This window comes from Phacochoerus africanus, chromosome 2 (genome assembly GCF_016906955.1).
Source record: "Phacochoerus africanus isolate WHEZ1 chromosome 2, ROS_Pafr_v1, whole genome shotgun sequence".
NCBI classification, from domain to species: Eukaryota; Metazoa; Chordata; class Mammalia; order Artiodactyla; family Suidae; genus Phacochoerus; species Phacochoerus africanus.
In genome coordinates, this window is record NC_062545.1 from 1,928,691 (window position 1) to 2,068,440 (window position 139,750).

Below are 139,750 nucleotides of genomic sequence, written 5' to 3' on the forward strand. Positions count from 1 at the left end.
AATGTAGGGGGAGCGGATGGGAGCTGGGCATTCGCACCGCTGGGTGCAGACTCGGCCCCGGATAAGGCCGTTCTCTGCCCTAGAGCAGCCGGCCAGAGCCCTCCATCTCTCAGTCCGTGATCCTACCCCCTTTGCGTAAACAGCATCACTGTCCCCATTTTTACAGACGAGAGAATTAAACACGGAGGGTTAACCCAGTTTCCTAATGACCCGCAGTTCACCAAGCGAGGTGTCATGGTCTGTGCACGCGGGACGGAAGAAGAATTTCCAGACTCACACTGGGGTGCCAAGAAAAAAGAGTTTATTGAGAAGGCGCGGTGAAGAGAACATAGAGTTTACAGAGATAAGAGGCACTGCAAGCGCAGCAGGACGACCCCCTGACGACCAGAGAGAGCCGACATGGAGCAAGTGGTCCTGTCTGTTTTTATAGCCCAGGGAGAGGAGAGGTCTCAGGATACTCCTGCTGACTCGCTGAGTGGGTGGGGAAAGGTGGGGTCTTCCCATACACCTGCTGGTGGGTTGGGGGCGCACAAGGCCCCTAAAAGGGTGGGGTGAGGAGTGGGCCACAGGCCTTTCCTCGTCGGGGCAGGAGGGAGCAGGCAGGTTGCTCAGGGTCGGGGAGGGGCATGACAAGGGTCTGGTCAGTCCCGTCTCGGCCCGAAGCCCAACATGATGGAGCCGAAATGGCCATCAGGTCCAGAAGTTTCGGTGCTCCTATTTGGAGCTCTGCCGATTGGTTCTGGGGTTGGGCGACTCCAGTTCTCCTACGAGCTTGAAAAATGTTCACAGGACTCCATTGCTGTTATTTCTCTTCCCTTTCTCGGGTCTAAGCAAAAAAATTCCACAGGGAGTGTTCTTCAGCATTGAGAGCTATCAACACAGACTTTGTCAGTCTCGACGTGGAAACGAGCAGAACCCTGCTCCCTGCTGCCCAAGCCCCTCTGTGCCCCCCAGGTCTTTGCAGAAAACGGCTTCAGTCTCCGAGACCTTCCCTAAGCGCCGGAGCAAGGAAGGAAGGGAGGGAACACGCAGAAACAAGGAAAAGCAGCCCAGCAGGAAAAGCCATCAGAGCTGGCACAACAGAGGCCTGGTTCCTCCTGAAGGACTGTCCGCACACACGACACCAGGACGCCCACCTTGGGGCTGCTCTGCACAAACCAGGACACTCCTGCCACCCCCCTCTGCACAAACCAGGACACTCCTGCCCCCCCCCTGCACCCCCTCCCTCGCACCTCCTGCAGGTGGGTGTGGAGACCCCATCCCCACCACAGGCAGCGGACGCCAGACTGGCTGGAACCGGGCTGACGATTAAGATTCCCCAAAACATCACCCTGTCCCCTCACCACCACCCACTCAGGACAGAGTCCACGAGCTGGTCACCAGCCTGCAACCCTCACCCTCATGTGTCTTTGAACCCTCCTGAGCGCTGGGCACCAGCTGCCCCTCTTGCTTGGCCGCTCCCTTCCCCACAGCCCGGCATCGGTGTGAAACTGACAGCATTAATGGCTTACCCAGCCAGAACCCAGACTGGGATTTGAACCCACAGTTTTATTTTTTATTTATTTTTTTTGCCGTTTCTTGGGCTGCTCACATGGCATATGGAGGTTCCCAGGCTAGGGGTCTAATCAGAGCTGCAGCTGCCAGCCTACACCAAAGCCACAGCAACACAAGATCCAAGCCACATCTGTGACCTACACCACAGCTCCCGGCAATGCCAGATCCTTAACCCACTGAGCAAGGCCAGGGATGGAACCCGCAACCTCATGGTTCCTAGTCGGATTCATTAACCACTGAGCCACGACAGGAACTCCCAAGAAATAGATTTATTAAGCTAGGATGCTTGCGAGAGATGCAAGCGGGCAGGCACGGAAGCTCTGCCCCCAGGATCTGCCAGGGCTACAGTTTTATCATCCAAGGGGGGGTGGGGGTCAGAAAAGACCGCTTCTTCTTCTTTCTTGTAGTAGCAGCTTCTCCTTGGTATATCCAGTAAGAGAGAATTTGACCCTATAAGGTTAAATTAGGACTGTCAGGGTGCTCAGGAAGGGAGGGAATGCAGAAACAAGGAAAAACAGCCCAGCAGGAAAAGGCGGTCCTCAAGCTTCTGCCCTTGGCCTGAACCTGAAAGCAGGCCTTACCCCCCCCCACCCCACCCCCAGTGACCCTGACTAGTCAAGCGGCCTGTTCTGACAGCATCCTGAGCAGTTACGACCTTACGGTGGTCCCCCAAGTCCCCTGGGCTTCCCCTCTGTCCAAGGTCCCTTGCTGGGACTCCCACGACCGCCTGTGTAACTGTCCCCCATGCTTATCAGGTAGCCTGGCTTTGCTGTGTCCGCTGAGGGACCGAGTTCGGTTCGGGAACAAAAGCAGAGAAAAGATGACAGGATCCCTACGGTTTCCCGGGGCAACCAGACAACAAGGTGCCATAAACTGGCCTCGCATGTCGGGGGCCTTCAACGAGAAGGCCCTGAAACCGGGCTGGAAGAATCTCGGATTATCCCGAACGTCCTGAGCTGTCTGGTCCCCCCGCTGCATGGACGGGGGTTGGGGAGACGCTGCTTTGGGCCAACATGTACCTCGGGCTCCACGAGTGGTGACCATGAGACGAAGCTGGGCCCCGTGGGCCCCTCCTGGGCACAAAGACCTTTCTGTGGCTCCCGTTTCTTCTTGGTAGGAAATAGATTTCATTCAATCTCCTTGACCTTCCCTGAGTTCTAAGGACGGATTCACAGTTGCTCATTAGGGAAGAGGGCTGCAGAGACAGCCTCCTTAAGGAACACGGGTAACCCAACGTCTAACCCTAGCCTTGGACTTCAAGGTCCCTTCAAGGAGGGTGACTGCAAAGCCTCTGGCAAGACCTTATTACCGCCCCAGGCGGCTCACTGTAATGCCCCTCCCCCAGCTTGTGCAACCTGCCTGCTCCTTCCTGCCCCACTAGGAAAGGCGTGTGGCCCACTCCTCACCCCACCCCTTTAGGGGCCTTGTGCCCCCCCCAACCCACCAGCAGGTGTATCCTGGGGCCTCTCCTCTCCCTGGGCTATAAAGACGGACAGGACCACATGCCCAAGGTCAGCTCCCCCGATCAAAAGGTTGTCCCTCTGAGCTAAGCTGCACCTCTTATCTCCACAAACTCTTCCTTCTCTTCACCTGGCTATGCTAGAAAACATTTTCCAACCCACGTGCACAGGCTAGATAAATACCTTTGAGTTCTTCTGCAGGAACGAAGGCCCTCTTGCAGGTGGAGGATGGTAACAAGGCTGAGGGCGAGATTTCTGGAGCCCCGCCCTGCGGCCTCACCACCAGCCAATCAGAATAAAGCCACAGTCCTAGAGGCCTCACCCCACATTTTGCCAATAAAAACCCTTCACCAAAACCACGGGGGAGTTTGGATTTTTGAGCACAAGCCACCCATTCTCCTCGGCTGATCCTGTGATAAGCATTTCTCTGCTCCAAACTCTGATGTTTCATCAGTTTGCTTGGCCACACGGGGCAACAAGCCCACAAACTTGTGCTGGATATAACAACAAGTTCCCTGGAACTTGGAAAAACCCCACAAATTTCCAGAATCAGTAACAATAATTTTAGCCTGAGAGAAGTTCTCACCTGTACAGTTGGCGAAATTGTTTTCTTTAGTTATAGTGTTTGATTTTTAATCAATTCTAGGGAACATCTTTTAATGAAAATCTGCTTTGAATTTTGAAACTGTGGACAGCAACTCAGGTCACAGGAGATTATTTATGCATCAATTAAGGGCCATTTAAAAACAACCCCCTTCCTGGAGAGTTGTGTGAATCAACTAGTTAAGAAATAACTTTAGTTATTTAGGAAAAAACCTGTTGCATTTCACAAGCTTCCAGGATGTTGATTGTCTTGAGGTATTTTGCAAGTCTTTGTAACCTGAAGGTGACTGATAGAGGCAGAACTTCCATCCCACTAGCAGGGATTTTAACTGGCTGCCTCCTGCTGTGAGAAATCCACCTTTGTCCTCCTTTGCCATTCATTTCAAAATGCCTTTACCCTGAATATGCTTGTGCTGCTTCCACATCTCCTGTGAACCAGTCTGAACAACCGTCTTTCCCCTCCCGTCACACGCAAAACATAAAATCATTAGTGTGTTTACTTTTATATAGAGATGCAAATGTCAGGGAGCAGAATTTGCCACCTTAAACTTGGGATATTAATTATTATAAGCTGGTTCTTTTCTAAAAAAGAGCAACAAGGAAAAACTGAAAACCAAGTAGGACTCGTAAGACGCGTTTCCATCTGTAAAGGAGTCTCCATTTGTAAGGGTCTCCCTCCACCAGGAAGAGGAGGCTGGACAAGCTTCTAGAAACTCAGGGAAGAAGGCAAGGACTCCAATCCGCCTCCCAAGCCCCGCATTTCCTGACTTTCCCTGGTCACCTCCCCAGCCCAACTGCCCACCTCAACATCCCCTTGCTTGGCTCCTGCAAGAACCACCGCGCTCTCCTCCCCCACAACCCGGTGTCAGCAGCGGGCTTCACCGCGGGGAGCGCAGCCAGGTTTGGTTCTGCTACACGGTGCTGCTGAATTAGAATCGGAGTTATTGGGGAAAATAAAACCACATGATATACCCAGAGGACAATAGGAGGCCAGCCACGGTTTCACCAGGAGACAATGTAATAAGATACATTCTCAAAGTCCAAGAAAGTAAACGCCAGGGTCGGCTCAAGAAAGCATTTGCTTTCCCTGAATCCCGGAACCTCAGCTCCCATCACTGGCCTTGTATTGAGAAGTACCAGGGTGTGCTCTCAGCTGGCTGGGGGCTGAGAGGCTGAACCCTAAGCCTACACCCCAATGTCAAGCCAGCAAGCTTGACATAGGTCCCCAATCCTTGTCCCTTTGGAGAAAAAATTCAGCAAAGAAACTGAGACTGGTGAGCCAGGTAATGTGCTCAGGAAGAGAGAAGATAGGCGTGGTGACAGCACCGCGGGCTGGGGAGGAGGGACAGGGAGACAGACAGACAGACAGACAGCCAGAGCCACACACTTAGGGGTGGTTTAAATCTCGGTACAGAGCCGTCCCTCCGGGCTTCCTCTGGCTGTGGAAAGTAATGTGATGTCCTTCCTACCAAAGGACATCTCGGTGACTCCATTTTGCTCTGGTTTCAGCTGAAAGGCCCTCCTGCAGCCCCCTCCTCTTTCCCGCTTCTCCCAGCACCAACGTGCTCCGAATGAGCCAGCTGAGAAGAATGTGCTCCCTGACCCGACCCATGGGAAGGGGACAGGCCCCTCGCCTGCGTTAGGGGTCAATAGTGAGGGTCCTTTCTTCTTTGCACGTGCCTTTTGAGCACCTGCGCCCTTCTCAGAAGGAAAGAGCCTTGTCCAGATCTCCCCATGCCTGTGTGTCTCATTTTCCGACACTGACCATCCGAGCCATGTCCCCAACGTGGCCAATCATCCTGCTTCGTCTGGCCGTGAGTCCACACCTGACCTGACCCAGGCACGAGCACCTCTTAGTCAGGGTGCGTTCTAGCTGAGGGTCCCTGGGAAGCTGACAGGATGCTCTGAGGTCTGGAGCCCCTCCCTTCTCTGGCCCCTGAGGAGCCTGTCTGCGCATGTGCAGTTCAGAGGGCTCCTGGACCCCAAGAATGGGAGCTACGAGGTCTCTCTTTTATCCCAGCAGCTCCTCCTTGCTCCTGCCGTCATCTTCATAACGAGGTTACCTGTCCACAGGGGACAGATTCCAGCCGCTCAGCCAGGCACCCATGTGCCTCCTCCCTCAGTGTCACGACTGATGCTAACCTTTCAAGCCACCTACTCACCTGTATATTAGATGCTCAAAAGCAGAGAACTGGTCCCACAACAGGAAGAGAACCCCTGCCTCGTGTAGCCGGCTCCTCACCCAGCCTGCATCTCATGAGCCGCCCCAAGCCTGGGGGAGGGGGAGGCAGGGGGGGGTACAAGTGCACCCTTGCCTCGTGGGGGTGGGGGTGGGGGGGAGTGCTTCACAGGGAAAACGCTAATTCCCAGAGGAAGAAATTTTCCTCTGCACTGTTGGTTTCTTCTGGTCGGTCTGAGAATTGAACTGACCTGAGACTGTGAACTGGAGACGGGCCCCCTGCCTCTCCACGACCGAATCCTGAGCCCCCGCAGCCCCTCAACACCCCCGAGAGATCTCCAGGTGGCAATCAGGGGGGAGGCCCTCTGTGCTCCGGGAAACCTGGCACAACAGGTCTTCGGAGAGCGGTGTTCAGCAGAAGCTTTATGAGCCCAATTCTTGTATCTCTTTACATCTAGAAAAGCACTAAAATCCTGCAGGGGTGACATCTGCTCCTCGTGACTAGTAGTGACCTTCTCGGGCTGAGCAGCGACCTGCAAAATGTTTGTGGCTGCATGTCCCGCCCCCTTCAGCAAAATCACACATTTACAGACCTCCCCCCCACCGCCCCTGTCTCTGGAGCGGTTCTTCCGAGCTCTCTCTCGGCAATGCCGCTTCCCAGGCCACGCCTTCCTTTCTCCCCAAATAAAACCGAGCTCGCAACTCTCACGCTGTGCATTTCTTCCAGTTGGCAGGACAGACCAACAGCCCCAAATCACACAGAAGTGTAATGTTACCAGGGAGAGACCCAGGAAAAGCAAGGAACTCGCCCAAATGCACCCCCCACCTCCCCGCCCCGCAACGCCATCCTCACCTAAAGACCTAAAAGGGATGCTGAGGGTGGGGCGCGTGCTCCTGGGGAGCCACCGGGAAAAGCCCAGGAAGTAAAGGGCTGGTGGAACAGAGTGAAGACTTGGCCTCTGCACTGCTAAGAGTTTCTAAGGTGTGGCCACCCTTCTCTTCCACATTCAGAAAGAAAGACGTCCTGACATGTGAAGATTTCCCTTAAAAATGTAAATGTTCCTGGGAGTTCCTTTCTTGGCTCAACAGTTAACAGGCCCGACTAGGAACCATGAGGCTGCAGGTTCAATCCCTGGTCTTGCTCAGTGGGTTAAGGATCCGGTGTTGCTGTGATCTGTGGTGTAGGTTGCGGATACAGCTCGGATGCTGCACTGCTGTGGCTGTGGTGCAGGCCGGCAGCTGCAGCTCTGATTCGACCCCTAGCCTGGGGGACCGCCATATGCTGTGGGTGCAGCTATTAAAAAAAAAAAAAGTAAGTGTTCCTGGAGTCCCCAGGTGTCCTAGTGGGTTAAGGATCGGGCCTCGTCCCTGCTGTGGCACAGGTTCGATCCCTGGACTGGGAATTTCTGCATGTTATGGGTGCAGCCAAAAAAAAAAAAAAGAGTAAAGAGTAAATGTTTCATTTACAAGAGTAACTCCCACTTGGTTTTCAGAATTTTTTCCCAAGTCTTCTATGTCTTAGAAAACAACCAGCTTCAAATAATTAGTATTCCAAAGAGACATGTTTTAGGGCGGCTTATCCTGCTCCCTCCACCAGCTTCACGACCACAGCACCCTGAACACTGTCTTCAGAGAAGGCGGCAGGCATCCCCGTGTCTAAATAAAGCGTCACTGTCCCTGAGGTTTCTCTGCAAAGGGCTTCGAGTGTTTCACCAGGCCTGTGGGGAGTTTTTGGCCTTTGGGTTCCTGCTGTTTAAAATAACAACTGTCAATTCAACAGAAAAAGAACTGTTGATACAATCTGGCCTTTAAGAGATTCAGAGAAGCCTGGGGCAGGCTGAGACAGGGCGCCTTGAGCAACCTCCCTTGTGGAGACACAGCTGGGCTCACAGGGCTGGGGGGCTGGGGGGGGCAGGACAGTGCAGGGACCTGAGGGCCAGGGCCCCTGGTCACCTACCCAGGCTCAGCTTTTCTGCAGCAGGCGGATGGGCCTGGTTGGTGGGCCCTCCTGGGGAGTCTGGAGCCTGGAGTCAGAGCTGGACCTAGCGAGGTACCGGGGAACAAATTTTTCACCCCAAAACGTGTCTCTTTGCAATCACGATGGGTTTAGGCACGTCATTTTTAAGAAGCAGAAGACTCAAGAAGTCTTTCTTTTTACCTGTCTGTTTAGCTGCCTGAAGAATGTAGAGAAAGGGCCAGTAAGAGAGTTGTCACCGCAGGAAACTACAGGAGGAACCAGGAGTGCGACAGTGGGGAACCTGCGGAGTCTGTGAAAATTCCTCTCCGTCTCTGCCTGGCTCAGCAAACGTGTATTTACCCGAAGTGGCTTTTCTGCCTCCGTGTGAATGGCCTTAGTCTCCTTGGAGTTCCCGAAGCCCCAGCATCCTCTTCTGTCTTTAGCTGAAATGGAATTTACGGTGAGAGTTTTGGCTTTTGGGGCGAGTCGCTCCGTTTCCCTGGGTCTCTCCCACGCAGGTACGTGATTCAACTTTTGTGTGATCGGCTCCTGTTGAGTCTGCCAGTTTAATCCGCAGATCGGCCAGAAGAACCAAAAAGGGTAAAGGACACTTTCTCCCTCCCAGCGGTCAGCGTAGGCGGCGGGGTTCAACTTTACTGGCTGGACACGACTTGCCCCAAGGCTGCTGCCACCGCAGCACCTGGAACGGCGGCCAAAGGGAGCAGAAGGTAAGAATCTCACCTGTCCGTCTGTCTCCCGGGTTGACGCTCCACCTGCTTGCAGGGTCTGTTGGCAACAGAGGGTGAGTGCCCTTTCTCTCTTTCTAAGATTTTATTCGCAGGAAAAAAAATGCTTGTGCTGGTTTCCTGGCTCGGCCACATTGGGGACGTTTGATGCGTTACTCTCCACAGCGGGGATGCTTTTCCTCCCCAGAGGTGGTCCCTGTTGCGCCTCGTCCCTTCTTCTGAGCTTTTGTCCTAAGAAGGCAAAGCGTTGTCTGATGAATCTCACTCTGGCCTTGCTCTGTGTCCTGAGCGGCCGGGGAGCACGGAGCAGAGCAGTGGCAGGGTCCCCTCAGAAGGACCCGAGCAGAGGAAGTGCATTGCTGATCGGCTCCAGCTCAGACCCTCGCTGGCTCTTGGCGGTCGGCTGCCCTTAGCTTTTGGTTTCTAAACCTGGAGGCATCTGGGGCCTCGGCGGCAATGGCGGTGGGGTGTGATTTGCTTGGGGGGCTGCGAAACCACTGGAACCACCGGCCCGATGGCTTTCCTGCTGAATTCAGTTTACCGGGCCCCTGGCTGGGAAAGCGTTGGGTGCCAGCACCCCTCTCTCGGTCACCGTCAGGCTCAAGTCGTTCTTGTCTCATCACGAAGCTCGTGGGTGATGAGCTCATGTCCGTGGAAGAACGGTGCTGGGTGCTCAGCTGGCTTCTGTCTCTCTAAGCACCGGGAGGCCTCTGATGCAGAGCCGCTGGCTGGGGACTCGGTGTTTGAGACCTTGGGGAGAACACAGTGCCTGGGGGAGACACAGCGATGGCAGGAGCTAAATGAGTTGGCATTGAATCAATCGAAGCGGGCACCTGGAGGGCATCGAGCTGTTTTCCCCAAGTGGCCTGTTGGTTCATTTTCTGTACTGGCTGCCGAAGTGGAGGTGCAGCCAGGTACGGAGGCGGAAGCCGCTCTGGCCGAGACTCCTGCTTGTTCGGCTGATAAATGACCTCCGGCGCTTCTCTGAGCCGAAGTCAGCGTCGCAGGAGAGCAGAGGGGCTCGGCTGTGCGGCTGAGGCCATAGGTAGCGGTAGATGCGGTGACCGTGGCCAGAGTGGGGGCCCGCTGTCCTCCCGTGCGGTGACGGCGAGGAAGATCACCCAGCAAAGTGGCAAGAGGCGTGAAGGTGTCATTTTGGAGACGAGGGTGGCGACTCGTGGTCTTGGGAGACCACCTCAGGAGGATGTCTGCTTCTGAGAAAAACTCCCATTCAGGGCTTTTTCTTTTTTCTTTTTCTTTTTTGTCTTTTTAGAACCACACCTGCAGCATATGGAGGTTCCCAGGCGAGGGCTTGAATCAGAGCTGCAGCTGCCAGTCGACACCACAGCAACTCATGGCAATGCCAGATCCTTAATCCACTGAGCGAGGCCAGGGATTGAACCCACATCCTCATGGATAGTAGTCGGGTTCGTTTCTGCTGCGCCACAGCAGGACGCCCCCCAGTCCGTTGTAACTGCAGGTCTCCAGCGGGGGTGCACTTCCAAGAGCCTGAAGCCTTGTAACCGAGAGAAGGGGACCCAGGGCTCACGTTCCTAATGTTTGTCTGCCCCCTGGGTGATGAGGAGGAGCTGGCATGGTCCCTCCCTTCCAAGGAGGGTCAAAGGGCAGTCCGCACTGCAGTTCAGGGCACCACCTGCAAAGCTACCGGAAACCTGTACTTGTCAGAGGTCTTTTTCTGTGTGTCTTTCTGAAGATGAGGCATTTCTGGAAAAAGTCAGAGTGCAGCATTAACTGTCAATGACAAAAAGAGTTTTAGAAAATGCCTAGAGGAGTTCCCTGGTGGCTCAGTGGGTTAAGGATCCTGCTTTGTCACTGCTTTGGCACATTCCCCGGCCCAGGAACGTCCACATGCCATGAGTGTCATCAAAAAAGTGGCTAGGGGTAGGATAAGGGCTCATTTGATAAGGAAATTTAGTTATTTCTGCGCCATATAACATTTCAGATAATAAGTGGACAATGAGGATATTGACAAATTTCTATGAAGTCCAGTTTCTAAATACCTGTGTTAGGAGTTCCCGTCGTGGCCCACGGGTAACGATTCCAACTAATACCCATGAGGATGTGGGTTCCATCCCTGGCCTCACTCGGTGGGTTAAAGGATCTGGAATTGCCGTGAGAAGTGGTGTAGGTCACAGATGCGGCTCAGATCCCGTGTTGCCGTGAGCTGTGGTTTAGGCCACAGATGTGGCTCGGATCTAGTGTTGCTGGGGCCGTGGTGTAGGCCAGCAGCTATAGCTCCGATCTGACCCCTAGTCTGGGAACCTCCATACGCCGCAGGTGTGGCCCTAAAAATCCCTACCCCCTCAAAAGAAAAATCTATGTTAGTAAGATATATTCATACACATATAAGCTAAGGTTTATCATCAGTTCCTACTTGATGATTCTTCCCACATAGCTTCTCATACCACATAAACCTGATTAAGATAGCATATCTTTTACCAGGGTCTCTGGGAAATCTCAAAGTTAGTTTGAGGTTAAAAAATGTCATTTAAAATTCGATCTTATCTAAAATATGACACAAATGAACTCATCTACAAAACAGAAACAGACTCACGGACATAGAGAACAGACGAGGCTGCCAAGCAGGAGGGAAAGGCGGTGGGACGGACGGGGAGTCTGGGGTTAGTAGATGCAAACTATGACGTTTCCACTGGATGGGCGACAAGGCCCTGCTGTACAGCCCAGGCAATCATATCCAGTCTCCTGGGACGGACCCTGACGGAAAAGAATGCAAAAGCAGAATGTCCATATATGCCTGACTGGGTCACTTGGCTGGCTGTACAGCAGAAATTGGCGCGACATTGCAAATCAACTCTACTCTATAAAAAACAAATAAACCTGATACCGACAGCTGGGGGAAAAAAGAAAGAATTTCATCTGGGGAAGTTGTCAAAGTATCAACAGATTTGAACATTTGATCAAACAGGATCACAGATCATTGTAATGTAATGCTCATCTATTGAAACAAAGTGACAATGTGAGATTTTAAACATGGATGTTTACATGGTTGTGAATAAAATTTTGCTCTTTTAATATTGAGAAGACTGTCATCCCAAGTATTAAAGGCCTGATAAAGACACAGGAATTTGGATAGGACACAAAATCTTGGCGTGCCAGGCAGGTTGGGTTTTACCCAAAAGGTAAAGAGACCCTTTTCACCATCTCTTGCCAGGAGCAGACCAAGTGTCTACGAAAACTTTGTTCCTATAACAAGAGAGAAAGCTAAATGGTAATGTTGCACCAGATTCCTCTTGTGTGGTTAGTAGAAGCCCGCCTGTGATTGGAAGGCGGAACCTCCAAGGGTATCTGAAGGTCAACACAAGAAACTCGGTCTCCGTGCAGACACTGTGGGGTGCTGGCAAAGGCATGGCCCAGATGCTCCCTGTGCCTTCAGTTCAAGGGCACGGCACTACCAGTGTCCTTCAGTGCCATCTTCACAACATGAAAAGTACAAAGTGTTTCTGGCAAAACACAGAGGACAAGGCCAAGAAGGGCGACGTGCAGAGAGGGGCTTTCACCTGGTCAGGAAATCACCAGGGCCAAGTCTGGCCACGGGCCACAGGCCTCAGTTCTACACCCAAAACCACCTTACTCTTTGAGCTTCAGTTTTCTCGCCTTAACAAATGACTTTCATTTTTTTAATTCATGCTACTATCATCCCGGAGATATGATACAGTAAGTGTATCCAGAACATCCCCTTAGTTCAGTATCTCCGCAAACTATTAGTTGTTTGTGGGCAAGTTTCTTAATAGCTTTGTGTTAGTCTGGTTCGCTAGAGAAACAGAAGCAACAGGACTTTAGCAGATGCACGTAAGACAGGGAATCGACTCCCACACGGAATGATGGAAGCTGCCATCTACAAGTTAAGACCCAGGAGGGCTGATGGGATTGTTCTAGTCCAAGTCTGAAAGCAAGAGAAGACCGACTGTCCCACCTTGAAAACAATCAAGCAGAGAGCAAATTTGTCCTTGCTCAGCCTTTTGGGTCCTTGCAGGCCTTCACCTGATTGGACGAGGCCCACCCACACGGGGAAGGACCATCTGCTTTACTCTGTCTACTGGTCAAAGGTTCGTCTCATGTGGAAACACCCTCAGAGATCCATCCAGGATAATACCCAACCAAATAGCTGGGCACCCTGTGGTCCCGTCTGATTGAGACATGAGATCAACGGCCATAATCTTTAAGCTTTATTTCTTCATCTGTAACATAGGAATAGTATCAGTACTGTCTCAAAAGCGTATGAGCATTAAACAGATTAAAGTACACAGAGGTTTCACTACAGAGGCTGGCATGTCCTAAATACTCAGTGAGAGGAGAGAGCCATGGTCAATGAAAAATTCCACCGCAGGAGTCCCCACTGTGGCTCAGCAGTAACGAATCTGACTAGCATCCATGAGGATGCAGGTTCCATCCCTGGCCTCCCTCAGTGGGTTAAGGATCCGGCATTGCCATGAGCTGTGGTGTAGGTCGCAGATGCGGCTTGAATCTGGCTTTGCTGTGGCTGTGGCTACAGCTCTTATTTGACCCCTAGCCTAGGAACCTCCATATACCGCGGGTATGGCCCAAAAAAAAAAAAAAAAAGAAAGAAAAGAACAATTCCATTATAGTTCAATGAACAGAAAACAGATCTACTATCTTAACAAATACTCTAGGAGAACAGAACACCTGGTACCTGCTCTGGCTGGAGGAACCAGCGAGGAATTTCAGGGGAGGTGACTTTTCTGCCTGGACTTAAATTATAAATAAACTTTGGCCTGGCAAAGAGAGATGGTGGGAAGGCAAACAGGCAGGTGCTCAATAAAGAGAGAGGTGGGGGAGCTTGTTCCGGGCGTTTGGGCTTCACAAAGGGCAGAGCAGAGAAAAGAGAACAGCATAGAGAAGGAACAACATCGTCTCACGGTCTCTGGCAGGGGCCCTGGAAACGAGGCTCACAAAAGACAGATTAACAAGAGCCAGATGTCCAAAGTCTAGTGGGCCTGCTGGACTTACACCTGGGGGTGTCTGGAGCTGAGCAGCTCAGCAGGGTGCTTGAATTTGGGGTCTCTATGCCCGGCTCTATAGGGGCAGGGCTGAGGAGGACGGCCGCTTAGGAAAAGGCAGATGGCTTTTTGGAAGAATAATGGGTACTTCTTAGAAGAATAAATCAGAGAGAGGATGTTTATAACAAAATCTGCTGCATATGGCGCTTAATTCTCCAAGAAGATGAAGGTTGCTCCTGGGAAGGGGATTAATGGCCATTGATTTGGGGGAAAAACTCTGCTTTCAGGTAGAGAAAAGATGATAGGGGCTCAAATGCCTTCGGCTCAAAAGAATTCTAGTGGCAAAATGGAATTTTGGGGATGGCATATCCTGCGCCCCTTCAGTAGTTAAAAGGTGAAAGATGAGGCTGAGAAAATAAGAGTCACGTGACAAAGAGATTTATAAACTATGCCCAGAATGTTGAACTGTATCCTATAAACAATGGGAAGCCACTGAAAAAATTTTTTTCTTTCTTTTTTTTTTTTTTTTTTTTTTTTTTTTGCTTTTTAGGGCTGCACTCGCAGCATATGGAGGTTCCCAGGCAAGGGGTCGAATCAGAGCTACAGCTGCCGGCCTCCACCAGAGCCACAGCCACGCAGATCCGAGCTGCAGCTGCTCCCTACACCCCAGGTCACGGCAACGCCGGATCCTTAACCCACTGAGCGAGGCCAGGGATCAAACCCACAACCGCATGGGTCCTAGTCGTATTTGTTTCTGCTGCGCCATAATGGGAACTCCTGAAAATTTCTTAAGGACATTTGTCCTTTGGAAGCGATCGCTGGAATTCAGTCTTCTGCTCTTTCTATTTCATGGGCCAGAATCTTTTCCTGAGCGATCACTAAAGCTCCACCTTTAGCTCTTCGCTCTGCTACTTTATTTTCTCCTCCAGAATCTTGTCCACCCCATTTATTCAGGTCCTCCTAACCCCAGTTTCAAACTGATAACTGATCGTTGATTTTACGTTAAGGCCAGCTGCCAAGAAAGTAAAGTAGTCAGAAAACACGAGCCGACGTCAACAGAGAAGGGACAGGTATGGAGAAAACATGAAAAGACACTTCCTCTGAAAGAGGAAACCAACCCAAGGGTAAAAGATAAACTGCAGCCACTTCACAGAGCTGGAAGTAAACTGGAGACTCTTGCATTAAGACAGGATTGTTTTTTTTGTTTCTCTTTTTAGGGACGCACCCATGGCATGTGGAGGTTCCCAGGCTAGGGGTTGAATCGGAGCTGTGGCTGCCCACCTACACCACAGCCCCAGCAACGTCAGATCTGAGCCGCATCTGCAACCTACACCACAGCTCACAGCCATGCTGGATCCTTAACCCACTGAGCGAGGCCAGGGGTTGAACCCGCATCCTCATGGATACACTGGGTTTGTTAACCACTGAACCACGACAGGATCTCCCTAAGCCAGGATTCTTAAGCAGGGTAAGATAGCTGTAGACTGGCAGCGCCCTCTAGACGCGGAATAGCTCTAGATATCTCTTGAATTGGAAAACAGACCTGAAGGGTTACCAGACCGCAGTGCAGAGAGAGGATGGGAAGTACATGGAGGAGAGGTTGAGAGACACGAAGACAAGGACGAGGCGTTTTAACACATCTTTAGGAAGAGATTCGAAAGAAAAGACCAGAGTAAAGGAAACAAACAAAATTATGCCCGAGAATTTTCCATAACTAATGAGTGGTAGAAAGTCATAGATCCAGGTAGTAGAACATACATGAAGCAGGATTAAGCGAGGTGCACCTGGCGACCCCGCAGTGAAAAGACAGAAAGGAAGGAACCAGAGGAAGGTCTTAAGAGCATCCAGAGAGAAAACACACGTCACCTACAGGTGAATGTGAACTTCTGAGCAAAGGAATCCGGAAAATCTTCAAAATTCTGAGACAAAAACAGCTGCTGCCCTAGAATGATATGCCCAGAATTAACTCTCTTTCCAAAATGACATTTAAGATGAAAACAAACAGACAAAAACCTGGGAAGTTTTACCACCAAGAATTCCCTGCAGGAAAATCTGTAGAATAAGCTTCAAAAAAGGGAAAGTTATCCAGTAGAAAGTTCTGACACATAAGATGGAATCATGAGTCCAGATACTGTTGAGCATAGAGGGAAATATATACTAATATTTTCCGTAGAAAATAATGCAGTTTAATTTGTAAGATTAAATTAAAAATAACTAATATACTTCAAAACAGCAGCATATAAATTGGGAAGGATGTTCTTCAATTCTTATTGTTCAAACGGAAGGGTTAAGACACTAACTAAGGTTAGTACCTATGTGTAGTTAAAGGTCCAGAATCATCGTTAAAAGGGTAGAAATAGGAGTTTCCGTGCTGGCTCAAAGGTTAACAAACCCGATTAGTATCCATGAGGACATGAGTTTGATCCCTGGCCTCGCTCAGTGGGTTAAGGATCCGGTGTTGCCGTGAGCTGTGGGGTAGGTTGCAGACGCGGCTCAGATCCCTTGTGACTGCGGCTGTGGTGTAGGCTGGCCTCTGTAGCTCCGATCAGCCCCCTAGCTTGGGAACCTCCATATGCTGCAGGTGTGGCCCTGAAAAGACAAAAGACAAAAAAAAAAAATAGTAGAAATAGAGTACTTCACACCTAAAATATCCAGAGAGGAAATGGAGCAAGAAAAGAGGTATTTCGGAGTTCCCGTCGTGGCTCAGTGGTTAGCAAATCTGACTAGGAACCATGAGGTTGCGGGTTCCATCCCTGGCCTCACTCAGTTGGTTAAGGATCCATTGTTGCTGTGAGCTGAGGTGGAGGCCGGAAGCTGTGGCTCCGATTGGACCCCTAGCCTGGGAACCTCCGTATGCCGCGGGTGAGGCCCTAGACAAGACAAAAAGACTAAAAAAAAAAAAAAAAAACTATTTCCTTAAAAAAAGAAAGAAGGGAATGGGGAAAACTTTTAAGGAACCCCATCCATCACACTTCCATTGGGGACCCATTGCTGTGGCTGGCGACGGAGCTTGTGGGGGAGGGAATGAGGCAGGGGCGGTGAGGGGGGCGCAAGGCCGTCATCTGCAGGGCTGAGTAGAGGGTGAGAAGGGGAACCGACTCCTGAGCCACTGAGGGTGAGATTCGTGGGGCTTCCTGACGGACCGAGGGGGTGGCAGGGTAGGAGCAATCTTTTAAAAAATGCAATCTTCACCTCTGGTGGTCACGGGAGCTGAGGAAGTCCAAGCTCTACTCCAGGGGGGACGGGTCCTGCTACTTTTGGGTCTCTGGGGACCCCGCCTTCTCCTCACGCTCTCCCCAGCCTCCCCGACCAGCCAGCCGCGTTACTCTGCTTTGCTTGGGGAGCCCTGAGCTCTCTCGTCTGCTTCTCTGTTCCTTCCTCCGGGGAACTCACCCCTTAGGTTTTGGCATAGCCGCTCCCTGAAGCCCTCCTCTGTCTAGACCACAGCCCCATCCCTTTAGTTGTCACAAGAGCACCTCTGCGTCACAAGCCTTTTCTTGTCTCTATGAGTCCCCTTAAATTTGCCCGGATTCCCCCAAATGGGAGGGCCAGGGGTTCAAGGATGCTGGCTGCTCATGGCTTTGTGTGGTTCCTGCCTGTCCTGGCTCATCACGGGCACGTAAGGAATACACACTCCTTAAATGAATAGACAAGATTCAGGAAAGCATCTGGGTTGGGAGCTGGGGGGTGAGAAGAAAGATGGAGACAGGACACCAGAGCGTGAGGGATCAGTGTCACCCACCCTGTTCTCGCTCCTGTCACCCTGTTCTCAGAGGAGGTTGAATAAACACAGAATTAACTGAACACACAGGGGTTTGGGTCTGTTTTGGCCTCGCCCACGATACACAGAGGTTCCCATGGCACAGTAATGACAACGCCGGAGCTTAACCCTCTCAGCCACATGGGAACTCCTGAACACGCAGGTGTAAAAAGCAGGCTGTTGGAGACGACTTGGGAAAACACGATTTTGCTTGTGTTGCCCACGCACGCACTTTCTCGGGGAGGGCCCTGGTCCCAGGTCGGGTGCAGACTTCGTCTGGGTCCAGAGGGTGACGGATGAGCTTGGGCGTGTGGCTGGTTCTCGGCTGCTTAAGACCATTCGGGAGAGCTGCCTGCCACACTGCCTCTTGGGTTCCACCCCAGCTCGGAGCCCCGCCCTGGGGACTCTGCCCGCTGGGCTCAGGGTGACCAGCCCAGGCCACGGAGGCCGGTCCTGCAGGTGGCTCGCTGTCGGCACAGAACCCTCCCTGTCCTTGTGAGTCATAATCCTGTCCAGTTCTCAGAACACATTGGCAGCTGTTCCCTTCTCACCTGGGCAAGCATGCGCCTCCCTGGCCCGCTCCCACCATGGCTTCTGGCCCTACTTGTGTCCCTGTCGCAGAGGGCAGGAAGTGACTTGACTGACTGACCAGCATGAGCAGGTACGTGGCGACCTCCCAGAGGGAGGCAGCTGATACCCTGGACGGACAGCAGCACCCGGAGGGCTGGCCCCCCCAGAGCAGCCCCAAGACTCAGGCCCCCAGGCTGGGGGGGGCCGCTTCTCGGGCCACCCCCTCTGCTGCAGAGGGCAGCTCTGGGAGAGGCTGCCGGCCGGACGGCCGTGGGTGGCTGGGTGCCGGCTCCTCCAGGGGTCCGTTCACGCCTCGTGCCTCTTTCCAGCTGCCCATGGACAGCCCAGGCCTTCAGGACTGGCCCGTGTAGATGGGCAGCAGCGAGTCAAGGACCACAAGCGTCACAGGACAGCAGTGGGGGCGCTGCCCAGCGGCGGGGAGGAGGAGGCCTGGCTCCCTCGGGAGCACAGGAGGGTGCTCCACGCACTCGGCCGCAGGGTCTCCTCCCTGCGGGGGCGAGGGCATCAGGAGGCCAAGGGGTTAAGGCTGGGAATAAGAGGCCTAAAGGAAGTCAGGGTTTTGGTTTAGTTTTCAGAGTTCTTTGTAACAAAACTTCTTCATGAACGTATATTTTCCTTTAAGATCTTTATTTTTTGTAATTTAGATGCTCTTTCCAAAAACATGGAAATAGTATATTCCAAGGCATCAGATAGAAAGCGTGCATGTACTCCTTCCTCCCACAAGTTCTGTTTCCAGAGGCGGCTTGGATGTGAGTCCACTCACGTGCTCGCTGTATGCGGGTGTGGGTGTGCGTGTGCACACGTGTATATAAATACACGCTTTCTTACACGCACACACACATAGAGGGGGATGATTTTTTTTAGTTGAAATGATTTCCTACCTATTTTTTCTGGCCATGCCCACGGCATGCAGAATTTCCCGGGCCAGGGAGCGAACCCGAGCCACTACAGTGGCAACGCCAGGCCCTCGACCCCTAGGCCACCAGGGAACTCCCGATTTCCTACCATTTCTGTTCAAAGCCCAAGCCTTTGTTTTCAATGGAGGTCTTTACAGACTGTTCTCAGTCCATCACATAAAGCCCTCTCCCAGTCTCTCTGTCCCTCCCGTCTTGCCAGGAAATCTTTTCGAGGCCAGTAGTTCCTGGATCAGCAGCTGCCAGGGCACCTGCCATGTACAAACAGGTTGTGCCACTTGCTAAAGCAAAAATAAGTGTTACAAAATGATTCCCAACACACCATTGCACAGCGTCACTTCCTTTCAACCAAAACAAACTGGGGAACAGCCCAGCGGCCCGACCCTCTCCCAGATTAAAGAAGTCATGAGAATCAGGAGGCTGCAGAACTAGGTGAAATTGACAGAGGATGGCATTGTTTAGCTGAGGGACAAAAAACTCAGACTTTATGGACGTTTGTGTGTGGTGGGAACAAAGAGCACAAAATTATCTTTGGAGATTTACCAACATAATGTCACATCACTGTGGCTTGGCCTCTGTACAGACAAAACGAGTGATTGAAAACTACCTAGAAAACCCCCGCACAAGCATACCTGTGCCCCTGCGAACACATCGTGGGCCATGTGCCTTCGGTCCTCAGGGGCTCGGGGGTCCAGACTTTGTCCCCTGCCTCCTTAGCGACTCGGCACTGTGCCGGCCTCGGCTGAGCTGCCAGCTCTGACCTGCCGGCTCCCCGAGACGTCTGAGCTGCAGAACCCCCACTTTCAGTTTCCATGGAGAGAAATCCATCTGGGTTTGTAGCTGTGTTGCTGAGCGGCTGTATCAGTGGCTGGGGGGATCCTGCCGCCTCTCGGGAGGGGTGGGGGTGGAACGGAATAGGACCACCTGCCCGGCTTCCGGCCTATCACCTGCTTTGTGGGGGCAAGACACCTCCCCCTGGACCTTGCTCCTTTTCTCCGTCTGTTTAGTTGTCTGTTTCCTGTTCCTCCGCGAGAGAAAGGGGGGGGGGGGTGCTGGCCATCCTATGGGGTGGGGGCCCAGCGCCTGAGGGGGCACCGGCAAAGGGTGGGCACCCAGCAGCCCGCATGGAAGGATGGGGGGAGGCGGTTCCATATCTAAGGCAGCGGAGGGCCCGCGGGGAAGGGAGTGGGTCACGCCTTTGGGAAAGGAAAGGCGTGTATACGTGTGTGTGTACACGTCCACCTCCATTGCACCCCGGAGCTCCCAGCATCCCTCTGGATTCCGAAGCGGAGGGTGAAGGCTCTCCTGATTCATTGGACGTTGCGAGGTCGCTGGGGGCATGAAAGGCCATCAGAGGGGTGACCCTGGCCTGCAGCCTCCCCCGCTCAGGTTCAACATGAGGGCGGGGGCCCTGCAGCTTCCCCTGGAAGATTCCGGCTGCAGGGTCAGGCCACTCTGCTGTCCCAGGTGGAAATGGGAGCCAGGGACCCGAGGGCAGAAGACACCCGGACCCTGAGGTGGCTGGGGGCTGATCCGACCGGATCTGATCCCCGAGCGCAGGGAGGGCAGCATGGGGACCATTTCAGGTCTGTTCCTGGCCTCATTTCAGCTGAGTTTCCCTGAGCAGGGCCTCTGCTCTCTGCTAAGTGACGGCACGTGCTAAAGGACCCCTATTGCATGAGGGTTGGACCAGGAGAACCCCCACCCAGCTCCAGGCGGGGCCGGAATACTTGCTGAGAAAACACTTTCTCAAGTCAGAGTTATTCTAACACAAATTGCTTTTCCTTTTCTATTTCCTAAAAACAAAGCCCTGAGTACACTTATTTCCAAACTGTAAAAATGCTTAACTTAGGCAATAATTTGTTCCATGCCCTATATATACATTTTTCATCTTCATGTAAATGGAAGTATAACTAATGAATAGGACAAATTTGAATTTTTTTGGTGCTGCTTTTATTAACAGAGACGTCAGTTTTAAATGTCAAGAAAGTTGATATTAATTTTCTTATGCAAGTAGTTTCCTTAACAGAGCAAGCCATTGATTAGACGTCACTTAAATTAAGAGCAGTTTTTATCTTCCTAGCAGGAAGTTTGCTGATTTAAACTGCGGTTCTGCAGCACACGCAAAACCCCGGGTGGTTTTTGAACTTGGGTTGTGGAACGGTGACCCCTAGTGGTGGTAAAATCACACCCGATGTCAACGCTCCCTCATTTCTCTAGAACATTCTGTCACTTTAATATCCAATAAGTGATCCTGAGAATTCAGGCAAATCTGTGAAATTGCTTTTTTTTTTTTCTCAAAGCAATACTGTGCTGATGTTAATTTTTTTAATATACATTTTTAGAGCCACACCCACAGCATGTGGAAGCTCCCAGGCTAGCGGTCGGATTGGAGCCGTAGCTGCCGGCCACACCACAGCCACAGCAACTCGGGATCCGAGCCGCATCTGCGACCTACACCACAGCCACAGCAACGCCGGATCCTTGACCCACTAAGCGAAGCCAGGGATTGAACCTGCCTCCTCATGGATGCTGGTCGGATTCGTTTCCACTGAGCCACGGTGGGAAGTCCGATGTTACTTTTGAGGCCTGAAATGATCTCTAGCCGTGTGAGGTTTGCCCTGACCCAAGGGACACGTCGCCGATGGCGCTGAACCGGCTGAAAGGTCGAGACAGCGTCTGGGTTCCGGCAAAGCGCGGGGCTCTTCCCGCCCCAGCCACGCGTCTGCGGGACCGTGAGTTGATGGGGACGCTCTTCTGACTCTGGCCCCTTTGACCCTGAGGAGAGTGTCGCATTAGCCGTCCTCGGCACGGTGACCACTTGGGAGCCCTCCTTGGGGGTGTTTCTTCCAGGGAGTATTTGGGGAGAGTGATGCCACCAAGATGGTGACAGAGGTCGTTCCTGACTTCGCTCCCCTGACAAGGAAAGCAGCAAACGACGCCCAGCATTGAGAAACCCTTGGACAGTGGCCAAGGCCGAAGCACCCCCGATCTCAGGGACCAAGAGAGACGGAGTGTCCCGGGGAAGAAAGAGGCACAGGCTGAGCACCTTGCCCCACCCCCAGGCTGGCACCGCACCACGTGGCGAGACTCTCTGAGCCGCCAGCTCCCCCAGTAGGAAAAGAGAACCCAAGGGGCACCCCTCTAGCATTGCAGGTCTTTTTGCGGGGTGCACACCTGCCTGGCCTCATCTGGATCCCCAAACAAGGGGTTCTGAGGGCCTGAGAGTTGGACTTGCCCAGGCACAGGCAAGGAGCTGCTGAGCCACAGCCCCGCCAGCCACTGGGCACCCTGCCTCCCAGCCGCACCTGACCAGGAGGGCTGGCAGCGACTCCTGGAAGCTGTGCAACCCAGCTGTGCTCAAGCCAGGAGGCAGGCGGGCAGAGCTGGGTGCCCCTGGAGCACAGCTGGTATCAAGGGCCGTGTGTTCCCATTCTGTGCACAGGCAGCAGGGGGCAGCTCATAGCAAAGGCTGCGATGGTCCCCCACCTCCTGACTGGAGCACCTCTTTGGGAAGCTGAGTTTAGTCTGGAGCAGCCCCAGCTGCTCCTGCCCAGGCCAGGGAGCTGTGAGCCAGCCCCACTCACTGTGCAGAGGGCCTCTCTGCCCCCACCTGACCAGAAGGGTTGGCAGGGACAACCAGAAGGGTTGGCAGGGACTCCCAGAAGCTGTTTGGCCCAGTGACACTTGAGCTGAGAGGCGGGCAGAGCCCAGGGTCTGCAGAGCAAAGCCAGTGACTCTCTGTTTGATCTGGGAACTTGGGGTGCAGGTGGGCTTCGGCTACGAAAACACAGAGCTTTCCTGGCTTTAGAGATGCCACCAGCCCCTGTGCCCAGGCAGGTTGTCTAATTCATAGCCCTGTTCATTGCTGGGTGAGTTTTCAGCCCGTCCACCAGGGAGGGAACTCAGAGCATACGGGAGCCACAAAGCCCACTCAACAGCCCCACGTACAGTGGGACTTGAACACAGAGGGCAGCCTGTGGCTTTCTTTGCCTGCAGAGCTGAACCCCCTCTCCACCAGAGCCTCAGGCCTGATTTGGGTCCCCAAACAGCATGCTATACAGACCCTGGGGCCCGTCCTGCCACCCTGCCAGGGAGAGAAGCTAATTCATGGCCCCATCGACCAATGAATATAGCATCCAGTTCTGGCCAGGGAGTCCGGGCCCCTGCAGCACCCCCTCTGCAGCCTCACTCGGGGAGAAAATGAAGTCAGCCGGCCCAGCCATTGCTCTCAGCCAGTGACACCCCTCAGTCCCCGTCCTCTGAGCTTGAACAACTGCCATGTCCAAAAAGAGACGGCAGCCGCAGGGCTTCCCCACTCAAGGACATCTCCGGAAGGCACACCCAGAAACTCAGGCTGAGCTGACCAGTGAGGATGGTCTCTGCCAAAGCAGAGCTGGGAAGTCTGCAAGAGGGCCCTCAATATTCAAAGGTGCAGACACGGACATGAGGAAGCAGGGGTCATGGAAAATCAGGCACATCTGATACCACCAAAGAAAACTAACAGAGTTCCAATGGCATTTTTTACAGAAGTAGTGGAAAAACACTCGTAAAATTCATAAGGAACCACAAAAGACCCTGAATAGACAGAGAAATCCTAAGAAAAGAGAACAAAGCAGAGAGAACAAACTTCCTGGTTTCAGCCTATACTGTAAAGCTATAGTAACGAAAACAGTATGGCACTAGCATTCGAAACAGGCAGCTAGACCAACGGAACAGAGTCGAGAAGCCAGAAAGAAACCTAATCACACACAGTCACCTAATATTTGATGCAGGAACAGAGAATACTCCACAGATGAAGCTGGGTGATCAGATATTCGCGTGTGAAAGAACAAAGCAGGGACCATATCTTACACGGCTCCCAGAACTTAAGGCAAAATGGATCGAAAACTTCCATGTAAGAGCTGCACCTACAGTTCTCCTAAAGGAAAACCTAGGAAAATTCTCCTGGGTACGGGTCTCGGCAATGACTTTCTGGATATGACACCTAAAGCACAAGTGAGAAAGTCAGAAATGAACACAAGGGGCTACGCTAAACTCAAAAGCTTCTACGCCACAAAAGAAACCATCAACACAGAGAAAAGGCAACCTACAGAATGGGAAAAACATCTGCAAATGAGACATCAGGCAGAGTTAACATGCAACAATGTAAAGAGTTCTTGCAACTCAATAGCAAAAAAAAGAAAACATTTGGCAGAGGACCTAAACATTTCTCCAGAAAAGGTATGTGAAAGGCCTCACAGGTACATGAAAAGAAGTTCAGCATCGCTAGTTGTTAAGGAAATGCGAATTAAACCCACAGTGAGGTGTCACCTCACGCCTGTTAGAATGGCCATCGTCAGAAAGACGAGGGAGGAGTTCCCTTGTGGTCAGAGGGTTAAGAGTCTGACATTGTCACTGCTGTGGTGTGGGTTCAATTCCTGGCCCAGGAGCTTCACATGCCACAGGTGCTGGCAAAAAAAAAAAAAAAAATTAAATTAAATAAATAAAAAAATAAAAATGCAAGGGCTAAGAGACGCTGGTGAGAGGCTGGACGAAAGGAGCTCTTCATGGCAGTCAGTGGGGCCAAAAGCTGGTGGAACCAGCACGGCAAACATTATGGGGACATCTCAAAAAATCACAAATAGAACCACCATTAGGTCCATCAATTTCACTTCCAAGACTATATCCCAGGGAAACAAAAACACTAACTTGAAAAGACACCTGCAGCCCTATGTACCTGCAGCATTATTTGCAGAAGCCAAGATGTGGAAGCAGCCTAAGTGCTGATGCAGGGATAGAGCTGTCCTATGAAACCGGGGGCCACTCAGCCATATCAAAAGAAGAAACCCGCCTACACTGCGGCAACATGGATGGACCGTGAGGGCGTGATGCGAAGGGAAGTCAGACAGAGCAAGAGAATTACCGTATGCGCTCACTCCCATGTGGGAGTTGTCCTAAAAATGAGAAAATGAACTCATAGAAAAAGAGACCAGACTTGTGGTTCCCAGGGGCGGGGGAGGGGAGGACTGTCAGAAGATGGTCTGAGGGTTAGACCTCCGTTTGCAAGCAAAGCACTCGTGATGCGATGACAACTTGGTGACTGGTAGTGAAACTGCTGTGTAATATAAGGGCCGTTAGTAAGAGAGTGAGTCCTGAGAGTTCTCGCCACAAAGAGACAGGTGTTTTTCCCTTCTTTCTTTTCTTTTTATTGTGCCTGTATGCGAGGATGGATATTAGCTGAAGCTCTTGTGATCATTTCACAAAATACATATAAATCAAAACAGGCCAATTATTTCTCACTCACACCAGAGAAGGAAAAAGAAATAGTCTGTCCTGCTAGAGACAGAGATTGATTGTAAAATACCTGTCTATTTAAAAAATCCCTCTTAAGAGAGGCGTTCCTGACATGGGTCAGCGGAAATGAATCTGACGAGCATCCATGAGGACGCAGTTTCGATCCCCGGCCTCGCTCAGTGGGTTAAGGATCTGGCGTTGCTGTGGCTCTGGGCTAGGCCAGTGGCTGTGGCTCCAATTTGACCCCTGGCCTGGGAACTTCCATATGCTGTGGGTGCAGCTCTAAAAAGACAAAGAAAATCCCTCTTAAGGCAGATAAGGGGGAGAGATCAAGAGGGAGACAGAAAAAGCAAACATGATTAAAACAGTTATTTCAGTGGGGAATTCCCAACTAGAATAAGCACAACGAGCAGGACGGCTGTGGAAGAGCCTGACCTCCTCTCGTGTCTCTGTGCAAGCCTGGAGCTCCTCAGGGGATACAGGCTGACGTTGAAAGGGCTGGCGGGTCAGCAGCTACGGGGAGTCGCTCCCGGGAGCCCGTCGGAAAATCCGGAAGATTGTCCTGCTCCCTCTGAACAGTGAGTAGCCGAGGAAAAACCTCAGGAAGTTCTTCTGATATCAAAATAGAAGTCATTTGTGGTTAAAGACAGGTCAGAAGTGATGTAAGCTCAATCAGAAGGCAGATAATTGATGGAAGATACAACGAGAAAAAGTATGCATGTGGGTGACTCGGTCACTATGCTGCACAGCAGAAAGTGACACGACATGGTAAATCAACTCTACTTTTATAAAAAAAATAAAGTTAGATAATTAACAACGAGATTAGTGGGAAAAGTCCACGTTGTGCTCGAGCTTACATTTCTTTAAATATTGTCCCCACTGGCATTTTCACTGAGAGTTAAAATGTCACCTTAGCCAGTTACAAGTTACTTGTGATTCTCTAGGTCCAGGCTGGTCCGAGTTACTAGCTTCTCGAACGGGAGCAGCCCTCCTTTCTCAGGAGGAAACTGAGGTGTCACCCCTCCGCGCTCGTTGCGCTAAGAGTTAGAGGGGTGGGCGTAGAACCCGCAGAATTTCGTTCCCATGGCTCTCGTCCCTTTTGCCCAACCGCGTGGCCCGCGCGTCTCTGCAGGTGTGATCAGCGGTGCTTGGTCGATACCTAAAGCTCTCATGGTCTCTGAACTGTTATTTTCTTAGGAAGGGCAAGAATATCACGCTGTTCAAAGGGTATGGCTTGCGTCCCTGAGCTCTGTCGCCTCCCCGTGTGACATGTACCTACACTGTAAGGTTTGCCTTGTGGATCCAAACTAGATAAAAATAACAAGACTTTGGAAATAATCCTTAAACCTCGAGTTTTGCTAACAATGAATAAAACAATTGAATTGGAAAGACAAATCATTTGGCTTGCTCCTTGGCTGTGAGAGCGTAAAAGGTGTTTCAGGCTCTAGATTCGTCCTGCCCAATGTGATAACCACTGGCCACGTGGAGCTATTTAAATTTTGAATTTGTTTAATGAAAATTACATGCAAGTATGAATTCAGTTTCAGCTGCACTAGCCGCTTTTCAAGTGCCCAATGGCCACATGTGACCAATGGCTACCCTCCTGGATGGTGTGGAAAATTCTCTTGGAGAGCACTGCTCTGATCCTGGAACCCCCACCCCCAAAGCCTTCTGAAGCTGGTTTGCATCTGGTAATGAGTCCACGTTTAATGATAATTATCACAGTGCTGTTGAGACAGCATGTCAAAGGGTTTTGCAAATTATGAAGTGTTACATGTATTTTTTAAAATGATTGCAGTGCTGCGAAATTGCATAATCTTTGAGACACTAATACTTTGGCCCTTGGAGCTTAGAAACGTGTTAACTGTTTTTCAGAAGTTAGACAATATATCTTGAGGCTGACTTTTATCTTTTGTTCTTTAAGGTCGAGGTACATTCCTCCTTCTGCACCATTGACAATTTCTCTTAATGAGGAAGGTACCATTTATATGTATATGTAATGATATATACATGTGATACCATATAAAATGTATAATTATGTTATATAAGTAATTAGATCCTATTTTGTGTATATATATCTATAATATGAAAATCATCACTCTTTTGCAAGGACCCATCTGCTAGAAATCAATAGAAGAAAATGCCAGCACATGCAAGCTGATAAGAGTCCTGATTTTTGCCCGGATGGAAAGTGATTACTGTGCGTTCCCAAGAAAGTGAATGAATAACACCGGCCCTGGTGCCTTGTGGTGTCAGTGACTCACGCCCTTGAACTCAGACTCTAAGACAGAGCGTGACTTGTGGGTACAGACTGCTTTTCCTGTGCCCGGTTGGTTTCTTTCAGGGACCCGCGAACCTCCTGATGCTGGAGGCTTCCCATCAGCCCAATGGAGAGAAGCCTGCGGAACGTTCTCGTGCTTTCCTTGGGGTTCCTGCTCCTCTTCACGGCCTACGGAGGGCTGCAGAGTCTGCAGGTGGGTGTGTGCAAGCGTCCTGGCATCTTACCTTCTGAACGTCCCTGGGGCTCCAGCAATTCCCGTGGTCACACACAACGAGGGACGTGGGGGTTCTGGTTATATCCCAGGCACCCTCCGAAAGTCCTCTAAAAGGAGCAGTGGTTTGGCCCGCATTCCTATGGGGGCAGCGCTCACGCCCAGTCCAGTGGGGTTGCACAACCATGCATTTGACCCTTGAACAGGATCCGGGCTTCGGTTGGCAACTGGATAAGATCCACTTTGCCTTTGTGTGGGTTAAAGGAGACACAAGGCGAATTATTGTGAATTTGTGGTCGGGAGCACAATTCTTCGGAGGTCCCAAAGAGCCTGCTGTGAGCGCTGATTTAACTTGGACGAGGCAGCGTCTGTGTGGTCTGACCCCCCTGGGGGGTTTTTCTCCGGGTCTCTCTAAAAGGCGTGGCCATGTGTGCCCAGAAGAGGATTTGCAAGCCCTTCCTGGGTGGTTCTAGTCTAAGGCTGAGCTCTAACTGGAGGAGATGCTCCAGGAACCCCTAGGGCTCGTCGGAGGTCCCCGGCGCCTTCTTCACCCAGCCTTGTGCTCTGTGGCCTGGGGTTGCATTGTTAAAGCTTCGGACAACACGTTAGTGTGGTCCTTCAAAGTCTGTCGGTCAGGGACAAGAAGTAGGCACCTACTGTGTGCACAGCACTGACCCAGAAACGCACAGCAGGAGTCCCACCATCCGTCCTCATCCTTACGTCAAACTCCTGGGACCTGCAGGCTGCGAGGAGGATGGCATGCAACCCCGAATTCGTTTTTCTTTCTTTTTTCCTCGGCCTGCAGTAGCTTGAGGTAGGATCCCAGGTCCCAGACCGGGGATCGAACCCGGGCTGCAGGGGGGACGCACCAAGTCCTAACCACTAGGCCACCAGGGAACTCCCTCGGCCCTGAGCCCTAAGTACATGCTTCCTCAGTGGCCCCTACTCGGCCTTTTTTCCAACTGAGCTCACAGAGAATGACATTAGAGCCCCTGGCAATGCTCAAGATCAAACTGAAGAGGAGGCACCGTCTCCTTTCTTGCCAGGATAGCCCGTGACTTTTGCAGACGATGCCCCGAACTGCGCGATGTAAAAAGCTAACCCACACGAAACGCCTGCTTTGATCGGTGGCGTTGCGTTTGTGTCGAATGAAAGATGTGCCTTCTGGAAGGAGGACGTGGGGAGAGCATGGACCCACCGGTGACATGGACCCTACAGCAGCCTGCCCCACAGCAGGAGACCTGCTCTCACCAGGCGGGGCAGCTCCCTGGGCTCGAGTGTGACTGTGACACAGGTCAGGGCTCTCAGAAAACAGCTCTTGTGACCTGACAGCTGCTCAGCCGAAAGGCAGCAAATTGGCCTCCGGACTTGTGAGCCGGGATGGGGGGGGTGGGGGGGAGGGCCTTAGAAGCTACCAGGGGTCCCTTCTCTCCGGCTGTGACTGGCACAGACAACGTGGGAGCCTCAGTCAGGAAGCACCTGGGGTGGCATCTGTGGGGAGGGCAGTGCAGCTGGGAGCCTGCAGCCCGTGGGCCGCCACGTCTCCCCCAGTCCACGCGGCCTGGGCACCTGCTGTCACCGGTGTGGTCGTCTCTTCCTCAGAAGACCCGAGATGTTAGGGAACCAGACCTCCAGCCCTGCCCCGGAGGAAGCCCGCACCCCCGCGCACCCCTGCTCCGTCCCAGCCCTGATTTGTCACAGTTCCTTGTTCACTGGCTGCCCACCTGGGTTCCTGGTCTCCTAACCAATAGAAGCGGATAAGAGAGGGGAGTGAAAACACGCAGGCGACTCCCTGGGGGCGGGGGTGGGGGTGAAGGTAGGGGCGGGTCCAGGGTCAGGTCAGAGGGTGGCTCAGGTGGCCCGCCCTCCCCTTGGGCGGGGGGGGGGGGGGGGCGGGGGCGGGGCGGGGGGGCATGCGCAGACCTGCTTTTCCCTAACATCTTGTTTGGCTCCCTGCTCTTCAGAAGTGGCGGTCAGGTTGCCTGGTTCTTGTGCGTGTAGTGTCTGCGTCCAGTTATTTTTAGCCCCATGTGGTTTCTTTGTATTTTGTTGCTCAGGAGATGCTTGTCCAGGTACAAGCTTTGCAGCAGAGGCCCAGGGACCCGGCCTGTCTCATTCGAATCCAGAGCATGGAAGCGTGTTTGCACTGGGGTACCTGTTTCTATCCATCAGGACTGGCTTAAGGAAAGCGCCTAAGGACAGGGATGGACGTGCCCTCGGGGCCGACTGGATCCCGGGGATGTAGGAGGAGCCTCCCCATCTCCATCGTCTCCTGCTTTCTCTGGTTGGCTTGTTCTCAGGCCCCAGAGCGGTGGCAAAGGTGCTCGCAGGCGTTTGCAGAATCGCAGGCCTGCTGTGGATTAGGTGGCACGCGGGCCCTGGTCCCTGACCCACCTGCACGCCTCCCCCTGCAGCAGCCACTGTCCGCACCACAGTTTTAGCTACGATCTCCTGTATATTATTCAGATGGTGACTTGCCTTCTCCCCTTGCCTGTACCCTGGATGCTGGGTCTGAGTGAGGTGCCCTGTGGGCACACGGTGCCAGTCAGTTGGGTGATGCCAGGCCCACACCCGCCCCTCCACCACCACAGCTCCCGGCACGGACAGTGCTCTGCGCACAGAGGCACTTGATGGCTATTTGGTGAGTGAAGCCGATGTGTGTTAATATCCTAGCCAACCCCCTTCTGGGGCTCCCCATGGGCTTAGCGTTCTGGTCCAGCTCCCCAGTCCAGAGCCCAGGACTCCTGTGGTCTAGACTGGCAGGCTGTTCGGCTTCATCCCACCAGAAAGGTTTAAGGGCTCTGGCTGAAGAGGCAGAATGTCCCATGAGGCTTCTCTCGGGATGGGGCCTCTGTGAACACATGCCCTAAACATCCCCCACTCACACCTCCGGGCCTGTCCCTGGCCACTTTCTCACCCCACAGGCCCCACATGGCCTTCACCCCTTCCAGAAAGTCCCTGAGTGTCCCCCACCCCCCGGGACTCACAGGCCCTCCGCAGTGGCCTGCTTGCTGGTGTCCCTGGCACCTGGGGCTCTGTCCCCATCCGCTGCTGGGCAGCCATTGTCTTTCCCTTCTGTAGCCCCAGAGCCAAGCACAAGCCTCCCCTGGTCGGGCTTGGACGGACTTGCTGAGCCAGCAGAGTGAGCCGCATCCTCAGCTGCAGGGCACGGCACGTCTCAGGCGTGCGCTTTGCAGGTTGGCAAAGTACAGGTAGTTGAACACGGCCATTTACATGAAGAAAAAGAGAGACTTTTGCTTTTGAAATGTGGCTCCCACTTTGGAGATGGAAGGTGTCTTCCTCCCCGTGTTGGCCAGGACCCCGGTTATCGGAACGGAGATAACCTCTCCTCCCCTCCCCATCCCACCTCCATGCTAGACACTCAAGTGAACAATGACCACAACGGAAAATGTGTGTTTGTGTTTACGTGGTGTCAGGCAGCAGCTCCTTGCTCTGCCTGAGGCTCAGCCTGAATCTTCGAGTCCAAGGAGCCTGGAGCAGAGGGCTTCCTCTTCCAGTGGGAGCGGGGAGCAGGCGGCCCCTCTGTCCCAAGCCGGACCCCCCCCCCCCGCGGGCTCTGTGCTCCCTCCGAGGCTCCAGAATTGCTGACTCTGCTGTGCAGGATTCCCCGGGGTCCCTCCCCTGCGGTCTCCTTCCCGGCCACTGGCCCAGGAAGCCTGTTGCTGGGGGTCTCGGGACTTGGGGGTGACCCGGGCACGTGGCAGCCAGGCCTCTGACCAGGGTGGTTTTGTCCCCGCAGAGCAGCCTGTACAGCGAGGAGGGCCTGGGGGTGACGGCGCTCAGCACGCTCTACGGCGGGATGCTGCTCTCCTCCATGTTCCTGCCGCCGCTGCTCATTCAGAAGCTTGGCTGCAAGTGGGCCATCGTCCTCTCCATGTGCTGCTACGTGGCCTTCTCCCTGGGCAACTTCCACGCCAGCTGGTACGCCCCGGGCGCTGCCCGCCCCCGCTTTCGGAGGAGCCCTGCTCCCCCAGGCCCCTCTCGGCTTCTGGGGCAGGACAGTGCGGTGACCTCCTCCCCGCAGTTCCCACCAAGGCGTCTCTGTCCCTCAGCTGGGCCCTTCATCTCCCGGTCCCCAGTCCTGTCCCCTCCTGAGGCCCCGCATCCCCCTGCACCAGGGCACCTGTTCCCACACCTACCAAGCCTCTCTTTGTGGGACACTCTGTTATCATCCAAGATGTACTCATATGATGGCTTCACTTGATTCTTACTCTTTTTCTTTTTTATTTCTCTTTAGGGCCGCACTTGTGGCACATGGAAGTTCCCAGGCTAGGGGAGAATCGGAGCTACAGCTGCCAGCCTATGCCACAGCCACAGCAACGTGGGATCTGAGCCGAGTCTGTGACCTACACCACAGCTCACGGCAATGCCAGATCCCCGAGCCACTGGGCCTGAGGCCAGGGATTGAATCCACATCCTCGTGGATTCTAGTTGGCTTTGTTTCTGCTGCACCACGAAGGGAACTGCCTGGTTCTTGTTCATATTACCATAGAGCTCGGTACAGAATCCTCATGGTGCAGGGCCACAGAGAGATCACCCATCCATCCGTCCGTGGATAAATGGATAGATGGATGGATAGATAGAGGTGGATAGATGGATGGACAGATAGATGGACAGATGATGGACGGGTAGATGGACGGATAGATAGATGGATAGATAGATAATAGGTGATGAACTGTTTTTAACGTAATGCTATGAGAAAGACCTAGAACCTGCCCAGCCTTATTTGTAAGCCCAGCTCATTGCAGCTGCATCCCACACAAAGAAACTGCACCGGCATAGAGCTTCACTCTTGCAGATGAACCTGAACCCGCAAATACACTGATTTTCTCACTCATCTGAGTGCAAGGGTGACGGGTAGCTGACCAGCCCCACCGCAAGTGCTGCTGACCTGGGCCAGCGTGGGGTTTCCTCCCCCCGGGAGAGACCCGGCGCGCCAGGTCTGCGTTTCGCTTCCCAGGTACACACTCGTGCCCACCTCCATCCTGCTGGGCCTGGGAGCAGCCCCGCTGTGGTCTGCGCAGGGCACGTACCTCACCGTCACGGGAAACAGGCACGCAGAGGGCACAGGGCAGGCGGGCAAGGACGTGGTGAACCAGTACTTCGGCATCTTCTTCCTCATATTCCAGTCGTCCGGGGTGTGGGGCAACCTCATCTCATCACTGGTGTTCGGCCAGACACCCACTCAAGGTAACAGGAAGTGGGGGGGGGTGACCACTGAGGCCCCCAGTTCCCCTACAGACCTCACTCCGGGGCTGGAGCAGGGGTCACGCGACGCCCCAAAGCCTGGTTTTCAGCCTCCTGAGCGGCGTCCCCGGGCTCCCAGTGGGCTCCCGGCTCTTCGGGAAGAGGGTCCATGTGGTCCTTAGGGGCCCCAGCAACTCTGAGCCCGGCCTCCTGGCCCCCAAGGGACCTGGGGGGCCCTGGGGCCACCGCCTGTGGAACCCGAGTCCATGGCATCCTTACCGCCCTTCCAGACTAAGAGCGGGCTCCATGGACTTATTTGCCCACTGAGTTGATCCACCCAGCAGCGTTTCAATGTTACACAAAGGACCACGTATCCCTTAGCTGACCTCCCTGAGATGTCTGGGGGTTGACACGAGGGTGGAGGAAAGACGCGTCTTCAGTTCTCACAGGAAACTTTATTAATGGGGAGACATCCTGACTCTGCTGACCATCGCCGGGATTCTTGCCCTCTGGGTCCCGCCCACCACCCTGCTGACCCATAGAAAACCTCACCTTCAGGAACCTGTGATGACAGTCTCTCTGCCCCTTTTCTCACGTGACGTCACCACTAGCCAAGTGCACCCGCAGAAGGGAAACCAGGGGGCTGAGAGATATACTCACCACGACTCACTACTGCCCTTAGCGCCTGCCGTCAGCCGGCAGGAGCCACGTGAAATTCAGTCCCTCTGACAGGACTGGCCTGACGTGGACTGAATGGCTTTGCTTTTAAAGACATTCGGGCAAGCTGGTCCCAGGACACAGAGTGTGAGCGAGGAAGGCGTTTTGGGAGCCCTGCCGGGTTCCTCAGCCTTTCTGTGCCTCTGGGCTCCAGGCTGCCTTCTTGTCCAGCACGCCGCCTACCTCACCAGCCGGGGGACCCTGGGGCATTTTAAGTGATGAAATCCATGTTCTGGAAACAAGGAAACACAGTATTTCTTCCACGACTTCTGTCCCATCTCTTCAGAGATTCTGACGTGGGTCTGACCAAGAGTCACTGAGTGTTCCAATTTCATTCTTTTTTTTTTTTTGTCTTTTTAGGGCCGCACCCGTGGCACATGCAGGTTCCCAGGAACATAATATAACAAGGAAGCAACATTTATTGCACATTGGTCCAGAGTGGCTTAAAATCAAGTATATAAGAGTTCCCCAGGGGCTCAGTGGGTTAAGGGTCCAACATTGTCACTGCTGTGGCTTATATTCCATCCCTGGCCTGGGGACTTCTGCACATGGAGGGCATGGCCAAAAAAAAAAAAAAAGGCAAGTATACAGACAGGTGCCCAAAAGGGGAAATGCTTTAGAAGCACTTGGTCTGTAGAGCCCACGTCTGTGACACTGGCCTGAGGGGAAGCCTTGCCTTCTGCCTGGCCTCTCTCCTTCTCACTGGCACGTCCTTCTTTTGGTCCCACCTGCCATCAAGTCACCCGTGTTCTCAAGCCCCCTTTGCTTCTGACATCACAGGGACCATCCCGGAGCAGCAGCTCCTGTCCTGCGGGGCCAGGGACTGCCTGATGGCCACGGCTCCCGCCAACAGCACGAACCGCCCCTCGCAGGAGCTAATCTACACCTTGCTGGGCATCTACACGGGTAAGCGCCACGTGGGGAGCCCAGGGAGCGCCAGCCGGACCCCGTCCTGGGTGGGAAAGACCGTCTCCCAGATCAACACATCCGTGATGCTGAAGCCCTGCGCGGTGCGCCTGGCTCGGCTCAGGCCTCTTCCCCCCGAAACCGAGCATAGCCGCCTCTGCTGTCCCCTGTCCCCTGCGAGCGTGGGAGCCTCTCACATCGGCGCCAGTAGCCGTGTGCTCAGTTAAATTCTAACTAACTAAATCGAGACCACTGTTCCTAAGGCCAAGCAGATACATTCCAAGTGCCCAGGGACCATGGGTGGTGGACGTGGCAGACCACGGCATGGGGCTGGCTACATGTGTTCCAGCTGTGTCCAGAGGGCCAAAAGACAAGGGTCTGGAGGGGACAGGGGGACAACTGGGGTGAGCAACTATGGCCCCTCACAACGGGCCTGGAGTCTGGACGGTTGCAAACCTGCCTCCTGGATTCCAGTGTGAACATAACTGGGAAGTATGGAGGCAGAGGGCCGAGAAGCCCGAGAGGGGCCAGCGGACTGACCCAGGGAAAGATGGGCCAGGAGCACGGTGTGCAGAGCAGCAGGGGGTCGGGAGGGTGAGGTCAAGAGAGTCAGAGCAACAGCCAGCAGGACGTACCTGCACTGGATGTGGGTCAGCACTTGGGGGCGGGGCGAAGCAACCAGTTTGGAAACGTTTGGCCTGAGATGAGCGCAGACCCAGCGTCCCTGGGCCCCTGGGAACCTTATCTGAGTTCCTGGTCCGCGGAGAATCCGCTGGCGGGAGGGAGAGGAGATCCAAGCACGCCTGTGAAGCTGGGATCACGGGGGGCGGGGGGGAGGGAACTGCCTCGCGGGGCCTCGCAGCCTCCCTCCTTCAAGCAAGGCTGTTGCCACAAAGACAAGAGAAAATTATATGGTAAAAATGAAACAGGAAAGGAGGAAAACTGACCAAAGCGAAGAGAATGCCTTTCCCTGGAGTACTTTCCAGGGTCCCTGAGCCCTGCCCCCGCCATGCAGTTACAAGCCCTGTGCCCAGTCCACACCCTGCGGAAGGTTCTGGACCATAGGACACTCTGGACGCACCCCTGTGTCCTGGTGGACATGCGGCTTCTGGTCCCAAGCCCCACCTCCCATGGGCTGCATCTAGGCCTCTGTCCACGGGGGGCTGGTCCTGGGCCTGCTGTGAGCCGAGGCTGGAGAAGGGAGCTGTCCAGGTGGGGTGTCTACACAGAGTGTCCAGGTGGTGGATCCACGCACAGAGCATCCAGTTAAGGACTCTGCGGACACCTGGGGTCTCCCTGCCGACCCCCATGTCTGTTTCCTGTCACCTGCTGTGGCAGGTTTCATGAGAAAGCCTGACCATCACAGGTTAGTCACGGAACCAACACGCAGGCTGGAGGTACCGAGTGTGACCTCCAAGCCCACGGTGGAGGGCGGGGCTTTGGTCAGGCTCCGCCCACCTGGCTCCCCCTTACACCTGGATTTGAAACCACCCTGCACCTGGAGAGGAGGAGGTGCGTCTATGCAGGGGTGTGGTGCTCCGGTCCTGTCACAGCAGCCCGTCCCCTTGCTGTCCTTCCAGGGAGCGGCGTCCTGGCAGTCCTGCTGACAGCTGTGTTTCTCGAACCCGTAAAAGATGCTCAGCAGAAAAGAGAGGGAGAGAAGAAAGCACCACCATTTTGGTCCACTTTGCTGTCAACGTTCAAGCTTTTTAGGGACAAGCGTCTGCGCCTCCTGGTCCTGCTGCCTCTGTACTCCGGGTTCGAGCAAGCCTTCCTCGCCGGCGACTACACGCGGGTAGGAGAGGCTCCCCTGCTGCACTGAGTCCTTTGCCGCCCGTGTGGTTGAGACATCAGCTCCCAGGTTCCGTCCAGCTTGCCTGGAGGGGGACCACTCCACCTGTCACTTGAGATGCAGCTTCAGGGAAAGGGCCAAAGCTGCTCGGCCGTCATCACAGGGACATTTGTTGTGCGGTGCCTGCCTACATCTCACGCTGCGTCCTTATTTTTAAGTGAAAAATAGGGAAAACCGTGAAATCCGCAATTATCACTAGAATTCCTATGACCTAGTTTTCAATGTATGTTTTTTTACTACCTGGAAATGCACATGGGTCTCAGCCTGGTCACCTGGCTACTTGACGCTGTTCGCTGGAGGCCCGCCTCACCCCTGAGCTGCTGCCCTCTTTGTGCGTAAAGGAGGTGCCCTCCTTGGGGGTGGCTGGGCCTCTCACGGTCTGTGCCTCTCCCCAGTCCTACACCACCTGCGCCCTGGGCATCCAGTTCGTGGGCTATGTGATGATTTGCTTCGCGGCCGTCAACGCGCTCTGCTCGGTGCTCTATGGGAAGCTCTCCAAGTTCACGGGCAGGACCGCTCTCTTCGCGCTGGGTAGGTGGACGCGGGCGCGCTGTGGACCCTGTCCGAGGGCAGGTCTGGCCCCACTGGCGGCACCTGCGGTGCGGTGTGACCAGTGCCAGGGTCACGGTGAGGACGGGGTTGGGCGGAGGCACTGAAAGGGAGGCCCAAGCCGGGTGGAGGCCGGGGTCGGGCTGGGGGCAGGGAGCCTTCCAGAAGGAGACTGTGTGCGAGGCTCTGATCACGCCGCCTTCCGTTTGTCTCAAGGGAGGCAGAGGAATGAGAGAGAATGAATAATGAGAAGTACGGGTGTTAAGGCAACACTTGCCCAGCGGCCTGGGCAGGGTCCGGAGAGTCTGTGGTGACCCAGTGACAAGGAGGGAGGACAATAACCTTGGGCCGGTGCCCGCTGAGGGCCGAGTAGTTTGCTTCATGTGGAGGAGCAGAGAAGCGTAGTAACTTGCCCAAGGTCACACAGCCTTGGGAACCCGCTCACTGGCAGTTCCTGGAGTGTCCTCGCTGTTGCCACATTCGAGGGACACCATGCTGTCTGCAGAATGAGGCCACGACCTAGGACCCAGTGGGACAAAGGAACAAGGCAGGCCTGCCCCCAGCAGCCCCCTCCTTGTCCGTTGGAAGGCCCAGCGCCCAGGCTGGAGGCACACCTGTCCCCGCCCTCCCCACGCCCCACTCGGTGAGTGGGGGCCCACGGCTCATTCCTAACAAGGGAGCCATTCCCTCTGACCCCGTATGAACCCCCAGAATGTGGGGCCTTCTCAGCCCAGAAAATGACACTTTGCTCCAAGACGGAGAGTGTGTCACCCCGAGGCCAGAGGCAGACAGCGTCGCACAGCCACCAGGCGTGCCCTGCAGTCCCCTGGGCCTGGGCCTGGGCCTGTACCCATGCCACGTCCCAAACCCCCGCGAAGAACCCCGTGTGGGGTGTTCCAGGGAATGGCTCTTTCAGCCAGGAAGCGAACGGTGGTCAGGCACGGCATCCTGCAGCCGAGGGTCTGAGACGACTCCTCTCCCGCCACCGTCACAGGGGCCGTGACCCACCTGTCCTGCATCATCGCCCTGCTGCTGTGGAAGCCCCACCCCAGCCAGCTGCCCCTCTTCTTCACATTTTCCGGCCTCTGGGGCATGGCAGACGCTGTGTGGCAGACACAGAACAATGGTGAGTCCATCGGAGCGGCTGCTGCTCGGCCGCTCGGCGGGGCCGCGCGGGGTGGAGGCCCAGCGGACGTGGTGATGAGTGTCGTGGAGTGAGCGGTCTTGACAATGACACAGGGTGAGGGCCAAGGGGGGGTCCCTGGGCCCTGAGTCCCCCATGTGGCATCTGCAGCCCAGGCACGGGCGTGGCAGCGCCAGGAGGTGAGTTGTCTGTGCGCGTGGCAACCTGCAGACAGGGGAGGTGCACCTGCGCTCTCGGAGGTGGACTTGGCCTAGAAGAAAGCCTTTCCCTGGGACCCCACCCACCACTCAGCCCTTACCCGAGAAACACCTGGGACTAGAAACTGGGTCAGCCAACCCACAAACAAGCCCCAAGCTGGCATTCCCAGGGCCGGGAGGTCCGGCCGCCATCCCCCCACCCAAAGATAACAGGCGCAGGTGGGTGGACTCTGTACTCCAGGGTCGCCCTCCTTACCATCTTAGTCGTGGCTGGCCTATGGCACAGCCGAGACAACATCCCTGAGCAAACCTCGTGCTCTTAGAATCGGAGGGTTTAGCTTTCGCAACCCTTTCTGCTGCCTCCGTGAGGCAGCGGCCTTTGTGACAAAGGCGTCTTCGGCTCGGTGCCATAATCTGGTGTTTGGACCAAGGTCCATATGGGGAAGCAGTGACAAGCTAGGCACCTGCTGGGCAGAAGAAATGCTGAGTCGGTGGAGGAGAGAGAAGCAAAGCCCTCTCACCTTCCTTAGCGGTCAGATTTCCTGACGAGAGGCGGGTCACAGCATCCCCGGTAGGAAACCAGGCGTCTCACCCAGGGAGCGTCAGGAGAGGACGCCAATGCTCTGTGGAGGGGAAGGAATTTTAAAAAGTATTTACACGTGAGAAGTCAGGTACGGAACTGGGATAAGCACGCCGTACGCAGTGTAACACATCCCCAGCTGTTTTAAAGGATTGCAGCAAAAGCGTCTGGTTTTCTTTCTCCCTGAAATGGGATTAATCGCTTTAACTCTCCCCTTTCATGGACACAAAACTGTCAGGCAGAGCCTTTGTCAAAATTGTGCAAACAGGGAGCTCCCACTGTGGCTCAGCAGGTTAAGATCCACCTAGTATCTGTGAGGATGTGGGTTCCATCCCTGGCCTCGCTCAGTGGGTCAGGGATCCAGCGTTGCCATGATCTGCGGTGTGGGTCACAGGTGTGGCTCCGATCTGGCATGGCTGTGGCCGTGGTGCAGGCGGGCAGCTGTGGCTCCGAATCAACCCCTAGCCAAGGAACGTCTGTATGCTGTGGGTGCTGCCTGGAAAAGGGAAAAAAATAATTGTGCGAACAGCAGTATGTGAGGTCTGATGAATAACTCGGCTAAAGGACTTTTTGAGTAAGAAATGTCCATTTTAAATGAATTAGTTCCGTCGTTTTGTTCAGATGAAAAGGCATTTTTTTTTCAAGTAAAGTTGGTTGTTGGAGAAAATTGTTCTTTTCACGTATGACCTGAGAATTTCCTTTGGCGTCCAGCTCGCAGTCGAATTGTTTAGGAGGGAGGTTCTGATGAGCAAGTTCCCAACAGGTGGCTCCTCCGGGCTCCGTGGGGCTCGCCACCCTCCTGCGCGGCACATCCAAACCGCCTCTGTGTTTTTAAAAGCCGGAGATTTCGTGTAGTTTCGCCACCTCCCAAGTCCAGCGGTGTCTTGTTTTTGCTTTTTCAGTCGCAGGTTGGATTTCTAACCCTGTTCTCCATGAGTGTGTCTCTTTTAAGACAATCCGTGAGCCGTCTGCTTTCCTAGTTAATGAGACTGAATACAATTCAGGACAGTCTATAACCCTCCTTTTCAATCATCGCGTCTCAATTTAAAAACTGATTGCGACAGTTCTCCAATATAGAGGCAAACCCAGTGCTGGAACCATCCGGGCCCCGCCTTCCGGGGGCGGGATTCGGCTTGAACGGCACTGTGTTCCCACTGAGACCCGGGATCCCACCAGCCGTGGGAGCTGCTGTTCTGGGCTGCTTTCTGTTTATCCCCGAGGACAGTTCCTGAAAGATGGGCGGTTGCCATGGCAACCCTTGCGCGCCAGGGCCCGCGTCTGAGACTTGGAATGTCTGGTCTGAAAATACTCTTTTGCCCTGTCAGCTCCAAAGGGGCTGTTTGGGGTTGATAAACTCAGACCATCTGGCTTCTCTCCCAGGCGTGGTTCGTGTATCCCGTCTTTTCCAATCAAATAGGACTTGTCTGCGTCCTGTCCTCCGAGGTCAAGGATCAGCATATGGTCCCTTCTCCCCCGGGTCAGGCTGGGAGCAGGCTGTCTTCTTTTTTAACTCATCTTTGTATTTTGGAATAACCTTAGATCGGCAGAGGCTGTGACACAGGACAGAGCTCCCAGGCGCCATCCATGCCTTCTCTTTCCCTCAGCGGGAACATCTCAAAAGACCACGGCGCGTTTGTCAGGACAACACATTAGCGCTGGCACCTAACAAGCCTTTGGACCTTATTCAGTCCCTTCAGCTTCCTCCCACCACCCTTCCTGCGCTCCAGGCCCCCCCAGGCCCCACACTACACATTGTCTCCTGTCCCTCGCCTGGTCTGCGCCAGCTTCCGTTCCTCTTCGTATGGATGACCTTGAGCTTTGGGAGAACACCGGTCAGGTGTTTTGTAAATCAACCCTTGATCTGGGCTCTTCTGAGGCTTCCCGGCGATGGGGCTGGTTATGGGTTTGGGGGAGGAGGACGCAGAGTGACCGTCCTTCTCATCACCGGGTCACAGGGTCCCTGACAGCACGCACCTGGTCGCAGGTGTGGGCTCTGGTCCCAGGTCCACCTTCGGTCTGTCCGACTCCTCCCCCACCGCGGCACCCTTCCCTCTCCACCGTCAAGCCTTTGGAAGCCTGTCACCGCGCCTACAGCCTAGGGTCCTATAACCAATCCCACCTCCTGGAAGAGGAGCCATGTGTGCGCCGAGCATCATTCTTCCACAGGGAATACGTGCAGCTTCTCCCAGGGGTACTCAGCTCCTGACTCGAGAATTCAGCTCCATCACATGGGCTCAGGTGTGCACTGTGTCCTTTGGGCCACAAGCTAAATGCCACCTCGTGCATCACTTCGCTCCAGTTGTTCCAGCTTTGGCCACTGGGATCCTGCACCATGGCACCTGGGTCCTTGTGACACTCTCCATCTTTTTTTTTTTTTGCCTTTTTGTCCTTTTTTAGGGCTGCACCTGCGGCATATGAAGGTTCCCAGGGCAGGAGTCTCATCGGAGCTACAGCTGCCAGCCTACGCCACAGCCACAGCAGCACCAGATCTGAGCCTGTCTGCAGCTTACCCCACAGCTCACAGCAACACCGGATCCTTAACCCACTGAGCGAGGCCAGGGATGGAACCCACAACCTCGTGGTTCCTCGTCGGATTCGTTTCCACTGTGCCATGATGGGAACTCCCATTTTTTTTTTTTTTTAGTAAAGCATCTGTTCACTTTAAGGTGCTCCAGAATAGCTTAGGCTCATCTGGTCACTGTCCGGTACTGGCCCTGGATTAGCCATTTCTCCAGGGACCGTGAGTGCATATTACTGGAGATTGACATTCGGAAGCAAGATCTAAGTGCTGGGCAGGCTCCCAGCTCCCGAGACGACACGGCGTCCAGCCCTCCCCGGGGCAGAGTGACGAGTTGTCCCTGTGCATGCTGGCCCATGTACACACACACGTCTCTGTCCATCCACCGCTCTGTCCATCCCTCCATCCATCCATCCATCAGACAAAGAGGAGCTCATGCTCACGCTGGTGTCCGAGCACCGCAGGTTCATTCCAGCCCCATCCCCCGCCCACCAGCACTGCTGACCTGGAACTTCTTCCTTTGCCGGTGCGAACCCGGTCTCTGCTCTGCGTACCACACGACTCACTTGGTCCACCTGAGCGTACCTGTGATTTCAGAATCGTTGAACCTTCTTTTCTCTTCAATATCTTCCCCTCTGCCCACCATGTCCTTAACTGTTGGAATTCGACTCAGTTCACGTGTTGCTTTCTTTATGTTTGGATTAAAATAGCAAATAGATCGTGAGTAATTTCTCAAAAAGCCAGACTTTGTTTAGTTACAACTGGCTGGCGTCTCCTCCCCAGACTGGGTCATATTCCCAATGGGGGCAAGTGGGTTCCCCCAGGTTTCCCTCTGCCGGCTCGGGTCCAGCCTCTCCTGGATGCAGCTGTGGGGGAGGGGAACCGGGACAGGGAGGGGCCTTCCCTCTGTCCCTGTTGTTTGTCCAGAAGCACAGCTGGCTCCCCAGCCCTCCCTCCCGCCTGCCTCCCAAACCCCGAGTGATTTTGAATTCGCGGGCTGCTTCCCTACAGGGGTCAAGTTTTAGAATCAGACTCAGAGGATGTCAGGTTCTCCATCTGGCATTTAGGGCTCTGGGGTCCCAGAAAGGTTTAGGGTTAAACCTGGCCAGGCTGGGCACTCTTACCCCAAAGTCTCGGGGTGGGAGGCACCCGCTGCAGGCCCCAGATCTCAGACCGAATCCCCACATCCACACTGCACACACGCCCCGCGTGCGGGCACGAACGTCCTGCCCCGGAAAACGCCGCCTCCTCTGCCTTCACCCCCCGACCCTGGGCGCGGGCCTCTCCCTCGTCCACACAAGCCGAGCGCGTCTCTCTGCCTTGCTCCTGCAACCTGCGAAGCGCGGGGCTGGGCCGCAACCCCCTCCCCCCAGGGCTCTTTGATCAGTTCTGGTTCTTAGCAGAGGAGGCTGGCTCCTCCCGGCTGGAAGACGTCAGCTCACTTGCTGACGTCCTCACCGTGGAAGCCGCCTAAGTTCCTGGAGTTCCCCGGTGGCCCGGCAGTTAAGGATTTGGCTTCTTGTTGCTGTGGCTCGGGTTCGATCCCAGGCCCCGTGCAATTCAAAAAGTCATTAAGTAGCCCTGGGGTGAGGGACTGTTGGCAGCTCCATCCACAGCCTCCTAAAGCGTAAAAAAAAAATTTTTTTTGTTTTTTAATAAATACGTAGGAAGGTCCTGGCTTCAGGGGGAGCGGGTGTGGGAGCTGCGCCCTTCCCTGCAGCACCGGGAGGGGTTCCAGCGCATTTGCCGCATCCCCCCCCCCCCCCGCAGCTCTCTTCGGGGTTCTGTTTGAGAAGAACAAGGAGGCTGCCTTCGCCACCTACCGCCTGTGGGAAGCTCTGGGCTTCGTCGTCGCCTTCGGCTACAGCACCTTCCTCTGCGTCAGCACCAAGCTCTACATCCTCCTGGCCGTCCTGAGTCTGGCCATGGCGGCCTACGGAACCGTCGAGTACCTGGAGGCCCGGAAGGCGGCTAGGCCGCTCGCCCTGGGGCAGCCCAGACTGCGAGAGGAGGAAGAAACGCAGACGAAAATGTGACTCCCCGGTCCAGGACCCCAGCGCGGATCCGCCGGGCTTTGACCTGAGACACGGCAGAGTTTACAGCTGATTCTTCACAGCCCCTTCAACGAAATTTCCTTTCTATGCGACGTTTCTGCCCCGTGCCACTGCGTTTTTCAGCCCACCATCCCATCCGCAGAAATCGAGAAGACACCTGAGGAATCAGTGGATTTCAGATACCGAAGAAGCAGCCGAGGGTACAGCCAGCCAGTGAGAACTTGCCTAGCATCGTGGGGTCAGTGACTCACGCTCTTGTTGTGCTGGCTCCTGGAATCAGAAGGCTGCTTCTAAAATGCAGTCCCAACACTGTCATTTTACAGAAAGGTCAGCTGACATCCAGGAAGTTCCGTGACAGCCTCCTGGAGTTTATAAGTTTTTAAATAAATGCAATTATATCATGGACTTAACTCTTGTCCAAATGCTGTTATTTTAAGTACTCCTCGATCACACATAAAAGTCATCAAATTATCAAATTAGCATTTTGCAGATCTTGGAAGACAACAGACAAAAATAATTCCTAACAGGAGACGACCCAACAGGCCAGCAACACCATGACCTGGCAGCAGGCCCACCTGTCCAGCCCCTGCCCACCTGGCCAGTAGCACCTGCATCCCCCAGTCTTTCCTATTTCTCCTCCTCCTCCTCGGAGGCCCAGGAGCACCTGGTAACGGGGTCACGGCCTTTCTCGGAGCCCGGAGCCCAGCCGTTTCCTGAGGCCCCACCGCCCCCGGCCCCTCTTGGACAGCGTTCCCTGGGTTTTCTCTTTTCTCCTTTCACCCCGCTCCTCCTCCTGGGCCCAAGATCTTCTCCAAGGCCTCTTTCCTCAGGTCCTGAGGAGATGCCCACATGTCCCCGGGCAGCCCCTGCCCCGCCCGGCCCTCCTCCAGCCCCAAAGCAAACCTGTCAGACTCCTGTTTAGACCCTTCCCAGGATTCCGAGGTAAATCCTTCAGCCCGGCCCAGGCTCCCCAGGAGGAGGCCAGCCCCTCTCAGGCCCCCCAGGAGGCAGCCAGCCCCTCTCAGGCCCCCCAGGAGGCGGCCAGCCCCTCTCAGGCCCCCCAGGAGGCGGCCAGCCCCTCTCAGGCCCCCCAGGAGGCGGCCAGCCCCTCTCAGGCCCCCCAGGAGGCGGCCAGCCCCTCTCAGGCCCCCCAGGAGGCGGCCAGCCCCTCTCAAGGGCTTTGCTCATGTGCTTCCTGGACCTTGAACGCCTTCCTGCCCTCAGCCCCTGCCATCCAGCCAATTCGGGCTGTGCTCCCGGCCAGGGGGACACACACCTTCTGACCTTGGGTTTTCGTGTGAGCATCTCCCCTGCTGGATCTAAAGCCCTCCCACGTCTGTTGTGCTGAGTGGTGAACCAAGTTTGTTGAATTATTATGTATCTGTAATGTGAAGAATGATGAGGAGCTCTCTGGTGGTCTAGGGGTTAGGATTCAGTGCTTTCACAGCTATGGCTCGGGTTCAATCCTTGCTCTGGGAACTGAGATCCTGCATCAAGCTGCTGCTCTCAGCGGCCAGAAAACCAAAGAAGAAGAATGATGAACCCATTCGTGGCCTCGCCATGAAACTCGGTCCATCCCTGGGCCTTCTCCACTGGTTCACCCTGGGCCCGGCACAAAACTGCCCCCTCCGCCTCTCTCTGCTCTCTAACTTCCCATCCTTCCTGCGGAGGCCAGACCCTCCCTCCGCCCCGCCCCACCCCCCCATGCCGCAGCTCCGCCCCTTCCGAGGTTCCCCCATGTCAAGGTCACGGTCTGAAGGGACCACGACCTCCCAGGACTTGGTGATTTCGTCCTGGCTGCCTCCAGCCATACATCCATTTCAGCCAAGTCAACTAACTGTGCAGTATTTCTCTTAACCGCCTGCTTCCTTCCTTGCGGTCTCTGCTCTTAGGCTTCTACGCTGGTCTCTTTCATCTTCCTAAATCCAAATGATCTGTATCTTCTGGGACTTTTTGGTAATCAACAAAACCAAGCCTCTGCATTCTTGAAATTTCGTGACACTCTTTCCCCTCCTGCCGTCCTGCCCGTCCTGCCAGCCCCTGACACTGCAGGTTTGTAGGAGGTGCCCATGTGGCCGACCCACAACGCGGGGCTCAGGTCAATGCTCTGGGCACACCTGCATAGGAGGCCTTCACCAAGGGAGGCTGGCACGTGCCCACCAGCCTGGAGGGTCAGGATTCCGTAAATAAACCCTGGGGGGCCCTGGACGCAGCCCGAGTCAGAACTGAGCTTCGATCACTCAGCCCAGAGCCCGTGAACCTGAGAGGCCCCGTCCTAGCTGGGACCTGCGGCCCTTCCCGGGAGGCCCTGGACCACCTCCCAGCGGTCACAGATAGGACCTCCCCGACCCCTCAGGGCCGGTCTCCTAGGACTGCAGGAGTGTGCCCAGGGCTGAGGGGCCAGCAGGAAGGACCCAGGGCAGGAGCCTGGCGACACCTGTGCAGGGACGTGTCCAACTGTGTCCCCAGGTCACAGCCCAGAGACCGGGACACTGCAAGCCTCCTGGGTTTACTTTATTTATTTGATTCAGGGGAGGCTGGGGAGGTGGCCTCCGTGGCCACCAGCACAGGCGTGACCTGAGGCGGGCTCCGTGCTGCTAGTGCCGGCCTGAGCTGCTCGGCCTGGACAGCCTGGCTTCGAAGGCCCTGGCTAGATGCCTGGTGCTGGTGCTGGGGGTCCTCCGCCCCCAGGACTCCTGCTGATGACCCAGCAGACACTCAAGAACGAGGGGCCTTGAACTCGGGCGTGTGCCCTGGTGCGCGGGCAGAGGCAGAATCCTCAGGCCTCTGGTCTCCACTTGGGTGGGGGGGGGGGCGGCCGAGGGCTGAGGGGCGGCTCCCCCGTCACGGAAGCCCTGCCCTGGGAAGGCTGAACTGTGGCAGAGAGCAGGTGGATTTTTCTTGCTCTTAGAATTCCATTTGCTCCAAGGGATGGTTCAGACGGAGCCTTATCACGAAACACGGCCGGGTGGGCGGAGGAGGAGGAGCCCCGCACCCCAGGGTAGAGCGCTTTGTCCACCTCTAAACGCCAGCAGAGGTGATGCCAGTCTCAGCTGCTCCGCTGTGTTGGCTCCAGCAGTCGTAAACCTCTCGGGCCGCCTCCCAGGGCTCAGGAGCAAACGCAGATTTTACTGCTTGCTCAGAGTAATTAATGCGGGCGAGATTTTAAAACCTGTAAGGAAATGAATGCACATCACAACGAGTTATTTAAACGTTTCCTAAAAACTAGAGGCTTATGGAAAGTGGAACGTTAACGGGAGAGACGACAGAGTTAGACGCAGACAGAGGGAAGGCGAGCGCGACACCAACCTGGGCTTGCGGCTGCCGGCGTCTCCTTCACTTTCCACACGGTCCTGCGGGGGCCCCGGCAGCCAAGCCGGTGAAAAGGATCACAGACCCCTTCCTAGTCATTGCTGGATAAGAGGAGGCCTGCCAGTGTTTTAAAAGAGAATAATCCGGAGTTCCTGCTGTGGCTCAGTGGGCTAAGACCCTGACGTTCTCCCCATGAGGATGGGGGTTCGACCCCTGGCCTCCCTCAGTGGCTTAAGGACCCAGCCTTGCTGTGAGCTGTGGTGTAGGTCACAGATGGGGCTCGGATTCTGCGTGGCTGTAGCTGCGGCTGTGGATGCGGCGTAGGCCGGCAGCTGCAGCTCCAATTTGACCCCCAGCTTGGGAACTTCCATAGGCCTCGTGGGCCACCCTAAAAAGAAAACGAAACTAAAAGAATAATTTTCTAGGTCCTAAACCATAAAGGGGTATTGACGTGGCTGGAGGGGGAGCTCGGAGGAGCCCGGGGAGCTGCTCTGACAGACGGAGGCCCTTTCCAGCCCAGGTCACACCTTCTCTGCACCTGGAGCCCACCTCCAGGCCCCTCCAGACACTCTCTCAAAGCCCCCCCTCCCCCACCTGCTCCCCCAGCCACTCAATCCCTTTCAGGCCCCTCCTCTCTCCCCATCATCCAGTCCCTCTCCCACCTCCCGCCTCCCTGAGCTGCTTCATCAAATTGCCTCCCCGCCAGCCCACGGGGCCCAAGCTGCCTGGTTCTCTCCTTCAGACAGCAGAGTTAAGCACGTGGCATAGCAACCTCCCTGCAAAGCTGTCTCTACAGCTCTGTCACAGCTCCAGGGCCCATCTCGGTCCTCGGGGCTGTGGTCGGGTGAGGCTTTGCACGCAGAGCGGCCGGGACACATCCATGGCCAGTGCCTGCGCGCCCCAGAGGCCCGGCTAAGCATCGGGGTAACCAGCTGTCCTGCTGAGGGCATGTCCTGTTGGGAAACGGCCTGTACGCTGCAGGGGAGTCCCCGCCACCGCCTGGGGCCCTTGGCCGCTTTCTCTGCAAGACCACTGCCTGGTTCTGTCCTCACGGCTAGCGGGCATTTGTCTTCCCTGACCTCTGACCCAGTCATCCAGCCTGGGGTGGAGCCTGGGCATCAGCATTTTTAAAGTATTTGAATGTGCAGCCAGTGCGAGTCCAGCCCAGATCCTGAAATGTGATTTCTCTGCTCCTGCAGCAGCTGGCTTGCTTCACTGGTTAATGGCATATGAAGTACATTTTCAGAAAGAATTTCTGGCATTAAAACCATTTATTATTGTTGTTATTGCAGCTCATGACAAGTGACATCTCATGATGTCACTGCCCCTTGGAGGCCAGGAAACAACATAAAAATAACAACAGTTCCACCACCTTTTAGCCAAAGAACCAAGCGAAGGGCCAGGCCCAAGCCAATCACTGTCGCACTGCTCTGCCCAGAGCTCCTGGGCACCAACACCTCGGCCGAGGGTGTCCTCAGATTTCCCGGCCGCAAACTCCGCCAAGTCCTGGACGTGGACAACGACCCTTCCGCATCCCACGCCAGCCCCTCTCCACCCCCTCCCCTGGTGGCTTGGCCACTGAAATGAACCCCTGTGCTGCTCCTCAGACAGGGCTCCTGACCTCGGGGGCTCCAGACCTGGCTCTCTCTCACCAGCCCCCCCGACCACGCCTCTGTGCCCAGCACCCACCCCCTCCCCTGAGGAGCCGCCCTGAGCACCCCAGCTGCGGGGCCGGCTCCTCCTGCCTGTCACCAGCCCCCGCTGGCTTCGCTGGGGGGAAACCTTCCAGCCCCTCCCTCTGTGGTCTCCGATGGTTCACAACCCAACACCAGCCTTTCAAGTGTCAGAATCACATGCTGCTTCTGCTCCTCGTGTCCTCATAATCCGCCAGTGACGGTCACTTTCTTTCAGGGTGAAACTTGACACCTTAGCCCAGCACACAGGACCCTCCGCGATTTGGTCCTGTCTCATCCTGGCCCCTCGTTCTTTTCCCCCAAAAATGTAATATAAATTTACCTTACATTTCTGCATCTTTGCGGTCATCACCAGCCTTATTAAAATTCCTTTCCTCCTGCTGGGCTAAATTTTGCGCTCAAAATTCACTTTAGATGGGAAACCTTTTAAAACTGCCCTGCTCCTCCGAGGCAGGCAACCTGGCTGGATCAGGCAGTCAGGTGCCCTTCCTCCCACACTGGCCCTGGAAGCTCTTCTAAGAATGGATCTGTCCCCTGCCTGTCCCCTCCCAAGCGTGACGGTGGGAAAGCAGTCAGATCCCACAGCTGGAGGAGTCTGGGTCCGGAGCCGCAGTTGGGTAGTTTTCCTCCTTGTCCTTTCCTCCCGTTGGGACTCAGCACCCTGAAGGGTTATGAGACAGTGAGGACCGCGTGTCCTGACACGCGGGCACTGGACCGCGCAGCGCGGCGCGGAGCCGGAAGGAAAGTCTCACGGCGCCCCCTGGCGGGAGGGGCAGGCGGAACAGCGGCGCGCAAGGGGCAGTCACTCACCTGCACTGCCAGAGAGAGGCTCCCGCCAGGTGAGGCTCCCGCCCACCTCCTCTGGCTCAGTGCCAGCTTGTTATGCTGTTAGCGCATTAGTCCAACTCTCAGGGCAGCGCTCCTTCATCTCTTCTCCTCCATTTCCTTACAAGAACGAAACAAGCCTCCCAAAGCTTCCCTACCAGGCTGCTTTGGGAGGAAGAGCCTTGTATCTAGGAATTTGAAAGAAAATCATTCTTCTCCTCTGCTCTGAGCCGAGGAAAGCAAAGTTCTGGGGTCTGAATCCTTGCACTTTCCAGGCTTTGGATATCAGGAAGAGTAGGAGGAGCTGGGAGAAAAGTGACCAGTGAGATGCAGGACAGCTGAGAGCGCGACACTGCAGAGCCCGGACCGCAACCCGCTTGGGTCCCCCTGAGGACCCATGCCCGTCTCTTCCTCCAAGGGCATCAGCCCCCAACACCACAGATCCGCTTCACGCGCATACTTACACGTGTCTCTCTCAAGTGTTTATCATGAAAACACCTGGCTCGTGTACATCCTTCCAGCAGAACCGAGGGACAGTGGTTGTATGTACAAGCCCATTGTGAGCAAATACCTCCCATCCCTCCAGAGGACCAGGGGCTGTGTGAGCTTCGGTTTTCAGTGACCGTTAACTGGCAAAGTGTCCATGGCCTGGTCGCTGCCTGGGGAGATCTTTGGGGCCGGGAAAGACTTCCCGGGTCCCGTGACCACGCGGTTTCCCGTCTCCTCCCTCGGGGAAACGGTAGATGGAATTCTCTTTCTATCGGCCCCCTGGGGCGTGGGTCTTGGGGTGTAAGCGTGAAGATTCTATCATGGGTCTCCACCAACGTTCTAGATTTCAACGTCACAGTGCGCCCAGCTTCCTCAGGAGCCTATCGGAGGAGACGTGAAAGCTGCAAGTGTCTGGTGCAAAGAGCAGGCATCCGCACTTGAAGCTGAGCTTAGACGGACGCTGTAAATAGCATGCGCTCCTGAGGGCCACGTCACTGATGGGCTTCGGCCGTGGGCGGTGGTCCTGGATCAGCACGGCCGTGTGCGCGATGCACCTCTGAGCCGCGGTTCGGACCGCAAATCCAAGATGTGTGCGGTCGGTGTCCACCGAGCCACCCCTAAGCCTTTCCATGTCTGAGGAGGCCTGTGATCCGTGGAGAACTCCAGCCACAGAGAGAACTGAAGCCAGAGGGAAATTCAGAAAAGCCATCCTAAGGAGGCTGAACGTGGAAAAGAAAGAGTTTGGAGGAACGAGTTTGCTCACTCTGGAAAACACCGATGGTCACCATCAGATCAGGGCTCCCCGCGTGGTCCTCCTTGTCCGGGAGCCCGTCCAGGCCGCCCCCACTTAGGCAGCCCCTCCCTTCCGAGCCCAGACACCCAGGCCGAGGCTAAGCTTGAAGACTTGGAAGCCCAGGCGACCACCTCGACTCGAAGGAAAATTTTACATTGTTGAACAAATTCAGGATGTGTCAAGTGTTCAGAGGCCACGTGGGCCCGCACGCCCTCGCTGAGTCGGGATGCCTCTCTGCTGCGCTGCGCACGGCGCTGAGTCCTTGCCAAACACGCCCTCTGTTTGCCCCGTCTGAAGCCTTAATTCCGCCTCGTTTTTACAAAATTTACCAGCATGTGTGGCCGGAGGATCAACAATACATGATTAACGAGGGAACGTGGGAAACCGAAAATGAAGAACGCCTCCTAGGCGACACTCCGCGTGTGGCTTTTATTCCTGGTGTGCTAATTAGAACCTTGCGATGGTTCAGTCTTCAGCTCTTGAGTCCTGCCGTTTTTATCATCACATGAAGCCAGTTACTGGTCCTGAGCGGCTGTAACAGTGTCTATAATTAAATAGGTGGCGGGGAAACTTTAAACAAAAATCAACAGGGGTAACACCACCCCAGAGCCCTAAGGGCTGAGAGCGGAGATTCCACGGTGAGGCTCCTGCTTTGAAACACCCTGCGGTTCTCTTGGGTTGAGGCCGTGAAGTCCATGGGCGTGGCCCACAGGCCCAGGAAAACGGGACGAGACCCTGGGGGCAGGCTTCAGCCAGCGCTGGACAGTGGGTCCCACCCGGTCTCTGGTATAAATATGGCTTAAACAAGTAAAAAAGGTTCATTTTGGAGACTCAACTGTTTCTATGTAGAAATAACATGTTTTGAGGTCCCACTCAGGCGAAGCTCAAGGAGACCCCAGGAGGCCGCAGGGGAGCCCCCGGCTTCTCTTCTGAGTCCTCGGGGCTTAGTTGACGGGGCTGCCGAGCCCCTGGCCACGAGGGGCCTTCTGGAAGGAGGAAAGCCCTCCTGAGCATGGAGAAGGGATGCTGGCGTCCACAGCCTGGCGGGGTCCAGAGCCCCTTGTGAGGAGAGCGGCTGCAACATTAGGGGACAGCGGGCAGCCTGGGCCCTGTGCCCCTCACTGGGTTCCACGCTGAGCCCACCCTGCTCAGGGCTGCCCAGGCAGCCAGGCTTCGAGGTGAGCAAGCTGGCTCGGGGGCCAGCCTCTGGACGTCACACCCACCCCGGCAGCAGAGGCCAGGGCCACCAGGAACAGTGAGGATGCGTCCTGTCATTCTGTCCCCTGCACCTGCCCTCGGGGGGTGGGGGGGGGTGCTCCAGCCCGCTGTCAGTCCGGGAAATACATGTAGCCCGCTCTGTGGGGCACCGTCGCTGCACGAGGACAGATGGGAACAAGCGTTTTCTGTCACAGACGTCACCGAAGGGCGGAGCCGAGCTTGGATGCATCCCATTGTCAGTGGGGGGCTTGTCCTGAGTTCACCTGAACAGCCATTGGACAGCCAAGGGCTTCCAGAAGTGAGGGAGGCCAGGGAGAGGCGGTCTCCCGGGGACTCTAAACGGCTGTGATGCAGGAGAGAACAGTCTTCTCCTAGAAGTAAGTCTGGAGCAGCGTGGACCGGATGAGGGGGTAGGAGAGGAGGGGGCAGGCAAGGGGGCTTTGCGAGGGGGGCTGGGAGGGGCCGGGGGAGGCAGGAGGCAGCCCGGCCCTCGGGCCTGGGCCACAGCGAATGCCTGCTGTGGACTCCCGACCCTCCAAGGGGGGCTGGGAAGTGAGGCTGGGATGGGGCGGGGGCTCAGCAGGGCTGAGGACGCCCAGTGCCCTTGACCTAAGGGCCCTGGGTGCTATGTGGCCCTCTGCGGAGGGGGGGGGGGCAGTCGCCTATGCCTGCAAATCCCTGGGAGGCGGAAGGCATTGTCTTCTTGTATTCGTTTGTAAAGGGACAGATTCGGTCTCTTAAATACTGGGACTGCGGTAGAATTCTCCTTTCAAATTAGTTCCCTTCCACCCATGTTTACTGAAGCTTGACTGCACGCCCAGAGCCTGGGGGCAGAAGGTGTGACTAGACGTGGCCTTGGCCCTCGGGCAATTGAAGTCTTCACTGATAAGACAGAACTCTCCTTACCACTAACACCAAAGAATGGTGCCAAGGCTCTGACTTAGAATAATGAAAAATTGTTCTGGGAGTAAAATTTTCTCCAAAGGTGCATGTAGAGCATGTAGGAACTATTAATTTATTTTTTGAATTATTGTCACAGTACAGTTGATGTACCGTATTCGTTTCCAGACACAACATAGTTTGTCTATAGGAGCTCTTACTGAGTTGGCCAACTTAAAACGTAGGGCAGGCCGCTCCCCTTGTGGCTCCGTGGAAGCGAATCCAACTCGTACCCATGAGGACGCAGGTTAGATCCCTGGCCTTGATCCGTGGGTTAAGGATCCAGCATTGTTGTGAGCTGTGGTGTAGGTCCCAGATGTGGCTCCGATCTGGTGTTGCTACGGCTGTGCTGCAGGCCAGCGGCTACAGCTCCAATTCGACCCCTAGCCTGGGAACCTCTGTAGGCTATAGGCACGTCCCTAAGGAAAAAAAAAAAAAAGTAGGGCAAATGGTATAGAGGTAATTTTTTTTTTTTTTTGTCTTTTTGCCATTTCTTGGGCCGCTCCCGAGGCATATGGAGGTTCCCAGGCTAGGGGTCAAATCGGAGCTGTAGCCACCGGCCTACGCCAGAGCCACAGCAACGCGGGATCCGAGCCGAGTCTGCAACTTACACCACAGCTCACAGCAACGCCGGATCGGTAACCCACTGAGCAAGGCCAGGGATCGAACCCGCAACGTCACGGTTCCTAGTCGGATTCGTTAACCACTGCGCCACGACGGGAACTCCAGGTAATTTTTTTAACGTGAGAAGCATTTTATATTTTGTATAATCTGTAAGTCACACCGTAAGCTAAACCCGGGCATCAGGAAGGAGATGAAGGAGACGGTGACGTTTCGAAGACAAATGGTTGAAGCGGACTCTTCTCCACAAACTGGCCTCACAATCGAAACAATTACACTAGAACCTCCGGCTGCTGTTGGTCCCCATTTGATAAAAATGGAATATTTTGTACATTTGAACAACTAACCTCTCAGTTTGAAAATCTCTGTACTAAGCAGGGTGAAGTATCAGCTGTGGGTGTGCATGTTACGTTCACAACAAGGTGGCATTTTAAAAATATATGTATATTTGCAGTGTGACTGAAGATGAGACTATTAAGAGCAAAACAAAAAGAAGCTAAAGTCACATTTGCACAGAAGACGTATGAAAATAAAGGCTTTGTAACATAAATCTCCAGTAATTCCAAATAGAGGCAGGGAGTTCCCATCATGGCTCAGCGGAAACTAACCCACTAGGATCCATGAGGATGTAGGTTCGATCCCTGGCCTCGCTCAGTGGGTTAAGGATCCCGTGTTGCCATGAGCTGTGGTGTAGGTCGCAGAAATGGCTCAGCCCAGCAGCTGCGGCTCCGATTCAACCTCTAGCTTGGGAACCTCCATATGCTGTGGGTGTGGACCTGAAAAAAAAAAAAAATAGAGGCAGGGAAATATTTAGAGATCTAGTTTCTGAAATTCTAAACATCAAGGCGTTTTGGAGAAACGTGCGGTTTTACGGCTTTCATCTTGTGTGTATATCATCGGTACAGAGAAGCACTGATCCCGTCCACGGACGGGCATTTCTTAGGGGAACTGGCTCTGGACTTTGGTCTTCCAGGAACCCTGTGTGTTTGCAGCATCTGGTTCAGGGTCACCCGACAAGAACCCCTCCCCCTGCCCCCAGAATCTTTCCTCTTGTCCTTCATCGAGGACCGAAGGGCATGGCATTGAATGAGATGGTTGCATCCTTTAGCTGGATCCCAGTTCAAAGGGAATGTTGCCCGGGGTTGCGTGTCCTCTGAGCTGTGACTGTGCTGAAAACTCAAGTGTGAATTTGAAAAAACTCCCAGTTCTTTGTCCGAGGACTTATTTTGGAAGGAGGAAGGCATGAGAACCAGCAGCCCGCTGCGCTGGGAGTCAGACCCTCCTCGTAGGGTTTGTGCAGGGCTCAGCCTCGCCGGACGGGCAAGGCCCCCGGGGGCATCCCACAGGATGAGGGGTGGTCCGGCTGACTCCCCTGCCCCGGCGCCCCATGTGCCCAGCAGCACCATCAGGGTGTGGGAAGGGGAGGCTTCCCCCAAAAGCCAGAAGAGCGTGGCCAGGGCCAAACCCCACTCCCAGAGGCTGTGAAACCCCAGAACCCTGTGCCTGGAAGTGGCTCCTGCAGGGTCGGGCTGCTCCAGCTGCAGCTCGTGCCCCGGGCAAGTCAGCCGTGCCGGACCCACGGAAGATGTGGCACTCCTTGGAAACGTGTGTCTTGGGCAGCACGTTACAGGTTACCCGGGCCTTGGCCCCTCTGGCTCACACACAGCTTAGCTGAACCCGCAGCGCGGCCTGCTGCATTTTCTGTCCAGATGAGGGCTTGCACCTTAGGAACATTCCCGTGGGTTTTCTGCACATGCAGGGAGGATGTGACGTCCGGGGCTGCAGGGTCACAGGCCAGAGCTCAAGCGCCGTGCTGGGTGCCGCGCCACGACCCAGAGCCGAGGACTCGACGGAGGCAGAGCACCTATGGCCAGGGGACCCCTCTCTCGGGGCGGGGATCTGGGGAGCAGTTTCCTCGTTTCCTTCTGGAGGTTTCCTACGGAGGCTGACCTGGATCCCCAGGAATGCCTGTGGGCTAGGAGCAGCCTCAGCGTCTGCAGGGGAGGGGCCCCCACCTGTCGAGGACAGGCCGCTCCAGGCGCCCCTCGCCCGCCTCTCCTGAAGCCCACAGCCTCCCACCTGCGGCGCTTTGGAGATGCCAGCGGGAGAGTGTGACGTTATCAATATGACAGCACGTACGTTGTCATTTTAGGCAGTGACCTTGGGAGGTTTACGTACTATTAATAGAATAATCCTTTAACACATTTCAGGACCGGTCATGAGGGTCCATGCATCTGCCCAGTGGAGCTGACACCTGTGGTTCCAGATAAAGTGGGCCGGCTGCGCAGAGAATGTTTAATAGCTTCTCCGCAGAACGTCTGCGGACACTCCGAGATCGCTCTGCTAATGGAGCCATTCGGTCTAAGTTCAAGCTTAAAGTTCTTAACGTTCAGGCAATGAAGGGGACAAGTGTCTCAGCTTCTGCCCTGGATGAGCGGTAAAGAGTCTTAAATAATGAACAATAATACATTTTTATGATCTATATATTTGTATTTCACGTATTTGTATAACATTACACATGCTGTTGCCTATTTATTTATTTTATTTCATGTAATTTAATTTTTTTGCTTTCTAGGGCCACATGTGTGACATAGGGAAGCTCCCAGGCCAGGGGTCAAACTGGAGCTGCAGCTGCCGGCCTCCGCCACAGCCACAGCCACACGGGATCCTTAACCCACTGAGCGAGGTCAGGGATTGAACCCACGTCCTCATGGATACTAGTTGGGTTCATTACCACTGAGCCACCAGGGGAACTCCTCTCTTGCCTTTTTAAGCTGGCAGCAGTGTGTCCAGTGTAATATTTTAAAGTATATATTAGAAGCATCGATTAATTCGAATTGGCAGGACTCCTCACCTGTAGGTAAAATATCCCAGACTGCTATAATTTTGTAAGTTATTTGCATCTTTAACTTCATTTCATCAGTTTCTCCCCCGTACATCTCTGTGTTACAGGCTAGAAATCCAAATTCCTAAATATTTATATAGTTAGTTATCAATCGAGCACTTGGCCACTTGGGTGAAGCAGCAAAGATCTAATGTTTATCTGGTAAAATGTCCAGTTCTGTAGTTTTATTTTAACTGGGATTAGAATTTTCCACTGAGTTTTGGGTTGGGGACCAAGAGGGTTGAGACTGCTGTATCGTCCCCTGGTTTCCAACCAGACACAGGATGCTAGAAAAAGGAGGGGAGATTTTAGGCAGAAATGAGCAAAGGCATAGGAATCAGATACACAATCTGTGCTTAACGGTGCTTCTCTATGGTTGAAATGAAGAAAAAAGATCAATCTATGACCCAAAGCCTGAGCCACATATTGGGCTCCTTGGCAGCCCTTGGGTCCCTGCCCACATGGAGCCGGAGCCCCCACTGGCTGGGTCCTGCCTCTTGTCCCAACCCTCCAGGGGCAGAGGGCTTCTTTCCCCACCTGCGAAGGCCAAGGAAGAAATTATTCCATTATTATTTTGTTATAGGGTTCACCTTATTAGAAAAATCTCAGAGTTCCCATTGTGGCTCAGTGGTTAATGAACCTCACCGGCATCCATGAGGATGCAGATTCGATCCCTGGCCTCGATCAGTGGGTTAAGGATCCGGCATTGCCATGAGCTGTGGTGTAGGTCACAGACGTGGCTTGGATCCCGCGTTGCTGTGGCTGTGGTGTAGGCTGGCGGCTGCAGCTCCAATTGGACCCCTAGCCTGGGAACCTCCATGTGCCACGGGTGTGGCCCTAAAATGAGAGAAAGACAAAAAAAAAAGAAAATCTCCACGGACTTCTTCACCTTCAGCCACGAGGGACTCTCCTGGGGGGACAGGGACTGACTCAGGTCAGGACCGAGGCCCTGCCGCTTCAGAGCAAAAACCTGAAGGCATTTATTTTGCTTTTATTTCTTTTCCATCGAGTCCATCTTTGCGCCAAGCAAATGTCACCACCACGCTTAGCATAACGGGGAACCTGCGTCAGATTTAAAAAGAGCCCAATCTTAAAAAAAATAATAAAATAGGTTTTACATAATAAAAAAATTAAAATAGCCCACTCTCCTTTCCAGGTGAGGGGTGGAAGCCATGAGAAGTGTCACGGTAGGGTCCCCCGCTGGGTGGAGAAGGGCCCTTGGCTGGCCCTGCCCCTCGGCCCACAGCCCTCCCCCCACACAAGGACCTCAGACTTCGTCCCCATCCTGCTCTTAATCGCTACTCCCCTGGCCCATATGCTTTTCTTAACAGAACTGCTTGCTGATGTTGGCACCTGTAAGTCGGGCCCGGGCAGGAGGAGGGCATTTCAGCAGCTCCAGAAGATCTTTATTGAGAAGTCGGGTTTCTCAGGGAAATTTTCATAGGAAAGGGGATACTTAGCTGAAATGGGGCCCAAGGCCAGTGGGTACACTGCAGGAGCAGCCCGCCAGGCCCCAGGCCTCCGAGGATGCCCCCTCCCCATCCAGGATGAGCTGCCGGCCTTCTGGGCTCCAGGAAGGAGGACACGCAGGCTGGCAGACCTGTCTGGGGGCAACCTCTCCCGTGTCTGTTCCTGTGCAGTGCAAGGAAGGCGGGCTCCTGTCCTGAGCGCTGATTCCAGGTGAGACAGGCCTGCGCAGGACCTCGTCTCGTTCCACGCCAGGAGAGGTCTACTCCCGGGGGCAGGAGGCGGAGCTCGCCAGAAACTGGACGGGGCTCCACTTGTTCTGTGCGATCCAGGGTTTTTTAGGCTGGTTTGTGAAATGCTAACCAGTGTCAGCACATTTGGAGAGGGTGCCACCATCAAACAAGTTGGGGAGATAGCAAGAATAGAGACTTATTTTCTTTTGGGGGCTGCACCTGAGGTGCGTAGAAATTCCCGGGCTGGGGTTGATTCCAAGCTGCAGCTGCCGGCCTACACCACAGCCACAGCCACCCCAGATCTGAGCCGCATCTGTAACCTACCCTGCAGCTCACAGCAACGCCGGATCCGTAACCCACTGAGCAAGGCCAGAATTGAACCCACAACCTCAGGGACACTGTGTCGGCGTCTTAACCCACATGAACTGCAACAGGAACTCCCAAGAAACATTTCTAACTTCATTTAAACCAGCTTCCATAATTATTTGACCCCGCCTCCCCCACCCCATTCCCACGCACGCGCACACAACACGCTGCTTAAAATACAGGTTAATTCCATTGAACAGTCTGAAAACATCACAATAAATGGCAAAGATCCAATTTTATTTATTTATTTATTTGCTTCTTTTTTTTTTGGCTTTTTTTGGCTTTTTTTAGGGTGGCACCAGAGCCTTATGGAGGTTCCCAGGCTAAGGGTCAAATCAGAGCTGTAGCCGCCGGCCTACACCACAGCCACAGCAACATCGGATCCTTAACCCACTGAGCGAGGCCAGGGATCAAACCGGCCACCTCATGGATCCTAGTCGGGTTCGTTAACTGCTGAGCTACGACTACAGCAACTCCCAAGACTGAATTTTTTAACTGAAGTACAGTTAAATCACACTGTTGCGTTAGCTTCACGCGTGCAGCCCAGCGATACCCATGCAGCTACTTTCGCTTGTCGGTTATTACAAGTCCCGGAGCAGAGCTCCCCGGGCCGTGTGGTTCACTAAGACGGACGTTTTCGGCCACCCCTCCAGGTGCATGACCTCTGTCTGGTCCTGGTCAGGGCGGTGAGGACCCCGGGGGCGCACGCTCCTCTCGCTGCTGCTCTTGCTCACAGCTCTTTAGACGCCCTCGGGGGACCCCGACCCGGCCTGCTGAACCCTCAGCTCAGCGGCGGCCGCTCGCTGCAGGTGGCTTCAGACTGGGAAGCGGGCTCCCTCCTCCGGGACCCTCCCCCGTGCAGAAAAAGGTGGGTGAGCAAGCCGGGCGCCCCCCGCCCCCTTCCTTCCTTATCCAAACTGGCCTCCCTGAGAGTACCACACATGTCACAGTTACTCCTTCTGTGTCCATCGGAATCTCCCAAACACGACAGAGCTGCCATCGACTGAGGTATTTATGTCGCCTTCTGAGAGCAACTACGCATGAGCAACACAAACTGTCGAAGCAACGAGTGGCAGTTGCCTGAGCCTGGGATTCCTGGGGAGCCCATTGTTTCAGGAGTCGGAAGATTGACCTGTTCCCCCGAGAGGCTCCGACGACGTTCACCCTGTTTCCGGGTCCTCGTGACACATCACGCCTTGGCATCAGTTTCAATATTTCTCAACCGTGATCTTGTTTTTTCCTTCTTTGAAAGTTCAGAAAAATGTTGAACCTGCTTTTCTTATAAAATGTGAGGCATAATCCTCAGTCATTGTCACTGCATAATGAGTTTTTAAAAACTCATATTTTCCTTTCCAGCTCTTTCTTGTAAATGGCCACGTATTTGAACAAACCAGGCCTCTGAAAACCCCAGGGCCTGGGGCTATGAGGTAGGCACTAGGGGCCGTCACAGGGCCTGGCCCATGCTCCTTAAACTTCCCAATCCAATAAGACCCTTGCTAATTACATAGAACCATCGTTTCCGGCTTTTATTTTTTATTTTTTTGCTTTTCAGGGCTGCACCAGCAGCATATTGGAGTTCCCAGGCTGGGGGTTAAACTGGAGCTGCAGCCACCGGCCTCCACCATAGCCACAGCAGCTTGGGATCCGAGCGGCATCTGTGACCTACACCACAGCCACAGCCACTCAGATCTGAACCACAGCTGTGACCTACGCCATAGCTCACGGCAAACACCAGATCCTTAACCCTTTGAGCGAGGCCAGGGATCAAGCGTGCATCCTCATGGACACTAGTCAGGTTCATTACCCCTGAGCCACAACAGGAACTCCTACAAGGTGACCTGTTTCTATAGCAACAGCAGAGCTGGGCACCTTTGGGAAGGGACTGGGTAGCAGAGAAGGCACAGACCACGTGGCCGACCTCATGACATGCTCTCTCGGGTGAAAGCTCCCTCTCGGGCCAGCCTCCCACGTCTGCTTTTCCGATCATCCACTTCTAGAAAAGGAAGCCCTCCCCTGTGGTAGACGGCGAGGCTTTGGGGGCCGTCCTGGAGCCGCTGGTGGTCCGGGTCAATGAGAGCACCCCGGAGGTGGTGCAGGGCGTCCTCCCAGAGTGCGGCTGGGACAAGTTCTATAAGTGGGAGCAGAGCAGGGAGAACTGGAACCTGTACGTGTGGGCATCCTCATTCCGCATGGCCGAGCACGCCCACATCAAGCCCTGGCAGGGCCTGAACCACTACCGGGCACCACCGAGCTCACCAGGAGGGACCACTTGGCCCAACAGATGAAGCACATGGAGCGGCTGTATGGCTCCCCCCTCTACGAGTTCCTGCCCCCGACGTGCGTCACGGCCACTGACCACGGCAAGCGTGTGGCCCGGTGCTTCAGGGAGAAGCAGGTGCCGGGCGCCCAGCGCAGCTACTGGATGTAAGGCTGCCCCGCTGTCTCGAGGGAGCGGAATAATCCTTTTCAGCGACGGCAAAGACTTGATGAAGTACATCTGCCACCCTCTGCTCGTGGGTGGCACAAATGTGGCCTCCGCGTTCACGTTTGTGTCACTGGCTTTAAGCCGCTGACCATCTCTGTCTACCGGGCAGGGCTGGCGCGCTTTGCCACGGAGAAGTTTGACCTCAGTAACTTGCAGAACTGTTACGCCCGCCTGACCACCAGCAGCATCAGTCAGTCTGGGGCCTCGTATGAGCAGGTCAAGGAGGTGGGAGGCAGCGGCTGCAAGTGGACCCTCAGCCACTTCTTCTTGTACCTGTGCAGCTGCAGTGTGGACCGCCGGCCTCCGTGGCCGAAAATCAGCCACGTGGTGATCCTCACCGTGCTGTGGCCATCGCGCCCTCGGTCCCCTTCGCGGCCAACCGCTTCGAGTTCTTTGGATTGGATATTCTTTTTTTTTTTGCTATTTCTTTGGGCCGCTCCCGCGGCATATGGAGGTTCCCGGGCTAGGGGTCGAATCGGAGCTGTAGCCACCGGCCTACGCCAGAGCCACAGCAACGCGGGATCCGAGCCGCGTCTGCGACCTACACCACAGCTCACGGCAATGCCGGATCGTTAACCCACTGAGCAAGGGCAGGGACCGAACCCGCAACCTCATGGTTCCTAGTCGGATTCGCTAACCACTGCGCCACGACGGGAACTCCCGGATTGGATATTCTGATTGGTGACAACTTGGTGGCTGTTAGAGGTCAGCTGCCGCCCGGCCGTGTCCCTGGCCTGTCCAACAGACGTCTCGGTGAAGAGGAAACTTATCCACGACACCACTGAGCTGATCCACCTGCACGCCCTCAGGAATGAGAGAAAGGAGAGCCGTCGGGGGGCGGGGGGCAAATGGAAGTTCCCGTGTCTCCCTGGCTCGTAGAGATGAAGGGCGTCAGGCAGCACCTGCAGCCCTCTGCCCTACGAGTCTCTCTCACAATTCGCCAGCAGACAAACACTTCATAAGGAAGGATCGGCTGCAAAGAAAGCAGTAAGAATGTGCCCTGAAAATGAACACACCTCCCAGCCCAGAGGAAGAGGGACCAGGAAGAAGAAAGCTCTCGTAGCAACAAGCGAGCCTCCCAAAGCCAGGGCCAGGCACCCGGCCCGCACGACGTTCCTCCCCCGCGTGTCGCTTGAACCGACCTGCAGCTGCAAGGCCGGCGTCGCCCTGTGCGTCCAGCCCAACAGCCTGGTGCCCGATCTCCAGGCAGGCAACCTTGTTCTCATTTTCCCCTTCAGTGAAGCGACTTTTGGAGCTTCCAGGGATGGTTGAAGGTCAAAAGAGCAATCCTAGAGCTCCAGAAACTAATAAATCAGCAACACTCCCAAGTGGCAGAAAGGAAAATAAAAAGAACGTAACACGCATTTTTTTTGAAGCCAGGATCCCTGTCCTGGGGCAGCCGGCGGCTCCGTCCTGCGTCCCAGTGAGGTCCTGGGACAGAGGTGTGGATCTGTGCATTAATACGACAGCTGACAAAACAGAGCCCCTGCTGGGCTTGCATCTCATCACTGGCGTGTTGGCTCAGGTCTCGTGGGAGAAGCCACGTGCCCTTACCTGCTCTTGGTTACAATTACCCTGTGCGTTTTTAACGGAAAAAGATTATTATGACATTTTTTTTAAATGGAAGTGAAAAGTTGTAAATCAACCATAATAGAAAAAATAAAAATCTCCCGTGTGTGGCGCAGGGAACTCTATCTAGTCACTCGTGATGGGACAGGATAGCAGATAATGTGGGAGAAGTAATACGTATGTAGACGTGTGACGAGGTCACTTTGCTGTGCGATGGAGATGGACAGAACATCGTAAATCAACTAAAATGGAAAAAATCAGATAAAAAACTTTAAAGTTAAAAAAATTGTACTGAACACCCTACCGGAAAAGCCAGGGGTTATCTTTCTTTTTTAATAGACCTTATTTTGTTCACAGCTATTTTGTCAGCGAAGGATCAGTCACCTGACTGCAGTGAGTGACTTCCCGGCAAATACCCAAGTGGCTGTGCTGTTCATGAATCCTGGGCCCTAAATCCGACACTGGGCTGGAGCGCTTCCCACGGCCCAGGCGGGGGAGGGAGACATCCGCCGTGTTTGACAGCGGCCCCGCTCCACCAGCTTTGTCGCTGTTGGGTTCCCCTCCCGGCCTACAGTGTCAGAACCTTCCAGATCGGGAACATTAGCACCGGCCAGCGAGGAAAGAAAGGAGAGCCAGCGTTTACCACAAACTGCCTGCTGAGGAGCCAGAGCCTCGCGTCATGTGCTGTACGTTGCGTTCCTATAAAGTGCTCGGAGCTGGAATCCGCAGAAACAGAAAGGAGAGTGGTGGTTTCCAGGGGTTGGGGAAGTGAGGCGTGACAGCTCATGGGCACAGGCTTTCCTCGTGGGGGTGACAGAACGTGCTGGAACTGAATGGGATGCTTTGGAAGTACGTACGTGATCTAAATGTCATGAATGCTGCGTTTTGTGTGGTGCTTAGCTTACCTCAATAAAAAAAGGTCAAGCGAGACGACACTGTGAGCAGTGATGCAGAGCGGGCGGTGCAAGGACACAGCGCACATTTCAAGGGCGTTACATCCATCCACGGCAAGGTAAGGATCGCTCCCTGCGATTGTGGTGCACATGGAGGGGCTTCTGAAACGCTAATAAAGCTTTATTGCTTGACCTGCATGGTGCAGAAAAACAAGGAAGAGAGAAAAAAGTTCCAGCAAGTGTAGGCTTGAGGCTGTAATATGTCTTTTATGAGTTGCCTGTTTCCAGGCCTCTATACGTTTATGCTTCCACCTCCCACCTGGCTCCACGATTTAAAGGAGGCAGGAACATGAGCGCATCAAGGTGAGTCTGATCTTACCTGTCGGCTGTTCCGAGGCTACAGTATCTGGTAAATAGAAGAAGGCGCCTCTTCCACAAATGCCGGGGCATTTGAGTCTAGATCATGCAACATACATCACAAGAAAACCACAGATTCGATCGCATCCCGCTTCAGTGGTTGGTTTTTTTGGTTTGTTTTTGTCTTTTGTCTTTTTTCTTTTGGGGCCCCACCTGGGGCATATGGAGGTTCCCAGGCTAGGGGTCTAATTGGAGCTATTGCTGCGGGCTTACACCACAGCCACAGCAACACAGGACCCAAGTCAAGTCTGCGACCTACACCACAGCTCACAGCAACGCTGGATCCTTAACCCACTGAGCGAGGTCAGTGCTCGAACCTGAAACCTCATGGTGCCTAGTCGGATTCGATTCCGCTGTGCCACGACGGGAACTCCGTCCTGCAGTGTTTTAAATGATCACATCTTTATCACGAGCCAGGTTTTTGCATTCGAGTTGACCTAGTGTTGTGTCCGTTTCTGCTGTACAGCATGTGGCCCAGTCCGCATAGACACACATTTTTTTCTCATACTATCTCGTATCATATTTTACCCCAAGAGACTGGATAGCATTCCCTGTGCTGTACAGCAGGAACCCTTGCCCATCCATTCTAAATGTCATCCTTTGCATCTACCAACCCGAACTTCCCGTCCCTCCCACCCCCACACCCCACCCCCGCCCCAGGTTTAATGATTCCTTAGATGCGAAAGTCCATCTTGCAGACACGAGTACCCCAGGAAGCCCGGGTGGGGTGGTGGGCACACCAGAGCACTTGCTCAAGGAGCCGGCAGCCCTGAAAGGGAGGTGGACACAAACCAGGAAGCCAAGCCTGCTGCTGCCCAAAGAGCCAGGATGGGGCGGCTTCAAAAAAGTCCATTAAGGGAGTCTGGGAATTAAAGGAGCAGGATCTGGTTCTGAGAACTCTTCGGGGGGAGGGAGAGCTTTGCTGTTGAAAGTGAAGGTTCTCATTTCATTTCAAAACCGGATTCCAATTCCCTCTGACTCGGGGTTAGCAGGAACTCATAAAGAAGAAAGAGGAAATCACGGTCAGAATCTTCTAGAAGGAATAGGGGGTTTCTGTGACCCTGAGGTCACTCTGGGCCGCGGAAGGTGATGGAGGTCATGGTACCCACTTGCCGAGTTCCCAGAAGCAGGGTGGACAGAGCTGAAAGCCCCTCCGCGTACACTCCGCCACCACCCCTGGACGACGGGAGCTCTCGGAGGCCCGGGTGTCGGGCCAGGTTGAGGCAGACCCCACACGCGCTGGGTGTGAGCTCACAGCTGGGGGGCCCCTGCAGGGCGGCCGAAGGAGGCAGCACCCAGCCTGTCCCCTCTCAGCCGGTCTCCTCACCCCTCGCCCTCCCGCCCACCTCCCCCACTTGTGCAAACGCACATGTGCCCTCCCCAGTCCCAGTCCTCCTGCAGACTGGTGGTGGCCCAGATGACCTTGGGGCCGGAGAAGGACGCTCGTCTGGGCCTCTTGGGTCCCCTGCAGGGAGGCCCAGTCCAGAAGGATGTGCTGCTGTGAGGCAGGCTCTCTCCCCACGTCCTCGGTCGACCAGCCAAAAATATATATATTTTAATGGAGAAAGGATTGCCACAAAAACAGCAGTTCCTGAGACCAAGCTCGTCTGCTTGTCACAACAGGCCAATAAACCAAGGGATGAGTTGTTGGGGCAAAGAACAGACACTTTATTTGGAAAGTCAGCAGACAGAGAAGATGGCGGACTTGTGTCCAAAAGAACCATCATCCCTGAGTCAGAACTCAGGCTTCTTTTCCACTAAAGGGGGTGGGGGTGGGGTGGCTGCTGCAAACTTCTTGGTGTCAGAATCCTTTGTTCTGGCAGCTGTCCACCTAGGTCCAGCCACACTGTTCCTGTAAACCTCCAATGAGACAAAGGTTATTCTCTGCTCTGCCACGTTTCATCTCGAATGAATGAACAGGTTTATACCCTTAAAGGTCAGAGCCTTGAGAACGGGCTGTCCTGTCCCTTCAGGCTACAGGCCGATTTGCAATTGGAAGCAAAAGCGATAGAATACGAAAGTGAAGTAAAAGAAACAGACCCGACCTGGAGTCAGATTTGAAATGAAAGCATTGATGTGGCCGAGATCCTTGGTGGCAAACAGCTAAAACTTTTGAGAATGGTATTAACCTAGAATTGCAAACGTGCTAACTACGCAAGTCAAGTTTAACTGCAGCAAGTTCAGTGCGATGACCAGCGGCTCGGTTTAAAACATGGGATCGGGGGAGGAACAGTCAAGTGAATAATGGTGTCCCCATGCTCCCAGCTGGTCTAATTAAAGGGCCAGAGATGACTGCCAAGAAAGATATCAAAGTAAATGTAATAATTCTAGGAAGATAGAAAAATTCACTACAGGAAATAAAGAAGGCGGTCAAACAGTTTCGAAGTGGGTTTAAGAAGAGTGGTCAGGTATTTGGCTTTGGCTCTGTGTCAAGTGTTTGTCCAAAAGATGCATCCCCCAGCTCCCACTGTGGTTCAGCAAGTTAGGAACTCCACATTGTGTCCGTGAGGATGCAGGTTTGATTCCTGGCCCTGCTCAGTGAGTTAAGGATCCGGCGTTGCCACAAACTGCAGCTTAGGTTGCAGATGCAACTCGGATCCTGCATTGCTGTGGCTGTGGTGTAGGCTGGCAGCTGCAGCTCCAATTCAACCCCTGGCCCGGGAACTTCCAGATGCTGTGGGTGTGGCCCTAAAAAGAAAAAAAAAAAAGCAAAAAGAATTATCCATCAAAACCTATAAGTGCTTGTTTCTTTTCTTTTCCTTTCTCTTTTTTTCTTCCTTTCTTTTTCTTTCTTTCTTTCTTTCTTTCTTTCTTTCTTTCTTTCTTTCTTTCTTTCTTTCTTTCTTTCTTTCTTTCTTTCTTTCTTTCTTTCTTCCTTTCTTCCTTTCTTCCTTTCTTCCTTTCTTCCTTTCTTTCTCTTTCTTCTTCCTTTTTAAGGCTGCACCTGCAGCACATGGAAGTTCCCAGGCAACACCAGATCCTAACTGAGTGTGTGACCTATGCTGCAGCTCACAGCAACACCCGATCCTTAACCCACAAAGCAAGGCCGGGGGTCGAACCCGCATCCTCACGGACACTATGTGGGTTTCTTAACCCACTGAGGCACAATGGGAACTCCTGCATGTTTCAACATTTAAGGACATGTAATTTAATTAGTATCAATCGTAAATGCTCAAGTAAAAGCAGTTTCAATGTTGAATACATCGAGCATTATACATAGTACCGTTCTCGTGACTGCTACTCGAAGTGGAGGTGGGGAGGGCTGGGGAAACGTGCATTTCCAAGGCAGCCCCTTGGGCTAAAAGTGGGGGTGACTGTGCTCTGGTTTTGTCTCCCGTCCTCACAGCGAGCCTGTGCCTGCAGGTCCTTTAGGCACATTTAGGCAGAAGGAGGTGGCCATACTGGAGTGGCTCACCCGAGGCTGGGTGGACCATGGCGCAGGGCCGGGGCATGGGGGTCCTGGGGGGGACCCACCCGGAAGCCCAGCTCCGCCCCACGCCCTCCCTCTGGGGCTCCATGGCTGGCGCCTCCCCTTTCCCCAAAAGCCTTCTGTCCTTGTCCTGGGAGGTGCTTCCTGTGCTGGGACCCGCTGCAAGTCCGTGGCTCTCTCCCTCCTCAAAGCATGTCCGCAGACCCCACGGTCAAAGAGGAAGCTTTCAGGAGCATCGAAGAACCACAGAGAAGTGAGTTCTAGCTTTGGAGGAATCGGGGTGAAAAAGCTGTATCACCTGGTACCGATTTCTAAATAAAGCACCAGAACGCACGCCGCTCCCAGGCCTTCCTAGTGAACCATCGTGCTCGGATCCACGACCTCACACGACCTCCACGACCTCACACGTGGGGCTTCGGGGAGCGTGCGTGCTGTGGATCAGGGCTGGGGCCAACTCCAGCCACGCAGCTTATCCGGCACTTGCACGTGGTTTACCGACAAAATTGTTTTCAGCAGTGGTTTGCTTTGGCTGTGACATATGACAAACAGCCTCACCTCGAGTTCGCAGTCTCCTGGACGGAAGAAGTCTCCACCCACTGTGACTGCAGTGGAATGCTGGCATTTTTGCTTCAAAACCAAGACAGCAGGTGTTTCCTGGGTCACTTTAACTCTGGCATCAGCCAACTGGGGGGTGCGGCGTGCCCGAGGGACGTGAGGATTCAGATGACGGCTGGCGCTAGCACAGGGCATTTTGTCTCTGTCACACGAAAGCCTGAGGACGTAGAAACATCTTCTTATAAGCCTTTTTAAGAAATTACTCCTTCCTTGTGTTTTGGGACTGTTTTGGTATAAAAATCTGCTAAACGCCAATTTGCTTCTGATTCTCTCGGCTGCCTGCAAAACAACAGAAGGGCACCCTGCATACACCCCCTCCCCGCACACAGTGGGCATTGCACTGCACAGGTCAAGGTGACATCACTTACCTGTCTGCTTATTAGGAAAGTGCATGACTTCCGAAGGCCTGGTGCCCGCCCTGCGCCCTGTCTGAGTGCTGGGGTGAGGGGGGGGGCGAGTCTGCAAGCAGCAGAAACACCTGCTTTGGGATGCTCCTGGGGTTCCACCCTGAACCTGGTCTTGACCTAGGAATCTAGCGAAGTGTTTCCTGCAGGGGGAAGGCCAGGCCTGTCCTGGGAGGGGAGGCGGGGCTTTGGAAGAGGACCTGGTCACCCATGCCTCCAAGATGATGGCACTGGGATTCTGGACAGTCAGGGAGATCACTGGGTCCAGGCGTGGCCTCAGCCCTTTACTGGGACAGTCTCCGAGACCAAAGCCTACCTGGCTCGGCAGTCCTAGGGGTCTGCAGCCTATCTAGACCCCACTGTGTCATGATGGGCGTGGTGCCCAGAGCCCCGCCACGGTAGACCTCAAGACTAGAGGGAACATATGCTCTTGGGGCTCTGCTCTTGAACCAGTTGCCTGGTGGTGACATTTGCAATTGTTGTGACTCCTTTGGTTTCTTTTTTTGTTGTTGTCTTTTTGCCATTTCTTGGGCCGCTCTCGAGGCATATGGAGGTTCCCAGGCTAGGGGTCTAATCAGAGCTGTAGCCACTAGCCTACGCCAGAGCCACAGCAACGCGGGATCCGAGCCGGATCCGAGCCGGATCACGGCAACGCCGGATCGTTAACCCACTGAGGAAGGGCAGGGATCGAACCCACAACCTCATGGTTCCTAGTCGGATTCGTTAACCACTGCGCCACCACGGGAACTCCGTCCTTTGGTTTCTGATCAGGTGGAGAAGGATGAGGAGGGATCGAGCAGGTGCTGAGATGCTTGTCAGGGGTGGGGGGGGAGATGACCCCCGGGCCTGGGGAGCCTGGACCGCGAAGCGGGGACCGGGAATAAACACAGCAGGATACAGACACGACAACCTGTTTAATGTGCGTTTATTTCCAAGGGAGAACTGGGAAGGAAGGATTTCACTCTACCCCGAGCTCTGCGGGTCGGGCCCGGCCGCGGGGGGCAGCTCGTCTGCCGTGGCGACGGCGTCTCCGGTCGGGAAAAGAGGCTGAGAGAACCACAGGTGGAGAGCGAATTTCAGTCATGTGCAATGACTCGGAAAACTGCTGCAGAGGTTTCAGGGACTGGCCTGCTCTCTCGCCTGCGTGGTTCTCACGGGGACCATTCGTCCCCCCGTCGGGGGCAGCAGACACTGCTCATTTGTCCAGCATTGCGGTGATTTTCCCTGGGGACCAGAGGGACCGCCTGTCCTGGGGAGGGACCCTCTCCCCCCACCCCCCCACCCCCCCGCAGTGACTCCCGTGGGACCCCAGCAGATCCCGACCCAGAACACTGCCCTCCCAGGACGGCCCTGGGACCCCGCTCTCCCCAGCCGCTCGTCTCCCTTGTCCTCTTCATCACGTCTAGCCTCTGCCTCGCTGCACCCTCCTGAGTGTGGCTGACAGACAGCTATTTGCTAGCCCAGCATCAGGGGACTCAGGGCGCGGCGCTTCAGGGGCGGAGATCAGTGTCACATCCTTGTGGCAGAGGAAGAGGCCTCACTCACGGAGGCTTGTCTACACGCTCCTCTTTGCACCGCCCTGCAGAAAAAGAAGAAGAAGGTGGGGGGAGGGACCTGCTGGTTAGCTCCGACCAATGAAAAGACACGCGGTGACAGCACGCCAGGGTTCTGACCCACCTCCCAGGACAGGTCAAGGCTTTAGCTGGAGTAAAACTACAGAGCCATAAGTAAGCAGATCCGGCCAGTTAAAACCAATAAAACCCAGAGAAAACCCAAACACGGTCTCTGCATCCTTCCAAAATCCCAGGACCCTGTGCCCCCGCCCCCTCGCCGTTCTTACCCCAAAGCTTAGCGAAAAGCAATGAAGTGGATTTTTTTGAAGAATTCTCCTCAAAGAAATGTTAAGGGTACAGTTTGGCGATGCTTTCGTGCTGAAAACGCTCATCGGTCTGCTGCAAACCTGTTCCTATCACCAGGTCTCACTTACCATGATTGTTTGTAAATTACCCAAGATTCTGATTCAGAACCAAGTTCAACCCTCAATTATCTAGATAATTGCCTTTCTGCAGGAGACCTTCCTCTAAAAACTCCAAATTCTGCTGAACCTTCTCCCCCCAAATATGACACCTCAACATAATCCAGACCCTCATTGTCGCATTGGGGTCACGAGCATCTCATGGGCCCACATCATGTGACCTCTGCCCACTGTGATTTGACTGCTCATCTCCATACCCACGTCACCTGCCTCCACCGGTTATAACCAGAGTCAACAGATGCCAGTCACCGGGTACTCAATATGTGCCCAGCGATACCTCTGTGGTATAAACTTGGGCCTTATAATGACTTGCAATATGGGTTTTCCCAGCCCCAACACTGTTGCCAACTTGGGCCTGAAGTTCTTTGCTGTGTGAGTTTTAGGGGGGCGGGGGACATCCTATATCCTGCGGGACGTCGACAGTACCCCCAGCCTCCACACATTAGATGCCATTAACACCCCCGCACTCTAGCGCTGACAGCCAAGATGTCCACAGACTTGCAAACGTTCCTGCAGGCAGCTGAGAACCACTGACCTATAAAAGAGGTATTTCCTGATTTTCAGATTCAGCAACTGAAGGTTGATGAGATCTGTTAATTTGCTCGTGTTTGATACATGTGGTCACTGATGGGAATTTCGCTCCAGGTCCCTGTGGCTCCAAGGCCTGTGTTTCACCCAGCACCCAGCACCCAGCACCCAGCACCAAGTGGGCAGCTCCGGGGAGACCAGCTCCTTCTCCCACCAGACGGCGCAAAAGCCATTCAACTGAAGAAAGGAGAAACTGTCTCCTGGATCTGACCTCCAGCGGGTACTAGGCTTAAGTTCCTGACTCTCCGCCTAAGCTTCTTGCAATATTAACGCTTCTTCTAGAATCAGTGACACTTTTTTCTAAGTGTTTCCTATTGGGTGGGCGTTAGTGATGCTCCGTGCCCCTTGACCTTCAGAACCATCCTGCGGATTAACAGCATTTTCCCGAGGCTCAGAGCAGCTTGGGGAGCCTGGCCAGTCGCTGCACGGCCCAGTGAGGATTCACAGGCAGGAGGCCGCTGCCCTGGAAACCCGAGGTTCTGGTTGATGCAGCGTCTCACCTGCCCAAGGCCGTCGGTCCCAGCACAGCCCACCTGCCCAACGCCTGGCTCCTGCCCAGTTCCCATCCTCCTTGCTGAGCCCTCAGAGGAGAAGGTGTGGAGGAGCAGAAATCTCCCCAGTGATTGGTTCGGGTTGGATGTTTTAAAGGTGAAGGCGTGGGTCGTACACACCAGCCTCTGGTCTGGCCGGATCTTGGTCATGTCCCCATTAACCAGTCCCAGGAAGGGGACCTTTTCAGCACGCGTGCGCCTCTCGGTGCCTTTTGCCAAGGTGTCCACTTTACAGCCGTCACCGAGTACCTGTCCCGCCTTTAGGGAAACACGGGAGTCCTGAAACGAAAATTGACTTACGGCGGGGCAACTTCGGCGTCATGACTCTTCCTCCTATTCAGGCCTGTTCAAAGCCTATTGTCTGCAGGGCACCAAGTGTAATATTTCCATGAATAAATCTCTCACTAAACCCATCAGCTCCAAGTCCCTGCCCTGAATTTGGTTATGAATAATGAAGGGAGGAGTTCCCGTCGTGGCACAGCAGAAACAAATCTGACTAGGAACCATGAGGTGGCAGGTTCGATCCCTGGCCTTGCTCAGTGGGTTAAGGATCCGGCGTTGCCGTGAACTGTGGTGTAGGTTGCAGATGCGGCTCGGGTCTGGTGTTGCTGTGGCTCTGGCGTAGGCCGGTGGCTACGGATCCTATTAGACCCCTAGCCTGGGAACCTCCATATGCCATGGGTGAGGCCCTACAAAAGACGAAAAGACCAAAAAAAAAAAAAAAGAATAATGAAGGGTATGATTCACCCTACAAATATGTTTTTTTCTTTAGGACTTTTTACGCAAATTTTTCTAGATTATCAAATTAATAGCTACCAGTCCAGATAATTCCTGGTCACTGAATTTGGTGAATTTGGAAATCCTGGGCGATATAAATTGCAGTAATTACTATGCAAAATTTCCCTTTACACATTTTTCTTCCCTTTCTATTCCGTCCTTTTGGCCTATACACTGCTCCATTCTATATGGAATATTTATTGAGTTCAATGAACAATTGGCCAATATTATGTAACTTTGTACCCATGATGCTGAGCTAGGAATTTAGAAAAGAATATGCATGCCTTCTCCCTGAAGATGTTATTCATGTAGAAATGGACAGAATGGAACAAAAACACTGACAGGAAGAATATCAAGGCTTCAGGGGTTAATATTCGTGTGTGTGAAAATTCCAGATGATGGGGCTTCCGGCCTCAGAGGTGTCCTAGGACTGAGTGACTGAGTCATCCATGCACTCATGATATCAATATTTAAGGGCTAAAGCTTACTTATAGACCCACCTGCTGAGGTGGTAAGATAAGGCATTTAAATTACACAGGCTTCCCTTTCCCCTGAAAACCCTATATAATGACTAGGTGTCAGGAAAAACATCATTAATCTTCATTACGTGAACTCAAGCTCTTACTGCAGGTAGCATCCCCTGTTGTTCATTTAAGCAAACGCTTTTTCTGTTTATAGGAGCGCAGGTCTACCTCTCTTTAGGGCAGAGATACCTCGAAACCAGGGGAAGACTCAGCCTCTAACAGGCCAATGAAAGCGGCTCCAAGCGCTCGCACCGCCCAGCTGAACGAGGAGCTGTGATCCCTGCTCTGGGCGCACAGGCTCCTGGCAGCTTGCAGAGGCTGGTCGCTGCAACTCTGGCTTGTTCCCTCTCTGCCCCCTTCTTGAGATAACGCCACCGTGGACGTGACCTTCAGGAAGCTCCCTGGGGAGGTAAAAAGCAGAGCCTGGGAGAGACTCCCGCAATAAGCGGCAATTTATGTTTCATTTTTTTAACTCCTGGAAAGTGCGTGGCTTGATTTGCTAGAAACAAACTGTCAGCTAATGACGATGCCAGAACTGATGACTGCCCGCCTCTGGCTCGGAGCCCCCGGCAGGTGCAGCCGGCAAGGGCACAGGAATGCAGCTGGGGAGGGTGGGCCGAGCCCGTCCACCTACCTTGTCGTCGGGGTGCTGGACTTCCTCCCCTTCCTCCTGTTGTCTCTGGGCGCCCTGGTGCTGGGCTGTTTTGGGGGGAGACTCTGGTTCTGTAGGAAGATTCTGCAGAAAGAGAGTCATCAGCGCCTGAGGTCTCCATGGAAACCACGGTTAGGACCCCCGCCCCCCGCCCCATGTCTTGAGGGGTCATCCAGGTGGCTGCCCCAAGGCCATGGGCCACCTTCTATGTTTACACGAAGGTGCGTGTTCCCAGGGTCCCTGTTTGCGTGACCCGGGCCAGGATGACCCAGTGACAGCAAAGCCTGAACCAAATAACCGTGGATGGAGAAATCGCCGCCCACCCAGGCTGGTGGGGTTGCTTTCTGTAGTGCTGAGGTGAGCCCACAAGTTAGAGCCCGAATCAAAGGGAACCCAGGGGAAATGCTACACTTATCACCGCACTCGTGGTGTCAGAAAGGGCTAAACGGAGGGCGAGCTGCTCTGGGAGGACGGAGGGGCACTGGGGCCCGCACAGCCGCCAACTTTCCCACCGTAAACACGTTTAAGCCCACATGTCCCGCCATGGGCAAAATTGGTTCATGTAACTGACATCTGTCATTAAATACGGCGGGGAAGAAGCGGTCTACTAGCTACAGCTTAGACGTCAACTTGCCTATGTGCCTTTGCTTCTGCTAGTTTTGATTAAAAACTATAAATAAAAATAATATAAAACTGATTATAGTGATGATTATACATTAATCAAGTGATACAAAAGTATCAATATTATTTTGCCTGTGTGCTTAGCACAGCCAACTAAAAGCTAGGGAAAAAAAATCTACTAATCTCCCCCCAGGAGGTAAGGGGGCATCTGGAAGCACTGTTTTCTGTTCTCTCCATGAAGACGGAGGGGCGGCCCTCTCACTGCTGGGTGCTGGGCCCCCTCACCCCACCCACCTGTGGCTCCTCGATGTCCAGGGAGGAACACGTGGACTCAGCCCTCGGAGCCTGGGTTGGGGGGCTGCCTGCACAGCTCTCAGGGGGCGACGGGTGGGTGTCTGCAAAGCGAGGAGGCGAGGTTGAAAGGACAGTGCAACACGGTCTGAAACCTCACCCTCCTCCTGGAGTTTCTAAGTCCCACTTAAACCGCCTGGGAACAAGTGTTCTTCCCGTCATGACGTCACTGTACAAACATGGGGTCAGTTATACAAACACAGGTCAGTCGACAACGCGGGACGTTCAACCATGTCGGAAACATGAATTATGCGAAGAATATATTCAAGAAATATCTGGGGGACACCACTCTTTTTCAAGTATTAAGACGGCTTGGGTGATGAGACCTTTAAGCTGCTTGTGGCCCAGCAGGGAGACGGGCACGAGAGAGAGAAGAGCAGGGTTTGCGAGGCAGAGGGGGCGGTGGGGGGTGGCCGCCACCTCATCCCAGAGTCAGGGAAGGCCTCAGCCAGGAGGTAGCGCCCATCAGTGGGATGGTCCCCAGGCTGGGCCGAGGGAGGAGGCGGACGATTCTGAGGTCAGCAGCAGAAAGCTCAGGGCACCGCTGGGTAAACAGGTTGTGGAGGCCTGAGTGGGGCCAGCAGGAAAGCAAGGTGGCAGGCGAATGAACACAGGGTTCTGAGCGGTGAGAGCCCGCGGGCCACTGACCCTGGAGGAGGTGAAGAGCCAGCCTGGAGGAGGGAGATGGTCAGGCAGACCCAGAGAAAGGCCAGCAGAGGTCTGGGAGGGTGGGAGCCACCAGGCAGGCGGACGGGGTGGCCCCACCCATGGGGTGGAGGGAGGGGGTAGATCTGAACTGCCGCCAATGATGCAGGAGATTCTGGGGATGCACGAGGTTCTGAGGATGCAGCAGGTTCTGGGGATACAGCAGGTTCTGAGGATGCAGGAGATTCTGAGGATGCAGGAGGTTCTGAGGATGAAGCGGGTTCTGAGGATGCAGGAGATTCTGGGGATGCACGAGGTTCTGAGGATGCAGCAGGTTCTGAGGATGCAGGATGACTGGTGCTGGGGACCAGCCAGTAGGAGTGCAGGTCCCAGGAAGACAGGAGACGCCACTTCATCCTGTTGGTTTGCTCTGCACACAGTCCGCACCCACAGGGCCCCGGCCACAATAGAGGCCCCGGCATTCAAGGTGGCAGGTCCAGAGGAGCCCCAAAGGTCTGACAGCAACTTGAGGAAGGGGCTTCTTCCCCGACCAGTGCCGCCAGTGTCCACTGGTGCTCTTTGGTCCTGCTGTGGGACCCCTGAGGCAGAGGCCCTGCACAGCTGTGCTGACAGCCCTGAGCTCAGAAACAGGGTGGGGACGGGCCAGGGATGTCCCACCAGGGTGGCAGCATGCTGGCCCCCAGAATCAGCTCTGGGTGTGCGGGGAGGGGGTCGGAAGTGCCGGAAGGACAGACAGAGGGGATCCAGGGAGGGGGTCAGACAAGAGGGTGAGAGGCGAGGCCATTCCTGAACCACATGCACTCGCCCCAGAAAGATCCAGGCGAAGCCTTGGGGACGATAAAGCCCAGGTCTCAGAGAGAGAGCCAACAGGACGGGTCCCTGCAGGACGCTCACCCGCGTGGTCAGCAGCTGGCGGGTCCTCAAGGGCAATGACACAAGCTGCTGGCACCAGGGACTCCCCGCAGCTCCATTTCTGCAGACATCAGGAAGACTGGAGTGGCGCCTGCGACAGTGACAGTCACCACACCAGCAGGGTCCCTTCGGCTGCTAGGCCTCGGGACCGAGAACCACATGTCCCAGCAAGCCACTTGAGCTGCCAACCCTGCACCACGTCCAGGACGCAGGCGGCCAACAGCCCTGCTCTCAGCACCGCCGGGCAGGCCGCTTCCAAACGCAGAGATACACAGAGGCCGGCGGAGCGAATGATGAGCCATTCCTCTGCTTTTTTGGCATTAATGACAAAGCTGAAGAAATTCACTGTTTTTAATCTCTGGGAATATAATTTTTCCAAACAAATTGAAACTATGCAGGTTAATAAATTGTGCATCCTCGTGAGGCTAAGTGGAACTGTGCCTAAGCCTAGGTCTGAAACAGAAGCAGTTTCAACTAGTAGTGTTTTCAAATGTTACCTTTTCGTCCTCAAATGAGGTTGGATTGTCTTCACGGGGCGTTTCCCTCCTGGGAGGCTTTGCGCTTCTGTCTTGCTTCCTGGAAAGGGTTTTGTCTCCACCGTCACATGGTACCGTTTCCCCAGAGTGGATTCTTTCCACCTCTACACACATGGGCTGAAAAGGAATGTGGGGGTGCTTCTGCATTTACAACAGTCATGATCCAAAAGCATCAGCAAAGAGCCCGCACTGGCCATCCTGGCAGCTAGGCTGTCATAACCCTGCGTTTAGCCCTGCAAAGCAGAACCTGTGGTGTAGCCCGCTTCCCATTTTAGAGCATGAGCGCATGGGATTGAGGGAAGGTGGGATTAACCCTGCAAAAGAGGTTTTGCCTTCACAGTAAACTTCGTCAAGCAAAACTGAATTTAAAAATAAAAATATATAGCAGAATTTTTTTTTCTGCCCTTTGTGTTACTCAGAACTTGATGGCTTTCGGGGGGCGGCTATATGCCAGTTACTCATTCACTCACACACAAATTCAGCAGTTTCGTTGCAGGCACCTAGTGAGTTAATTCAGTTCAGGGCAGGAATGTGGGGGAAGCCTGCCTCCCTTAGCAAACCCGGGCGTCCACGAAGTCACGCGGGCCTCAGACGCCGTCTATCCCAACGTTGCAAAAGAGATCCCTTCCCTACCGGTAAGAAACGCTTCCGTTTGGAGAGTCCAGACCCTCCTTCAAGGAGGAAAACACTTCCTGTTCAGCAGTGGCCTTGGGGCAGGAGGCCAGGACCCTCAGTCACCCTCAGGAGCTGGGGTCTTCTCCATCCAAGGCAACCCTGTGTCCACCTGGCTTCCAGGTGTGAGGATGCCCAGCGCTGGGGGTGATGAAGGCGCTGCTACGGGGGGCTGACTTTAACAGTGACGCTGCAGGGCAGACGGAGCAACATTCCGCAGGAAGTCCCCAGACCAGCTGCAGGACAGCCCTGGAGAGTGAGGACAGGATGGCTCAGGGCCACTGAGATGAGCCCAGGGACAAGAAAAATGTGGTACCTAAGACACACACCCCCTTAGGCCACATTCATAGACATAAACCCGGGGGTGCCGGCCCTCCCGCCAGGAGCTCCCCTCTAGGAAGGCTTTCTGCTGGGGGGCGCCCCCGAGAGCCCCCAGGTGGACCTGGCTGTTATGGGGACACTCTGCAGGGAGGAAGTGTTTCCATGACATGCGGCTGGGACACGAAGTGTGGGTCCCCAGCCTCTGCTTCTTTGCAGACTGTTAACCCCGAGAGCCACCTGGGCAAGATAGGTGTTTGGGTGACAGCCCCCCACCCCTGAAAGCGGTGCTGAGACTTACACCAGTGTATTTCCACATTTTTCCACTATCTGTGGGCAGGGGTGAAATTTTTCCAGAAGTAGATTCTGAAACCTAAGGTAATTTATCACAGACCAAAGTCGGGGGGGTGGCCACATCCTCAGAGGTACAGTGACCTCGAGATACAGCCAAATTCTCACCCATTCAGGGTTAATTACGGTGTCCTATAGGAAAACACAAGGATATGCAGGGGCAGAGGGGGGGAGATCTGGGCGGCTTCTCGCCCCCGCGCGAGCACGCCCGTCCCAAACCTGGCACCTGTGTGCCTTGTGTAGTTCCTCTTGTGCACTGTTTCAAAATATCTTGGGAAACTCAGAGGTTTCCCCAAGGCAACAAAATAAACAATACCCAAATTTAGTGCCTTGTGTGATGTGTCTCCAACTGAGAAAGGATTAAACAAGGAAGAAAATGTGCCCGCATTTCCGGTGACTCTCACAGTTTATTGGAGACTTGAACCACAAGATCGGTGGCTTCCCGGCTCTAAAGCAAACTCCCAGCCAGCCTGCCCTTCCCGCGCCCGGCAGTGGTTTTAGCCATTGGCCCCTCAGCCCCGAGGAGGGCAGGGCGTGGGGGGACGCTGCTCTGGGCTCTCCCCATTTCCAACGTGGCTGATCCTGTCACCGCTCTGCCATGTGCTCATGAGTGTCACTGAGTTTGATCTTCTGTCCCTAAAGTCCTGTCTCCACACAGGTGTGCCGGTGCCGGACTGTATCTAAGAGTTCGGAATTCACGTGCGCGTGCTGTTGGCTTCAAATTGGATGTGTCCCCTCGGGGGCAGGTCCTGTCATTGCAAATAACCCCGTGACCTTGTAACAGGCACTGAGCACAGACCGGACAGCCGTTTGGAAGTCCACCGAGCACAAGAGTGAAAGCTAAGAGAGTCACCCTGTCGGGTCAGAAATACCCTAACACCTGCAGCTGTAGCTTCAAAGGTCACACTTTCAACGCCAACAGGAAACGTCAGTACATCCTTGACCTACGAGAAGACACCTCCACTTATATCTTGAGGGTGTTTGCATGGTTTCAGGCGCCATCTGTATGTATCACGTTAGCGGTTCGAGTTGTTTAGAGGCATATGCAAGAGGCAGAAAGCAGACACAGCAGACAGGCCCTGGCCGCCTGCACAGTTTCCCCAGCACTCCCGCAGCCCCCTAGCCAGATGTGGAAGCCAGATGTTAGGTACAGTCAAGCTGGTGTTTAAGGAGCTGACAGCCGGGCTGTCAGGATGCTGACTCTAACTCTGAGATGAAGCTGGGTGCTCCCTGTGCCATCGCAGGGAAGCTGGCCCGTGTACGGACAGAGCATCCCTGGGGTCCTGTGGGCCGGTCCTGGGGTCAGAGAGCTGGGCCAAGTCTAGGCTCTGGCTCACCAGCCACATGACCCTCAGTGGGGTTAGGAATGGACCTACCTCAGGACGCGTGGGAGGGACTCCACGGGGATGGGACGCACAGCCCGCCCGCGTGAACCCGGGAGGCTGCTGTCAGGTGTGCACAGGGGTATTTGCAGACCGACACACTGGCCTGCAGGGACCTGGTCTGTCCAGCACCGTGACTCGTTGTTTATGGGAAATGGAGCTGATGGGCAAGCGAGCCCCCGCCTCCCGGAGGGGGTGTCACGGCCCCGGTGACAGCATCCAGCTCCATCACCCACACATTTAAGCACCAGAGCCCTCTGGTACCTGAGTGTCCGACTGTCTCCGAAGGGACCCCGCCAGGGCCTTCTTGGTCTCCAGACGCCACAGCTCAGAGGCCCTCAGCCCAGCCCACAGCTCCTGGTTCTGCCTCGTCAGCGCATCCATCTGGGCCCGGAGTGCGCGGTGCGTGGCTGCCCAGTGGGCCTCCTGCCTCCTGAATGCCTCTCGGAGCCCCGAGACCTGCTGCTGCAGCCACTGTGCCCGAGAGAACAGAGCCCCGTCAGGAGCCTGGCCAGCACACCCCCCAGCCCACGGCTGTCGGCTCAAGGCCACCTCGGCCTTTCTATTACGTCGCGTCCATCAAGGAATGGTCCAGGTATCATAATGGACAAGGGCAGCTACGAATTAGCGTCCTGGGCAAAATATTACTGGGGCGGGAAGAGGCTGAGAATTCTTACACTTTTTTCCTGCTTCATCTTATCCTTAGGAGTCAATACAGCAAGGACTTAAAAGCATGAGGGTGTTTGTCGTTTGTTTGTTTTGGCCGTGGCATGTAGAAGTTCCCAGGCCAGGGATGGAACCTGCACCGTAGCAGTGACCAGAGAGAGCCGCTGTGGTGACAAAGCCGGATCCTTAACCCACAGGAGAACTGAAGCATGAATTTTGAAGTGATTCAGACCCAAACGGGAGCCCTGGCTTCCCCACTTCCTTGCTGTGTGACCTCAGGTAAAGCATTTACCCTCTCTGGGCCTCAGCTTCCTCTAAAATGATGATACAAAATGACCTCAGACTGTTGTTTTGAGAATGGACACCTACGCTGAACCTAGAGCACCGAGCGCAGTGGATGGAAAACTTGGAGCAGGTGGGAGTGATGTGGGTGATTTTCCACTGCTTCACTCCCTTACGCCCGGCTTAACGCCAGCCAGCTTCTCACACTGCGATACAAGACAGACTTCAAGATTAGAAATATTAGCTGCGGAGGAGAGCAAGGGGAATGTTCTTTGATGTTAGAAGAAAAATTGTTTTCCGAAAAGAAGATACTGGAATTCCCGTTATGGCTCAGAGGTAACAAACCCGACCAACGCTATCCATGAGGATACGGGTTCCATCCCTGGCCCTGTGAATAGCGGGTTAAGGATCCAGCGTTGCCGTGAGCTGTGGTGTAGGTCACAGACACAGCTCGGATCCCAAGCTGCTGTGGCTGTGGTGTAGACCAGCAGCTGCAATTCAAATTTGACACCTAGCCTGGGAATTTCTATATGCCGCAGATACAGCCCTAAAAATAGATATTAACTTGCCTACATTAGACACAATGTAGAGGAGAAACTTAGAATTAAGAAAATAAGTTTAGGAGTTCCCGTCATGGCACAGTGGTTAATGAATCTGACTAGGAACCATGAGGTTGCAGGTTCGATCCCGGGCCTTGCTCAGTGGGTTAAGGATTCAGCGTTGCGGTGAGCTGTGGTGTAGGTCACAGATGCGGCTCTGACCCCGCATTGCTGTGGCTCTGGCGTAGACCGGTGGCTACAGCTCCGATTAGACCCCTAGCCTGGGAACCTCCATATGCCGCGGGAAGCAGCCCTAGAAAAGACAAAAAAAAAAAAAAAGAAAAGAGGTTTAAAAACTCTAGAACACAAGCAAAGTATTTCCTTTTATAGAGGTTATCACTGAAAAGTGATTAGCATCACATTACAAATTAATGATTAAAAGGAGAAATGCAATTGGAGGAAAAATTAGTGATTTTATTATTCTCTCACTTTAGAAAGAGCAGAAAAGTCATTGCATTTCACTGAAATTCAATTCCTCTTCTCCCCACCTCCAGAATTTATTCTAATAACACCAAATTCCTGAAGGCTGGTGCCGCAGAGCCTCGGGGGCGGGGGCGGGGAGTGTCTCTCCATCCCGGGACCAGAGCTGCTGGAAGCAGAAACTCCAGGGGATTTCAAGGGCAACTTCCCACAGGTGAGCGGCCAGGCCAGCGCGGACTCTCATGTCACCTCTCCCCTTGCACAAACACCACCTTGGCCTTGCCGTGCGGTCCAGGCTGGACACCTGCTCTGCAAATGGCACCTCGTGCACCTGCACAAGCCTTGCAGGTAAGCGCTGCTCTGAACGCCAACCTGCCACCACACTGAAGGCCCAGAGCTGACAGGTTGGGGCCCTAGATTTTCACCCAGAGAGGTCAACACCAGGGCTGGCTTTTCTTCTCAACTTTTTCCCAAAGCTTTTATCACTTTCTCGTGTAGGGTCTCAGTGACTTTACTCTGTTTATTCACTTCCTCTCTGTCTGTCTTCCATCGACACCACCAGGCAAAGTCCCCAAGAAGGGGGGCTGCTGTGTCCACTGGGGCGTCCTGAGAGCCTGAAACACTGGCAGGATACCTGTCAAAATCTTAGTTCTCAATTTAGCAAACTTGGGGGGACAGGCAGAGGCTGACATCGGGGTAGGGGTGGGAGGAAATCAGAGAGCCGAGGGTAGAGACATTCCAGGAGTCGAGGGGGGGCATCAGGACAGAGGGTTGCCAGGCTCGGGGGTGCAGCTTCCCCCCACCCCAGCCCCTGCCCCCACTCCCAGCCCCAGGCAGTGGTGGCGGTTACCCAACTGTTCGGTGGCCAGCAGCCCCCACCTTTCTGCAGTCTGGTTGCAGGGAGTTTTTCCCACCATGGTCACAGTCCGCTCCCCGCCCCCACCCCCACCCGTCCTTTGTAAGCAGTCCTGGGGCTGCCAGCTGGAAAGGGTTCTAGGCCGGGCCCAGGACGCTCAAACCCGGACCCTGTAGGAAGAGACCCTCGGGAAGCTCAGCTCAGCCCCCTGCACAGGGAAGTGCGTCTCTGCCCCTCCCGTGGCCCTGGGCGGGTCCGGAGCAAGTCCCGACTCCACCTCCACCCACAGCGGCACCCCCTGCGGGACCCAGACCACTTCCTCTCTGTCTGTCTTCCATCGACGCCACCACGCAAAGTCCCCAAGAAGGAGGGCTGCTGTGTCCACTGGGGCGTCCCCCTTCCCGGGCCACGGGGCTCAGGGTGCCCCTCGCAGGCCGGGGCTGAGGTCCAGGTGATGGAGCAGGGCAGGGCCTGGCGGGATCAATGATCTGTGGCTGAAGCCTCTGAATTCCCAGAAACGCCAGCGAAACCCGGGTGGTGTCGAGGTGCAAACTTTGTGACTGTTAGAAATCAGCTGAAGCCACGGCATTCGAAACCCCTCGTGTTCGCTTTTCCACGGGCCCCTTGCTTGGTCCGTGTGCTTAAGGGTCGGTGGGGTCGTGATGGAAGGTATAGCCCCGCGTTGTGTGATCACGGCCGCCAGCCAGGGGGCACGGTGGACAGGGGCCCCGCCGGGGCCGTAATAGGAGCAGAGCAGAGCGAAACACCCCCCCCCCCTCCATCCCGCCAAGGGGGCCCCTGAGGAAGCTGACGGGGCTCCGGAACTTTGATGAGACACTTTAAACCATGGAAACTTTCCGATTTTTTTAGCCAAGCTTTTCAGTCATTGCCTTCTCTTGGATTAAGGGGGTTAAGCTGAAATGCTAATATTTAATGCCCTTTTGCTGCCTCTCCTCTCGCGGATCTAAGGCTGCAGAAGCAGGAGAGCCCCTTTAAAAGGAAGCACAACATCGGTGCCCAAGGGAAGCTTTACCGAAACCGTCCTGAGAAATGAGGAAGCCGGGGAAGTCCCCTGCCATGTCCGCAGGATGCCACAGATAACGGCTGGTGACCCTAGGCCAGCACCAGCCTCCCCCCGACCCCGCGCCCCCACTCACCAGCATCTCCTCGGCCCTGCCGGCCTCCCTGGCCTCCGGCTCAGGGTCCAGCCCAGCCCTGCCATCCTCTGGGCGGCCCGTGTCCTCTGGCTCCTCGGCCCCCAGGCGTGCCCTCAGCATCCTGGGGGAGAGGAAGGCCCGTCAGGCGGGGAGGGGATGCAGGTGCCCCCCACCCCCCCTGCAAGAGGCGACACCCCTTCATCCCAGTCAGTCCCACCCCCCTTAGTGCTGACCAAACCGACCCACACAGAGGCCATCTCAGCATCAGGAAACCACACGACAAGGAGGCCTGAACAGGACACCCGCGGCCTCCCCATGGCCATAGAGAGAAAGCGCTTCAGTTCCTAGAAAAGCAGGCAACGCTCTGGCAGTCAGCGCGACCTCGGCTGTGACCTCGGCTGTGACCTCGGCTGTGGTCAGGATTGTCTCAGCGGACCCTTGTCACCTCTGGAGGCAGGACTTGCCGTCCCCAGGCTCCAGACACCTTCCCGATTTCCTGCCCTCGAGCTGCGGGCTTTCAGAGAAGGACACTGGTTCGTCCCCAGCCCGTCTGTGTGTGTGTGGGAGGGGGGAACACAGCCCAGAGGACAGCACGTCCCCGGGGCCCAAGCTCTCCGCAACTGAAAACAGGACTCCATCCGAGAAACCAAGTTCCCTGAAAGCCTGAGGCCTCCTTCGAAACCCCCTCCTCAGCAGACCGCCCTTCCTTCTGCTTTAGGGAAGCCAAAATGAGGATTAAGGCTGATTCAGAAGGAAACCAATGACCCTCCCGGGACCGAGAGCAGGGGACGGGCAGGCTTACAGGGATGCCTCCAACTCAGACGAGATGGCACCCGTGTATCAGCAGCAACGGGTTTACTCATACACCTCCAACTACGTGTAATCATAAGAGCGAATGATTCAACCGCGGTGACAGAAAAATACCAACAGCAAAGGCTAATGAATTTCCTCATATCCCCATCCCTCCAGCCTCAGTCGGGTTTTACTAAACTTTGGTTGGGAAGTTGGCTTGAGTTGACCCCTCTCATAGCTCTGAAAAGGGGCCTCTCTCCCGTGTCTCTGACAGAAGAAATAGGCCAGTGTCCTCACTCAGCCTGGGGAAGGCCTCGTCTCTCAGCTGCCCCAGCAGACCTGCCCCCTCACCTAGCGCGTGGCGGTCACGGTCCCCGGCCAGGACCCTGTTCCTCTAGGCCATGTCCCCCTCCGACCCCTCCCCGCCCATCTCAGAAAATCAGGAAATAGCAGGTGGATTCTAAACCGACTCCCAGCCTTAAAGGGACACACGCTTTCCACACTTGCCAGCCCTCCAGCTAGTTGGGGGATTCCATAAAGTTAAAAGAGAAACAAATACTTGCAAAAGTGTGGTTTGGACACACTAAGTTCACGGTCATGGAGTCGAAGGCGGCAGAGGTCCTTATCCCAGCTGACCACCCGAAATGTGTGTAACACCAAGCTTTCAAGGTGCAGCGGACAGCGAGAACTCCGTTCTCAGAGCCCGGGTTCTTGGACACTGAACGCTGTCTTTTGATGTCAGAACATGTTATTTGCCAGAAGAAATATTTACGAGGAGACAAGAGGAGATGCAAGTTGAAATAGGAGAAACGATTCAAAAGGTCGTCATTTCACAAAATGCCTCTTCTTCTCAGTTGTCCGCTGGTTTGGGGATATAATAACGTCAAGGCTGGGGGTGAACGTTGCCCCCTTCTCGCCGTCAGCCCCGTCTCCGCAGTCGTGAAAGGTGGAGGGCTGGGCAGAAGGGGCCTGCTGCGTGCCTGCCGCCTGCCCAGCGCAGGAAGGGGTCCTGGCCCCCGTGGCCGTGGTGCCTCGGGACGGGTGGGCTCCAGCCGCTGCAGGGTCAGAGGGTGTTCTCCCCAGATGCCTGGTGCACAGCGCTTGCTCTGGACCCATGGCTTCAAGTTCACATTCTCCTCGGCCCAGGCTTTGTTCACCCGGGGTGGCTGAGTGCCCAGAGCTCTGGACGTGCCATTGGCACTCTTGTCTGTCCTGGGTCCCTGTGACCGTCAGGACCAACTACCCAGTAAGAATTTACAGAATGTATGTTACCTTATAAGGGGGACGAAAGGATCAAAATGCGGCGGGAAACCTAAGCGGGTGTGTCAGGGGCTCAGCCTCGGGAGGCAAATCCGCTGCGCCCGCACCGGCACCAATAAATGCTGCTTCCTGGAAATAAGTCTCGGTGTCCCGTCTCTCTGGACCAAGTCCTGCCACAACCCACTTTTTTATTCAGAAAAATTCAGAACACATTAAACGCTGCTCCTTCAGGGCTGAGACTACGAATATTTGTAGTTCCCACATTACTTTGCTTTAAGAGACTTATATTCCTGTGAGGGAGAACAGTGAGGACACAAATTTGAAGAGAAGGACCTGGAACAATTCAATACAATGTGTCTGGGGTGGGAGTGGGCTCAGAGAGGAGACAACCCCCCCAGCTGCTGGGCGCCCAGTGCAGGGAAGCTCGGTGCCCAGGTGGGGGGCGTCTGTCCACGTGGGGAGGGCCGCCCTCTGCTCTCAGCCTTGGTCAGCCACGTCCCCCAAGTCCCCACACCTGGGTGGTGGCCCAGGGCCCAAGTCCTGCCCCTCCTCCTCCTCCTGAAGAGCCTCTGTTCCACCCCCCGCCCCCCACCCAGCCCCGACGACAGCTGGCTTGACTGCTAACATTTGCAGGAAATTAAATGGAGTTCCCTATGTGGCTCAGCAGAAATGAACCTGACTAGCATCCATGAGGACGCGGGTTTGATCCCTGGCCTTGCTCAGTGGGTTAAGGATCCGGCGGTGCCATGAGCCATGGTGTGGGTCACAGACGCAGCTCGGATCCCGAGTTGTTGTGGCTGTGGTGTAGACAGGCGGCTACTGCTCCAATCCGACCCCTAGCCTGGGAATCTCCATAGGCTGCGAGTGCAGCCCTAAAAAGCAAATAATAAGGAGTTCCCGTCGTGGCGCAGTGGTTAACGAATCCGACTAGGAACCATGAGGTTGCGGGTTCAGTCCCTGCCCCTGCTCAGTGGGTTAACGATCCGGCATTGCCATGAGCTGTGATGTAGGTTGCAGACACGGCTCGGATCCTGCGTTGCTGTGGCTCTGGCGTAGGCCGGCGGCTACAGCTCCGATTCAACCCCTAGCCTGGGAACCTCCATATGCCGCGGGAGCGGCCCAAGAAATAGCTAAAAAAAAAAAAAAAAAAAAAAAAAGACAAAAAAAGCAGATAATAATAATAATAAATTTTTTAAAATGTACTCATTCTCCTAAGTATTGATCCTTCTTATTTCGAAACTGCATGTCCTTATGAAGCCTCGATCGGAAAGTGGAATAAAGTGGCCAGGTGTTCAGCCCGTGAACCGGGAGGCCTTTTAGCAAGAGCTTAGCCCAAAGGCAGCGCCAGGTGGTGCCAGGAGGGAGAAAAGGTTTTACGCGCGCCTGTAATTTAGGTCTCTTGGAACTGCCTCCAAAAACCTCCTCCATTTGAGACAGGGCTGCCCGCTGCCTGGTGCCTGCAAGTCAGAACCACCAACTGGGCCACGTCGCAGTGGGTTCAGCCCAGGGATGACGGGGATGACGGGGATGACGGGGGCCTTTGTGCCCTGGAAGCATGCAGGGAAGGTCAGTGTGGACAGGGTACAGCTGACCAACCAGCGCGGCGGGGGGGGGTGTTCCTCAGCTGCTGGGAGGTGATCTCCGAGGTCTCGCAGGTCAAGGCTGGCCGCGGTGACTTTGCCGGCGGGGGGCTCGGGGCCAGACGGCAACCACACGATGCGGAGCTGGGGGCTAAGATGGGGTGGGGGTGCTCCTGCACCCTGACCGGGAGGCCGCGGTCTCCCCTGGTTGTCAGCGCTCTCTGCATGTCGTCCTAGGCCCATGACCCCACGGAAGAGGAAGCTCCAGGCTTCCGCGCAGACGCTGTCTCGTGCCCCTCCCCCTTGCGCTGATCCGGACGCCTCCTTTCTCTATAACAACCTAACTCTAAGTATAAGTGAGCTCTGTGAAGCCCTCCAGAGAACTGCGGAAACCACCAGATCTGAGCCACATCTGTGAACTATGCCAAAGCCTGAGGCAACACCGGATCCTTAACCCACTGAGCAAGGCCAGGGACCGAACCCGCAACCTCATGGGTCCTAGTCGGATTGGTTTCCGCTGCATCACAACGGGAACTCCTCAATGTGGTTTTGATATTTGCATTTCTCTAGTAATTAGTGATGTTGAGAACATTTTTATGTAACTGTTGGCTGTCAGTGTGTTTTCTTTGGAGAAATGTCTATCTAGATCTGCCCATTTTTTGATGGGGTTTCTTGTTTTTATTGACATAAACTACATGAATTGTTTGTACATTTTGCAGATTAAGCCCTTGTGAGTTGCTTTGTTTGCAAATATTTTCTCCCATTCTGTGTGTTGTCTTTTTGTTTTGTCAATGGTTTCCTTTGTTGTGCAAATGCACTAAGTTTTCTAGTTATCTTCAAACATAAAAGAAAAACTAGACAAGAAAAATAGAGAGAATTAAACCTGAGTATTGGATTAAAGCATCAGTTCTATTATAATTTAAATCTGGGAACATCCAGATAAAAATATATGCCATACAAATTGAAGTGAGAATAGAGAACTTTCCATAATAGGAAGAGCATTGAAGAAATAGAATGGTTACTGAAAATGAAGTTTCTGGGGATTATAAGATTTGACAAGTTCCCTAAGGGAGAAGCTCAAATATAACTGCAAAAGAAAAGTAGGCGTTCCCGTTATGACTCAGTGGAAACAAATCTGACTAGTATCCATGAGGACGCAGGTTCAATCCCTTGCCTTGTTCAGTGGGTTACGGATCCAGCACTGCCGTGAACTGTGGTGTAGGTTGCAGACACGACTCTGATCCCGCGTTGCTGTGGCTGTAGTGTAGGCCGGCAGCTGCAGCTCCAATACAAACCCTAGCCTGGGAACCTCCACATGCCGCCGGTACAGCCGTTAAAAAAAAAAGAAGAAAAGAAAAGGAGTAAAGAATAACTCAATCTTTCAGAAATAAGGAAAATAAACCAGCGTGCTTAGAAAAAGCAGGATGTCTTTCAAAATTCTATACCTTTGATTCTCTATATTTAGAAAGGGAAATATATAATTATTAGTGTTTGTTTTACCTATTGTGCTAGAATAGCTACAAATTAGAAAGTTTGGGGTACACTGTGGCCTGAACTCTGCAATGAGGGGCAGCTTTAAAGTCTCTGGATGTTTTCACCGTGTTAAGAGAAAGCAGTTGAATCCCTTTCTTTCCTACACGTGTGGCCTCTGTTCCTGAAGAGCTGAGCGAGTGCCAGCTCTGCTGGGTGTCATGTGTGCACAGGATCCTTGGAGCTGGGACACATGGTGTCCAGCCAACCCCCTGCCACCCCCAGGGAACCTTTTATAATGGGCACGGGGTCATAGAAGGGTCACTAGAGGTACCAGGCAGGACATCTCGGCAACTCCGGATGCTTGGACCAACCCCCAAATGCACCTTCTCAGGAAACATGAGGCTGCGGAGCCTGCGTGACGCAGAGCTGGGGTGACGTGTGGGCGGGTGGTCCAGCTGGACGGGAAAGCCCTGGTACAGCTAAAGCAAGAAGGACCACCAATCCAGTTACCTGAAGGACCATGCAAATCAACAGCCCTGATGGTGGGCTTCCAAAGACGTGGCTTTTCGTGACCACGGAGTGAGGCTGCTGCCAGCAGGGAAGCACTCGGGGGGCATGGTGAGCGCCCTGGGCTCTGGTGCTGGCTGGGCGGGGAGCATCCTGCTCCTGGCTCCCTGCCCTGTGTGCCCTGGAGCAAGGGACCCAACCTTGCTGAGCCTCCGAGCCTTCATTGCAGTGATGGGGTGAGTGCACGTTGGGGCTCGACACACGGAAACTTTCGGCTGAGGCAGTAACTCTTCCAGTGGAGGCCTCCTCAAGCTTCCAGCTTAGGTCTCAGAAGTTCAGGCGTTGGAGTTCCCGTCATGGCTCAGCAGTGACAAACTCAACTCATATCGACGACAATGCCAGTTCGATCCCTGGCCTTGCTCAGTGGGTTAAGGATCTGGCATTGCCATGAGCTGTGGTGTAGGTCACAGACGCGGCTCAGATCTAGCATTGCTGTGGCTGTGGTGTAGGCCGGCAGCTACAGCTCCCATTCGAGCCCTAGCCTGGGAACCTCCATATGCCACAGGTGTGGCCCTAAAAAAAGCTAAAAATAAAATAAAGTGAAGTTGTCAGAGCATCAGGGAACCGAAGTTGGGTGCCAAACTGAATTAGTGTGTTGGGGGAGAAAAAAGAGTTCTGTTAAGTGTAAGCAGCAGAAAGAAGTTCCAACGGCTCCTGCAAGTGCGCCAGCATCCACAACGGCCGGGTGCGCTGCCAGGCACGAGCAGGCCCGATCACAGCCACCCGCGGTGAAGAGGCTGGGGTGCACCACGTTCACCTGCTGCCCCAAACCCACACTGCTGCCAGGTGGGGAGACCAGACAGAACTAAAGTCCATTTGACTCCAAAGCCCAAGCCAGGCTGAACAGAACCAGGGTCCGTTAGGGTCACAACTGTGGGTCAGGCCCCAGCTCACCTGGGGTCAGCAATGGCAGGGATGAGTGGGTTCATTCAACATGTATCTCGACTCCTTATGCCCCAGGCACGGTTTGATCACGGGCACACGGAGTAGACCCCTGGACTCAGGCACCTGTCATTCTGGTGGATTCTGTGCATCCTGACCAGCCATCGATTTTATCACGGTTTCCAGCTCAAGGAGGCCCCGTGGTGCAAATCCTGATCCTGGTAGGGGGGGCGGCAGGGAAACCCCTCAGCAGAAAATCAGACCTGGCCCAGTGAAAGGAAAAGTGAAAATGGGCGGGCGGGCGGCCCCACAGCCTCTTCCAAGGAACCAGATCAATAACTGGAGGACTGCCTTTTTCTTTCAGTCATTCCTTTAACTGTAAGACAACCCCCCCCCCCCACCCCCGTCCTTAGACTCCTCTGCCGCAGCGGTCAACAGAGAACCGTGCTCCCGGATGCTCTCAGGACACAGTGCTTGAATTTAACGCCAGATGACCTAAAGCGAAACACAATTTCCCCTTTTTTAGGGCAAAACAAAACTGCAAGGGGGAGTTTCCCTCTGCCCCGCACGCTCCTTCCCCAAACAAATTTTGGGTTTTGCCTTTGCCTTGGCTTGGATGCTGGTCAGTGTGTTTTCTGTCCTTGTGCAGGAAAGAGCTCCACCACTGGCCCGCGCGCCTGCCCTCCATCCCGCAGGCCGGCCCCCTGGGACCTGCGACATGCTGCCACCCAACTGCTCCGCGCACAGCGCCGCGGCGGACCTGGCGGCGGGCTCCCTGCTGCTGCTCGAGTGCGTGCTGGGCGCGCTGGGCAACGCCGTGGCGCTCTGGACCTTCTTCTTCCGCCTGAAGGTGTGGAAGCCCTACGCCGTCTACCTGCTCCACCTGGTGCTGGCGGACCTCCTGCTGGCCGCCTGCCTGCCCTTCCACGCCGCCTTCTACCTGAGGCACAAGACCTGGGGCCTCGGACCCGCGTCCTTCCGAGCCATGCTCTTCCTGCGCACCCTGTGCCGCGGGGCGGGGGTGGCCTTCCTCACCGCCGTGGCCCTGGACCGCTACCTCCGCGTGGTCCACCCCAGGCTCAAGGTCAACCTCCTGTCTCTGCGGGCGGCCTGGGGCATCTCGGTCCTGGTCTGGCTCCTGATGGCCGCCCTCACCCACCAAAGCGTGTTCCCGGCCGAGGCCGAGGGCCCCGGCCTGGAGCCCGGGACCGCGTCCTCCTTTGGCTGGATCTGGCAGGAAGCGCTCTTTTTCCTCCAGTTCATCCTTCCCTTCGGCCTCATCCTGTTCTGCAACGCGGGCATCATCCGCACTCTGCAGAAGAGGCTCCGAGACCCAGACAAGCAGCCCAAGCTGCAGAGGGCCCGGGCGCTGGTGGCGGTGGTCGTGGTGCTCTTCGCGCTGTGCTTTCTGCCCAGCTTCCTGGCCCGCGCCCTGCTGGCCGCCTTCCGCGGGGCGCAGCGCTGCGGGGCCCTGCGCGCCCTGGTGCCCGCCTGCGACCTGACGGACAGCCTCACCTACCTGCAGGGGGCGCTGAACCCCGCCGTGTACTGCTTCTCGAACCCGGCCTTCCGGCGCTCCTACCGCAAGCTCTTCTACACCCTCACCCGCCCGCTCCGGGGCCGCGGGCGGGAAGCCGAGGCCCGGGGCTGCGAGCTCAGAGACTCCGACTCCTGAGGGCACCTGCTCCCGCCCGTTCCCAGCGCTGCAGGGCTGAGCAGCCCTGCTGATGAGCTCGGATTTTGCGCTGCAAACCCCGCACAAGTGCGCCGTCCTCGAGGACTTCCTCCGGCTGCTCAGTTGCAGAGCAGCAAAGCCAAAGGCGCGAGCGGAGCCTCCTTTGCGCAGTTTGGTCCTAAACTGCTGCGGGCCCATCACAGGACGGAGGCGGCCCGGGATGCGGGAGGAGGAAGGCCTTGTTGCCGGTGAGGTTCTGGCGAGTCCCCTTAGCTGCCTATGCTTCTTCGTACGTGCAAACAATGCAGAACATCTGCGTTCTTTCCAACCTGTCACACAGACGTGTGGCAACCGCCGTGGGGAAGTGGGGCTGTGGCTCTGAAGACAGGATCTGGGCGCAAGGGCTCTTCCTGCGCTGGGGTGCTCTCAGCGCCCCGCAGGGAGCCGATCGGGGGCTTCCTTGGTGTAGGTTATACAGGACAGCCAGGCCCGCCACTCAGGGCCCTTCTTTATTTGAAGGAATATTTTCCTACTTAATGTCTCCAAACTGTTTCTAGAATTGTTTTATGTTTGAATATCTAAATGCTTTTGAAACTCAATTTGCTTCCCTTGCTCTAAAAAAAAATCACTGTCCTTTAAGCCACCAGGGGAAGGTGCCCAGGGTGGGACATCAATTTGCATGTGAAACAGTGGTTCTCACCCAAGGCCACCACCACACCACTGAGAGGAAGGCACCTGGGGGCCGGCCCGGGTGCCAGGCACCCACATGGACGGTGGGCACGGCCTCCAGCCCCAGCCCCTGGACACCGGCAATGGACACATCTTTCCCTCTCAGTCTTCTTAAACGGTGTCCCAAATTGGTGGCTCATGCTGGTGACGAAGGACTTTAAGAAGCACCTTCCTAATGGCCTTGTCCCTCGTTCTTTGTTCTTTGTTCTAAGCCACCACAAGGCTTAGAAGGGGCTGAGGCTCTGCTGCTGGGTCCCAGGCAGCCCACACAGGGCAGCTTTGCCCGAGCTGCCCCCTAGGTCCCCACAGGGAGAGACGTCCGCTTTTCCCAGGGGGTCGTCTGTGACCTCTGTAGTACTCAAGATTAAACATGACAGCATGACACAATCAAAAATGGCAAAACTACACCCCACTCCCGGAACTCTCTGTCCCCCAGGTGGGCTTAGCATCAGAACCAGACGTGGGAGGTGGGTGTGAGACTACTGCTGGTTTTTTTGTTGTTGTTGTTTGTTTTTGTTTTTTGCTTTTTGCTTTTCAGGCAAAAAAAAAAAAAAAAAAAAACCACGGCATTCGGAGGTTCCCAAGTTAGGGGTCAAATTGGAGCTGCAGCTGCCGGCCTACACTACAGCCACAGCAACACCAGATCCGAGCCTCGTCTGTGACCCACACCACAGCCCACGGCAACGCCGGATCCTTAACCGCTGAGCCTGAGCGAGGCCAGGGATCAAACCCAGGTCCTCACGCTTCCTGGTCGGGTTCGTTTCCACTGCGCCACGACGGGAACTCCTGCCGTAGTTTTGAAGGAGGTGGGCCCGCAGACACTGGGGCTGTGATGGGCCCTCGTGGTCCCAGGGGAACGCAGATCCCCCACCAGCACTGCACTATTTTCTTGGGTTTCATGTCCTCCCGAGTGATTAGAATTCCAAAGGGCTAAGAAGGGGGTCATGTGACCAGATGAAGACGCAAAGTGACTGAATAAAATTCTCTGATGGGGACGTTCTATGCCGTGCCTATTTCCTCCCCTTTCAAAGAAAATCTCCATTTTCCTTCCTCCAAGCTTGTTGCATTTGCAATTTTAAGTGCTACTCCTTGTGAGTCTAACATTCAAGATGAATGTTTTCCATAGTGTGTGATTAACTCGCCATATGCATTATTGATATAACCCGGTGATGTTTCTCAACCATTTTCCTGTTGACATGGAAACCCCTGACTCCCCACACAGGTAAACCCACACAGCCATCTGCATGGCATCAGGTGCCCTTATGTGGGGGTAAGCCAATCTGGAGAGGCTTGTTGGCCAGTGCTGGACACAAACTATTGCCCACACACAATGCCACCTGGCCACCTGCACAATGGCCAGCCAGCAGGCTGAGCCTCCCCTGCCCATACGCAGGGTGGCAAAGCCAGGCGGTCTTGGCACAGCCTTACTGCCTCTGGGGGGCTTGCTGACCGTCTCCTGGGCTCAGCTGTGGGATCAGGAGCTTTTAAAACACCTGAAGCTTCAGCTGACAAAGGGCGTTCTGACGCGGCGGGTAGCATTGAAGACCCCTCCTCGAGTCTGTTCCTGTGAAGCCAGGGCGGAGATCTGCCCTCAGGCCCTTTGGGTCAGCAGCCTGCTTCGTCACTTCCCAGCTTTGTGACCCGGGACGATTCACCAGACTGCCCTGAACCTTCCTCTTCCATAAAATGGGGGCAATGAAAACAGCACACGGCGTTACTGTGGGGATTAAATGACGTAACTCATAAATCTCTGTTGGGCACAGAGCTTGGCCCAGCTTTCACCGGGTGTTACTTTGCTCTTTCCGAGCGATCGGTTTATCGTCTGTCTATGTCCGGCTCAAAATGGGGGCCCACCGGGGATAACATTGTCACCTACACCGCCTCAAGCAGAGCTTCCTGAGCTGGAGGTCTGGCAGTTCTGCTTCACCAAAGCCTTCTTACTAATCTTTATAGTAATCCTTTTCCGGACAGTTTCTAAGGATGCTATGAAATGGAACCGTTATCTTGGACTTGGGAATTTCAGGGCCCTCCAAAGAACTTGTCCCTGAGGATAGTCGTGGTACCCTGTCCCATCCCTCTGGTCAAAGACGCCAGCTCTGCCCTCAGATGGTGTTCTTCTTTAAAGGCAGGGAGTGGGAGTTCCCGCTGCGGCTCAGTGGTTAACAAACCCAGCTAGCATCCACGAAGACATGGGTACGATCCTTGCCCTTGCTCAGTGGGTTAAGGACCCTGAGTTGCCATGAGCTGTGGTGTAGGTCGCAGACACGGCTCAGATCTGGCGTTGTTGTGTTTGTGGTGTAGACAAGCAGCTGCAGCTCCAATTCGACCCTTAGCCTGGGAACTTCCACATGCCACAGGTGTGGCCCTAACAGGACAAAAATATATAAATAAATGAAAATAAAGTCAGGGAGCAGCAAGGTTCTTATCTTCTCCAAATTCTTTTCTCCAAGTAAGGAAATGACTCAGAAGGCAAGTGTGGGCAGACAGGACACGAGAGGCCCCAGGACCGCAATCGTTTTGCTGCCAGTGGCAGGTTTTGGTTTCTTTTCTCTTGTGACTAATTTCTTACAACACAGCAAGTGCACCGCCTTGGCCGTGAGTTTTGCAAATCTCAGTATCCTCTGAATCCTCGCATATCCGGAGCCCAGATTTTCCCTCCAGGGACGCTTTTCTTTCCTTGTTCAGACAATGCTGTCGCTGTTTCACAGTCCCAGGCATCTTCTCATTTTCCTTTTTCCAAAACCCAGTGGGGGCCACCGAGCAACCGCCCCCGCCCGGGGATGTACAACCCACAGGTGCAGGCAGCCTGCCCCAGACGCTCCGGGCTCAGTCCTGGGAATTCCTGCCACTGCTCAGGTCCAACCCTGGACCTGCCTGTGGCACACACCCCAGCCGCACCCCAACACAGCTCGTGACTCAGCCTTGTCCCCAGGCCTCCTGGGGGTCTTGGGCTGCGCTCCTCCCCGCCCAGCACCTCGGAGCCCAGACAATTTCCTCTCATCTTTGCACCCCAGCACTTGGCACTGGGCCGGGCACATGGTAGACGCTTAATAAATTTGTGGAATAAACCCATGAAAAAATTAATCTGATTTAAAGTTAATAAGTTCATTTTATTCACTGTTTAATAGGTGTTTTTTAAAAATACACTTTGAAGACTTCCCATTGTGGCTCAGCAGCAACAAACCCGACTAATATCCATGAGGACGTGGGTTTGATCCCTGGCCCCAGTCCGTGGGTTAAGGATCCGGCGTTGCTATGAGCTGTGGTGTAGGTTGCAGACGTGGCTCAGATCTGGTGTTGCTGTGGCTGTGGCGAAGGCTGGCAGCTGCAGCTCGGATTCGACCGCTAGCCTGGGAACTTCCATGTACCATGGGTGTGGCCCTAAAAAAAATAAATAAATAAATAAAAATATACTTTGAAAGACTGCATCCAAATGCAAACTTGAAACTGTATCTTAAAGAATCTCCTAGGAAAACACTAATACAAGTGAAAATACAATTCTCACATTTATTGGAGAAAGCCTCCCCTCTACATTTTCCCAATAATTTCTGCCAAAATGTAAGTCAACAGCTGTGATTCTTCTGCGGGCCGGGATGGTGAAGGGGCTCCACGTTTGTTCATGGGCTTGGGGGGGGGGCTGGGCAATGTATCACGTGACTCCGGAGAATCCCGAACACACCGCAAGTGTCCTCAGGACCCCAAACGGTAGTGACCCTCAAAATGTCTCTTTTTGTGCCGGGTTAAAACATACATGCACTTGACCACCGTAACCGTTTTCACGTGTACGGCTCAGTGGCCGTAAGACTGTCCACACCACTGTGCTGCTGCCGCCACCGTCCATCCACGGATCTCTTTTCATCGCCTAAACCGACACTCTGTCCCCACGAAACCCCGTGAAACACGAACTCTCCGTTCCCCTCCTCCAGCCCCCGGCAACAAAATCCTACTTTCTGACTCTGAATTTGACTCCCCGAGAAACCTCACACGGGGGACGCAGGCGACATTTGCTTCTTTCTTAAAGGACCATTTGACTTTGCAGAAGGTCCTCGAGTCTCACCCACGCTGTAGCCCGTGTCAATATTTCCTCCCTTTTTAAGGCTGAATAATGGTCCATAGCGTGAAGGTAGCTCCTTCCGTGTATCCGTCAACCACCTGCGGGTGCTTGGCCCTCTTTCTCCTCTTGGCTATTGTGGATAACGCTGCCACCAACGCAGGTGTGCAAATATCGCTTCAAAACCCTGCTTTCAATTCTTTTGAGTTATGTGCCCAGGAGAGGACCCTGGATCGCAGGATAATTCTAGCTTTAGTTGTTTTATTCTTTCTACAGCAGCTGCACCAATCACCTTCCCACCAGCAGGGCCCAGGGGTTTCAATTTCTCCACATCCTCGCCAATGCTTGTTGTCTTCTGGTTTGTTGTTGTTGTTTAGTTGACTTGGCTGTGCCCAGGCACCTGCCTGTACACAGTCAGCTGGCTCTATCCCGTCACCTGGCTGTGCCTGGTCACCTGGCTGTGCGCTGCGTCATTACTGCACCACCCTGACAGCCTATCTGCATGCTGTGTATCAACAGTTAAATTATTGTCCATCTCAGAATTTCTTATCAGCTGGCCAAAGGCTGCCTTCAGCCAACAGATGGCTTTTGATGGGCTTACAAGTTATTTTCAATTATTTGATATTATACGCAGCTTTAAAAAAACACAAGGCGAAGTTCCTGTCATGGCTCAGTGGTTAATGAATCCGACTAGAAACCATGGGGTTGCAGGTTCGATCCCTGGCCTTCCTCAGTGGGTTAACGATCCGGCGTTGCCGTGAGCTGTGGTGTAGGTCGCAGACGTGGCTCGGATCCTGCGTTGCTGTGGCTCTGGCGTAGGCCGGTGGCTGCAGCTCCGATTCGACCCCTAGCCTGGGAACCTCCATATGCTGCGGGAGCAGCCCAAGAAATGGCAAAAAGACCAAAAAACAAAAACCAAGACTCTGCATTTTTAAAAGCCTATGTCTGCAACTCTTCTATATTTTGTTGTTTGTTTCTTTTTTCCCCCTGCTGCATATGGAGGTTCCCAGACTAGGGGTCGAATTGGAGCTACAGCTGCCAGCCTATACCACAGCCACAGCAACATTAGATCTGAGCCGAATCAGCGGCCTACACCACAGCTCACGGCAATGCCGTATCCCTAACCCACTGAGCAAGGCTGGGGATCGAACCTGCAGCCTCGTGGATCCTAGTTGCATTCGCTTCTGCTGCGCCGCCACCGCGGGAACTCTGAGACCTGCAGGTCTTCTTGAAAGCTGGGAGATCTGCAAGCCCCGGGCAGATTCCGGAGGCAGGGGTGGGGGCAGAGCCCTGCCCCATGGTGGATTTCACCTGCCAGTCCCGTCTGGGCTGGGGTGTGTCCGTTCTGGTCCCTGAGAGCTTTTATACCATCATGGATCCTGATCTTCTCCACTCTGCCTTTCAAACGCCTTTGTCGACGTCCCTTCCCCAGGACTGTGATGGTTAATTGTCTGTGTCCCCCTGGCCAGACCGCGGTGCCCAGTGACTCATCAGACACTAATCAGGTGCTGCGTGAAGGTGTTTGCAGAGGAAGTCATGTCTGCCCGGGCTGACTGCGAATAAAGGAGATCGCCCGGTAACCCAAGAGCGTGGTGGGCCTTGTCCAATCAGGTGAAGGCCTTCACGACAAAACCCTGAGGTTTCCCAGGGAAGAAGGAATTCTGCCTCCAGCCCCAAATGCAGAAACCCCGCCAGAGCTTCCGGTCCTGTGAGTTTCAGACCTGTCACCCCCACAGGTGCAGGAGCCAATTCCTTTAAATAACCCCCTGTATCCGCGTAGCCCCTGTTCCCTACCTGCTCTGTCCTGGCACAGGGACGGGAGCTCTTCTGCCCTCTTTCGGCCCCCCCTCCTTTCATCACAGGCAGCGACCTCAGTGACACCTGCCAGTGCAGATCTTCAAAGGATTTGCTTCTCTCACTCGATTCCATCTCCGTCACCCCGTTCTGCTCACATCTCCCTCGTGCTCTCGTTTTCAGGCTTCACCTGGGCCTCTACCCTTTTCTCACCCAGAGTGTCCTCCTGGCTTTGATGTCTTCATTTCTCCCCTGACACGCACCAGCCCCCTGCCCCCAGGCTGTCTCTGCAATCTTCCTGCACCGGCACCGGGGACCGTCCAGGCTCCCCAGGCCTCGTGCATTTGGCTTCTGTTTGACAGCAACCTGCACAGTTCTCGGGTCAAGGGCAGCCTGTACCCGATCAGGCTGCGAGTCTGTACGGCGCCGTTAAACACGGAAGTTCAGCACAGACGTGGGTCTGCTTCTGCCCCCGGACCGGAGCTCAAGCTGCTCTGTCGCCTGCAGAGTCATGACGCTGTGTGTCATTCGGCAAAGAACAAGCAGCCAGTCTCACCTCCACGCTGCCGCCGGTCCCCAGCTGCGTGAACTAGAATCACCAGCTCTGAGCTACGAGCCCGTGTCAGTTCAAACACCGCAAAGACAGACGTAAGAACGGTCATTATTTCCAAACTGAAAAACGCAGGCAAAGGAAACCCTCTTTAAGCCTGAACAGGAGCCTGGGGCGTGAACACACTGGACATTTGAGAGGAAAGAAACACGCTTTACAGAAAAGACTCCTCCAGGCGGCGAGAAACTGGCTCAGGGGGAATCACAGACGGTCCCAAGACAGAGACGGGGTGTCCACTGTGCACAGCGGCACCAGGCGGGGGCCACGCTCACACTCTTGAATGACTCACTTTTCTCATTTTTACTAGAATTCTTATGCAATCAGATTTTATTTCCTGAGATTCCAATCCAGCTGCATAAAAACAAGCCTGTTATTATCAACAAGCCTGGAAGTCTCCTGTGATTGTATTATTTTACCCACAACATGTTAAGAGCAATTAGAGCTTTAATTTACTCTAAAACACTTAGTCTTGATTCCAAACACCTAAAGCATCTTAAAATTTTAAGAGCTAGCTGCCTAGAAAAATTGCTCAGAGTATTGCTTTTGCCAACACAAAGGTAAACACTGCTAAAATTAAGGAAGAAAGGGAGTTCCCCTCGTGGCTCAGCGGAAACAAACCCAACTAGTGTCCATGAGGACGCAGGTTCAATCCCTGGCCTCGCTCAGTGGGTGAAGGATCCAGCATTGCCGTGAGCTGTGGTGTAGGTCGCAGGCTCAGCTCGGATCTGGTGTTGCTGTGGCTGTGGTCTAGGCCAGCAGCTGCAGCTCCAATTCAACCCCTAGCCTGGGAACTTCCATGTGCCTTGGGAGCAGCCCTAAAAAGAAAGGGGAAAAAAAGCAAGAAAAACAGTAAAAATGAGGCAATGAAATTCCCTGTGACTTAGCGAGCTCATCACTGGAAAACTTCATTCCCAACATGACATTTAAGGGGTGGGGATGGGGGGAGCTGACAAAAGAAGGCAGGTTCATCAACAGAGATGCAAAGGGATTCTGCCACCCCGGGTCGGAGGGGGGGGGCAAGAAACGGGAGGGGATGGGAGGGGACACCCAGCAAATTCCGGGCGGGGGTCTCACAGGCTTTGGACCATTCACACCAGGCTGCAACCTGAACGTCTCCAGGTGGGAAGGGGCTGCTCCGACGCTAATGGTGGCAGGTGCTCCCCTCCTGGTCCTGCCCAGCTCCCTGGTAACCATGGTAACCATCACCAGCCTGGCGAGACCCGGGCCAGAGATCCTGGCCAGTGCCTCTTCTCTGGGTGAAACACCGACAGGTTCCTTCACCCCCAGGGTGGGCTCACAGGGCGTCGGGTCCCCAGCAGAGGGCGGGAGGCCCAGCTGGGACTTAATTCCCGCACAGAGGGCTCTGTGTCTGCCCCCCAGTGTCCCCTGCCCCATCTCCACACCCAGCTTGGATCTCACATCCTTCCTGCCAGGACACCTTGGCATTCTAGGTGGGACCACAGTGCTCACAGAGAGAAAAGATAAGAAGCAAGCACTGACGACATGCCAGGCGTTTCTAGGCACAGGGTGAGGACTTGAAAAGATGGCCCCTGCCCTCGGGACCCACCGGGGACCTGCCACCGTTTGAACAAAAGGATGTGTGGTTTTCACACAGCCCCAGAGGTCAGGGGCAGGCAGGCAGAAAAGGCACCTGAGTATTAAGGTAAGAGCTGCACCTTCACCTGAGCCTTAATTAGACAAACTCTCTGCCAGCAGTGAGAGGACCAGGGTCCCTCCCCAACTATGGCTCCTCTCTCCTTGGTCACAGACTCTAGGAGGTGGACACAAACCCATGCGGTGGAAGGGACAGGGGAGGTGCCAGGAAGCCTCCGAGAGGGGGCAGTATTACAGGGTGGGGAGGACTCACCTAGAAGGCCACCTTCCCAGGAAACCTAGCAGGATGCGCGCCTTCTTTTGGGAAGAAAGGGGCAAGTCCAGGCAGAGAGCCTGGGGCCGGAAGGCATGGCTCGGGAGGAGGGGCCGCTGTGGGTGGAGCCTGGGAGCGAGAGGGCCATGAGATGGGGCGGGGGGGCAGCGCGCCCAGGATGTCAGGCCTAGCAGGGAGCAGTCAGGATTGCTGCAAGCTCGGTGACCGAAGAGGGTTAGGAGGGAGAGGATGCAAGGTGGAGTTAAAGGTCCGCTCTGGCTGCAGTGTGAAGGCAGAGGGAGGGGGAGAAGACAGAGCAGCGCGCTGTGCTACTGCAACGGTCCAGTCTGTGTGGAAGAAGCAGGTGGGATGGGGGCAGCCGCCCCGACATGCAGAGTTGTGCCTGGAGACAGAACCAACGGGCCTGGGGGACGGCTTTGGATGCGGGCTCTCCAGCAAACGTGGTGTGTGGAGGCAACATTTACCAAAAGGAGGAAGACTAGGGCAAAAGCTGCTCTCTGGGAAAGACAGCATCATCAAGATCAGTGTGGCGCCATCTGGTGGGCATGTCCAAGAGGTGGGTCTGTTCAGGAGCCCGGAAGGGAGCGTTCCAGGATTGTCATCAGCAGGTGGAGGGTCCTGAAACCCAGGGATGGGAGGGGCGGGGGCACAGCGAGAGGGGCGCCGGCCGTGACTCAGAGGCCCAGCGGGCATGTCTGCAGGAGCTGCCGAGAAGCAGGTGTCCCCTGGGTCTGAGGCTCATAACGTCACGGACGTCTCCAGAACTGGTACCCACAGCCTCTGCTCCCAGGTCAGGTGGGTCAGCGGGGGAGCTGAGGGCCGCTCTCAAGCTGCAGCTCTCTTGTTGGACAGGAGTCGTTAGGTCTGTGTGTGGCTGTGACCGAGCAGGACCCTGGGAGGTCTTCCCAGAGTGGACCCCCCCCCAACCCCAACGCATGGGCTCCACCTGCCTTTTGTCTATAGAGAAGCTGTAGTCAAAGAGCCAATTTAAGCAGAGAAAATACAGAGAAAAAGGAAAACAACAATAATAATTAGCCATTAGACAACGTCAGGGACCTTCCGTTCTTCAAAGACTGTAGGTCATATTCTGAGCCCTGTCCTTGGAGCTGTTCTGCGGGTGCTGAAGCCCCACCAGGTGGAAGACGGCCACTGCGTGCTGCCCCCAAGCACGGGGACCCCAGACCGGCTGGAACCAGAAGGCTGATGACGCTGACTCCCAGGGACCCCACCACCCGCCAGTCAGGAAAGGGTCCCCGAGCTGAGCACGCTGGCTCCTCAAATGCTGTATAAGGCGCCTCGCCACCCCTTTCACGGGGGCGCCGTCCTTGAGGCTCAAGCCTGCCGTGTCCCCTCTTGGTCTGACAATCGAAGCTGCCTTTCCGGTTTCCTCCGACTCTGTCTCCGCGTGTCTCTTTGACATCGGTGGACAGAGGTGGCCAGGATTTCAGCAACTGAGGACAGCTCGTTGAGCAGGGTTTTCCCAAAGGGGAGGCTGTCGGCAGCCTTTGACAGGTGTCCCCAGCGCAGCCACCCTCCTGCTCCCATCAGGCCCAGAGCAGAGCAGTAACAACACACGAAGACACCTGAGCTTCTGGAGAATTTCTCATCCTGTGAGCGCAGCCTGCGTCCAGCAGGTGGCGGCAGTGCTCCGTCCAGGGGGGCCGTGGTCCCGCATCAGCTGGAAGTAGGGACCCTTGGAAGCGCCTCCTGGCATCTCCTGAAGGCGTGTGTTCGCTGCTGTCCTGAAGAGATGTGCTGGGTCGTGGCCTCATGCCCCGTTCAGAGAGAGGACGCCCGGTGTCCCTCTTAAATTCGAAGTCTTAAATTCAGGAATCCTGTTCATCTTTCAAAAGAAGTTGGAGAAATGAAACTTTCTTGTTAAAAGATGAACCCTGATTCCAAATACGGCGCGTAGAAAACTCAGACCGACCAGCGCCGGATACTGAGGTGGTTATCAGTGGGGTGGGGACAGAGCCGCTTGCAGACAGAGGGGCCTGGGCCTGAGCTGAACCATCTATGCTTTTACTTCCTTAAAATGTACAGCCTTTGTTGGGCTTGTTTGTGTGGGTTTTGTTGTTGTTGTGTTGGGTTGTGGGGTTTTTGGTTTTGAAGCAAGTGGTACCGCGCCCTCCCTCCCGTGGACAGTCGTTTTCCCAGTGTCTCCTCTTCCTCCTGCAGAGTGACAGTCCATAGGGACAGAAGCGTTTTCTGTTATTACGTGTGTGCACACGTGACCGTCCAGCAGAAGCCATTTCCCTGGCTTTCTCCTTGTTGTAACCTCATGACTAAGTTGAGGCCAATGGGTCTGGGAGAAGTGATTCCCACACCTTTCAGGCTGTTTCCTTAAAGAAAAGGCCCCCTGCCTCTCCCCTTCCCTCTTTCTATTGTTGGCTGGGATGAAAATGTGATGGCGGGAGCTAGAGCAGCACCCTTGCCCCATGAGGACAGCCTGGGGTTGAGGACAACAGCGTTCTGCTGGGCATCCTGGACTGTCTACCCGGATTCTAACACAAGAGGGAAACAAACCAAGAGCTTCGAAAAGGTAGAGCCCTTACCGCTATAGCTCTCCTCAACTGAGACCATCCCAGCTACTCTGTAACAGGAACCAAGACACATTGCCTCTGGCCAATATATAGATACGACTATACATAAACACACACACATAAGGATCTGCCATAAGTGTATGTGTGCACCCATCATTAATGCAATGACAGCAGCCTGGCAACCACTAGCATGCTGTCCCTGTTAACACACAGTTCTGGCAAAGGCAGACAGCTGATTCTCCACTCACAGAAGAACAATGTTTGCAAAGACTAAAGGCGCACTTTTTCAGGTCCAGCTGGAGCCTGACAGCAAGAGAAGATATGGGAAATGGGTGAAAAGGAGACACGGGACCATTAGGGAACAGTCCAGAGCCATTTAATGGAGGAGCAGAGTCCCTGGTAGCTCCAGTGCCCTGGGGAGGCGGTGTGTCTGCCTGTGTGGCTGGCACTGTACCTGTTCTGACGCCCAAGGCAGCAAGAAAAAAATGTCATGGAAAGAAATAGAGTGTGCAGCACATTTTAGGAACATCTTTATTCATCACGGCTGAGGTGTGGAGAGGGCAACTGCGTAAAGATGCCAGCTTCGCTCCTCTGGAGACGGAGACACACAAGAGATCGTTTCCAGCTGTGCCTTCTGGATCCTTCCGTGGCGGTTTAGAAACACACCCTTACTTTCGCAGATCACATCCGTGCTCTGACCCCATCAAAAGATACATCTGACAGAGTCCCCATCGTGGCTCAGCGGGTTAAGAACCCAACTAGTATCCATGAGGATGTCGGTTCGATCCCTGGCCTCGCTCAGTGCGTTAAGGATCTATCATGAGCTGTGGTGTTGGCCACAGAGGCAGCTCGGATCTGGCGTTGCTGTGGCTGTAGCATAGGCTGGCAGCTGCAGCTCTGATTCGACCCCTAGTCTGGGGACTTCCATATGCTGCAGGTGTGGCCCTGCAAAGAAAAAATGAAAATAAAAAAAGAAGCGTCTCAGTAACACCACGTCTGCTTTGATTTCTGGAGTCAAATGCTCACAGATTTAAAGGATGCGGGACCCTGGAGCATCGTGACCTCGCAGTCGGATCCCTGAACGTAGAGGACAATGGCTATTTCACACACGACCCAGGGTTTTTATTATTACAATTATTATTATTTGGCCAGGGCTGCAGCGGCTCCGTGTGTGATCTCCGTTCCCAGACCAGGGTTTGAAGCTGGACTGCAGCAGTGAAAGCACCAAGTTCTAACCCCTAGACCCCAAACAGTTTTTTTTATTTTGCTAAGCCAAAACCATGTTTTTAAAATACAGACACTGGCTCTTAAGAGACACGTTGAATTCCACATGGAGATGTGGTTGAATCTTACAAGGACAACAGAAAGTTCCAGGTAGAACACTGGTGCCAGTCCAGCACACAGGCACTTTTGCCTTGCGTGCCAGGACCTTTATATGCATTTACATTTTTGTAAGACACACTGATGCTTTCCCACTTAGGTTCGTCTATTTACAGAGCCCTTTCAAAACTTGAGTTCTATAAACTCCCATTGAAGTTGAGGAGAGTTGATCAAATCTGAGTCCACAGTTAACCTCAGACTCTAAGATTAAACCTTTTTCCCGCAGTGGAAGCCAGCGTGGTCCCAGCTGCCCGCCAGCTAATCTGCAGCGACCTGGAACAGAGTCCCTTCCACGCACCCTTCTTCGGGGCCAGTGTGGAAATGAACAAAGGTTCTTTCATTATTGTCTGCGGAAAGGCACCCCCCCCCTTTTTAAAAGTATTCTATTTATTTTTTTATTTTAAAACACCTGACACCTCAAATTGCACTCTAAGCTCCAATTTCATGGGTCGTTTTTTATCAAGCCCCTTCTGCCTGCTGAAGGGATGCGGTCTGGGGGATGTCGCGAGGAGCTTCCCCCATCACGGAGGACCCTTCCTGCTTGCCTGTTACCAGCTCTGCTGCCTGATCCTCGGTCCGGCCAAGCATCGCTGCCACTGACGCAGCCGCCTCTTCTGTCCTTCAGCTGGTTTTCCTTCTGCCTTTTCAGCATCCCGAACTTGTGGGGCGCCTCCCAGGACACTGAGAGAAAGCTCAAACCAGAGCATCGTGCTGCTGACGGTCGCTTACTGTGACCATGGCGATGCGGAAAATGTTGACCTTCTTGCCTGAAATGAGTTACATGTGAGGGCTTTTTTTTTTTTTTTTTTTCCTATTTTGATTTTTTAAGCCATGGACTTTTTTGCAATGACCAGAAAAAAAAATGGGTCCCGGGTTGCTTCATGCATATTCCCGAAAGCGGTCACATGTGTGAGCCATCCGTTTTCATCCGGCGCTTCCCAAAGCCTGCTCGGGGGCAAAGCCAGCTGGCAGGGACCGGGTCCCAGGGCGTCCCCGCTGCAGCGAGTCTGGGGGCGGCGGCAGGTGGCGGCGCGTGCGGACCCGACCCTGCGGGAAAAGACTTTTGCTCGGTGCGTCCCCGTCCACGCTCCCCGCGCTCTGGTCTCACCTGCTCGCGGGTGCACCGCGCCTCGGCCGTCACATGGTGAAGGAGGACGGATTGTCGTTGTCCGGGGTCTCGCTGTTCTGCCGGAAGGTGGAGGTCTCTGAGTGCAGCCGGGAGCAGGAGAAGCCCGGCGCCTTCTGCTTCCGCCGCACGCACCACAGGTCTTTCATGATCTTCAGAAAGTAGCTCCGGAACTTCTGCCCGATGAAGGCGTAGAGCACCGGGTTGAGGCAGCAGTGCAGGAACGCCAGGACCTCGGTGATGTTCCGGGCGTAGCCCAGCGCCCTCTCGCTGCCGCAGGACCGGTCGGTCCTGCCCAGGTTGACGGCCGTCACCAGCAGCACCATGTTGTGGGGGATCTGGCAGGCCAGGAACACGAGCACCACCGCCAGGATCACGCGGATGGCCTTGTGCCTCTTGGAATTCTGGGCCTGCACCAAGGTCTTGACGATGAACATGTAGCAAAATATCATGAACACCAGGGGGATGAAGAAGCCGAAGAGCAGCTGCAGCCCCAGCACGAGCAGCTTCCACCGCAGCGGCTCCGAGACGCTGTGGTACCGGGGCTCGCACACGTCGCTGCCCTGCAGCTTGTACTTCTGGTTGAAGGTGAAGGTGGAGCTGGAGATGAGGATGGACACGGCCCACACGGCGAAGCAGATGGCTTTGTGGTGCGCTAAGGCTCTGGAGCGCAGCCGGAAGGACTTGGTGGCCTGCACGATGGCGATGTAGCGGTCCAGGCTGATGCAGGTCAAGAGCAGCATCCCGCAGTTGAAGTTGACGGCGTAGATGCCCCGCGTCAGTTTGCACATGGCGTTGCTGAAAATCCACTCCCCGGTGGCGTGGTTGACGGCCCAGAACGGGAGCGTGAGGACAAAGAGGATGTCGGCGACGGCCATGTTCAGGAGGTACACGTCCGTCATGGACTTGGCTTTCTTGTAGAACGCGAAGGTGACCACCACCAGCACGTTGCCCAGGAGGCCCGAGACGCATATCAGGGAGTAAGCGAGCGGCACAAACAGCACCGAGAACTTCCGGACCTCCTGCAGGGAGCACAGGAAGCTCTCGTCGTCCAGTAGGTAATCCGAGCTGTTCACCGACGCGAAGTAATCCTCACCCGCATCGTAGACGCCCGTGGAGTTCATCGGTTCCTGGGAAGTAAGCAAAGACAGAGGTCGCTGCGGGGTCCGTTCCGAGGCCACAGGTACACTCCCAGCCACAATAAAACATGAGACGCTCACCGCTGTCATGGTGGGACTCGAGCTGGGCAGAAAGCACGAGCCTGGCAACGGGGGTGGACGGTCAGCCCCTCTGACTCACAGCGGAGACGGCAGGAGAGGAGGCAATCTGAGGAGAGAGAAAGCCAGATGCGCTTAAGTACCTGCGCCGTGGAGTACCCGCGAGGGAGGGATCCGCAGAGGGCCGGCGAGAGAAGGAAGCTGGATGCCGTCCCCCTTCGGCCCAAGCCGTGCACCTTGTGCTCTTGCACACGGCAGTGTTCCTTCAGAACAGGTCTCGGCGACCTCTTCGTCCAAGGGCAGGGTGCTAAATGGTGCAGGATCTGCAGGTCAGCGTCTCCGAGGCAGCCGCTCAGGCCTGCCGGCACACCGGACCCGTCCTGCGGCTACGGACAGCTACACCCGTGAACGGGCTGACCCGGCCTGGGGCCCTGGGCTGCGACGTGCTCACCTCCGATCCAGTGCATGAAGAAGAGTGACGTCAGCAAACCCACAGGTCTGATCTGCGCAGACATCTTCTTGCCAAATTCAACGTCATTACGTTCAGCGAGATTCCACTGAACCCGACTCAGAGATGCGCAGTCTGGGATGCTTAAAATGCAGCCTGAGCATGTTACATATAATATTAAAGTGTGTGTGTGTGTGTGTGTGTGAATCCTTCATAGCCGCAGACATGTGCTGTGTACACCCGAGCTGACAGCCAGCGCGCTGCTGGGGCAAACATCACAACTCTCAGAAACCAGAGTTTAGGAAGGAGGGTTGAGGCCAGCATGGCTAGGGAAGCTCTGGGACAGGCCCACTCTGGGGCCTTGGAGGACAGGTGACCTGCAGGTGACCGCTCCGGCTGAAAAGGAAGACCAGGCATCGCGTGTTTGTGGGACAGTGTGACCAGCCTGGCCCAGCAGTCTGATGGCTACAGCCAGCCTTTACAGAGCAATGATGTACTGGGAATGCCAAGCCGGGTGACGCGGGGGTCCAGACTCAAGAAGTTCACCGGGACCCGTTAAGGATGGAGCTGGAGTCTCAGCATGAGGACCCGAAAGCCGCCGCTTGAAGCAAACCGGGCAGGAGAGGAGTCTGCTCCTCCCAGACTCTCCCTCCCTCCCTCCCTCCGTGTTCTCTCGCCCGCCTTGTAACCCAGCCCCGCCCCCGATGAGAGCCCCGCCTGGAGCTCGGACTCTCGGGGGCATGTGACCGCTTCCTGTCCTTCAGCTCCACTGCCACCACATGCCAGGCAAGGTCGGGCAGAGGGAGGAACAGCAGGGAGGCGGGCTCAGATGCACAGAGGAGAAGGCAAAACTCGCCCCTAAGCGGTCGAGCCGTGCCCAGTCAGCCTGCACGTGGGGTCAAAGTTCACCCCGAAGGACTTTTTTTTTGTATTTTTTTTAGGGTCACACCCACGGCATGTGGAGGTTCCCCAGCTAGGAGTTGAATCAGAGCTGTAGCCACCAGCCTACGCCACAACCACAGCAACACCAGATCCGAGCCACATCTGTGACCTACACCACAGTTCATGGCAACACTGGATCCTTAACCCACTGAGCGAGGCCAGGGATCAAACCCACATCCTCCTGGATACTAGTCAGATTCGTTTCTGCTGCGCCACGATGGGAACTTCCCAAAGGACCTTCTGCCATGCTTCATGCATCATTTGAAGCTCCCGTATGGCTTCACAGGTCAGGCGGCCTCAGCCCTCCCCTTCCCTGAGGCCTGGAGGCCGAGTCTGTGCTGCTGCCAGCCCCTCTTCTGGACACAAGAGCCGAGGGAGGCGTGGCACCCTCTGCACTCTCACAGCTGTCTGCCAGCGGGGTGTTCCAGCCATGCACGAGAGCGTGCAGAGGAAGCACGGGGCAGCGCTTCTGTGGAAGCAGATGCGGAGGCAAACACACCAGTCAGATTTAGTGCATCCATCAAAGCATGACCTCAAGGGATTTCCCGTCGTGGCTCAGTCGGTTACGAACCCGACTAGTATCCATGAGGACATGGGTTCAATCCCTGGCCCCACTCAGTGGGTTAAGGATCCGATGTTGCCATGAACGGTGGTGTGGGTCGTAGATGTGCCTTGGATCCTGTGTTGCTGTGGCTGTGGCGTAGGCCGGCAGCTGCAGCTCTGATTCAACCCCTAGCCTGGGAACCTCCATATGCTTCGGGTGTGGCCCCCCCAAATCCCCCAAACAACAACAAAAAAGCACGACCTCATGATTTGTGCTTCCGGCCAGGATGGATTAACAGAGACCAAGTGCACCCCAGGGCAAAGAAGCCCATGCGCAGTGAGGTTCTCAGGGCTCCCCCGGCTGGGAATGGCCCTTCCCCAGACGGAGCGCCAGCACCAGCCACAACCGTCCACGTCCCCAGGCCCTCAGAGGGGCCACCGTCAGACTGATGGGGCTCAGGTGATCCCGCCTAATGCTGCTCGGGAACAAAGCCGAGAGATGAGTCTTCCACGAGGCATCTGATTCCAACAATATAACTGCATTCCAGAACAGAGCCCAGAATTATTTAAAGAAATACAGCAAAATTCATCCTTCAACATATAAAATTCATTATGTCAGGCACCCCGACAAAGATGTCCAGACCACTAGAGATTAAATGAGGCCCCCCCAATTCACATGCTGGGAACCGAATCCCCAGTGGCGGCGTGTGGAGGCGGGGCCTCCCCTAAACATGGGATCGGTGCCCTCGTGAAACGAATCGGGAGAGTGTGCTTCCCGCTCTGCCCTCCACCTGGGAGAGCCGGCCCTCGTCAGACCTGGATCTGCAGGAGCCTTGACCCTGGACTCCCCAACCCCTAGGACTCTGGAAAATAAATCCTTGCTGTTTAAGCTGCTCCATCTGCAGTAGTTTGTTACAGCAGCTCAAATCCACTAAGGCACAGACATTTAAAAAAAAAAAAAAAGCAGGAACGCTTGACCCATAATCTGTCCAAAGAAACAGAAAAATGACAATAGATGAGAAAACTGGCCGAAAAGGACGCTCCAACAGCTGCTCTGAATGTATATTCCACACGTTCAAGAAGATAGAGGAACGCAGACACATTGTGAAGACTGTAGTGAGAGAGATAAAAAGACCTAAAGACGGAGTTCCCACTGTGGCTCAGTGGATTCAGAACCCCACTCGTATCCATGAGGACACGGGTTCGATCCCTGGTCTTGCTCAGTGGGTTAAGGATCTGGCGTGGCTGTGGCTGTGGTGTAGGCGGCTGCAGCTCCAATTCGACCCCTAGCCTGGGAACATCCATATGCGACAAGCACATCCCTATAAAAAGACCAAAAAAAAATTTTTAAAGTCCTAAAGACGGGAGTTCCTGTCGTGGCGCAGTGGTTAACAAATCCAACTAGGAACCATGAGGTTTCGGGTTCGATCCCTGGCCTTGCTCAGTGGGTTAAGGATCTGGCGTTGCCGTGAGCTGTGGTGTGGGTCACAGACGTGGCTTGGATCCTGTGCTGCTGTGGCTCTGGCGTAGGCCAGTGGCTGCAGCTCCGATTTGACCCCTAGCCTGGGAACCTCCATATGCCACGGGAGCGGCTCTGGAAAAAGCAAAAAGACAAAAAAAAAAGAAAGAAAATCCTAAAGACAGATCCCATAGATGAAATACGTAGTATGTAAAATGAAAAACACACCAGTTGGGATTAACATCGGATTTGGCACACGTCCATATACCCCCATCAATTGAAATGCTTTACCCCAGCAAAACCCGGAAATTGAAACTGAAAAAAAATTCTAATAGCATCTGGAAACACGAAATGAAATACTTATAAATACATGCACCGAAATGTATGCACATCTTGAGAACCGAAAGCACGTGCTGAGAGCAGTGATCTGACCTACACCAGTGCGGAGCTGCGTCCTGTTCGGGAAAACGATTCAGTCTCGCTGAAACGTCAGTTCTCTCCGAATTGATCTGCAGACGAAACACAATGCACAGGAGAACTGTGGCGCGCGTTTTTGTGGAAACTGACGGGGTACATCTAAAAATGTACGTAGAAATTCAAGGGGTGGAAGAGCCAAAACAGCTTCGAAAGCGAGAACAGGGCCGCAGGATTCGCGGGACTTGATTCGAAGACCAACTCGGCAGCTGCAGGAATTCTGACCGTGTGTTACTGTTAAGAGGGTGGATGATAATCCAGGGACAGACAAGAGACGGATTCGCACTACAGGGTGGAGGTAATTCCGTCGGGAAGACCGTCCCTTCTCAATAAATGGCGCCAGAACAACTGGATGCTCACCAAGAAAAGTTGGTACGACTCCTTAGCTCATACCATAGGCCAAAAATAGCTCCAAAGAGATTGCAGACCCATGTGCGAGGGCTAAGCCGCAACGTGGCCAGGAGGAAAGGGGAGAATCTTCGTGCCCTTGTGGTGGAAAGAGGTCACTTGTGTAAACTGCACAGGGCCTGAACTCTAGTAAAATTGATAAATGCTCATGGATCAGAAGTTTCAACTTCTGCTCTTTGAAAAACAGCCTAGAAAATCAAAAAGACCACTGAATGGGGAAAAAAGGCAAACAGATACCTGATCATGGATTGCAGCCAGCATATTCCAGGAACGCTTACACCTCAGTGTCAAGAAGACAAACAACTCAATAAGAATCAGGCCAAAAGTTGAAGTCAATTCACCAGAGAAGACAGAAAAAAAGTAAGCCTAAGACGGGCACTCGAGGAGTTGCCTTGGTGGCTCAGCAGAAAGAAATCTGACTGGTGCATGTTCAAACAAACCTGACCCTGAGGATGCGGGTTCAATCCCTGGCCTCGCTCAATGGGTCCAGAATCCGGTGTCGCTGTGAGCTATGATGTAGGTCGCAGACGCAGCTGAGATCCTGCATTGCTGTGGCTGTGGTGTAGCCCGGCAGCTGTAGCTCGGATTCAACCCCCAGCCTGGGAACTTTCATATGCTGTGGGTTCAGCCCTAAAAAGAAAAAAAAAAAGAAAAGAAGAAGAAGACAGAAAAAAAGATAAGGCACTCAAAGTCATTAATTTTTGGGAAAATGCAAATTAAAACTGCAATGAAAAATCATTTCATGCTCACCAGACTGGCCAGAATCAAAGAGGCAGACAAGAGGGTGGCTGAGCTGGGCCCCGGTGCTGCCGACACGGTGGCGAGCGAGTTCTGAGAACACGTCTCGGGTCACTTCTAGGTGAATACACACTGACCACGTGAACCGCAAGTGACCCCTGTGCATTCACCCGAGAGAATGAAAACGAAAGACTCGTACCCCAAGGTTTATTTTTAAGGCCCCAAACTGGAAGGAGCACAGTGTCCACCAGCTGGTGAGGGGCCCTGTGAAAATCGCACCCACACACGGCCCGGAACACAGTCTGGCAGGAAGAGGGGGCCTCGGAGGGCCGCTCCGTGTGTGTGCATCTCAAGAGCGTCCTTCTGTGTAAAGAGTTCAGACATGTAAGACCAGGGCTGCACTGTTCCATTTAGATGGAATATTCTGGAAAAGGCAAACGACGGTGGTAGGAACCAAGGCAGCGATTGTCTGGGTGGGGGATGGGCAGAGGGGCCCAGCTGGAGTGGGGGAGGGTGGGGAGCCCCGTGGGGACCTTTCTGCGGTGACAGAGACTTGCCAAAACCCACTGCATCGTGTGCTTTAGATTGCTGACCCTTCATGGTAAATCATGCCTCAAAAAGCTAATGAAAATAGCTGCACACAGGGAGCTCCCCGTCGTGGCGCAGCAGAAACGAATCCGACGAGGAACCATGAGGTTGCGGGTTCGGTCCCTGCCCTTGCTCAGTGGGTTAAGGATCCGGCGTTGCCGTGAGCTGGGGTGTAGGTCGCAGACGTGGCTCGGATCCCGCGTTGCTGTGGCTGTGGTATAGGCTGGCAGCTACAGCTCCGATTCTGCCCTTAGCCTGGGAACCTCCATATGCCGCAGGTGCAGCCCTAAAAAGACAAAAAAAAAAAAAGCTGCCGCAGTTTCACACAAACGTGCGGGTGTGGGGCAGGTCCACACTGAGGACGGAGCAGGGCTGTGGGGGTTCCTGGAGGAAGGACGCAAGGAGGAGGGGAAGGGTTGGGGGGCCGTGCCCGGGGAGGGGTTGGGATCAGCACCAGGAGGGCAGGAGGGGCGGGCTGGGGGGGGTGTCAGCCCCCCCCCCCCCGCCCCCGAGGGCGCTGACCCTGGCGGGAAGGGGGCCCAGGGAACACGGGCTGAGGGGACCCCGCAGGCTGGGCCTGCACGTCGGGAAACATACTTCTACCCACACCACGATGAACGACGTGGAATTCAAACTGGATTCGGCTCCGCCAAGGTCTCCTGAGGAGGAGGACGTGGAGACGTGAGCTCCGGCTTCGAGAAGCTCTCGGGTGATCAAGCGCTATGAGCCCAGCAGCACTGACACTGGGAGCAGATTACGGAGGCCAGGGGTTGCCTCTGGTGACGGGAAGGCTCGGGAGCGAGTGTCCCTGGAGGGGCTGGGCCCGCAGCAAGTGCTGTTCAGGCCCCGTTGGGAGGGCGTTCCCAGTGGAGACCATAGCAGTTGGGTCTGACTCGTGTCTACTCATGGGATATTGTTTTAATTTCCTGGGGTTTACTCCTCTTTCTTTCTTTCTTAGGACTGCACATGTGGTTTATGGAGGTTCCCAGGCTAGGGGTTGGAATCGGAGCTACAGCGGCCGGCCTACACCACAGCCACAACAACTCCTGATCCCAGCCGCATCTGTGACCTACACCCCAGCTCACGGCCACGCAGGATCCCTAACCCACGGAGCGAGGCCAGGGATGGAACCTGCATCCTTATGGATACTAGTCGGATTCGTTTCTGCTGAGCCACAATGGGAACGCCTACTCTTATTTCTGATTAGAATGGCAGGATAAATCCCCAAAACCCAAGCCTGTAAATCCTGTATCTTCACGGGATCATATTGCATCACTCTTGGAGTGTGGCAAACGTCATGCATTCTGGTTAAGCATCCGTGCCCGCCAGAGGAGTGCCGCCAGGTTTACAGGCATGCCAGGCACTCTCGGTAACTGGAAATGACCCAAGCTGCCCCAGACCATCCTTTTCAGCACAAAAATCATGTGAATTCTTTGAAGGAAGTTGCGTTGGTGAGAGATTGGCATCTATGCCACCCACGACATGCAAATCGGCTTTTTTTTTTCCCGCAGGTAAATTAGCTTGGACCCTGAGCAGTAATCGTCAGCTCTTTGGGGAAAGGACTTGTGGGCTTTGTGTTATGAAGATGACGAGGGTAAAAACAGTCAGACGTTTTAAGCAGACATTTCTGTACTTTCTTTACTGATCTGAGTGTCCTCTGCCAGCGGGTGAGGAGATGCAGGCGAACCCAGGCAGCCCTTTGTCCTTCTCTTGCTGAACCGACAAGTCAGCAACAGTGAAGCTACTCGAAACAGAATTTCAGATGCTCAATCTCACTTGAAGGCTCCTTTTCTTCCTCAGACAAACCCCTTATCACCGCCATTCTCACCTGATCTCATTTCGAGGTCAGTAAATCACATATAAAATGCATTTAGCACAACTGATTCTTAAAATGTACGTTGCTTTTGTTTGGAATTTAAATATTTCCTAAGTCATATCTGCAGCTGATGGGTGTACAAATACTTCTACAAAGCCGGCTGGTATTAAGAGAGTCTGTGGAGATGGATAGATAAAGAAGATATGGTACATATATAGAATGGAATACTACTCAGCCATAAAAAAGAACAAATATTGCCATTTGCAGCAACGCAGATGGACCTAGGAATGATCATACTAAGCGAAGCAAGAAAGACAGAGAAAGACAAAGACTATATGATATCCTCTATGGGTGGAATCTAATAAACAATGATGCAAATGAACTCATTTACAAAACAGAAACAGACTTACAGACTTAGAAAACAAACTAATGATTACCCAAAGGGAAGGGGAGGGATAAATTAGGGATTTGGGATTAGCAGATACACCCCACCATACATAAAATAAATAATCCACATGGACCTGCCTTATAGCACAGGGAACTCTGTTCAATATCTTGTAATGACCTATGAAGGAAAAGAACAATTTTTTAAAAAAGATGTGAGACTCCATCAGACAGTGTTCTAAATTGTCCTTCGGGGAAGAGACTCAGGCCTTGAAGGTAAACCATGTGACACACCAAGAAGCACTGTTTTATTCGGTTTGGTTTCACAGCTGAGAGCTGTGTCTTTCACACACTCGGCCGTCTTCATGAGGACCTGCCCAGGCGTCAGCCCCTTCCTGGACCACTTTGTCCCTCCAGGCCCCAAGCATCATAGGCACAGGTGGCCTAGTACCAAACGGGCCCCTCAGAGTGGGCACACCCAGCCCCAGTGCTGGTGCCTGGAGCACTGAGGGCAGAGGGCAGAGGGCAAGCCCTCAGAGCTCGCGTGCTGAGAAGACCACCCGCACCCAGCTGAGGGGTGCTGATGAGAAGCACGATGCTGGCGTGTGCCCTGACGGAACCACGGGAGAGCCTGGGTGCAGGCTGAGCACCCAGCCCGAGCGGGCGTGACGGCCGCCAGATGCACAGGGGAGTCTGTACAGGAAGGCCTCATTGACACTCGGGCTAAGTCTGGAACTCATGGGGGCCAGGAGGTGGAAGGGCTCTGAGTGACCGCACAGGCGCTGGTTTGTACCTTGCGTGTTGCCCACATGGCGCTCCTGGCCCCACCTCCGTCTCAACGCTGTGCTACCTGCTATTTTTTTTATCAACTTGGGGGCGAAAATGGAGGAGGCAAGCTCATCAGGCCTGAAGATGATGGAAGTAAAACTAGGATTATTCTATTGGGTGAGAGACTCAGTGAGCAGAGACCCTGGACAGAGTCAAACAGGCGGGGCCAAGTCCAACACGTGAAACTCAGTGGAAAATAGAGGATCCTGCACTTGGATTTGAATAGCCAACCGCAAAGATGTGGAGTAAGAGTTTAGCAGCCGTGGAAATTTGAAGAGTTTTATCCGATCACTGCGAATCCGTGTTCAGGCACGGCTGTCAGATAGCCCCCTGAGCACCTAAGGTTCCTTTCGTCTAGATGAGTTTCCCGCCTCCTACCTAGTAACGGACCCACGGTGCTGGCACACAGGCAGCGGAATCACGGCCCCAAACATGAACGTGTGACTACGTGGCAGCGGAATCACGGCCCCAAACATGAACACGTGACTACGTGGCAAAGGGGTCTCTGAGGCGGGACCGAGGCTGAAGACCCTGAGACGGGGCGGTGACCCCGGCGTTATGCAGACGGGCCCAGCGCGTCATGGGTCCTGAAAAGCGAAGCTGCTTTCCCAGCTGAGATGGAAGAAGAGATTCGAAGCATGAGAGGGACAAGGTCCATTGCTGCCGCCTTTGGGGACAGAAGAAGGGACCCAGAACCGAACAATTGGGGGTCCTCCAGAGGGGGACACTGGCCTCAGCTGACGGCCCACACGAAGACGGATCCCAGTCCTACAGCTGCAAAAAGCTAACTTCTGGCCACAGCACAGTTGAAGAGGGACGGATGCCCTGAAAGGAGCACAGCCCTGCCAACACGCCGATTGCAGCCCAGGGAGACGGGGTCAGGCTTCAGACCAACAAATCCAGAAGAAGCTAAGTGCGTGTGGCTCAAGTGGCCACATCTGTGGCACCTGGTGACGGCAGCGAGAGAGCACTCAAACCACGCTCAGTAAGCGGGGTCTGCTGGAGTTCATCGATGTGTAACTTTGACGTCAAATCCTCAGGTGCAGAACCAGGTGAGTGGTGGTTCCACCACCCCTGCACCGGCCACCGTACACAGTCATTCGGAGTTGGGAGGAAAACCTGGGAGGGACTGAAGCCAAGTGGGCGGGAGCCTGGAGGAGACCCCCTGTGTCAGAACGGAGTCGCTCCCCCCAAAAAGGACGACACGCCGCGTAGAATGAGGCCGTCAACCACCGACAAGGTGTCCGTGAGAGGGTCTAGGCTTCCGCCTCCCCCCAAAGGCTGAGAACGTGTCCAGCAAGGGGAGAGGGTATCAGCAGCCTTGGCTGAACCTCAGCAAGAAAACGTGAGCAGTTGAGTAAGAAACGCACGAGCTACCTCTCCGTCCAGCCCCACAGTGAGCCCCCAGCATGAGGTGGGTGTGAGGTGGGTCAGCCCTGCTCTGCAGATGAGCTCATTGGAGAGGAACGGGTTAAAGCAGGTGCCACTCCCCACCCCCTCCAGCTGGGGACGAACCTGGACCAGCCTCCAGCACTTGCTCGGGGTGCCCTCATTGAATTGCTGGAGGCAGAATACACCTGAGTGCCTGGCTTTGTCCCCCCAGGGAGACCTGGGGTCTGTGCGCCGCTGGAACCTAGTCCATGGGAGGCACGAGTCCAGGAAAAGGCAGCTTCTAACTGGGTGGCGAGTGGTTCAAGCTGGGAGCCCTGGGTACAATGCTGTCACATGTACTGCCCACAGCCCCTGCTACTGGTCTGAAACCAAAACCCTGTCCAGTGAGCTGTGCCTGACGGTCTGGGGTTTCTCCAGGGGCGGGGTGTCCTCCTGTCCCTCGTGCTCGGCCCGCACCTGTTGAGCCACTGGAAAGATCTCACGCGCTATGGGGCATCTGCTGGGATGATTCACCTCTTTCCTTCGCGCCATCTCTCATCACCCGACGGCATGTGCATGAGCGGGAGCTGTGCTTCCTCAGGGATCCAGCATCGCGGGGCCAGATCCCTGGAATTCAGGTCAGCGTTTAAAAGTCAGTTCCTGGACGGTGCTCTGGGTCCACAGAACAGGAGCAGGAGAGAGGGAGCAAGGGAGGAGGAGGAGATTGTCCTGAGGTTGAACAGCTTTGGAGAACACTGCCACCTGCCGCTCCTCCTCCTGGATGTTTATTTTTTTCCTTTTTACGGCCACATCTGCAGCACGTGGAGGTTCCCGGGCTGGGGGTGGAATCGGAGCTGCAGCTGTTCACCTGCACCACAACCACAGCAATGAGGATCCCAGCTGCATCTGCGACCTACGCCACAGCTCATAGCAACACCAGGTCCTTAACCCACTGAGCGAGGCTGGGGATCAAACCTCATCCTCATGGACACTGTGTTGGGTTCTTAACCTGCCGAGCCCTCCGGGAACTCCCCTCTTGGAGGTTTAGGTCACGTCTGTCACTGATGGCTGTTCGGCACCTTACTGAGTAACGCTTTCTTCCCAGCCAGCTCACCCACAGAACCTGCAGAGTCAGAGTTCTTTGGAAAAAGCTGGCCCTTCCTCCCTTCCTGCAGGTGCACTTGGCGCCCACCCAGCAGCGCAGATCTGGCCACAGTGCTGGCCCTGCCCTCCGGGGCGAGTGTGGGGAGGGTGTCGCCCAGGCAAGTGGACCCTCCATCTTTAGGCAGCAGGCTGGCCTCACGCCGCCTCCGACGGGGGGTATCTCCACCCTCAGAAACGCAGAGCAAAGATTACGCAGGCCCTGCGCTAACTTCCAATAGAGTCCCTTCTCATGGTCCACAGGCGTATAAATCACCTCTTTTTAAAAGTCTGTCTTTGACTGGCTTTTCTTCCCTTTTTAGAGGCACATCCTGATAAGCTGAAGCTTCAGGTGACGTCTGCATTTACAGTTTGAAATCATCAAAATAGATTACTCTCTTAAATGACCAGTAAAAGTGCTAAAACTCCAAGGTTGGACGTGATGGCCTCTGCCTTTCGATGGTCACACTGGGAGGATTCCGCTACCACGCACAAAAAAGGAAGTGTTGCTTTAAGGAAAATTTAACCCTACTTAACTAGAGTAGCATTTTTAACATAACATTTTAAGTGTTCATTTACATTTTTGTTGCAATGAAGTAATGTGACTTCCCAGGACATTTTTTGAATCAGGTACAATATGCCGCCAAAGAAAGTATCTCAGGAGTTCCCGTCGTGGCGCAGTGGTGAACACATCCGACTAGGAACCATGAGGCTGCGGGTTCGATCCCTGCCCTTGCTCAGTGGGTTGATGATCCGGCGTTGCCGTGAGCTGTGGTGCAGGTCGCAGATGCGGCTCAGATCCCGCGTTGCTGTGGCTCTGGCGTAGGCTGGCGGCTACAGCTCTGATTCGACCCCTAGCCTGGGAACCTCCATATGCCGCAGGAGCGGCCCAAGAAAAGACAAAAAGACAAAAAAAAAATGTATCTCAGAAACTAAGAGCTCACTGACTACTTCATTCCAAAATGAAAAGAAGCCCTAATAACACGTGTCCCAAACATCAGCACGGACCCAGGGAGCTGGGAAACAGTCACAGACATGCCAAGCAGGGTCCCCTCAGCCCTGTGCCGCCAGTCAGATCCAACAGAGCCTCCCCTGGGTTTCCCCACTTCACAGAAGCCACTTCTTTGGACTCTGAGGCCTTCGGAAGCCCAGCGTCACACACAGGGGACCAGGCACAGGTGGGAAAGGAAATGGGTCCTGAGCAGCAGGTGTCTTCCCGGCGTCGCTGGCCGAGGACAACCCTCAGGTCTGCTCTCCGCTGGGACCAAGAGAGGGTGGCAGCAAAACGGAAGCAGGAGCCCCAGGAGGAGAGGAGGTGGCAGAAAGATCAGAGGGGTGGGGACAGACCAACTGCAACGATTCATCCGTTTGGCCAAGGCAGGCTCTGCCCAAGAAACACTGATACTGGGATCAAAATATTATCAGCAAGGAAAACCGCATTAAACCTTTGAAACCAAGTGAATAATAGTTTTCCTAAAATTAAAGCAGACAATTTTAAATCTGTGCTTATTTTCACGAAGAGCCACAGCTCACAACTTAGAGAACAAGAACTAAAGAAGAGTGTGTGTGTGTGTGTGTGTGTGTGTACCTGTGTGTGCATACGTGGAGTGTACACCTGCACGTCTATATGTGTGTGCATGTAAACACACACGTGCACGTGTTATGTTCTGTGCAGAGGCATATGGATATACGCCGTGTTATGTATTGCATGCATGTGTCATACATGTGTGTATGCATGCGTGTATATGTTGTGTGTGACTAGAGACCTATGTATATATATTACATGCAGACGTATGCACTGCATGTGTGTGTGTGTTTGCATGGAGGGTGGGGGTGCAGGCTTTAAATTCAGTTCTAATTACATCCTGGGCTTTGCGATCACTGCTCTACATCTCTTAGCTCTTTGAACTTCGCAAATACCGCTTAAGGTGGACTTCTACCCATTGCTCAGGGGAGAAGGCTGCAGTTCCTCTAGGGCTGTGAGGCTCTCACTCCCCATCTTAACTCATCTGGTCTCCAGCGGGTCTTACAGAAGGACTGCAAAATTCCCACAAGCTCCTAAACAACATACTTCTTTTTAAACCCCTTCTGGCTGTCAGAATCTCACCTTCTACCAAGGTAGGTACGCGTTCAGTGCCTGCTCTCTTAATTCGTCTGAATCACGGGCACTCAGGGTTTTCTCCTTTTTTAGATGAACATCTGAAACTCCGCGCTGCCTTCCTTCTGCTTTTGACACAGTGGTTAAGAAAGAAGCCAGAAGGTTTTTTCCAGTGATTTGTATATAGGGGTTTTTTTTTCTTTCTTTTTTCTTTTGGTCCTTTTTGCACTTTGGAAGCTCGATTTTACATTTTTATTTACAGAAATTATATCTCATCTCTCTCATCATTTCAAGACTTAGTGATTCATTCAGACCTGGCATTTCTTTCCTTACAGTATTGATTGCTACAGTGTCTATTTTCTGCCACGGCATAGGTTTTGGAGGAAATCTGTGGCCAAGCCTTTAAAAATCATGATGTAGCCTTTTATGAAACACAAACTCCTTAATCTTTGTGGCATTTGCAGCCATTATCAGAGCTTTCCCTGTATTTTACTGAGTCTCATGCAAATTTGCACCCAGCCAACGTCTTTTCAGTGACTGCCTCACCAGCTCCCTCTTGCTCGGTGCCCAGCCATTCGAGATGCTCACTCACAGCCTTTCACTGAATAAGTCACTCTTCGCATCACCTCCAAAACATGTCTTAGCTCAGGTTTAGCTTTTCAAAGGCCTTGTGTACGTAGTTAAACAAAGGACGGTCTTTCCGTCCAGACCGATGCCTTGTGGATATTCACCCTGCGAAGGAATGCCCGAACCAGCCCCAGGCTCCAAGACAGGGAAAGTCAGAGTGAAATCACTTACTGTACATTTTGAGGGAAAATGAGCCTCTTGAAAACATAGTTCTAGTCCCCAGACGGTAAGGACACAGTATTGTGGACGAGAGGCTGTTGCATGAAGCGTAAACCCAGACAAAATGCCCGCACTCTGGAAAAGACGTTTTGACAGGAGTGAAGGGGGCGTAGCCAGGCTCACCTGGAGAAACGCCGGAGTCCAGAGTGTGCAGCTCCGTCCCACACCCCGCGTGAGGCCCGGGACACCCACATCACCAGTGTGCTTCTCTGAACAAGACGCAGTTTCTCGTGGTCATTAAGAAAAAAGGCAGCGAGAGACCAGAATTAGCCAAAAGCAGATTTGCTGAATTACCACTTCCTATGCAGGAGGAACGCCTATTTGCCCAAATACAGATGGTTAATCATCTACATCCTGTAGGTTATAAAATCATCTGATGACGCCCCGGAGCCTGAGAAGGGAGGGGCCGAGGCGGTCCCTGCGCCCCGACCCGCGCCACTGCCTCCCAGAAGAACGGTGCTGGTTTGCTTTTCAAGGCACGGTCATGGGTTTGGGCTCAAACACTCAGTCCTCCGAGTCAGTGGCCTCTGGGAGCCCTTTGCAGGCTGCCTGCGATGATCTGGACGCCTTCAGAAAAGGCCGTGTGGCACCGTGGTTAGGGACGCAGCCTCTGGAGGCCCCCAGCCTGGCTTCTCCCCAAAAGCTGGGCCCCGCCACCGGCAGCTGCTGACCCTCTGCACACACACATTCCCTCCTCTACAGAAAGGACTGGGATGGGGCAGCCTGCGCGGCACCAGAGATGGCAGGCTCCAGGCCACATGGTGCCACTAGGACGGTGCCCGGAGTGGGATAGGTGCTCAAGAAACGCTTGTCTGGGAGTGGGGATAAAGCACGTAAGTCCTATGATGGTACCACTGGGGTCAAAACACTCTGTGTGGTGACGGGTGTTAACTGCACCCACTGGGAAGATCATCTCACAACACAAGGAAAGAGCCGCTCATCAGGTTGTACACCTGAAACCAACATAAATATGTCAGTTACACCTCAATAAAACAAAGGACGAGACCCGAAAAGCTGGGCATGTGATCTTTATGAGATGGCAGGTGGCAAATCGGACCAGCGCCCTGTCACTAGATAAAGCCATTACTGGTGGGAAGAGCCATGGGTGGTTCATGGGGGGAACTCATTTTTAGGTACAAGTGGTTCCCCAAAAAATAGCAGAAAAGGAAAGGAAAAGGCATTCTGGAATCACCAAGGCGGGCACCTTCACATGGTGCGGTGGTGTTCCAGCCTCGGGAAGTGGCTTCATAAAAGACGCACAGCCCGGTTTTACCGCAAAGGTCCACCAAACGCAGGCCCGGCTGACTCACAAGCTGCCTCCCCCAGCCTCCTCTTCCTGAGCTGAACCCGTTCACACCGCCCATGGCCCGCCCTCTGCTCTGTCAGGACGAAACGCGGCCCAGGGATCTCTGCTCTCCGAACCCCGCTGGTCCCCAGGCCTGAGCGGCTCTGAATCCAGGAACCCGGCCCCCTGTCAGTGCTTCGTGGGAATGGGCCAAGCACAGAGGGACCCTTTTTCCCGCCATCAGGGGAGGGGGGGGCCTCCCTGCAAAGCTTCCGGCTCATCTCTGTCTCCTTCCACCACCCTATACAGGAAAAGCCCTTTTCTGTTTGATTTCGAGATGCTTGCAGATCTTAGCACCACAAGGTCCCCTCCCAACAGCCCCTCCCTCACAAGAATCTCGAGTGACACCCCTCTTTTCCAAGCCCTGAGCTGTTTTCCTCGATGGAGTTGAAGACTCTCCGTTGACACGGGCTGCCCCCTCCGCGCCTCTGGCTGAAAAGCGCCCTCCGTGCGATGTCCCTCCCTGTCCCTGACCCAGACCCCCGATCCCCGGTTGGAGAGAAAGGGAACTCGGGCTTTCTGCCTCCTGCCGCTGCCCATCGCCAGCGCCCGCGCCCCACCTCCAGCACCTCTGCCGAGGGCCTGGTCCTCACGGTGGGTGGAAGCCGCTGGAAGGGCTGCCTCCCGGGGCCCAGGCTCCTGGCCGAGGAAGAAACAGCAGCCTGGGGATCTGGGAACAGGGCGTCCCCCACTCCGACCTCTTCTCTAGCCGATCCCTCTAACACCCCCTGCGGGTCTTGTTTAGCGGCAAGTTGGGAAGGCGACCACTTTCAGAGCTAATTATCTATCGTGCTGGACCTGGCCTGCCTAAAACAGGAAACAGACCTGGTTCTGCTGAGGATGAAAGACCCGGCAGTGAGTAGAATTCAGCCCACTGAGAAACGCTACGTGGCCTCACCGAGAGGCTGGACCACGGCTCCTTTTCTGGAACTACGGGCTTCCGCGTGGGTGTGAGACCACCTGTCAGGAGGGTGCAGATGCCAGAGGGGGAGAGGCCCCACCCAGGGGTGACCGTCTCTGCCCCAGAGGGCAGTGAATCCGCAGAGGCCTCGGGCCAGCTCCAGCCGTGGGCCTCCTCCATCCCGTGCCCATGGCTGCGCCTCCGTGGGACCTGCCACTCGTTTGCCTGATGGTCCAGAGCGAAAGCCCCGTGACAGGCCTTCCTGGGGAAGCTCGGGTGCCTCTCGTTTCTCCTCTCGAGAAGGGCTCTGTGTTGAAGATCCTGTGCGGTCTCACCCCTGTTTAATCTTCCTCAGACCCAAGCTGCGGCTGCCCATCCGCAGGGCATCATGGGGGCGCCAAAGCGAGGTGCAGCGGACGCTTATGCCCTTTGTACCGTTTCCGGTCTGAAAGTTTGACGGCAAGTGTGAAAAGTTCATTCAGAACCAAGTCCAGGGACAGCCTAGTAGTGCCTATCACAGCCACAGGAAGGGCTCAACCTTGGTGGCCACCTGATCGTGACAGTTCTGTGGCGTCCTGAGCCTCCCAGGACTGTCACTCTAAGCTGGGACCCCTCGGGGCCTCCGGAGGCAGAGCCCCCACCGCAGGGCCTGCGGAGCGTGGGGAGGGAGGGGGTCTCGGCCACGCGGACACACGGAGAACACAGACCCGTTCCCTGAGAAGGAGGAAGGAGGTTGGGGTTTTGTTTTTTCCTTTTTAATAGCCACACCCGCAGCATATGGCAGTTCCCAGGCTAAGGGTCGAATCAGAACTACACCTGCCAGCCTACACCTCAGCCACAGCAACGAGGGATCCGAGCCACCTCTGCGACCTACACCACAGCTCATGGCAATGCCGGACCCTTAACCCACTGATCGGGGCTAGGGATCGAACCTATGTCCTCATGGATACTAATTGCATTCTGAGCCTGCTGAGCCACAATAGGAACGCCGGATCATGAACATATTTTTAATTATAAAAATTAAAATGACTTTAGGCAACTCTTTGGAAAAGAAAGTTTTTCAATCAAATTGACTTTTTCACAGTCCACATTGAGTGTTCCTTGAAGGATTTAACATAGTTTCAACTGTAGATAATTTGCAAAGACACCTGAGACGCAGGCGGCCAGTGTCTGCCGATGGATGTGCAGGGAACAAACCTGACGGCCTCCAGTGTTTCGGTGGACGGGGCCTCGCTCATTCCCAACGCCCGCGTCTGATGTTTGCCAGCCGCTGGGCAGGCCTGTGCGGTGACAGTCTGCAGTGTCTCTGAGGAACGCGCTGGAGGCTCGTTCTGGTGCCCAGAGAGTCAGGCTCGCCGAGACCTGGCCAGTGAACGCAGCTGACTTCGGTGTTACTGTGTCTTAAAGAGATGGTCACCTCTTGTGACAGGGGATCACCAGAGAGGGCCAGCTTCAATTGCTGAACTTCCAAAGTGAGCCTGCTGCCCACCTGTCAAGAGGCAAAACTGATCGCCCTCTTCCTGGGTCCGGAGTGGCCTTGCTGACGTGTTTAACCAGCAGAAGATGGTAGAAGCAACAATCTGGGAGTTCAGAGGCTGGTCCCAGGAGCCTCGCGGCTCCCCGTTGGGCCACGCGTCCTCTGGAACCAGCCTCCGGCCAGGCCGAGAAGCCCAGGCCACATGGAGAGGCCACGTGTGGACAGCGTGGTGGAGACCAGGCGCCCCGGGACCCTCGGCCAGCCCCGGGGGCCTTCAGATCACTCGAGACAGCCACCCTCTGACTGTGACGGCCCCTCCTGCACCAGCCAACCCCAGAGCCATGGAAATAATAATGGCAGGGTTCCAAGCCACCGCTCCTGGCAGTGGTGGGCCGAGCAGCCTCGAGGGAGGAGCAGTTCTCCCCTCTTGTGCTCTAACCTGCCCCTGCAGCATAGAGCTGGGCTACAAATAACCAAAATCGAACTACGACATTTAGGAGGGATAAACCATGAGGTCCTACATGGGGAACTAGATCCAGTCTCTTGGGCTAGACCATGACGGAAGATGATATAAGAAAAAGAAGGTATATATCTATATGCATGACTGGTCACTATGCTGTACATGGTAAATCAGCTGTGCTCTGATACAAACAAAATTTTTTAATTAAAAGAAAACAAATTACAAAAATCAAGACGAAAACATACTTTCTTTGTTTTAAAAAGATCCTCCCAAAGCAAGCCGGCAGTCAGAACAGGTGTTAGAAGTGGGGGCAAATAAGAAACCTGAAACAGAACTGTTGTTGGAGAAGGTAAATTTGAAATAGAACCTCGGGAGTTCCTGACGTGGCGCAGCAGAAACGAATCCGACTAGGAACCATGAGGTTGCAGGTTCGATCCCCGGCCTCACTCAGAGGGTTAAGGATCCAGTGTTGCCGTGAGCTGTGGTGTGGGTTGCAGACAGCGGCTTGGATCTGGCATTGCTGTGGCTGTGGCGTGGGCCGGCGGCTACAGCTCCAATTAGACCCCTAGCCTGGGAACCTCCACATGCCACGGGTGTGGCCCTAAAAAAGCGAACACACACACAAACACACACACACACCCAGAACATCGCATCTAGCTGCGGCCCAGTCTGTGCTGCACAGTCTGGCTCTCTTTTCCTCCACGAAGAAATAAGGGACACTCTTCATCCAATTTTGCAGCACATTCCCAGGTGGGTACAAAGCGCATTTGAAAGAGGGAATCAGCAGCTGGCTGACACCTGCTACTTGGGAACAAAGATTTCAAGTTGCAAAGCACTTGCCATAGCTTTGGGCGTGTGGTATTAGCTACTCCATTTCTCTCCTCCCAGAACCCCAGCCTGAAACCGCCCTCCTCCCGAGGCGGGCACCCTGACCCCCTTTGCCTGGTATACGTTAACCCGCTGGATGCCGACCCCCTGCTTTACACTACATACAAAGACGCTGGAAGGCATGTGACTATTTCCTGCCCTTAAGGAATTTCATGCTTGCAGAGGGGAGGCCACACACAGGCAGGTCCAACAAAGCAGGAGTGGCAAGGTGGGCTGAGCCGTCACCAGGGAAACGGTATGGACAAGGGTTTGTTTGAAGGCGGCAGAGTGGGAGCCCCGTCTGCTCAGGCTCCCTGGGGGAGGGGGCGAAGCTCAGCCAAGAGAGGTGGCCCCCCCCACCAGGTGAGGTGGGCGGGCCCGCAACTGAGCAAAGCAGTGGCAGGAAAGCACCTGGAGGACTGGCCCAAGGAGCAGGTGGAGGAGCTGGGACTTGGTCTCAGCCCCAGCGCAAAGACACGGGTGTCCTGTGAGCTGCCGTGGGGCGACAGGCGATGTGTCCTCAGAACCAAGCAGGACAGGAAGCCGTCCAGGAGGCTGGAGCCCAGAGCCGGGGGGCGGCGGGCAGGGCTGAGGGTGCGCAGCCAGGCGTTTTGGCGTTTCTCTCATCCTGTTGGGTACATCCCCACAGGGAGCCTGGACGGTGCTGCTGCCGTCAAACTGAAACTCAGAACTAAACAACTTCCTCAAGCCGGTGTAGCTATAATCATACGAAAGGCAGAGGCGCAAAAGCCAGGTCACCTGAGCCCAGAGCTGAGGCCTCTCTGGGATAAAGGGGAAGAAGAAATGACGCTGGGAGGTCTTTTGAAAAGTCAGAAGGAGCTCGAGGAAGGAGGAATTGGTGCCAGGTTTTCTGCCTCAACAGAAACGCGGAAACCGGACCTGGACACTCACGTCTAAGCTTCTAACACGCTGTGCTTGGAGAGCCACGGACACTGATCTAAGGGGAGGGAAATGAGTTCCACGTAAGGCACATGGAGGGAGCCCGAGGTCCTGTGTAACTGGAGAGTCTTGACCCTGGATCTGTGTCAGCCACATGTTGGGGCAGTTTTCAGATTAATGTCTGGCTGTCTGTTGGTGTCCCCAGGGGTAAGATGAAGGGGAGGGACTCAAAGGATTTACGGTGCAGCTCAGACAGCACGGGTGTCCAGCCGTTTTCTGCGGCCCCCGACAGACGCCTCCTCTTTCCCCACTCCTTCTCTTCCTCCTCCTCCTGCTTCCTCCCCTCCTCCCGCTCTTCCTGCTCTTCTTCTCCCCCTCCCCCTCCTGCCGTCCCAAAGGGGAGTCATAGCATGAGATGCAGGAATAGCATAGTGATGCCCAGCTGAGCTCAGAGATGCCGATGAAAGCTCTGGAAGCTTGCATTTATGCAGAGGAAACAGAAGGACAAATTGAAAGGCGGGACAAGGCAGAAAAGACGTGGCCGGAAGAACAGGTGTTATTGGAGCAGACAAGGGAGGGAAGCGCTTGCAGCAAATCCTGCAGGGTGGAGAATTCGAGGACTGAAAGCGGGCCTGTGCCGTCGGTCACTGGTGTTGACGGCACACGCGGAAGGTGAACTTTCGGTATGACCGTCCAGACGGAAGCTTTGTCACAAGGATGTAAGAAGAGAGTATATGGTCTCGGCAGCTAGAGACGACCGATGCAGAAAACTTGTTTTGAAACACCTGTCAAGGCCAAGAAAAGAGCGGCGTTCCGGAGGGCAGCAGGGACAAGTCAAATTGTATTTACGGAAGCCCGGGAGTTGGCAGACACCCCTGCTGTTCCCCCACACCACCCCCGGCCACTTCTGATCGCAGCTGCCACTGTGGGGACAGAGGCCGCCCTCCTGGACCGTCCCCGTGGCAGGGCGCAGGGCTCTGGTTTTCTGACTCGGGCTTTTCTGCTCACCCTCAGGTAAAGCCCAGAAGGACAGAGTCCATGGCCTCCGATGAGGACAGGAATCAGCCCTCAGCCCAGAGAGACAGGGTCACGTTTCATGCCTGCGCTGACCTGGCTCGCCCTGGTGGGCTGCCAGGATTAGGGAGGTTTGCCAGGGGCCGAGGGGTTTCTCAGAAGGCAGAAACTTCAGGGCTGCGACCAGGACAGCCTTGGGCAGGCCGGGAAGCGGGTCACTGGAACTAAAGAAGGAGCAGCACCCAGGACGGGGGTGGGCAGGAGCCTTTCACCGCGCCACGGGGTGGGCAGAGTGAGACTCGGGAGGAGAAGGGGCCTGGAACCAGGACAGGCAAGAAACAGGGTGCTGGCTGCCTGGGGTGGAGGTGGAGACCAGCGGGATGATGCTGCCTGCAGTGCGCGAGGAAGCGGTCAAGGAAGAGGAAGAGCCTCGGCCTCCATTGTGCCAAAGCAAAGACAGGAAGGAGGAGGGAGGAGGAGAGGGGGGGACGGAGAGGAAGAGGTGGAGGAAGGAGGGAGGAGGAGGAAGCAGGAGGTGGAGGGAGGAGGGGGAGGGGAAGGAAAAGGGAGGAGGAGGGAGGAGGGAGGAGGAGGGAAGGGAGGGATAAGGAGGAAGGAGGGGGCAGGAGGAGGGAGGAAGGGGAGGAGGAGGAGGGAGGAGGGAAGGGAGGGAGGAAGAAGGAAGAGGAGGAGGAAGCAGGAGGTGGAGGGAGGAGGGGGGAGGGGAAGGAAGAGGGAGGAGGAGGGAGGAGGAGGGAAGAGGAGGGGGGAGGGGGGAGGAGGAGGAGGGGGAGGAAGGGGGAAGGGGAGGAGGAGGAGGAGGAGGAGGAAGGAAAGGAGGAGGAGGAGGAGGAGGAGGGAAGGAAAGGGAGGAGGAGGAGGGAGGAGGAGGGAGGAGGAGGGAGGAGGAGGGAGGAGGAAGGAGGAGGAGGGAGGAGGAGGGAGGAGGAGGGAGGTCTCGGCTGGCCAAAGGAGGGGATGCCCAGGCTGCCCAGGCCTTCCAGTCACAGCGTGAGCGCTTCCTCCCGTGGACCCCAGACGTGCTGCGGAGAGATCCTGTTCCCTCCAGTGTGGAAGGAGGGGGCTAAGCCCAAAAGATTAACCTGACGTAGAAAATCAATTTCCGGGCAGTGCTGGAAGGAGAGAAAAGCTGGAAGGAGAGAGGGAGGCTTAGGGGAGGAGGAGGGAGGGGTGTGGGGAGGGATGGGGGGGGTGTGGGGGGAAGTTGTGGGGGGAAGGGTGTGGGGGAAGGTGCAGGGGAGGGTGGGAGGGATGTGGGGAAGGATGTTGGTGGGGGTGGGGACTGTGGAAGAGTTGGGGGGAGGGGTGGGGGGGGACTGTGGGGGACAGAGTGGGGGAGGGGTGGGGAGGATGGTTGGGGGGGACTGTGGGGGACGGGGGGGGTGTGGGGGAGGGAGGTGGGGGTGGGTTCTGTGAGCTGGGGTCTGAGGGGAGCAGGGAGGCTTGGAGGGTTCCGGGTCGGGCTCCCGAGTGCTCTCAGGGACACGGGAGAGTCTGGGCTTCTGCCTCCCGGTGGCCCAGGGGCAGCTTCTCAGAAGGAAGAGATACCATCACGCAACCACCCAGGCTGAGTTCGGTTGAACCAGCATTCACTCTCTTTCTAATGTCTGGTGTCGGTGAAGTTGGTGCGGGGAGAGGGGTGGGGGGAGAGGAGGTTTTTCAACATGTCGAGTTGTGCTCATGACAGTAGCGGAGTTTTGTGAATTTTATTTGAGATCCCAAACTGAAAGTTCTACCACTGACCACAGCTTCTAGATGGGGCCTCATTCTTACCAAAACTCTCAGCGAAATGAGAAACTGTAACAAAACTATAATTCTTCCCAGAACCCAGCCTGGGAAGCCCGTACTGAAATGGTGACGGTGGTTGGTTGGGGAGGCAGAAGCAAGAGAGATTTCATTTTGTTCCCGTGTCTGCAGCTTCCGAGCGTAATAAGGAGACAGCCAGCTGCAGAGCAAAGCATCCTTAGATCGGCAAAGGACGCCCTGCAGTACGTGTCACTAATGTTCCAAAGATGACGCCTTCTAGATATTTCCGCATGACCTTCGTTGTCACAATTTTTTGCCAGTTTCCAGAACAGAGGATGAGCTGCTGTGCTTCACGTCAGACACAGGGAAGTGTGGATGGAATTGCTGGGCAGGACCCCTGCCCAGAACAGCGAAACCAGCATGAGACTATGGCCTGCAGTTCAGCTGCTCTAAGAAGCTCTAAAACTAACTTCCAGGAGGACTGGTTTTGCTGAGACTTTTGCCTTGAAAATATCACAAACCCCTTCAAAGGCATGGGATTATTTTACCAGAATGGTACAGAGCGGGGGGACAGAAAGGCCCCTTTTCCTCTGTCCTACCAAGTTGAGAGCAGGAAGGACAAGAAGGACACTGGGCTCAGGCCTCCAGAGACCCCATCAGAGCCCAGCGAGTCCCCCCACCTCCTGTCCGAAGTGAGGGCGCTGGACGCCAGGGCTGACCGCTGTCCCCATGGAGATGTGGAAGGGAGGCAAAGCACTTGAGCCTGTGGTTTCACAATCTGACCCAGCTGGAGGTGACAAGACCAGAGGAGAGGGACTTATTTTATTGCATTTTCATTTAATTACACCCACAGGACAGTGACTGTTAAGTCTCCTAAAACCTGTTTATCTGCCAGAAAGAAATCTGAAAGCCACACGTCCTTTCATGTCGGGGACCTCCGATCGAGTCATTTTGATGTTAGATAAACCCACAAGTAAAATCTAAAGCCTCCCACCTGGAACCAGTGAGGACCTCAGCTGCCCCAGTTCCTGACAGCGTGCATGGGTGGGGGGGCAGGGGGTGGGCAAGGCCCCGGGGCGTCCCCTGATTCATTGCATTCCTCCGTGACCCAGATCCAGACCTTCGTTTTCATTTGCCTATAATGGGAACAGCCAGGCTGATTTATAAAACTGCTACAGAAATGACAGAGGACGAGGTTGTGATAATGTGACGACAGCCTGAGCCGATTTCCCACATGGCCGTCACAGCAGCCGCCGTTAAGATGGTCACTGAAATGTCACAACACACAGCCACCGCCGCTGCTGGGGACCGGCCAGAGAGCCTGCAGTTCTGAGCAGCCTGGGGACTGCTGCTGCTCCAGGGACCCCGCTGGAGCGGGAAGGGTCTGGAAGGCTCAGCAGGTGCACGTAATTTGTAGCTCATGAGCCCTTCGCCCCTGGAAGTCCAGGAGGTTGAGTTTGCTGGGGAGGAGGGCCGTGGGGGAGCAGGAAGTCTCCCCGACCCCATCCAGGAGGAGGAGGGGGCTGAGAAGGGAGGCACAGAGGCCTCGCCCGCACCCCAGTCCCGGGCGGCCCCCTGCCCGTGGCCGTGGGTGAGCCCTGCTCTGCGTCTCCCGCGGTCCTTGTCTGTACCGGACTCCTGCCCCTTCTGCTCAGACGGCTCCCTCCTCGACAGCGATAACTTTGCTCGGCTCTCTTTTCTCTCCTGCTCATGTATCCAACCCCTCGCTCTCCGCCCCAACCGGAAGTCGTAGAAAGGAAAGGAGTTCCCGGGCACAGCGGGTAAGGAACCCACGTTGTCACTGCTGTGGCAAGGGTTGGATCCCTGGCCCAAGACTTTCCACAGGCAGCAGGCAAGGCCAAAAGAAAAGTAAAAAGAGACCTGTCTCATAGATATCGGTCTTCCCTGATATGGAATCTTTTCTAGATTCTAGGACCTCGTCAGGCCACCAGGTGCTCCGAGTCCTGAACAAGGCGCCGCTGCCTGCTTCCTGTACGTCGGGAACACGGCAGCTCTAACCCACCTTGTTCTTGAGGAAGGTAATTCCTAATCAACTTTCCATTGCGGGTGATCGCTTGCAGTTTTAAGTATTTTAGAATCTGAGACCGGACGGCTGAAATTCTTGCCGAAACACATCTAGTGAAAAGCTCGGCCCTGCCTCTGAGGTTGCAGATGTGGGCATGAGCCCTCCTCCTCTGCAGAAAAGCCCCCAACTCCACGTGGAGGCCACTCAGACACCAGGCACTATTTGCTTCTGCGTCACATGGCCCCGAGTTAAGTCCATGGAGTCGTCCTGTCTGTTTGGGGCTGTTCCCATCCCACCCTGTCTGCTTTCCTGCCTCCTTCCCAGCATCGGACCCCAGGAGGGACCATCCCGCCTGAAACCATTTGCTTCTGCACACCTTGGGCTCGGAAACCAAACCGCCCTACTTATCAGAACTGCACCTAAAATAAGACTCAGGACATCTCTGAATGTGCACCTGAGGGTCTCCCCTGGGAGAAAAGGGCTGGCGGGGGATGGGCTTTGTGGTATCTATTTCAGCTGCAGAGTCTCTCTCTGTGTTCATTTCCTCTTTCTCAGTTTGTCTTAAGGGCTGGTGTTATTAGAGACCTCCAGGTAAGCGGGAGCTTGAGCTGTTCCGTAAGACAGCGTGCAAGACTAAAGCAGACGCCTCCAGTGTTGTCGTGTTGCTGGAATAACAGCATTATTTAAAATAACAAAATACACGAACCCACAGTCAGCGAAAGTGATCGCCACCTATTTGTCACTGTCACTTGGAAGGTGGTTTTATCGCGAGAACTTCCTCCCCTGAAGTACAGCACTGTCCGTTCTCTTGAGCCAGACCCATGAATGTGGCCCCACAGGGAGGCGCGTCCACCCGGGGACCTGGACCTCCTCCGAGCAGGCGCCCGGCTGCCCAGCCCTGCCTCCCGCCTCCTCGCCTGTGCGTCGCACCTGGGGCTCTCTTCCCACCTCTGCCCCGTTCTCCTCACCTAGAACCCCTCCCGGCTCTCCAGGTCAACGCCGCCTCCCCTCCCGAGCCGCTCAGCCCCCCCCGGCGCTTCATCCTCATTCAGAGCCACCAGCACCCCTGGGTCCAGGCGCAGGGGAGCCCAGTGTGTTTGGTTTGGGTTTGCAGCGTTCACGCTCCCTTTGCGTAGCCGTGGCTCATGCAGAGGCTCGCTCTTTCAAAGCTGGCTGTGGTTTACGAGGTTGTTTGTAAACCTGCCTGCAGACCTTTCTCAAGGCTGGTCGCCATCACCCGGTCACAGGGGCCTGAAGGGCCAGCAGCCGCTCCGTCCTGCACACCGACAGTGTGACTTGGTCTCTCCTTGTCACACCTGCTCCCCCGACCATGGTTGCGATTACAAAGGTTACATAAGCGTGCGTGGAGTCACACAGGTGACGCCTCTCCAGCAGTGGCCAGCTCGTCTGGACCCAGCAGAAGTCCCTCCTTCGCTGTCTGAGCGACAACCGATGCCTGACCTGATAACATAACCGTCTCTCCCCTTCAAGGCATTAAACGCTTCGGACAACGGGGATGCGGTGTTTTCTAAATTCCACGACAAAATAAAACTTACCAACAAAGTCGCTTCCGATTCCACAAGCGAAGAGTCACAGCGTTTTTCCTCTTCGATGTCAGGTTTCTCAAATGCCCAGACTTTTCTTCGCCGGTGTAAACCCCCTGGCCCCCGTGCTGATCAAAGCAGTTCGGAAGCTGCGCCCTTAGTGGGCGCCTGCCCCTCGGCTGTCCCTGGGCTCCGCCGCCCTCCAGCGAGCGCTCTCGCTCTCTGCCCACACGCTGGGTGGTGTGGTGAACGCCTCACCGCAAGTTCTATTCTTCCAGCACACACTTTAGATCGCAGAAAGGTAAAAAAATAAGGTGGAGGAAGGAAGGCGAGCTTATGCAACTAGGTCACTTCATAATTTCAACTTTAGAGACAATTTTTTTCTTGTTTCAGAATTATTAGCCTGTGGAATACTTTTTATTCTTCTTGGAAATGACGCCTTAATCAGAATAATTAGAAAGTTCTCTGAAAAGCTCCACACACCACATCGTCTTTAATAACAGACATCATCATCAACCCCCCACGTTCTGATTGAAAACAAGAGAAAGCACGGAGCAGCCACATGGCTTATGCCTTATAGGTTAAGTTTTGATCATTTATGAGGTGCCGATGACCAGCTCCAAAAGGAGGCATGACCCAGTTGCAAGGAAGCAAGACCGCGCTCGGCGGATCCCCGCTGCCTCCTCAATCATTATGTCCTGGTTGAGGGTCACGAGCCGTTACGTCACGAAGGGACCGGTTTCGAGGCAGCCGCGGAATCCCGAGCCTCTGGTTCCCCAGAGTAGCAGTCCAGTTTGGGACTCGCCCTGTAATTTGAGGGGAATCTGGGTTACCTTCTCCACTGAGGTCTACGGTAAGACCGAGTCAGGCCACAAGTCCCCGAGGGAAAGTCCTGAGTTGGCCGCGGTAGAAAACACCTGCAGCTCCGCCGGGCAAGGGGGCCACGGTTCATCCCTGGTCTGCCCAATGCCTCCTGGGTTTTTCGTAGGATTACAAATATTATGGCGACTGTTAAGAAACACGCGCGATAAAGTTAGAGAGACCTTTTCAGAGCCATCCTTTCCCTTACCCCCGACAAACAATGTTGGTAAAATGGTTCATGGATGGAAAGAAACTGACACCTAAAGATATAAAGGAATTGTCTCAAGAGTCTACACGTCGGAAGCAGTGGATTCAGGAAATGAGGCCTGGGTCTTCTACGCCCTCTTTACACCCACCACACCGCAGCTCGTGGTGCTTACGGACTGAGCTCCCGCCGTGTGCTGGGAACGCCTCTAGGCCCACGTGTGAAGGGGACAGACCAAACCCGCACCTTCACAGGATTTACCTTCCAGTCATAGGAGCTGGGCCTGCAACACGATAAATGAAAAGATGCGTAACATGTAGATGGCGGGAGCGCCACGAAGAAGAACCGGCAGGGCACCTTTAAGTCCCACGGACGGGGACGGTGTCACCGACGGGCACACAGAAGCGGGGCCCAGAGAGACCTGCGGCAGCGCGTCCCGTGTTTCTGTGGGGAAGGGGCACCTCTGGACAAGGAACAGCCAGGCAACGTCCCTGATGCAAACGCCTGCCTGACACATGCAGGAAAGTGGAAAGCGTGGGAGAGTTGAGGTTGGGGAGGCGAGAGGGGCCAGGCTGGGGGGCCCTGAGCCCGTAGTAGTGACCCGGTGCTCTCCTCGGGGGGCGAGGGAAGCTATTGGAAGGTCCCGAGGGACACTGCATTTTAAGGACTGTCAGGTTTGTGTCTGAAGACGATTACTCTGCCGGCAATGTTAGGCGTAGATCCGAGGGAGCGAAGGTGGAGTTAAGAACAGCCCAGTGAGACACAGTGGGTCAGTTTCAGAGAGAAGTTGGCGAGTTTTGCAAACAAACCGAACACAGTGCTCGAGAGAAAGAGAAGCACAAAACATGGCTCCAAGGCCTTTGACCTAAACAACAGCTGGGTAGAGTTAAATGCATTAAATGGGCGATAAGCGGCAGCATGCAGCACCTCAGGAATTCAGTTAGGGACTTGAGAAGTCAGAGATACCTTGTCCCGTCTCTCTGTGGAGAATCCAGCACAGCAAATAATTGCATATCTGAATCCGGCGCTCAGAGGGCAGCGCTGGGCCGGAGGTATAAATTTAGGGGTCATCAGCTTATGGGTGGATAAGGTCACCCAGGGAGTGGGCACAGGTGGACGAGAGAAGAGGTTCAGGGTCTGAGACCTAGAGGCCAAGCCCAAAAGCAGCTCCAGGAAAGGAGAATAGTCAGCCATGTCCATGCTGCCAGCAGATCAAGCAACACAAAACTGAAAACAAAAACAAAACCTGATCATTAAATGTAGTCGATGCAAAAACAAAAACATCAAAAGGGAGTTCCCCTTGTGTCTCTGCAGGTTAAGAACCCGACGTAGTCTCCGTGAGGATGTGAGTCTGATCCCTGGGTTGAGGATCTGGCATTGTCATGGGCTCTGGCATAGGCCAGCAGCTGCACTTCCAATTAGACCACTAGCCGGGAACTTCCACAGGGTGCAGGTGCAAGCCTGAAAAAAAAAAAAAATAGCAGATGCAGTCAATGCAGCCCCGGTGGGTTTTGCTGAGCAGTGTGGGGAAACCTAACCGGGAGAAGGTTGGAGATGGGAGACAATGCAGACACTTATTGCCGGGAGTTTGCCTAAGAGAATGGAGAGTGGTGGATGGGAGCTAGAATGACGCTATAGTTTTAAAAATCTTTTGTGAAGATGGGAGACATGGGAGCTGTTTACGATACGTAATTCCTGATATGGTGGGAATGAGCCCGTCAGGGGGCAACGCTGACTGGGCGGGAAAGAGCAGAGAAACGTTTGGCCTCCTTGCCTGAGTGGACCAGGGAGGCTGGGAAGTCATCACAGCAAGGGGCTTCCTCAGTGCTAGGCCAGGTGGTGGCGGCAGGCAGTGTACCCAGATGGGTTCGGTGGTGAGTGCTCAGGTGGGTTCTTTTCTGACCGTTCCTGTGCTCTCAGTGCAAAAGGAAACCGGGTCATCAGCTGAGAGCGAAGACGGAAAAAGAGGCATCGGGAGTTTTGACAATGAAGAGCCACACGGGGGGGCGGGGGGGGGGGGGGAGATGGAAGAATGGGTGGGGCAGAGAATTACACAATGGCCAGGAACAAGAGGGGAGCGACCACAAACTTCAAGTGAGTCACTACAATATCCGCTTCCAGACCCAGTCACTACATAGGCACAAGATCTGGGGGGTAGGAGAGTCAAACTCAACAGAGCTGTGGTTCACCTGGTGAGTAAGGAGAGGGCCCTGGCATGCCGTCTTCTATCTCTCCCAGCATCAAGGCACCCAGGGTGTTCCGGCGATGACCCACAGACAGATTGGTTGAAAAGAAGCGTAATGATCCCCCCTAGCTTCAGACAGGAGACTGCCCCGCTCGCAGCTGACCTTGGCCTCTGACATTGACAGTGGCTCTGACGTGGGTACCAAGGCATACGTTCCGATGAGCTGTAACCTTCCTCCTTGATGTCAGGTACAAATTTAACGGTACTGTTCATCAAAACCCTCGTGTCCTTTAAAAATTGATGATGGTTTTTAATATCGGAAACATTTAAATCTTACTCTACTTTTTTAAAAAAAATTAATTTTGCCTCTGAAAAATCTCAGGACAATAAATGACTGAATTTTGCCATCGCTGATAAAACGCTTTCTTTTTTTACCCTAACTTACTTTTCTTATGCGTCTACTATGTATTAATACTCTGATGTTTAGCAAGCAAACCCATGCTGTGTACAGCGATGCTGCCGCATCAGGCTGTTTATACCGCAGATACATTCAGAAAGGTGGAAATGCTTTGTGGCTACAAGTGAACTGAAGTTGCTTGTCCATATTCAGCAATCTGGGGTTATCTGTCCTTACTGATGAGGAAAATTGGCTCCTGGTGCTATGGACAGACGAATATCTGGCCAGAGACCAACCTGGGCTAGGGTTCGAGAGACATCACTCATGCATAATAAAATAACTCATTTTGTGATTAAATCATTTTATTATTTGTTGTATGTCCAGCATTCTACCGAGCGTATTTTTAAAATGATCTTTTAAATTCTTTTTTTTTTTTTTTTGCTTTTTTAGGGCCGCACCCGCACCATATGGAGATTCCCTGGCTAGGGGTCTAATTGGAGCTACAGTGGCTGGCCTACACCACAGCCACAGCAACACCAGATCTGAGCCATGTCTGCAACCTACACCACAGTTCACGACAATGCCAGATCCTTAACCCACTGAGCGAGGCCAGGGAATGAATCCGCAACCTCATGTTCCTAGTCAGATTCGTTTCCACTGTGCCATGATGGGAACTCCTTTAAAAAAAATTTTTTTTATTGGGGTATAGTTGACTTACAAACTTGTGTTAGTTTCAGGTGTACAGCAAAGTGATTCAATTATACATATATCCGTTCTTTTTCAGATTCTTTTCCCATATAGGTTATTACAGAATATTGAGCAGATTTCTCTAATTTTAGGTTGTCCTGGCCTTTCTGTGAGGTAGCCAGCACTTCAATATCCCCAAAACTTCAGCAAAATTCTGTTGCTTTCCAGATGGTCTTCAGAATCAGGCACCCGGAGTGAAGAGAGAAGCACACCTAGTGGTCAGGAGGGGATGTTAGCAGAGCAGGTGGCTGCCCAAGACATCTGATAGCCCAAGACATCTGATAGCCCAAGCACCCAGTGGTCCATGTTACCCTACAAGCTTTTGACTCACTACAAATAAGCACAAAATTGGAAGGTGACCCTGAAGTCTTCTCCATCAGGTCGGTTATTGGACTCTACCTTCTGGAATAATTTGGTCATGTGAGCACAGGGAGATGAACAGAACTAGCCCAGGTGGCGCCCCTTAGACATCACGCTGGTTTACTACGTTGGTGCTTTTATGGCAGAGCAGACTCAGAAGCAGAAAGTCATGCTGCTTTGAAAAGACACGCGTGGTGGGTCAGAGATGGGAGATAAATCTCCTGACACCCAAAGGTCCTGCGTGGTTGGGGACGTTCCTGGGGACCCAGGCATCTGCTGAAATTCCTGACCACAAAGAGGAGGGGCCCCCACCCGGATTCCTTGGAGTTTGGAGTGACGTATGGGACTTTCCTATCCTAAACCATTTACCAGACGACTTAAAAAGATGCCAGCTCTCAGGGGGTCCCAGAGCAAGACGGGACTTCCAGGCGGTCCAGGCTGGAGTATTTGCAGCCAGTCCGGCGCTGGCCTTGAGAGAGGACCTCTGCTGCCCTTTCTCTGTGGCTCTCAGGGTGGCATGAGCCTGATCTGCGTTCTCAGAGCGGGATGAAGACCAGTGTTCTTACACACGATCTTCCTGAAGGTTGAGGGTTAAGAAAAAGAAAGCTACCACCCAGGTGGGAACTCAGGTTGCTGTTAGAAGTAGCTGCCACCTTTGTGTCTCCAGAGCCGTCCTCAGGGGACTCTCAGGGGACTGCTTGGCTCCTGGGTGGTCACCTGGCTGCCGTCCTACTGGCTGAGGCACTGGCCACTCCCCCCGGAAGAACCACACGTCCGCCTCAGAGCCCAAGTCCCGGGGCTGGAGGTGCCAGGGAGGGAGACGTTCCCTGTGCTCGGGTGGCCCTGATTTCTCATTCCAAGATCTCTTCCTCAGGACGACTAACAGTGGGAATTTCTACTGGCTTCCAGAGCCACAGGCATCGCCACTCATGCAGGCTATTCCCAGGACCATGTCCCACCCCTTCCCAGCAGAACCGCCACCTCCCAGCATCAGGACCAGTTCACCTGATTTATCCGTCACATTCCCTGGACATTCAGCTTGAGGGCAAGCAGCAAAAAGATGGTACGTTTCAGAATTAAATTTTATCACCAATAAGACATTTATTTGACCAGACGATGGAGAGGCCATGTGTAAGGGCCGAGATTTTCTTCCACATTCTTCTCTCTGAGGGTTTTATTTACACTCTCCATTTCTACATGAGGGAGGTGATTTGCAAGCAGGTATCCAGGTGCCCCTCATGTGCCCTCAGGAGCGCCGAGAGGCCCTACACATGACGGAGCCTTGGGCAGCCTGAGGCGGTGGTTTTTCTCCCGCAGGAGGGCCTGGAGCTAAGAGGCCCAGGACGGCTGGGTCAGCTCTGCTCCCCCGGCCTTGTGCAACCCAGCTCTTCCTGCTCCACGTGCCCTGTGGCTCTCGGAGAAGGTGGCATCCTGGTTGCAGCCAGGAGGCTGGACAGCCCAGCAAAGAGGAGGACAGAGGGCACCCACATCTCACAGCCGGAGCTTCTCCCAGTGACCTTCCTTGATTCCAGGGAGGCTCGTGTGCCGGGGTCTTTTTACAAGGTGCCTGTGTGTCCAGGCAAAATTCGATTCCTGAGAAGAAGGAGGGAACAGAAAGTGGAGATGGGTCTCAGCTCCGCCTTTAGCCCTCATTATATATATACATTGGCGTCTTAAAGGGGCAAAGACCTTCCTTGTGCCTTTTTAACTGGCCCACCTGTGGGCCTGAAGACAAAACAATCAGGACCTTTCAGGTGCTTGTTCGGTGGGGTTGCTGGTCCAAATGCGATGCCGTGACCCCACCATCCTCCTGGAGCCCAGCGTCAGCACCTTGTCTCCCCTCTTCCTACAGAAGATGCGGGTTTAGTCAGTTCAGAACCAGAAAATGAACCTGTGAGGGTCCCGAGTCGTATGACGTCAAGGGAAGGAAAGCTGTGATCATCCTAGGTTTGCCCTACAAACGGGCCGGCCACTGAGGCCGAGGAGCTGGGACAGGGCTGGGCACCTGCCACCTGGAGCAGCGGAGGGAAGAGGAAGCGGCCGGGAGGAGGAGGACACAGGGGGCTTCCCGTCTATAGTGTAACCAGCAGGCCCAGGTTTGTTCGGTTAAAACCACGGCCCCCCGGGAAGCGAATGGGGAGACTTGGGGAGAAAACTGAGACAAGAGCATTTGTGAGCAAGAAAAACAGGCTTTGTTTACAGGCAGCTAAGAGAACG

At 54.5% G+C, this 139,750-nt stretch overlaps 5 protein-coding genes across 10 annotated transcripts; 3 read left to right on the top strand and 2 right to left on the bottom strand.

The window, feature by feature from the left end:
- Window positions 1-17,720: 17,720 nt before the first annotated feature.
- Window positions 17,721-43,667, top strand: UNC93A (unc-93 homolog A). 3 transcript variants are annotated; one of them, XM_047769739.1, is made up of 9 exons: window positions 17,721-17,920; window positions 27,151-27,514; window positions 31,293-31,474; window positions 32,514-32,743; window positions 34,238-34,363; window positions 35,944-36,158; window positions 36,611-36,746; window positions 37,759-37,890; window positions 42,974-43,667. In XM_047769739.1, the coding sequence occupies exons 2-9, from the start codon at window positions 27,428-27,430 to the stop codon at window positions 43,237-43,239; spliced, it is 1,374 nt and encodes a 457-aa protein (XP_047625695.1). In that variant the 5' UTR covers window positions 17,721-17,920; window positions 27,151-27,427; the 3' UTR covers window positions 43,240-43,667. The 3 variants fall into 3 exon arrangements, with proteins under 3 accessions (XP_047625695.1, XP_047625696.1, XP_047625697.1); XM_047769740.1 differs by having other exon boundaries at window positions 27,385-27,514; XM_047769741.1 differs by lacking the exon at window positions 42,974-43,667 and adding an exon at window positions 40,225-41,041.
- A 14,986-nt stretch (window positions 43,668-58,653) lies between these two features.
- Window positions 58,654-61,941, top strand: TTLL2 (tubulin tyrosine ligase like 2). Its single transcript, XM_053743472.1, is given in 9 exon segments — window positions 58,654-58,751; window positions 58,835-58,970; window positions 60,096-60,330; window positions 60,333-60,519; window positions 60,521-60,615; window positions 60,618-60,928; window positions 60,931-61,013; window positions 61,276-61,850; window positions 61,853-61,941. Coding segments are annotated over 9 exon segments (1,809 nt in total).
- A 10,544-nt stretch (window positions 61,942-72,485) lies between these two features.
- LOC125121479 (T-complex protein 10A homolog 2-like) lies at window positions 72,486-83,513 on the bottom strand. The gene is made up of 7 exons (XM_047769743.1): window positions 83,070-83,513; window positions 82,828-82,948; window positions 79,112-79,321; window positions 76,086-76,241; window positions 75,571-75,649; window positions 73,954-74,054; window positions 72,486-73,122 (listed from the first exon to the last, which is right to left on the bottom strand). The coding sequence occupies exons 1-7, from the start codon at window positions 83,090-83,092 to the stop codon at window positions 72,904-72,906; spliced, it is 909 nt and encodes a 302-aa protein (XP_047625699.1). The 5' UTR covers window positions 83,093-83,513; the 3' UTR covers window positions 72,486-72,903.
- Window positions 83,514-89,947: 6,434 nt separating this feature from the next.
- On the top strand, window positions 89,948-91,356 carry GPR31 (G protein-coupled receptor 31). The gene has a single exon (XM_047769744.1). It carries the CDS (start codon window positions 89,998-90,000, stop codon window positions 91,054-91,056), a length of 1,059 nt encoding a protein of 352 aa, XP_047625700.1. The 5' UTR covers window positions 89,948-89,997; the 3' UTR covers window positions 91,057-91,356.
- A 12,217-nt stretch (window positions 91,357-103,573) lies between these two features.
- On the bottom strand, window positions 103,574-133,046 carry CCR6 (C-C motif chemokine receptor 6). Of its 4 annotated transcripts, XM_047769748.1 has the most exons (4): window positions 120,601-120,758; window positions 106,398-106,503; window positions 105,160-106,307; window positions 103,574-104,818 (listed from the first exon to the last, which is right to left on the bottom strand). In XM_047769748.1, exons 2-3 carry the CDS (start codon window positions 106,404-106,406, stop codon window positions 105,189-105,191), a joined length of 1,128 nt encoding a protein of 375 aa, XP_047625704.1. In that variant the 5' UTR covers window positions 106,407-106,503; window positions 120,601-120,758; the 3' UTR covers window positions 103,574-104,818; window positions 105,160-105,188. The 4 variants fall into 4 exon arrangements, with proteins under 4 accessions (XP_047625704.1, XP_047625702.1, XP_047625701.1 ...); XM_047769746.1 differs by lacking the exon at window positions 120,601-120,758 and adding an exon at window positions 132,791-133,046 and having other exon boundaries at window positions 103,574-106,307; XM_047769745.1 differs by having other exon boundaries at window positions 103,574-106,307.
- Window positions 133,047-139,750: the final 6,704 nt, after the last annotated feature.

Coding starts and splice junctions, on each gene's coding strand:
- UNC93A (XM_047769739.1), top strand. CDS start 27,428: ATGGAGAGAAGCCTGCGGAACGTTCTCGTGCTTTCCTTGGGGTTCCTG. Junction 31,475..32,513: donor GGCAACTTCCACGCCAGCTG/GTACGCCCCGGG, acceptor TTCGCTTCCCAG/GTACACACTCGTGCCCACCT. Junction 36,159..36,610: donor TCGCCGGCGACTACACGCGG/GTAGGAGAGGCT, acceptor GCCTCTCCCCAG/TCCTACACCACCTGCGCCCT.
- LOC125121479 (XM_047769743.1), bottom strand. CDS start 83,092: ATGCTGAGATGGCCTCTGTGTGG. Junction 82,949..83,069: donor CTGAGATGGCCTCTGTGTGG/GTCGGTTTGGTC, acceptor CCTCTCCCCCAG/GATGCTGAGGGCACGCCTGG. Junction 74,055..75,570: donor GCCAGCTGCTGACCACGCGG/GTGAGCGTCCTG, acceptor CTCGCTTTGCAG/ACACCCACCCGTCGCCCCCT.
- GPR31 (XM_047769744.1), top strand. CDS start 89,998: ATGCTGGTCAGTGTGTTTTCTGTCCTTGTGCAGGAAAGAGCTCCACCA.